Genomic DNA, 144179 nt, shown 5'->3' with positions numbered 1-144179 from the left:
ACTGAGAAACCTACTCTCAAGCTGTTCCTCAGAAGCCACAATGGTCGAATGACCAAACTCTCCGACAAGTACTCGGATGCTTGGCTTCACCTACTCGGGCAGCCCCTGCGCAGGAAAAGGATTAGCCACAAGTAACAGCTTAAGCAGGTGCAGGATGAGCTCCCAGACGGCAAAGCTGCTATCATTTTGAGAAAGACTGTTGCCATGGTTTCTACAAAAATATTCCAGGTAACACCAAACCACTTGCTCATCCTATTTCAGTGATATTCCTTCTGCTGATGGCGATGGTGCAACAAAAATCCTTGCCCCAGCATCCGTACCTTTCAACTAAGGAGTTTCCAGCCCGTGGCAGGCAACCATGGGCTGAGCATCCTGCACTCTGCCGGGAGGTTTTTTTGCAGAAGAGTTGAAGGTGCCCAGATCACCATGGCTGGACTGGTGCCCATGAGCCAGGGGAATGGCTCAAGGAACAGTGCATCAGTGGAGCCCCAAAACTACTGACTTGCCACTCTAGGATACAGAGTCACCAGTTCAAACCCTGTGACTCCCTCCTCACCTGCCACATTGGTTCATCAACACCCTGTGTCCCTGCCATCCCCTGGAAAGGCCTTGTGGATGCCAAGGGCCTGTGCAGATCCCCATAGCAAGGGTTTCCATGAGAAAACCTCACAGAGAAGGGTTTGAGCCCACAGCACCTGCGCAAGTGCCCAAACCACCAGCTATGGGCTCTCCTGGAGCAAAACTCTGTGAGCACCACTTTGCAAGGGATAATGAAATACTCCTGAGGATGGAGAGGGGGTGAATGTGACCGCACACAGAAGTGTGGTCAGAGCTACCACCCAGTCTGTGGGCTTATCTCATCCAGTGACTAACATTAAATGATATTATTAGAAAATATAGAAAAAGGATTGCTAACATAATCTGATTTTTAAACGCAATGGCATACAATGAAAGCCATTTATCTGCAGTATGAATGAATGCAGGCCAGAGCAGGCACACATCAAGATGGGTAAGAGCGGCTGGCCAGTCCCTGCGGGGACATGAAACACGCCGGAGCAGTTAGTGCAATGTGGAAACCATTGGCAAGGAGTGGTGGGATTTTCCTCTTGAGTACAGTATGGATAAACTAAACACCAGAAAGAAGAATTACGAAGGCCAAGAGGCATCTTTGGCACCACAGCGAAAGGTGCAAGCTGCCACTCGCCATATGAGGCTGGAAGAGAGAGGAAAGTTCCCAGGCACCAGAGGCTCTGGAGCACTGCTCAGCCTGGACAGTGGGCAAGACGACATGCTGGAGGGGGGCTTGGCAGGCAGGTGAAGGGGAAAACATGAAGCGATGGACTGGGATAGCAGGAGACTGAGGCTAGACTTAATGGCTCAGGCAGGCTTGGCTCCTATTTGTGCCTCTGCAGGCAGAAAAAGTTTGGTCTGAAATTTGCAGTTTTTTCACAGTGCTTTCACCATTGCTGTCCCTGTGAGAGGTTCATTCTGGTCCTCACACGTGACCCAGCCTTGGTTTCACAGCTTTTTATTATTGCCACCAGAAGTGTAGCCATGTAACATTAATAGGTTAATGAACTCATTTGAACCCAAAAAGGTCCAAATCTAGACAAAAATATTTCTAAAGTAAAATGCTCTTCAGCAACTACATTTTACATATTACAGAAAGGCCCATGCCTGACTGAAGTACCATAGAAATCCTTCAGATACTACAGTGATGGGGGTTCTGTAAAAACCTGTATAAGATCTGTACAATGCTGCTTAGATACATGAGCACAGAAGGGAGAAGTAAACACCATGCATTAGAGCCTCTGCAGCGGAACACTGTGAATTGCTTTATGTGGTGCCTTCTAAAGTTTATTCTCTGTTGTAAATCTAAATGTGATTAAGGAAATAACAATCTCTGTTCAGATCATCTGGGAAAAGATTGTTTAATGTCATTAATATTGTATAAGAATGAATTACAAGCCCACTCTTTCGTATAAACCGGTCAAACTCTGTAGACTCAAGGGCTTTTTGAAACATTTTTGCAGCCACATCACTTGGAGAGCTCTTACAGACTGCTTTTCCCCAGCACTGGGCACTACGTGGTTTTTGCTAAGTGGATGTTCACAAAGAATCGGGGTGTCCAATGGGACCAGCAAAACCCAGATATTTATAGTGAGTGAGAAAACTGCTGTTCAGCCTCAGCCACTGTTCCTAGGGCTTATAAGCATAAGCTGCACAGAGCATGTGCCTTCGTGCATGACTTGTGTATGGGAGACTAAACAGCCATGAACAGTAGGCGATTTTGAAGAAGAAACAAGTCACATTGGTCTGCATGCACAGTCCAGAGAAGCCTTCATTTTACACGAGTGACTCCAAAGTCTCTGAGTGATGGCACTGATCTTGCTCTTCACGGGGCGATCGCTGCACGTTCTGACTAGAAAGAGGGAATTACATTTTAAGGGTTACAAGCACACACATCTTCGCTCCTATGTATGAAAGGCTATCCTCGAAGGACAAGAAAATTATTATTTTTGCAGGGAGTGAATGTGCAGGCTTCCTGCAAATTGGGGAGAGTGACAAAAATATTCCTAACAAATTAGACTGATTTGATTTTTTACGGACAAGACAAAGCCGTCCAGAAAAACCTCACCTGGCACAGCAAGTTCTGCTGTTTTAACACAAGAGTCCCACCCACACGTGGAAGCGACTGCATGCCTCCGCAGAGGATGCTGACGTTACAGACCCACACGCTTCTCATTTAGACAGGTGGCAGATTGTGAAATGGGTGGCTTTTAACAATCCTTGGTCACAATTTCTATGCAGACTCTGCTTATAAAGAGTCCCTAAACGACGTGCCAGGCTCCTGTGGCTAGCATTAGAGATGGTCCCATGCACATCTATAATTGTAGATAATTATTAGCCATCGTTATAAACAATTTATTGACCTTTTGGATTTTTTTATTAAGGTATCCATGGTTAATTCATTAGCTTTCGCATGGTAAAATGCTTAAAATTAAAAGCATAATGTAAAGGAAGACTAATTATTCCCAAGCTGTGTTTTCCAAACAAAAAATTCTTCCCTACTGAAAGATAAAAACATCAGTAGCAAATATTGTTCTGAAAAAAGGACAACTACTGCCTTTGACACACCACATCTACCTGCGTGCACGTACACAGACGCATTTATATGGCTTCAGGCTTTGGAATAGTGGAATCGCCCAAAGACTTTCCTCCTCAGAATCGTCTCCTTGCTGGAGCAGCCACTCTCACTTTCTCTCTGACCCTTCTGGCATTTCCAAAAGATATCTCCCTGACAGATGATAAGCTAGTTTGGTCTTTCATTCTCTATTAACCAAAAATAATCACTAGAGTTTGGTACTGCTGCTGTACCCTGCTCCAACAGAGAAGGAAAGAGCTATGCAGTGAGGATCTGAAGAGCTATTGACTGACTGGGGGTGCAGATATTGCATCAGTGCTTTCACAATACTTTTGCTTGCAGTGATGCTTCTTTTCATCCTTCTACCATGCACAATGGAAAAAAAAGAAATAAAGTGGTTGCGAGCATTAAGAGGCTAAGAGGGTCGCATGCTGGTGGTGCCACGTGGGATTTCACAGCTTTCTGTGCGCAGAGGAGGAGTCTTCTGCGCAGAGCGGGCAAAGTATATGCAACAGCAGCACAAGTAGTAGGAAAATGGGCATGCTGCCTGATTTACATTTCTTCATGGTCCTAGAAGTTGTAGATGCTGCACCCTAGGCCAGATTTGGCTCCCAGGCTATGGTGGTTTACCTACAAAGTTTTCGGAAGAGAAATTCAAACAGAGAGTGCAGAAGGACACAAAAAGAAAGAACCTGCTTTTTTAGGACAGGCCATGCTCTCAGATAATGTCACATCCCATTCTCACAGAAAACCTCAATTCTATGAAAACTCAATATTGTTTCAGCGTGCAGACCGTACTGTCAAAATTACAGTTGTTTTTTTTTTTTTTTGTCAAAACTGCCAGATCTGTCTATCTAATGGCATTTGCTTACACTTTTAAAATACAACAGAAGAAGATAGCCAAAACTTGGTTTTTTTTCTGTCCTCAAGAACTGAGCTTCAACAGTTAGTGCTACAGGTGCTGCACCAGCAGGTCTCAGGACTTGCTATGGGAGAAGGTTCAACTCCACAGTCATGTCTCAGGCAAAGACAACACACTGCTAATGGTTAGAAGAGAGACACTGCACAGTTAAACAAGCAGCTTTTTTTGTAAACAGTTTGCATTCTGTGAATGTTATATTTCAAGCTATCATAGGCCCAGTTGATAGCATTTTTAAAGAGAAAGTATATTCTAAGCAAAAAATCTTCATTTAAACAGAAATTTGTTATTTCATGTATGAACACTGGAAAGTGCACAGCAGATAGGTACAGGAGAGTAATTTTAGTCGTAATAATACACCTTTTGTAAAAACTCACACTGTACTAAAAATCTTACAAAGCAGCATCTCTTCCTTTCCAGAGCTATTTGCAGGGCAATGGACGGTGGTACTCAGTACATACAGGAATTCCAAGCTGGAGGGACTGTCATGAACACAAGGTGCCAGGCAACAAGTACCAAATGTAGAGGGACCCCAGACATCCACCCATCTGCCAGGACATGCTGTGGGCCACAGAGCATCCACCTGTGCCACAAACTCAAAGCCTGTGATAATAAACCAAGACCCACCAACAGGAAGAGAACAGGAGAGACAAGGAACATCATTCATACCACTGGCTCTCCAACAACTGCAAATTAATGTGCTATTGCAAAAACCTAAAAAAAAAAATCTTAGATGGACCAAAAAAAGCATACCAGGATCATGCTACCAGAGCAGACACGAGAAGCCCTCAGTTGTCTAGACCAAGTTCTGGTGACAGGTTTAAGCAGAGCAGGAAAAGAGGACGTGCACTGAGACTCGTTTGAAGTGAATGGCCCAGCACCAACAGTGCATGTTGCCACGACCCTGCTTCATCAGTCACCAGTGCCAGGGGAGGCCAAGGAGAGGTGTCCTTCTGTCCTTCCCCACAACCCCGAGCACTGAAACACAAGGTAATGGCAGTGCGAGCACAGTGTTAGCAGCGGAATCCAGTGTCTCTTCAAAAACCCTTTGGATTTTATTCATTGTGCCCAAGGTCTCACATCATCCCTATTCTACAAGGATTCCTGCCTTCACCCATTCTGCCCCTTGTGTGGGGCCATGAAGCTCCATCTTGAAACAAGCCCAAGTCCCCCATTCCCTGACTGAACGAGCTCTTCAGAACTTGCTTCTTCAGATACCCAGAAATTGTCTTCTAATTTACAGTATGAATTTATTCATGACCAATATGTAGCTGTTTGATCCTGAGCTAATATTATCCTTCAACTCAAAGAACTCTTTCCTCTCCTCAGCATTTACCACCCCATGTATTTATTAAGAGATATTACATCCCCTCTAACCTTTGTTCGACCTGGCTAAATGAGCTAAGCTCAGAGGAAATGTTATGATTATTTTAAAATACAATTACCTGTTCTGCTAACGAGAGAGAACAGAGAGACTACAAAGTCAGAGGGACTTCAGTAGTAACAATTAAAACATGAAGGTACCTGCCTTAGAGGTTTTAGCTGCAGACAATCATTAATTTCCCAAATATCTACTTCCCCATGAGACACAGCAATGAACAAGTCTCCTGCTAAAGATAAGGATAATTCACTTTATGCTCCACAATACCAAACCCTCCCAGCATCCAGCCAGCCTCCAGCTGGAACAGCTCTTTGCACATCTGCTGGTCTTTGCCAGCGTGGGTCTCAGAAGGTCCCTCCAGCCATGGCATGGTGGCAAGTGCATTAGCTGCAGCAGAAGGCAGAAGACTAGCGGTGCTGAGGAGCAATCACTTCCCAGGCTATTACTGAATTTGTTTTCCACTGACACAGACTGTCAGACTCACTTGGCTCTATTTCCAATCAAGTCTTTTTTCAACCTTTTTTCAAAGAAAAAAGTAATCCCTTCTTTTCTTTAGCCAAGTTGTGGTTTTAAGACATTCGTGTTTTCACTTCGACATGTCAGAGGTTGAATGGCAGGTAAATGAACTGGGAAATTTGGCCCCACGTTGGGGAAGAGCCTTGTCATTCAACCAGGAGTGCTCAATATGCCAATTGAGCATATGAGCCAGCTCAATGTCTGAGAAGGAGTATCAGAAAAACAGGTCTCCAATTTTAATGACGGTCTTGTCCAAGAAGCCAATGGCTGAACGGACACAAAGCAGTGATTGGGACACAGGGCTGCTCACACATTCCTGGGAAGAGAGTCCCTGGGAGGGCACCCTCGAGGCACTTGTCTCCTTGTCTAAATTAGAGCCCTGCAGGGGTGAGGGGCACTTCATTAATACAAACCTACTCCAGCTGGAAGGATTAATCAGCTCTTGAACCCTCTACCCGCTCTGGCTCACTGTGCTGAAATCCTGATGACTCTTACAGCATCTCTAAGTATCCAGGAATTGTATTATCTTAGATAGCGACGTGCGTCTGTATAAGAGATGCTTCCATAAATGCTAGAGGAAACTGCTTCCATTTGCATAGAGGAAGAAAAATGTTCTTGCCCTGCAGGCTGATAAAGTTTGTAAAAGCTGTGGATTATTTCTCTTTCTCATCTCCGATTTCATTTTCCCCAAACCATTACATTTTCCACCACGAGCGAAAACATGCTGTTAGGGTGCTACAGCTGTTTGGTAGCAAACCACATGTTTTAAATCCTGCATGTGGCCTTACGGGTATTTGGTCCAGCCCTGGTCCACCTCAGGCAGGTTACAAGAAAGGACACAACTTGCAGCACCTGGCAAAAGCTGGAGGTGAGCAAATGGCACCAGATGACACCTGGGCTGTCTGCAGGAGGTGCTGAGACACTTGAATTACGCAAGAGCCTGGCGCGTCCCTACAGAGCTGCCTCATTTATTCCCTGCCCCACTGCCTGCCCATGCTGAACACCAGGAGAGGGAAATGGGGGCAAGAAAAAAGCCTTATGCTCCCACGGACACTGCCTGCGCTCATCTGCATGGCGAGTGCTTTTCCCATTGCTCCGGCTGATTTCAGCCTGGTGTTTCCTAGCTTTCCAGAAAGCTCGCTTTGCACATTGTCATATAAACACAAATATTTTGTTTAATAGTAGGTGACCTACAAAAGAGTTGGTCAGGAATGGTGCCCCTTCCAGTGCTGGGGCTGCCGGACATGTCCTTGGTGTGAGCCACTGCTGAGGACACAGGTTTGCTCCCAACACGCGATGGCTGTTGGGAGCAAACCTCCCAACTCCCACGTGGCACTGAGCAGTGTTCGAGGCAGGCTGCGGGGACACAGCGCCCGTCCTCCTGGCATTGACTGCCTCCTTTGTTACTACTTCAAAAGACTCGGAAATTAAAACAACCTCATTGTTACTTTGCTACATGGCTGAAGCAGGTAGGGACAGCCTTAATTAGGGTAGATAATGCCACAAGAATAAAATCCTGACATAACATAATGTCTCTTGGTGGTACATAAATGTCAAGACATTAATGGAAGACAAGTGTTGCAGCAAAACAAATGCCTGTATTTTCATTATACCGAGTGATGGATGAAGATGCAAATGTCACCATATGGCTGAAGGGTGCTGTGCAGATGAGTGGAGGTGGCTCGCTTGCAGAGTGCTGCCGGAGCTGCTGCGCATCGCTGCTCCCGCAGAGGGGCCACCTCGGTCAATCTGCCCTGCAGATGCCCAGGAGGGTGTGCCGGGACCGGCCTCGGGTCACGTATGTCGTGGGGTTCATCCCTGCAGCTCTTCCCTCAGGGGGTTAATCCTGGCACCCACCTGATGTGACATCTGCCTTGCCCACAAAACGTGCATAAGCAAAAGAAAAACACGGCTCCTTGGAGGAAAAGATGGGGAGGGAGAGGCAGAGAGGACCCTTTTCCGTAAGCCCTTCACACAGTGAGGATTTGGGCTCCAAGACACGTAGCCGGTACAAACAACAAAGAGCAACAGGATATAACCTGAGCACAGGACTCCAGTTTGAGGACAATATGGCTTTAAATAGAATTAGCCTTTATGTTCCATTCAAATCATACTCTAATTTCACAGACATTTTCAGAAGTCTCCAACACTACACACAGTAGAGGTTATACATTAAAAATGCAAATGGAAAGTGAACGACGAGCTAATAACTGAAGAACAGAAACTGTTTTCTAGCAGGCAGTAACTCCTTTCCTCCTTGTGCCTGATTTTTACTGTTGTTCTTTGAATGATATTTTGCATTTCAGGGTCTTTAAACGTGGCCTCCAGTCTCATCAGCACATGTAGCTCCAGCCACTGCATGCTGTAAGGCCACCAGCTCCTCAGAATGGCCCCGTGCAGCCTCCTGGCACCCTGCCACAACGGGAGCAGCCCAGAGCCCCGGGCACGAGTCTGCCGGACGCAGCACACAAACACAAGCATGAAAGAGGTTCACATGCACCATTTACTGCCTGGCTGAGCCTGATTTTCCTCCCCTTTCCCTCCTGCTAAACAAGAGCCCAATAGGAGCATGGAGGTTCAACCAAGGTCTTGCAGTTGGAAGGTACTGCAATTGTACACAGCTGCTGAATCCCTGAGGAAATATCCTGGACTAGGGAAAAAGGTATCTGCCTTTTCTTCAGCCACAGCGGGGTTCACCTGGGAGGTGCTGCAACAGAGGAACACCCTCCTGATGATGCCAAGGAAAATGTTGAGACATAACTAGAAGAAAACAGACTACAACCCCACGTTATTCAAAGCCATTTCCTGTGAAAAGCAGAGCCTTCATGAGCAGGCAGCTTAGGCAATAAATGAATGATTAAAAACATCAGTTGATGGTTTTCTTCCAAGAAATGACAGATTAGACTGGAAAACACTGTAATTTAGACGTGTTAAAACAGACTCTTGAACAAATCAATCAAACCTTTTTTTACTACACGTTAATGACATCCATTCCTTCAGCAAAGAATTTTTCCAGCAGTGCCCCACACTGTGGGGAAACTGCAATAGATTAATCCCTTTTCAAAGTAGGTGATTTAAAAGCAGTATTAAAGCAGGACAAAGACGAATACTTAAATTTCTTTCCTATAAAGGACCAGGAGTCAATCTTCCTTACTGTCAACATTTTAGTCTTTAATGCGGTAATTTTCTTAAGTTTTTTTTTCTTCTTAAATCAGATAAACCTTTATATAGGATAGTCTAATTTTTGCAGCTAATGCTATTGCAGAAGGTAAGTCTTTTCTGCTCTTTTCCCCTGTCCCGGTAGGTCTCCAGACCTGCACGTGAACACCCCTGTGAGCTGTGGGTGCAAGAGAAAAGTCATTGATGAAACAGTTTCAGTGAAGCCTGTGCCCAAGTGCACGCACCCAGCTTTGTGGGAATAGAGCTCCAGTTCTGCCCAATTCCAAGAAACCGAGTTTATCTGCAGAAATCCCCATCCCATCCACAGCACAAATGTCAAGCTGACAATGTCCCACGAGAGGGAAGGGCGGGCACATTTTGGGGATACAGCCATCGCTCACTGCAGAGCACAGGAGGTTGTGGGAAACCAGTAAAGCCACTACGGAGCGAGCAAAGTCTGAAAGGACAGACCAGCCTGCAGTGGGGCGCAGTAGGGAACAAAGGGATTTTGATGGTTGTTTTTGTTTGTTTGTTTAACTCTTATTTCTGTTCTGTCTCACTTTGAGTTTTTTCTTCAATGTTCAGAGTTTCTTGCTTGACCTCTGGGGTTCAAAGCCTTTTGGTGTCCTTGGCACCCACGGCAAGGGAGAGGTTCTGTGGCTGCCTTCAGAGCTATCTCTGGCTAGAGGCCATTCACCAGAGGGAAAGGAGCACTGACCCATAGACCATTTCGTTTTCACTCAAAGGTAATATGAAGGAGCTTAAGCAATAATAAGACACTGGAACAGGTTGCCCAGAGAAGCTGTGGATGCCCCATCCCTGGAGGTGTTCAAGGCCAGGCTGGATGGGGCTTGGAGCAGTGTGGTCTAGTGGGAGGTGTCCCTGCCCAGGGCAGGGGGGATGGAACTGGATGGTCTTTAAGGTCCCTTCCAACCCAAACCATTCTATGATTCTATAAATAGAAATAATTCCAAAGCTTCTAAAAGATCATCATTTGTAATATCACAGGCTGGGTGGGGTGGGAAGTCACCTCTAGAGGTCATCTTGTCCAACCCCCTTGCTCAAGCAGGCCACCTAGAGCAAGTTGCTCAGGGCAGCATCCAGTCAGGTTTTGAACCTTTCCAAGGATGGAGACTGCACACCCTCTCTGGGCTGCCCAGGTGTGAAACATCACGAGTGTTTCAGTTTCAGCTTTTCTAACGTGCTGCAACATAAAAAGTGGCTTCTGTCTCTCTCTCTATGCTCAAGCTTAGCACCACTACAAAAGTCAGTTTCCACCAACTTTAGATGTGTCCAATCAAATGTATTTCCCACTAAATCAAGGCAAGATTCATAGAATCATTTAGGTTGGAAACGACCTTTAAGATTGAGTCCAACCAGAAGAGACATGGGTGAAAGAATACAAAGAACTAGAAAGCGTCTGCTGCTGTGTGCAATCCATAATTCCTCTTTTGTGAAAATACTTGCAGCAGCAGTTGACCCCTCTGCCTGGCCCTGGGATCAAGCAGGGCAGGCTGCCTTTTGTGCACACAGGCTCTGTGGCGCCTGAGCACATCACTATGAGCCATTGAGAAGCTACATGTAACTTATTAGCACAACCAGACTACGCACCCCCCCAACATCTTGTCTTTTGCTCAGGCCTTCCCTTCTCCAAATATTAATCCTTCTGTTATTCAGTGAGTTAGCTTACAATAAGACTTGAACACCAGCAAACACTCTGCTTGGTACCAATCAGGGAGGACCAGCAATCCACCGCCGCATGGTGCCTTTCCACCTTGTGGACAAGAAGGAACACTTGAGCACTGTCCCATCCCCTTGCCCTCACTGGTAGCATACTTGGTGGCTGCGGCCTCACTGGCCTCCCCAGTAAATCTGCACCTGCAGTGGACCAAAGCCTGTCATAGAATCATAGAATCATCTAGGCTGGAAGAGATCTTTAATGTCACCAAGTCCAACCATTAACCTAACACCGCCAACACCACCACTAAAGCATGTCCCTAAGCACCACACCTACACATGTTCCAAATACCTCCAGGGATGGTGATTCAACCACCTCCCTGGCAGCCTGTTCCAATGCTTCACAACCCTTTTTATGAAGAAAGTTTTCCTAATATCCAGTCTAAACCTCCCCTGGTGCAACTTGAGGCTGTCTCCTCTTGTCCTATTGCCTGTTACTTGGGAGAAGAGACCGACCCCCACCTCACCACACCCTCCTTTCAGGTAGCCGCAGAGAGCAATAAGGTCTCCCCTCAGCCTCCTCTTCTCCAGGCTGAACAACCCCAGCTCCCTCAGCCGCTCCTCACAAAGTTTGTGCTCCAGACCCCTCACCAGCTTTGTTGCCCTTCTCTGGACACGCTCCAGCACCTCAGTGTCTTTCTTGTGGTGAGGGGCACAAAACTGGACCCAGTGTTCAAGGTGGGGCCTCACCAGTGCTGAGCACAGGGGGACAATCACTTCCTCAGTCCTACTCACCACACTATTCCTGATACAAGCCAGGATGCTGTTGGCCACCGTGGCCACCTGGGCACACTGCTGGCTCATGTTCAGCCGGCTGTCGACCAACACCCCCAGGTCCTTTTCTGCCAGGCAGCTCTCCAGCCACTCTGCCCCAATCCTGTAGTGATGCATGGGGTTGTTGTGACCCAAGTGCAGGACCCGGCACTTGGCCTTGGCTGTCAGCTTCCCTGCAGCACCCAGCCACCCCTGGTGCACACGGAGCAGCCCAGGGGAACTGCTGGTGTCACAGTTGGTTGCAGCAGCACCCCCCAAACACTGGGAAAGGCATTTAACATTGCTCCCGGCAGGTGCCCGCTGCTGCACCACATCTCCACTGGTTCAGCCCACGCCTCGGCAGCAGCTGCTCAGACAGGGCGCTCTGGGATTTTGCAGCCTGGATGTCAGTGCAGAGCCTGGGCACGGGCATCGCAGCGGGCTAACACCCGGTTAAGGGAAGGCCCGTGGTTGGTGCATTTAGGTCAGTCTTTGCTTCTTTTCCTTGTCTTTTTCACCTCCACTTTGTATGACTTTCTCTTACAGATGTCCATGATTTCTAGGAAGATTCTTGAACCAGTCATCTTTTTTTAAAAAAAAAAAAATAGCCAGCCAGCCAAAACTTCAGCAATTCTTAATAACTGGGCAAAATTTTTTGTTATGCTGTTTCTCACCGATATTTCCTATTTTCTCTTAAAATCTCTCAATTTGTATCATTGTGCTTTAGAAATTTAGTGGGAAATGCCAATCCCACCAGCTTTGGATACACAGAAAATATACCTTGAAATCTAAAAAAGAACAACTCTCTCAATTACTCAGACTAAACAGATCTCCTTCAGAAAATGAGAAAGAGCTGTCATGGAGCCAGAGGGAGGAGCAGGTGAAATTCAACAGGGAAGGGAATGAAACCTGCACAGCAAAATCAGCCCGGTACGTCAGGGTCAGCCCGGTACGTCAGGGGGTCACTTAATGGAAGGAAGGGAGCAGTTATGCAAGCTGTGAATAATGAATAGAAATTTATTTGCTCCCATCAGTCATTGTTAACAGCAGATACCACCCTACACATCACCAGTGCTTGTGAGTTGAGGTGGCAACTTTTGTGCTCTGGCCATAGCGCGCATCACTGCAGGACAGTGCCTGCCACCGCCAGGCACCGATAAGCTGTGCTGAACCTTACCAACCTTCACATGAGACACCAGGAGAACAGGCACTCGCGGTGATTTGCAGAGCTTTACCCCAAGCACCGCAGACCCCTCCGTGGTGCCTGTCAGCGGGCACATCCCTCCCAAATTTCATGTTTCCTCAAGTCCTGACTCATGGTAACTTGATCTGAAAGCGCACCAAGCTTCCCCAGGCAATCATGGCTCTGCTCAAGCTATTTCATTGGTCCCGTGATAAAAACATTTCCTTTTTCTCCAAACACCACCCACAATAAAGGTATTCACAGACACAAGTGATGACCTGGCTGTGGACACGTCTGCTCGCCCTCCTGGTTTCCAACAAAACAAATCGGTCTGTTGCTGTAGGCAGGGAAGATGGCTCATGCCAACCTTACCACTGGTTAATATGTTCAGAGATGGACAAACATAAGTTCGGTGAAGAAATGGCATGTCTGGTGGATTGCAATGGTTTCCTCACACCAGCAAGGAAATGGGTTGGCAGCGTATTCCCGAGTCCATTTCCACCAGTGGCAAGTGATAAGAGCAACTGCTCCCAGAGAGGAAAAACTCTGAGGGAAAATCAAGTGTAGAAGAAAAAGGCAAAAAACTGCCTGTGGGGTGTTTCCTGGTGACATAGAGAGACAATGCTCAGTCTGCTTGACCAGTGGACAGGCTGAGAGAGTTGGGGTTGTTCAGCCTGGAGAAGAGAAGGCTCCGGGCAGACCTTAATAGTGGCCTTCCAGTACCTAAAGGGTGCCTACAAGAAAGCCGGGGAGGGGCTGTTTGCAAGGGCATGTAGCGATAGGACGAGGGGCAATGGCTTTAAACTAGGGCAGGGTAGGTTTAGATTAGACATTAGGGAGAAGTTCTTTACAATGAGGGTGGTGAGACACTGGAACAGAATCACAGAATCTTCATGGTTGGAAAGGACCCTTAAGATCATCGAGTCCAACCAAACAACCTACAATCTCTGCCACTAGAGCATGCCCTGAAGTGCCACATCTAGACGCTTCTTAAACACCTCTAGGGATGGTGACTCAACCACCTCCCTGGGCAGGCTGATCCACTGCCTGACCACTCTTTCAGTAAAGTAATTCTTCCTAATATCTAATCTAGACCTCCCCTGCCACAACTTCACACCATTTCCTCTGGTCCTGTCATTATTCACTTGGGAGAAGAGGCCAACACCCACCTCTCTCCAACCTCCTTTCGGGTAGTTGTAGAGGGCAATGAGGTCTCCCCTCAGCCTCCTCTTCTCCAACCTAAACATGCCCAGCTCCCTCAGCCTCTCCTCATATGACCTGGTCTCCAGACCCCTCACCAGCCTGGTAGCTCTCCTCTGGAGACGCTCCAGCACTTCAATGTCCCTCTTGTACAGAGGGGCCCAGAACCAAACACAGTACTCGAGGTGAGGCCTCACCAGTGCCGAGTACAGAGGCACAATCACTTCCCTGCTCCTGCTGGCCACGCTATTCCTGATACAAGCCAGAATGCTGTTGGCCTTCTTGGCCAGCTGGGCACACTGCTGGCTCATGTTAACCTGGCCGTCCACCAGCACCCCCAGGTCCTTTTCTGCTGGGCAGCTTTCCAGCCACTCATCCCCAAGCCTGTAGCGTTGCTTGGGGTTGTTGTGACCGAAATGCAGGACCCGGCACTTGGCCTTATTAAACCTCATACAATGGGCCTTGGCCCATCGATCCAGCCTGCCCAGGTCCCTCTGTAGAGCCTTCCTACCCTCAAGCAGATCAACACTCCCACCTAGTTTGGTGTCATCTGCAAACTTACTGAGGGTGCACTCAATCCCCTCATCCAGATCATCGATAAAGATATTAAACAAAACTGGCCCCAAAACTGAGCCCTGAGGGACACCACTGGTGACTGGACGCCAAGAGGATTTCACCCCATTAATCACAACTCTCTGGGCACGGCCATGCAGGCAGTTTTTAACCCAGCAAAGAGTACCCTTGTCTATGCCATGATTCGCCAGCTTCCCCAGGAAAATGCTGTGGGGGATGGTGTCAAAGGCCTTACCAAAGTCCAGATAGACATCGTCCACAGCCTTACCCATGTCCAGAAGGCAGGTCACATGGTCATAGAAAGAGATCAGGTTGGTTAAGCAGGACCTCCCCATCCTAAACCCATGCTGGCTGGCCCTGATCCCTTGGCCACCCTGCACTTGATGATCCTCTCCGTGATCTTTCCTGGCACCGAGGTCAGGCTGACAGGCCTGTAGTTCCCCGGATCCTCCTTCCGACCCTTCTTGTGGATGGGTGTCACATTAGCCACCCTCCAGTCATCTGGTACCTCCCCTGTTGACCAGGATTGTTGATAAACGATGGAGAGAGGCTCGGTGAGCTCTCCCGCCAGCTCCCTGAGTACTCTTGGGTGAATCCCATCCGGCCCCATAGACTTATGTGCATCTAGGTGCAGAAGCAGATCATTGACTACTTCCTCCTGGATTATGGGTGGATTGTTCTGCTCTCCATCCTTATCTTCCAGCTCAGGAGGCTGAACACCCTGGGGACAGCTGGTCTGACTATTGAAGACAGAGGCAAAGAAGGCATTAAGTATCTCAGCCTTCTCCTCATCATTGGTTGCAACTTCCCCCCCCACATACAGTAAGGGATGGAGATTCTCCCTGGCTCTCTTTTTGTTGATGGATTTATAAAAGCTTTTTTTGTTGTCCTTTATGTTAGTGGCCAAGTTGAGCTCCAGCTGGGCTTTTGCGTTCCTGGTTGCCAGAGTGGCGGTGGAGGCCCCATCCCTGGATACATTCAAGGCCAGGCTTGATGAGGCTCTGAGCAACCTGATCTAGTTGAAGATGTCCCTGCTTACTGCAGGGGGGTTGGACTAGATGGCCTTTAAAGGTCCCTTCCAACCTGAACCATTCTATGACTCTATGATTCTATGTTTAGGAAAAGCCTGAAAAAGGCAGACAATGCAGTGATGATGTTTGCAGTGACCCCAGTCGGTCACAGCCACGGAGATCACGGGGCTGAGACCATTGAGGGACTGGCCAAATTCTGCTGGCCACAGGCCCACAGCCGTGCAGGAGGGAGGTGTTCTGGAGCCCGGTGAGAAGCTCAGCAAAAACCTTTGTGGTGTGTGCAAGAGAGAATTCGTCTCCTTAAACAACATTTGTGTAGAAACTGTCCTGCTTTAGGGGATGTATCAGGCACTGTCCGAGGGAGGTTTAGGGAGTCTCTGGGCAGGTTATCACATGTTTATAGCCATGGAAATTTTGTGTATGTGGGAAGTGGCACTATTTTAACAAAAATCAGTTTCAAAGAGCAAATTAACTTAGTGGAAAACCCCACTAGGGGTGCTCCGATACGTCAATTCAGCTGGAATGAACTCCTTACCAAACTAAGCGAGGGGTGTTACAGGTTTGATGCAGAAGTTACGGAAGAAACCGGACTTCAGGCAATGAGATGATGTCAACCCCTTTGGGTCTCCAGAAACTATCTATGGTGTTTAAACCTGATTTCGGAGTGCTCAGCTGGGACCTCAAACCTCTGAACATGATATACTGAATGGGATGCGTGTTTTGCAGAGGCCAGGCAAAGCATCTGCGCCTCGGGAGGGCGAGAGACGGGGGCAGCGGGAGCCCGAGCGGTTTGTCTGCGCCTCAGCACACCGTCCTGCACGGGCTGGCTGTCCAGAAACACCCCTCTCCAGAACCGAGCTGTCCTTTTCAGTGTCAAAACGTCAGCCACCGAATCATTACTTTAAAGAAGCCAAAAGCCTGGAGTTCTGTCAACGCGGAAAGAAAACGAAGAAAAGCGTTTGTTCCCCTCCCTTTTGGGAGTTGATCAAGCTCTTTCTGCCAGCGGGCGGGGAGAAGCGCGGCCTCTTTTGCTCCAGTGTATGCAGCTATTTGCTCCCTGCCCTTGCCCTCCGGTTTGCCCGTGGAGGAAGCCTGCAGGAAGGCACCAGGAATCTGGCCAGGCAGAAGGCAGCTCAAAGGCTGCTGCCTGGTCAGCCTGTGAAAACAAAACTTCCCAGAGAATACCAAGCTGCTTATTTTATTTTGCAAACACATTGAAAATAAATGTTTCAGTCACTCTGAGAAGGATCATACCGATACTTTTTCATTCTTAAGTGGCTTTTCATTCTGAAGTGTTTTATTTTGTATTGCACCTTATTAAACGTAGAAAATCTATTACATTGAAACAAAATGTTCTAAATGGTTGATTTGAAATTAATTGCTTTTTATCTCATTTTGCAAAGGAAACTTTGATGCTTTGGGCTTTCTTTTCATTTTGCTCTGAAAACAAATAGCAACATTTTGGAGCTTTCCCAGGAAAAGGAATATTGAATTTCAAACAGATCTTGTTAAAAATCTCAATTGTTATATTCACAAGCATATGAATTGCAGAGTTTTGTCTGTATCTTTACACACAATGATTTTTTATTCAATTTTTCCTGGAGTTAACAAAGATTTGTGAGCTAGGGGAAGAGGCTGGGGAAGAGTCTAATTTGTTGCTTCTTAATAGTACAGATGTAAAACATTATCTACATCCCTATTTACAGCTAATAGCAAGATAACATACCCGAGAGACAAATCATAGGCTCTTTAAAGTGCTTGTTAGCTCAGAAACACAGCACCCCTCAGCATTCAGCAAATAACAAAGGCTTGCAAAGGCATTGTTAAGCTTATTGTTAGAGAGTAAAGAAGATGTGAACGGACACAGGACTATAAATAATACGATCCCATGAAAGGCCACCGAGAGAAGAAATTGAAACCGGCACTTTTGCAGCACCGGCGCAGACACGAATGGGGGTGAAGCCCTCGGAGGGCAACGGAGGAGGGTCCTGGACCAGCTGCTCTGCGGCCGGTGGGAGGGTGCCCAGCCGCTCCAGCGACCCTCAATAAACGCAAAAAACCCGCCTGAAATCCCATTTGTTTGCCTTCAATGGTTGTTCCCAGGCTTTTGCCAGGGCTGTGGTTTTGCTGGGGAGTATTTCTTTTGCTGCTGACGCGTGTGCTGGAGAGGTTCGAGACCCCAGGGCACAGGGCAGAGGGGTCCAGGCATGGCTGAGGTGGGTCGGTGCCTGAAATCAAATCAGGCACCACAGCTTCAGCAGGGCTGAAGGCTTTGGGCTTTGATGAAGGGAAAAAACAGGATTTTATTTTTTTAACATTTCCTGCTGAGAGTAGTCTCGATTTGCCAGACTAGAGCACTTCTCTCCCATGTTATCTTGCAGCAGAGCAGACCTCTTCTCTGCAAGAAACCCTCCTTGCTGATAATTCAGGAACACGTGCGTCTCCCCATGCTTCACGCAGCGCTTCCCTCTGGCCCTGCAATACTCTACGCAGCACGACACATCCCCAGAAACAGGCATGTAATATCCTCATCTTGTTCCAAGGTTACTTCAGGACTTCCATCACGAGCAGCCTGGGAAATTGTCTCAAATAAGGCTATGCTGTAAGTCCCTTTTGCCATAAACATCAGAGAAATAAGCCCACTGAAGGGACACGGGTGAAGGCGGCACCGTCCCTCGTGGCCGCTCTCTCAGAGCAGGTTTACTCTCATCAAAAGAATGGCTGCACTGGAATAAACTGTTATTGTGTTAGACTTACCACGCCAGGAGAGTTACTGTATAATTTCTTATGAAAAGAGGATTTAATAGGGGGAAGGTACAGGGGGTCAAACCTACTTTACACTCATTAAGAGCTGAAGTGAAGATAAAGTGAGAGGATGAACTTTTAGTGATTCTGTCAGATGGGAGGTAAAAAAAAATAACTTTTCTGGTAACAGGAAAACTACCACCATTGGCCAAAAATTTCCTTTAAAACAAGTTTCACAAGACTTCTTCCAGCCGTGGGCAATGAACAAACCATTCCTGGCTTTGGGATTATGGGAACCACTCCTCCCCAAAACTTGATCTGAATTTCAAAATGAGCTGGTTCTCCTGGATATTCTCACCATGTCCTTTGTCTTCTATTGTACCAAGATCCTCTGGGCACTATTCCAGTGCCTGATTAAAAGCCAAAGCCCCAACCGAGCACACCCACAGCATCCTCGCCCCACGAGTGGGCCCCCCAGCAGGTCCCTGCTGCAGGCTCAGCTGCCCCATGGGCACACACACCAGTAGCCCTGGCCCCAGCCTCACTCGCATTCCCCACTTTGTAATCAGAAATAATTACTTTCACCTGCACGAAAAATAATCCAGGGGATGTAACGCGCGTCTCCACTACTGAAACCAGATGTTGCCCTGTCAGCACTTGCGCGCTCTGTCAGCTGTAGCGCTGTCTGAAATACTGATCGGCAAACTTTACACTCTTTGGTTATCTAAAAACCTCAGAGACTCTGAAAGTTGAACATTTGCCTGCTGCCCTACTCTTCCCTCATTTTACGTGGCTTCAACAGCAAACCACAGGATTTTCAGGCACTACGGCTCATAATAAGATGTGTGGCCCTTTTCCAGGACTGGTAGCAAGACAGTGACCTCGCCAAAGAGATTTTAAATTATCTTTAAACTGCAGCATTTCTAGCCCCACACCGCTTAGTATCACCGTAACATGTTTGACTGCCACCCTCTCCCCCTTTATCTCACACTCATACAGATGCACGCCTGCAGAGGATCCTGAGATTATCCTGTTAGTATCTGTAGAAGAAAAGGTACAAAAAATAATATATGTATCTTGTTACAAGAAAAAATTTGATTTTTTTTTTCCCCCACACAGGCCAAAGGATGAAAAACAAGTATTGTATATGTACATGACTGAGAGGGAAGGAAAGCTGCGGGGGAACAGGGTGGGAGAGCCAGCTCTGCCTGTGCTTTCTGGAGATGGTTCTCAGCTGCAGGGATTTTTTTTGTTTACTGGGATTAGCAAGTATCTCTGCAATCTTACTTTGAACCACTCGAATAGAGATAAGAGCCCTCTGCTTTGAATATTTCCACCACAGCTCCATTTCATGCTTAAAGATCTCCATTGTTTTGTGATGCCTTAATAAAAGGCAATGGCCACAAAATTGGCAGTGAGGGGCTGGTGGGGGTGGGCTGGCTCCCCGCCAGCGAGGGCCTCCCAGCCGGGGCAGTGACAGAACCCTGGTCCCATGCCACACCAGCGAACCACGCTCTGGTGAGGAATTAATGCTCGTTTTAGGCCACCAATTTAACTTGCCTAAGAGGACATAGCAGCTTTCCTTCTCTGTGCTCCTGCACTTTTGTGGCAGGAACCAGCTAGGAATTGACCTTTTCTTCTGTCATTTCAGCCCGTCTGGATATGACTCCTCCGCGGGTGAGGATGTGCTGAATGCACCATTTCCACCCTCCCTGCACAGGGCACAGACCTCCTCCTCCTGACACGGCCACAGCATTCCCCAGCAGAGACAACCCTGCTGGCCTATTCAGCAAACAACGTTGTCTTTTTTTTTTTTTTTTTTTTTTTAATTTTCCACCTTAAAGGTTCAATATAACTACTGAGACTCAAGCTACAGTCATTTTTACTATCGAGGGCATCACCTGCAAGTAAGCGTGGTGGAATTAGGGCTTGTTTACTCTTATCTGCCCTGTAGTAATTATGCAGATGAATGGCTGCTGCTGGGTTTGATTTGCCCAAGTCCTCTTAAACTGTGAAGCACTGTGTGGATGTATGAAGTTTGGAGTGTTAAATAGTAGGAAAATCATGGGAAAGCCCTCCTCCTCCTGCATTCTTTCTTTACTAGATTTTTAGAGAACCTCTCAAATGAAATATAGTTGTTAGATTATTTTCTATTTCTAGATTTTAGTGCAACCCATCTCTATACTTGAAAGCCACAGGCTTAACACATTTACTGTGACTCAATGGCACGAGACCTCACCTGGGAGCAGTAATCCTGGAATCCTTAGGCCACAATCTCCCTAAATTAATACATGTTTAGTATTTAATACTTAACCTCCCCCTTCAACATATCTGCCCCAGCTGGAGCATCTTGCTGTGTGTAGTGGTGTCTTGTACTGAAAACTAGTCTCCTTTTGGGGTAAAACTGCCAGCTGGTGCCAAAATTTGTCACGTTAGAAGAACTGTCCTGTGTATGAAAGCCTTCAGATGCGCCCCATCCATGCCTGGGTTCAGCACTCAGCATCCCCATAGAAACAAGCTCCCACGTTGATACGTTCTGAGAGGGATTGTTTTGCAAAGGGTCAAACAGCTTGTTAGATAGAGATATACAACAGCGGTGATTTGGATAATTAATTACCAGCCATGACCCCTCCCACTTTTGAAGTGAAACCATCAGTGATTCTCCCCGTTTCTCGGTTTCCCTATGGCAATATAGACTACCCCTAGGTTTTTGTCCCCGTTAACACACAGAGATTTCCCTCAGACTGGATGAATTTCGCAGCTCCACACTCAGACTGGTCTGTGACGTTTTCTTTGCAACTGCTGACCCGCCGACCAACTGAGAATGACTTTCCTGCCCGACTAAGGGAAAGTACTTTGGAAATTATAAATGGTGTTTTGCGAGGCTGTGGTTTATTTTATATTGGTCTGCAGCTTCTTCTCCTCACTGCAGCAGTTAACATGTCCTAAAAATGCTGAATTGCTCTTAATGAGAACACGGACATGCTGTTGCAGACTAATTTCACCATCCTTCAGGTTTATAGCTGGCAGATTTATGCAGTTGCCCCCCCCACCCCGGCCCCCCCAGGCTGTAGGCTGCCTGAAGAAGAGAAGCATCTGAAAATGTCAGTATTAATCGATAGAGCAGCAAAGAATCAACAAACACCAGCCCGTAAGCCCAAAGAAGAAGGAAGTATCAGCAATGCTAAGGCAAGCATCTCTGCGTGGAACTGAAAGTTTCAGCACTGGCTCTGCCACGCAGGACAATTTGTGCCATTTTTTTTTCTGTGCCATTTCAGTCCCAGGTCTCAGCCCTGCGTTTTGCCCTGACGAAGTCCTGAGCCTTTCTCAGCCAAGGCAGGTGAGGTGGTGGCACAGCCCCGTCCCCCGCCGCTCTAAGCATGGCCCATACAACAAGCGCTAAGCTGGTTATAGCTTTAAAGTTTTTATTTTTAGGGATATTTGTTGGACGAGACAGATTTGCCTGGTATAGCCTCGCACAGCTTGCTTTATTCTTGGACAGATCTGAGAGAAAGTGTTAATTGCTCATACAGCCAGATTTTCCAAATGGGTGGGGGAAGCACTATTTTGCAGGATTTGGGCATCAGATCCAATTTATAGACTTTATTCACTCACCATCTAAACAGATGAGATTGAATTTGTCCTAGAATTAATGTATACTTTCTGCAGGTGGTACCACTGTGCTTCTTCTGCGCTTGCCTTTATTTTTTTAGGGTAGCATATAAGTTTGCTTTTCACATTGCTTTTGCTCAGTTTATGCAAACTAATTCTCCTCATGGCTGCAGTTTTGGGGCTTTTTGTAACATGTTCTCCCTGCATTTACAAGTTTCCAATTCCTTTTTCTGCCTATGTATCATGTACTTTCCAGCTGACAGAACCAAAGGGAATACTTAGGAACTCAGCCAAAAAAAAAAAAGTAATTGACATAGGCACTGACAAGAGAATTTCATTAATTTAGGCAATCGTAAAAGGGAAAAGTCCCGCTCTGTACCCTGCTGAGGTGCAAAGCACCACCCTGCCTCACCTGCCTGTAGGTGCCTTCTCGGTTTTGTTCTGCACTTGCCCTGAAACACCTGGCTTAATGCAGGTAGGTGCCTACATGCAGGGGAGACAGAAAATTGCTTACATACTTTAAAGCCCATGTTAATAAAACAAAAGCCATTCTTCAAAGGATAATTCAGGTCTTGCTATCACTTGGGCGAGTGACTTACAGGCTACTTGATCATCTCCTGCTCCTTCCCGACTGCCCTATTCACAGCCTCACAGCCCTTCCAACCCTTTCTGCAAAGCAAGCCGGTTTCCCCGGAAGCAGCTCACCCTGCAGCGTGGTGGGTTAGGTGCTTTCCGGGGACGAGTGAGATGTGCTTCAAATCTTCCTGGAGAAGGTTAGGAAATGAACCTTCGCAAACACTCTCCCTTCTGGGTTAATACTGGGAAAGAAGCATCATTGCCATTTTTTAAAGGGGTTTTGGCTGTGCCACTTCTATGTTGAAAACTGCACAAGGTGGATGGACGCACCAGCTTGTGCATCTCATACGGGCACAGGGTTGGGACAAACACGATGACCTGCCCGGCACTGAGGGCAGCACCGCTACTCCCTGCAACAGCAGCAGCGGCAATGCCCGAAAGTGCTGCAGCACCTGCAGTCTAAGTCTATATCTATCATGGCTTTACAGAAATTTAACAGCTTTTCTCTGGATTGCATGCTCAGGGGACAGCTTTAAACCACAGAAATAGGAATTTTAGTTTTAGACTCTACTGCTCCCATAAATAAGTAACGTTCTACCTGGTTTTGCCTTTACATTACAATAATAAAATACAATAAAAAAAAAAATACCATGTGTGGCAGATGGAAAACCCATTGTCATTGAAGGCAAGAATTTCTGCCATGCTCTCACTCATTCCAAATACATACATAAACATGTGAACCAGGCACAGCAAGTTTTCCAACACCATGGCTACTTTTACCTTTGCTGGAGCCTCAAAATCTGATGTTACATAAATACATTCAGGAAAGGAATTTCTTTCCCCTGCCCTGAGGTGTCCCCTGAAGTTGTTCCACTAAAAGCTGCCACACATACTGCGGTGCAGGTATGTTCAGAGCTAAGACCCCTGGGCTGCAGGAGCGGACGGGTATGAGCAGAAGAGGGTCTCTGAATACTGGAATGCATCCAAGAAATGATGGGGTATTGTAAAACAAGCAACACCAGGAGATACACGAGATACCCCAAAACTGCTCAGATACGCCTGTAACCAACTTTCTCCTCTTGTCAGAGGAAAACTTTACCTTCTATATTCCTAGGAGTGGATTTTATTGCTGCCAGACTGGTGTATCATCTCAGTGGTTTTGGCACTTACCTTGTACCCCCCTTCACAGAGGTGACAGACTGTTGGATTTTAACCACACATATAAGTCACTGATGAGTTTCACTTCTGAGCAAATCATCCAGGTTTCTTTCTGAGCCTCAACGTTTTTCTTCACGTTCATCAATCTGCTTTCTGATGATACCGAAGATAAAAAAATACTACGATACTCATGACCTTATGACACGTATGGGAGAATGACCCCACTATCCACAGACAAGCATTTTCATCACTTTGCAATCATCTACTTTACCATTCACCAGGTGGTTAATGGAATTTGTCTTCATGTGTCATCTAGTACTATTTTCAGAGTGTAGCCACACAGTAACATCAATGATTAACACCTCAAATGCTATCATTTCTACAGCAGTTTTAATCAAAAAGTAAAAAAATCACTTCTCTAAGGACTACATACATAGACCATTATTTGACTTCATTGAAAAACAAGTAATTACGAAAATGAATGTGATAATTATGTTTGAGATTGACCCAAGAGTTATCAGTGAGAAGAGAGAATGTGGAGAATCCAGCTATTAGCTGAGCTTCATTATTTCTGTTTATCAAATCCCTCCACCATCAGCCAAGACCTTGGGGTTTTTGTGTGTGCTGAGGTGTGACATGCTGGTGTGAACATGACCTAATCTTCTACTGCTCCTAATGGCAGAACAGAATGCCATGAACAATGCTAATAACAGACAAAACCTGAGATTTTTAATTTTTATTTTATTGATTGTTTTGCAAATACATAGAAGGACTTTGACGTTTAGTTTGCAGAGATTACAGTACAACTACATTTTCTTTAATATTTCATTTTTTTGCTTTTTCAGGGACAAAAGTCAATAAAATAGAAAGTGAAAAAAGTCCAATGTGGTAATATAGTAGAATCATCATCTTCTTCAGGACAAAGAGTACCAACTGTCCTTGTCTTGTGAAGTGCTGTCAATCAGTGGATAATCTTAGTGACGTCCCACTAAAACTTCACGCATACCATGAACCGCTGAAGAGGAACAAGAAGCTCTCATCCCTGCAATACCAATCATCACTACTACTGCTCAGAGTATACCTTACCTATGAACCTCGCTTGAGTCCACAGATGGAAACACTTGGGAGTGCTTTAATTTCTAATCCTACTTTACAAACCAAAAAAGTGGAGTCACAGCTTGCTGCAATTAGCTTGTGCGGACACATGATGTTTTCATAACAATACCAATATTCTACCACAATATATTGTCCTCAAGATAAAAAAATTCAAGTGTGACATACAGATATGTGCACCATTGTTGTATACGGAGAAAGCCTGTTCTCCTTTCATCCCCAATTTTCAGCATCATACTGACTTTTGCTCTCTTGCATCTACAGACACAAATAAGAGAAGACATAGAACTCAAATACCCAGCATGTACAACATTCTTCAAGTACTCCTTCAAACTCTTGATCGAGTGTGATCCCCAAACTGAAGAGAAAAAATAACCTGTTGCACAGACCTTAGCTGGTTATTCCTCACAACATCCCTGTGAGGTAGGAAGAACAACATCCCCTTTTCCAGCAACAGGACAAGGCAGAGAGCACAGATGGCATTTCCAAAGGCAGAAAAGCTGAAACTCAGGAGTTCTTGGTTCCTAATTCTTTGCTTCAGAAACCAAAGTGCTGAACTCCCAGACATTATCAGGTCATAAATCTTTTTATAGCCACATATTAATGACAACGATGGCTTCTGTGCGTATGCCAGCAAAGCATAGTTCTATGGCAGAAGCAGCATACACCTGATGCTGCCCTCAGACACTTCTCTGGTATTTTATACATGTCAATAAATGTTCACTGGAATTAACTAATCAGTCCTACAACTAATGTAACACAGGTAATTGCAATAGATCAACATTTCATTTATAGATTTCTTTAAGACTTCCCCAGCTATTTAATTATATATTTTTTTTCTCTGGATAAATTAATAGTAACTCCCTTCCCCTGTATAATACTTCTTATACTCCTCCCCTAAAACCAGTATCCACTCTGGGTACTCTGTCCAGGAGCTCTGAGTGACGATAAAAGACACCGTCAGGGATCACACCCGTCCCCTCAGGGCAGCTCTTCACCTGTCCTTGGCCCTGAAGGCAAAGATAGGCACCTTTTGCTGTGTACAGCATGACAAGGGTCAGAATTGTCCCTGAACTGTCTTTATGGACTGGGGAAGAGGCCTCTGGGCTGCTCTGTCTAAAACCAAAACTGTTTTACACTCAGCTAAAATAAAGTCAACTTTTGTTGTATAGAGATTTTAAATCCGCAAAACCTCTGTGAGCAGAACTTCAGTCCACATCCATAGCAATAGAAATGGCCAAATTTTAAGAAAGTAACTTGTCTGGAATGAGTGAATAACATAGGGAATACACCTAAATAAAGAAAGCAGGTGAAAACTGAAGCTAGGTAAAAACAAATTTGTGCTAATCCTGGGTTAAGGTATTCTGGAGCACTTTGATCAATGTAGTTTCAAATCTCGCATGCAAATTACCTATCAACCAAATCACTTTTATTTGTTTAATCATTAAATTAGCACTAGTTTTTGTACAACGCTTTCCCTCCCCATGGGCTCAGCATCAGGTCTTGCCTATATATTCAGACTATATGACAGCCTACCACCCATTAGCATGCATGAGTTCAAGTCATACAACTTAGTATTATGGGAGTACTTTTGTACTAGCAAAAAGCTGCTTACAACGGCATTTTGTTTATTCCTTTGTGGGAAGCAGGATAACCTATTCTGGTATTGCCAAGAGATTATCAAAGAATTGTTTAGAGTAAGTGCAACTAAACAAAACAATCTCTCTAATCAAAACAGTTTTACTGCTATAAAACCTATGTGTGGATCAAGACAAATTGTGTAACTGACCCATGAAAGAGACGTAAAAATGCAGTACAAAGGCTAGTACAGGAGCTCAATACCGCAGGATTTTCCTATCTGGTTCCCTAGAAATGTGTTACATTCCTTCCACAACACAAACTGACTATGGTCCATCTAGTATTAGATCCTCATCTAGGTCCTCAATCTAGTATTAGAATGCCCTTCTATACCATATCCCAAAAGCGCTTATCACACGAATGATAGCCATATATACATATAAATATTTATTTGTGCATCTACATTTTACATGCTTTTCAGTCACTTATTCTGCTCCAGTTCTGATGTCAAACATTACACCAGGAATTATTTTAACTGAAGTATTTTACATGTTCCTATTTATATGAATGACAGAAACCATTATACTTGGAGAGAATACTGTATTTAAGTAAATGCGGATTTCCAGTCAATTTCTGTTGTGTATAAGAAGGACATATTTTGCTGATTTTGGACGTGAGATCCAATGCTGTCATATTACCTATTTGCAAAAATAACAGTCATTTTATCGTTAATAACAGGGAAAGGAAGGTCTTTATCAAACAGCAGAACCAGTATGAGAGAATGACTTTTCATTTTGATTGTCTTATGTCTTCATTCTAGCTACCATGAGTTTTGGTTCCAAACTCTTTAGTTTTTCCCAATGCCTTGATTGGCAAGTGTATTCCCTTCCAAGTGCCCACAACATTCTCTTCCCCCGTTTCTCTATGTAACACTGGAAGGACAGACCTCACTCCAGAAACAACCTGCATTTGCCTTTGAATGGGGGCTGGGGAGAATCATAGAATCACAGAATTTTTAGGGTTGGAAGGGACCTTAAAGATCATCTAGTTCCAACCCCCCTGCCCTGGGCAGGGACATCTCCCACTAGATGAGGTTGCTCAGGCCCCATCCAGCCTGGCCCTAAAAACTTCCAGGGATGGGGCTTCCACCACCTCTCTGGGCAACCTGTTCCCAGGTTGAATTATATCTGGAGAGTAAGAGTGGTTCATGTAGGACAATTATGCAGTTACCAGTTGCCTGCATGGGGAAGGAGACTTTTTAATCTTCCTCCTTCACATTAGCCTCATTCTAGTTTGTTTGATTTAAATAGAAGGGGTCAGAGTTGGACTTTGGGAAGTGTAGGCTTCTTAATGCCAACAGACACAAACTGTGGAAACAGAAGGTACATTCCGGGCTAAGGACCCTTTTTTTTCCACTGGTATAAATAGTTTTGTCGCAGACTCATTAAAAGGTTCAGGAAAAGGGAAGTCCATATTCCTGGTGTTTCTCTACAGCTGCATACATTTGCTATAGACCACGCCAGAAAAAAACCCCTACACCTTTACAGGAGAAAGGACACAGTTAAGTGCTGTAGTTCCAGAGCAATGGAGTGACTTGTAAGTTTAATGACATCAGGAAAAGCAGAGGCAATCATAAGTTTTGCACGCTTATTTTCTGAATCTGTGTAAAAAACGTAGTATTTGGCAGAGAGACTACAAGGCATTTTTTGACAGTGTTCATTAACATTTTAGTATAACATTATTCAAAATTTAGGGAATAAATTCACCCTTCCATTAAAATTGGTGATGTTATGAAAGTAAAATACAATTTAGGCTGATAGTCACAGTCTGAGTTTAACTGCCTGGAAACTACTTACAAAGCCCTTAAAAAAAAAAAAAAAAAACAAAAAACCAAACAAAAAAGACGTAAAATTGCAAAACAGTCACAGATTTCTCTTCACTGAGCTCCCATTTGGAAACAAGCCTTCTGGCAAGTTAAGCCCAGTCTGTATTTCACGTTTAAATCTGCCTCATTGGTATTAGTTTTGGCGAAACCTAGCAAAAAGGAGGGAAAAAACACAACAGTTGGCAAACAGATACAGCAATACAACCCACCACTCACTTCCACCTCTATCAACTATGTGCCACTGAAGACCAGAGACACTGTATATTATCTAAACTGATATATTTGCAGTATTTCAGAGATAAACAGTTCCACAACTAAATTTTCTGATGTAGGAATACAAGATATGTGTGGTGCTAGTATCCAGCCTCTAAACTTCATTTATTTTGAGTTGGGCTATCAATTTAGGAATGCAAGCAGATTAAACTTGGACAGCTGAACCTGTGCTTGCCCCTGCTAACTGCATGGTCTTCTCAGATGGCCTCCAATGCCAGCAGAAGGGATAGCTGAACTCAGGTGAAGCAGCTCCTCAATTATACAGCATACAGGATGGCACATGAATGTAACTCAAAAACAGGCTGTGACTCAGTTAATGCACTGGCCCATAAATAGTCAGAGTTTGTGTACAGTGGGGCTGTGCTTGCCATGAGCAGCAATAGAAGAGAGAGCTGCAGATGGGCAACAGGTTCAGCCATCACCTTCTAATCTACTTGCATTCACGCATCAATACCCTGAATGATGTACAGGCAACAAAACAGATTATATTCAATATATGATTGAATCACCACTGTAATATTAGCATGCCAAGGAATCTTGAACTGATGATCTCCCTTCTTTGCTTAATAGCCAAGATCATTCTGCTTTTCCTCCCCACCCACCGGGAGACAGGATGCTGTCTGTCAATGCTGAGTTTGAACAGAAGTAGTCAAATGAGTTTTGGAACATACATATTAGCAGGGGATATACAATCAAATGTATACATATATTATACACCTACTGTACCTATAGTATTTGTATACATTTGATTTTATTATTTGTTTGATGATGATATAATTAAATACTTGTAATTTTACTTATTTTTTTAAAATTTGCCATCTTCCATTCACGTTCATTTGACATGTTTGATGATGATATAGTTTAATTCTTCTAATTTTACCTATTTTTTTAAACTTGCCTTTTTCCATTCACATGCATTTTTGTGTGAGGACACACTTATGTATTCTATTGCTTAAATTCCATATACTCATAAAAATGAATTAGTGATATTATAAGACATCCAGCAGACCAAAAATAAAGCACAGTAAGCCTAAATAAGAAACTAGACGAGGAAAGAAGGTGTAAGTGGGAACAATGCAGAGAAGACCTTGAAGAGTAGCAATGGTTAACATTTAGTTGAACCCTGACGGCAGGTCTACACAATTACCCTGAAGAAACGCCCTCCACAGAAGATCTAAGCCTCCTTTAAATACCTCCTGTTCCCAGCCCTATTTAAATAGGTGCCCCAGGATGAAGATCCGAAATAACTCATGAGATCTTACTTGTTCAGGACGAAAAACAGTTCCACAGATAATCTGTTTCCTAGTTGATCAATGTGTCCCACTGAAACATCACATACTGCATTCCTTCTGCCTTCTTATCCCATCTTTTTCACTTAACAGCACTGAACAAACTAACTCATGAAAGAATGACATATAAGGGCCTTTCCAGGCATTAAAGCCTTTCTTTTAGAGGTAAAGGGCTGTATTTCCTGTACCAGTTAGACCTCTGTGTTATCCTTCCTCCAGCCACTACATATCACCGCTTATAACCTTATAAGAATAGCCACCAAGGAAAGCTTAGTCCATGAAGAATGTGTTTACTGTATCAAATGTTAATGAAATGTTTTCAGTGGATGGAAACTGTTCATTGATTTTTCAAAGTTGTGTGTGAACTAGGATAATAGATAGATGTAATAGGTACAAGTGTAGAGGAGCTGGAGAAACTCCCTGAGTGGACCAGCATTCCTGGACTAGTTCCAGAAATGTTTCAACATTTCTGACATGCCTATGTGCCTCACTTAATTTGGGCCTATTTCTGCCTCACCCAGGGATGGTTCCACTGAAGTAAAGGCAAAAACTGGAGGACAAAGATAGCACCATTAAAACCTGTATTCTGCAAAAAAATGACAAAAAGCAATTACTGGAGGAGATTATTGTTTTTCTGCTGTTGTAGATTTTGGTGCCATCAAAACCTCAAGTGTTTTACATTTGAATGAGCACATTATGTTAAATGTAACGTCTGCACATCTGATGCTAACAGCTGTCATTTGTGTGTACCACCTATGTGCTTCAGAAAGGGTCTGATCTCCATGAGTGCCAAAGTGCCACAATGCCTGGTGAAGATAACAGAGGTAGCAAGAGCTCAGCACCGCTCAGAACTGGACCCAAATACAACCGCTTGCTCTAAACAAAATGTGATTAAATAAGCAGAAAAATGCTAACGTAACAAAAGGGATGGTTTGTGCTTGGAAGACCAGGAGTAATCAAGTCTGAAATGCAGAAAGCCCCCTGAGTCCACTGCTTTAGATCCCAGTAGAGTCAGCCAATTCGGTAACACCCTGTGCTAAGAGCGCAGCATTTGGTAAGGGCTAAATGCACTTAATGAAGACTATTTTACAGTTCGCAGCCGCGGAGCTGCTACTTTCTTACAGTACCTCCTAAGCAACACATTCTTAATATTATTTAATTTACAGGAAGAACAGCTTCTCTTGGAAGCTTCAAAATACTTTGCTAACATGGAACAGGGAGGCGTACGGGGAGGAGTTTGCGGGGACAGCCCTGTACACAGCCTCCGAACTGGCAGGAGGACACACAGCCTCAGCAACTCCCTGCAATTAAAGATTATTGACTCCCTGATTTCCAACCACAAACTGCCCTTTTCAGCTACACAAACAGCCCTGTGCTTATTTCATTATGTTTCTCTATAGCAAGCAGCCCTTTGAAGGCCTGATTCTGAATGATGCTGAGTCCTAATAACTTCTAATGAACTTATCATGTGTGCAAAAGGCAGTTATCGTTCAAAAATGTAAAAACAGCCCCTCAAAAAAAAAAAAAAGACGAACAGTGTTAGCATATTTGTTAAAATAATAAAAGTTGTTTATCCCTTATTAACTCCTAATTATTTGAAATTGCAGATAAAAGCACACCACAATTCCAACATCAGCTTTCATAAAAAAATCTGTTCCTAATATGACTTTTGCAGTGGGGGTGACTGATCAGGAAAAAACACAACATCCATTTAAAAATGGACTCAATCCTGCAACAGCCTGCTTCCACTAAAGAAAAGGTACTTCCAGAAAACAAAACCATATCCTCTGTTATTTTGTACTCACTGGCTTGAACCTGCACAGTCAATTTCTTTTTAAACGTACACTAGTCAATTGCTATTAGACTACCCAATGTTTCCTTGGCAGACACTTTTCCTGAACTCCGTGTTATCTTTTAAGATCACTTTGTAAAACTGAGCTTTTACATTAAGAAAAAAAAAAAGGGGGGGGGTGGCAATTTTTACCAACAGACTTACCCTGATTATTTTTATAATTAAATACATCTGCAAAAGTATGGTTCTCAGTCTGTTCTCTCATGGTCTCATCAACGGCATAAGCCAGTACAAGCCCAAACAGATTACCTGCCAGGGTGATCGATATGCTAGGCTACAGCAAATCTCATTTAAGCATACAAGATAAGCCAACACCTTGTCTTCACAGCACAGTAAAATCGAGGGCAAATTGTTTATTTTTTATATGATGCCAGTCTATAATGAAGATTGTTGACTCTAAATCACGTTTTCTTTGACATTTTTGTTGTCACAAATGTCCTTTAGGAGATGTTATTCCAAATAAGTAAGCAGGCTGTGAAAATGTGACTGTATAGCCAAATGTGTCTCAAAGAAAGCCGAACAGGCTATAAAGTTCTCCTCTCCAAAAAGGAGTAGTCTGCAGGGGGAGAGATAGTTACATATAAAGGTACAGCCATCCCTTAAAATCTCGCTTGTAATGAACCAAGAGAGATGCTTGTTTTAGTTCAGATCATTCACTGCATCCACTGAAAAAAGCTGCTAGAAAAGGGTCAACTCCTCATTTTCCACCCATTAGTTCAGTTTCAAACTAGCAAAACGTATGATCCAAAAAAACTGCTTTTACTGTAGCAATACAATATCACTAAAGTTCCTGTCACCAATATAAACAAGAACAAGATGTCTCATTCAGTGAACATAAATAATCACGAGCACAACTGCTACTCTTGCAAGGAAGCCTGACGCAGAGTCTTGAAAAGTGGAAAAAAGGACCAAGGATTGCTGCTTTCTGAACAAATGCCTATCACAATGCTCAAATCTCTATTTTATGAACTCCAAAACGAAGGGAAGGAGCTGTAGGTGTTTGCTGTATATGAAAATCAGGCCATCAAGGGTCCAATATTATGGAACAGTGACCCAGTCTTGCTGTCACAGAAGTCAACAGAAGTTTTGGTAAGGATTTCAATTGGAGGAGGACTGGGTCATCCCAGCCTGGGAACATTCTTTAGAGGAGGCAAAAAAAAAAAGAAAGGAAGGAATAGCCAGTGCTCTTCCATGCCACAGCTTTCACAAACAAACCATCATGTCTCATGCTTTCCATCTGCAGTGTTATAAAGATTTCAGGCGCTTTTGGAACCACCAATCAGCAAGTAAAGCTGACCTCCGCGCATACCTCGGCAGGGGTACATGCTTTGCAAGCATTTATGCAAGCAGCATGCTTTCAAGGTAAGTACATGACAGTGCATAAACCAAGCAGCATCTACATTTTTCATGCCCACAGTTCCTTTAGTGCAGCTCGTGATTTCAAGCATGAAGACTGCAGCCTGTGCTGGAGGTTGCCTTCAGAAGAACTAGGAAACGGTGCCTGTGAAGTGTCCCTTCCTCATCCCAGTGAGACAGATCTCAGGGACCCAGATGGTGGATTGCTGCAATTCCTCTCATCAATTGCTAACTACAGGCTATCCAAATAATTCAAAATTTATACCACTCATTTGTAACATTCACAGGAAAGCACTAAGGGACAGTGGGTACTGTCTGCTCATCTTTTCTTTGGTCCTAATAGTCTTGCCCTACCATACCCACTGTGCTGCTGCAAAGCTTAATCTCATAGCCCATCATTTTAAGATTATCAATTCTTTTTCTGAATTCTTTGGTTACTTCTGCTTTTGCTGCCTTGAGCGTAGGCTGCTGGACTTTACTTTGGGTAACACATGCTCAATTAAATACATATCTATTGGTCACCTGAACCAAAAAGAAACCAACTCCTTCCAAACAAGCAGGTTTGGAACACGTTAAGGACTAGTGTCCTCTGACAACAAAAGTCCTTTCCTGTAGTTTCAGTCTCTTTAAATGCTTACTAAACATGGCACCTTCAAATTCATCATGAAGTTAATCCCCAAATTAAATATGCAAGAACAAAACAAAGTGGCTGACTGCAATAGATACGAACCTACAAGGTCATTTTTAGGTTTTAATTTTGGATGCTAGCTGTTTAAAGCTGATCATCCAAAGAAAAAGAAGCCCTGACATTATTTAAGTTTTAAAAGATTGATCATTTTTTCCTAAATCACAGTCAGAAGCTGAATGAATAATTTCTTTTGCACACAGAATTGCTGAATATGGAAGGTTCCTTCCACTATAAATTAAAAAATAATAATGACTTCCATAAAATGTTACACCAAAAATTAATAATGGAGCAAAGTGATTTTGTAGCATTTCCTGCACTTTGCAGTTGCAGGCCACTCATCTTTAACCAAACAATTTTTCTCCAATAAACAACTATATTCTCAGAAGTGAACAGCTCTTTATTTAAAATATTTAAAACTCCACAAGAAAAACATACACTATCATATTTAGTTATCTGAAATGCTCTTTTATGGACACGGGAAATGAATGAAATTCCACGGGCTTATTGCTCTGAAAGTTTTGCTTACTGCCAATAGTATGTTCAAAGCCTTAATAAAAAACTTTCTCACATACTAACTGCTCTGCAATCTTTCAGTAACGTGCTCTAGCCCTGCCATGAAACTCAGCAAAGAGGACGAGTATTGCACTTCATTACCAAATATTCACCAACTATTTTTACAGCACAATTTGTATACTGTCATACTTGCTGTTCTCACTAAAGGAGGGCTGACCTGCCCCAAAAGACTTCACAACACAGAAGAAAAAAATTCATAATGTGCATGGAAGAGAAGGCCATGAAGAAACTATATGTTATCAACAACACATATGCAATCAGTTACAATCTAGTGTGGTACAGCTCCCCATTATAAGCCAGTTCTGTTTAGCATGAAGTGAGATTTAAGAATGAATATGAAGGTCAAAAGGCAGTGGATTTCTGGATTACTGCCGAGCGTAAATTTCATTTGTACAAGGCAATGAGAGAGAAAATGCTCTATCAACAGTAGAGCATTTAATTGATTGGCACTGGTAACACAGAGTGGACATGTGTCATCACCCCTGTTGAGAAGACTCACAACCCCACCTAAAGATAGCATGAAAACTTAGCAACAGAGAGTTAATAAACTAACTTATACAGTGGAAAAATGAATATTCATCCACATCTCAGATTGCATCAGCTCCCCTCTTCAAAGCATCATAAAAGTTCCCTTTCTATATTGTCCTTTTAGTTACTTCTCCACCTCTTCTGTTTTTCCTAGCTTCTAATGCTTCCAATATAATCCTACTATGTTAGCCCTAAATTATCTTCTTATTTTCATTGTAAACCCCACAGACAATCTACCCAGCCCTTACTGCATCTACAAGTGTTCATGTGGTGAGTATTTGTGGACAATAGTTGTTCTGACACCAGACTAACTATATTTGTTTGTAAAATGACTTACTGTGAAGTCACAGCCAGTGCTTTTCTTGATATCATCCACTGTCAGTCCTTCCCAGATTTCCACAAGGGTCAATCCCTTCTTCTTGTCCACATCAAACACAGCCTGTCAGATTCAAATAGCACACAATTAATTTTTATTATCAAAGAACAAAATGAGGATGTAACTAGTAATACTGTACAAAATGGTGTGCTGAAGTAGGTAGTATTGCCTCAGTAACAAAAGATGCCATTATCAATTGGTTTCACTTTTCACTTTTCTGACTGACCGATAAAGATTTCTGCTATATTTACCTGTACCTGAAAGAATCTAAAATATGAGATGTGTTAGTTTTGTGGGAAAATGTGCAACTGTTCTTCATTGCATGAAATAAGGACCGTGCCTCCTGCTCCAATCTGGTGAGAACTGGAGGTCCAATGGAAAGGGCTGAGACGTTCTTTGCTGCAAGACAATCCTCACCAAGAGATCACGAAGGAAAACAGGAAAAGACAATGTCTCCTTCATTCTTCTACTTTGTTTAAGGACAGTAGAGAGGTACAGAGTTGTTGATCGCCTTGATCAGATTATGAGCTTCTCCAATGGCTATTGCATATCCATTGCAAATTTTAGTATTTTCAGAAACGAAAGGCAAGATTTTTTGTTGTATTTTTAATAGAAAGCCTGGGAGGAAGTGGCTGAAGGACCAAAGGCTGTTCTTTCTGATATCTTCATAAAGTATGCTTTCCACTTCCAAGGCTCACAATCACATCAAATAAAAACACCTGTAAAACAATGTGCACTTTTCAAGGTGCCTACCAGAGGGAGACACATAGGTTGCAAGCCAGTTGCCAGGGAAACCATGAGGTCTATAGTAATTTTCTTTAAAAAAAAAAAAAAAAAAAGTCAGTAGCAAAAGACCAGTGAGGATTGAACTTGAAATGAAAGTGAAGTCTTAAGTTCATCAGAAAAGTGTACTAAAGTTTATCTGTCTTCTGGGCACATGAGACTGATTTATGGGACTGAAAAACGAAAGCTCTTCTAAACCTTAACAGGGAAGCTGGCCATAAGGAATATCCACGCTAGGAAGCTAGTATGGAAACAGAATTTGCAACGCTATCGAAGCACTGTTAATGCATTTGTGTCATCTCCTAATAAAGCAACTAGATCTGAGAAGTGGTGACTCTTAGAGAAATTTCTCCCTGTTTACTTTCTATCAGTCCTTGTTCACTCTCGGGTTTTTTTACCTTACATTTGTATGTGGCCAGTTAGTAGAAGACTGGAAAAAATTCCACATTTTCATTTATTTTCCCTTACTTTGTGGAGAAAAATCCTTTAAATTACAGTACCAATACACCACCGGGAGAAAGCAAATTCTACATCAGCACCTTTGATGCATTCTACTTAGTATGATAGATGGCTCACAGAGCGACTACTCTAAGCCCTTAAAAATGTAAACACTGATAATAAAAGGAGTATGATTACAGTAAAAACCTTAAGTCACTTATCATTTGCTGAAAAGATCCACTAATGTACCTGGAGCAGCAGCAATATCAGATGCTCACATGTACTTGCACTGAAGGGTAGATTGCTTCACAAATGGAATCAAGTAAGGACAAAAGAAAAGCCCTGCTACAGCTACAGGTTGTGTTTCTCTAAAAGAGCCTGTAGTACACACCAAGGAAGATGCCAATTGTCTGACACATAGGTGCGACACAGTTGTTGCTCTGCTGGGAAAAAAACGAGCTGTGATTACAGCTGTATTTGAGGATTTGCACCTCACACAGCAAATTTTCAGGAATACTTTGGTAAAAATAAGGAGATACGTACTTTGCATACTTCTGATTCATGGCATCTTTGTTTTGAAGGTGTCTAAAAGTACAGTCCAGTATACTAGATGTCAATGGTGAAAGCTTTAAAAGAAAAAATATGAGCCCCCAGACTTCTGGAATTGAACTCCAAGGGAGCCTTTGCCCTTCACTGGCAACAGACACCAAATATATTTTTCAGTTTTACTAAGCTTTACTGCTTTTACTGAGCGTCCCTACTTAGAAATAGAGGAGGAAAGTATTGACAAGGATTCAAGAAAAGTACATTACCTTCTCCGTAATGATGCGGTTTACACATTGTTTCCCAGTAAGTGGTAAATTGCACTTTTCCAAGATTTTATGGACATTGCCCTGTGTTTAACAATATACAGACAAACATTAATTTTCAAAAACAACACAGCTTAATCAGAATTCAAATGTGTACATGAAAATCACAGCTGTCGCCATTCTGTTATTGAAACATTCACTGTACTCAGAACACTCTTTGAATTTACTTCTGTGGCAGATTACATCTTTGGCAATTTGGGACAGTTATAACTTAAATCCCACATATAGGGAGATGACTAATAAGAATCTCACTGTACCACTGAGTGGGCTCCTGAGTTTAGAAGCTCTGCTTAATAATTTGTCTTTCCTGCTGCAATGTGAGGATAAGAGATACATGGGACCTCACTGATGACACATAAAGGACAAAAATTAGGGAAAGACATTGCAGGCACAACATTTCTCTGTCTTATACTTTATAACAAACAGTATGTGCAGGAGCAGCCATACAGACAGGCATTGCAAATCCCCAGGGCTCAAGTGCTCTGAAAAGAATAAATCCAATTTCTTTACCTACGTTGAATTCCCACTCCCTCCATCCCTCCAGGAAAGCCAAAAAGCAGACTAAAAGATGAGTGTAACTTGCAGGTGCTACACGGGAGTAACATTATCTCTGTTTTAGAACAAATCAGCATGCAAATATAGTAGAAAAGAATGTATATATAAAAAAATAGGATTTACTTTAAGGCACTTCCTTTCCTGAAGCATCAAAGCCAGCTACTCTGAATCCTGGGAATAGTATTACCTAATAAGAAGACATAGCTTCTGACGTGAAGCTGGGCAGGTAAGGTTTGGGTGGTGAGTTTTTTTCCTTTTTTTTTTTTCCTTCTTTTTTTTTTAATAGGAGTTCGTAAATGGCTTTAGATCCTGCTAAATTAATGTAGGCTGCAAGAGCTCTGAATGGATAAAAGAGATGGATCACTACGTTTTTAGTCTTTATTTGTAGGCGTTTTACAGAGGTAGCATTAAGTGCACGCTTCTCCCATTATCACTGCTTTTATTTTTTCACTAATTATCAATTTTCAGTTATGCGTTTCAAAACTCTCAGAGTATTACATGTCTCATTTAACAATCTGAATGCAATACCTTTTAAATTTACAATCATCAGTTTGCCTTAAGGCTTAATATAAACTCAGGAACCATCTCTCAGCCAGTTTGACTCCTGAGTGGTAACAAAATGAGCAATCCATGCGCTTTTGAATTTATCTTTTTCTGTGAAGAACTATTTCTTCATTCTAATTCTAATTATACTAGCAAGATCGACATTTGTTATCAAGGCAACTACTCTGATGAAACTCACTCACTCTTAATGAAAATAATGACTTGCGACAGTGTTATTTTCAATTGATCTACTTAAATCTTGTCCATCCTGAGGTGTCCATCCTTCCTGTGCACTTTACCTGAGAGCCAAGATCAATGTGTGCTATTTGTCATATCTTCAGTAACACATCAGGTATACTTCCCAGCCATATGAAATGAAGTGTCTTTTCTTGGTACCCAATTGAGATTGAAATGCATGGACTTGCAGAGGTGACAGCTTGAAGGCTGCTGTGACCCTGAGAACTGATACATTCCAGCTTCTTAACACTTGAGCTGAAGATTATTGTATTACCAGTTAGCATTAAAGGCGACTTTTTGAAGACATTCATCAGGGTGCTAACAGAATAGGAATCCAAATGGAACTGCACGGATTTTTACCATCTGAGTTTATATGGGATTTATTCAGATAAAGGAAAAGACTGTTGTGTAGATACATAAAACCTTAAGGTGTTTCAGTCTTCTTTAAGTAAAAAACTCTGTTGTTGAAGAACAAAAATGTCCTTAATCTTCCACAATACATTATAATCAAAACTATTCATAATGGCAGAAAGGAGTTTTCAATTCAGTGCTCCATGTTTCAAGCACATCCAAATCAAGGACTTAAAACTAGTTTCCATTCTATTTTTCTGAATGGTGTAGACAACTCATTTCATAACATGGAACAATTACCAGCCATTACTTTACTATGTTTTGCAAAACATGTCAATGATGGTATGGGGCTAAGAACTTGACTTCCATTTCTCTTAGGCAGTATTTAGCACATTAGGCACAGATGCAAAGTGACTGTTTAGAGATTAAATAACAACCTTACATTCTATTATTTTTCTTCATGGTTATAAACAAAAAAGTACATTAAGAAATACCATAAAGAATGAGACTTAAGGTCCATTTGACAACTGTCTCACAGTGGCCTATGCACATGGAGTGAAAAACTGAGACCCCCTCCACACATATGCCCCCCTGGTTCCTGCCATGCCATGATGTATAGGCATCCTGAGCTAGAAACTGCTTCTGGGCAATGCTATTTAATTGTCACTGATGAACTTAACCTCATAAAACAGTTTGGTCCCTTTCATACAGATTTAATTCTTTGAGCTCCTTCATCATCCTGCTGATCATCCACAACTTCATTAGCTGGCTATAAAAAACGTTTCTTGTTTTAAACATGCTGGTTGCTAATTTCAGTTGTCTACCCCTATTTTTCTTATAAGGGAGTGACTAGCCATTCTGCATCCATCTTCTCCATTCCCTTATTATTTTTTTTTATTTCTATGTTACCCTTTCCCAATAGTGTTTCTTAAGCTGAAGAGTCCTCTACAAACCTCATTTCATGTTCTGTCACTCCTCTTCTGTTCCTTTTGGTTTTCTTTACATGTAAAAATTTAAGTAATTAAAAATGTAAATAATTTGGGGCAGAGCATATTTAGTTTTGTTTGTAATATACTGCATGTCAGAATTTAAACAGAGGAAAATTCTTTGAGTATTTATTTGAGTGTTAAGACAGATACTAGTTTCGCTCTCATAATTAAGTGTAAATTGTATTTTGCCTGCACTGCAAGGACTCAGCATATTGCTATATTTAAAAACTGCATCATGTGTACTGAAAGGAAAATTCACTTTTGAATTCTTATAAAACTTATTTGAATGTTTAACAAGCCATTACTATTACACAAAAACACTTGAAAAGGATTAAAAGATCCTTCACAAGATGACAAATCAGAAGAACTACCTCTAGCAGCAACTTTTGAACAAGTCCATTGAAAGTGTTGCGTATATCCTATAGGCTTCCACTGTACTTCCATCCAGCAAATCTTGACTGCTGTTGATTAACAGGAGACTTTGGCATCTAATGGTAGAATTTTTTAATTTTTATTTTGAGAATAAAATGACAAAAGCGTCCCTATACTAAAAAGCCATCAGACCTAACAGACTGTCACAGTACATACAGATATTTCGTTCACTCAGTAGCACACTGGGCTTTGAGCGGGATGAAAGATTGCTCCTCTGATGCATAGATGCAGATGCAGTAAGTTTGTGAGAAAATATTTGGTGTAAAGAATTAAAGAGACATGAACATAAAGTCAGCTCTGTAACAAGCAGTCACACACAAAAAAAGCTTCTGACTTTCAGAACTGGTCTTATGGATGCTATGTTTGCCTGTGTATTTAAAAAAAAAAAAAAAAGAAAAGAAAAAAAAAAAAGAGCACCTGAAAACTCTAACAGAAGCTTTTAATTTCCAAACATTATATTTCCATATTTCATCATCTTCACTTTTGAATAAACAAGAAGCAGTATGAAAACCTCAAAAAGAGTCTAGGTAAGACGAAATGGTGCCAAGAACACCATCCATTTTAAAATAACACGAAAAATCGTGCACATAGTTTAGTTTTGCAGTGCTTCACATAAAAGCAGAATAAATAATTTATGAAAGTCTCTAACTGGCTCTCTAGAAGTGCACACCAGGCATCCCATGTACATAAGAACCCAAGTTATGTATACATATGCCAAAATAAAAAAGTCTATGCCTACACTGTTTGTAACAGCGAACCTATCTGTGTTTCCATTATTTTCAGGTTTCAGTACTCCTACTGACAAAAAACCAAAAAGCAAACAACTTCGAAGCACTGTACTGAAAAAAAAGATATTGGTGATAGTACTTTTAAGAGAATAAATAGCATGAATAATTACACTGTGTGTGGACTCTGAGCTTTAACCAAATTCCACAGTAACTAGAAATTTAGCACAAATATTTTTTCAGATCACATTAATACCTTAAGTATGTGTCTGAGTGAGTGGATAATTGCATATCCAGTTTTTGGGAGGCTGTAATAGGGATGCAAATTGTATAGATGGATTTGTTTTGTACTTTTGTTTACTTATTTACACATATGCATGCAAAAAATATTGGGTCAGAATCAGCTCTGTTACCGAAAATGTGCCCCTTGAGATCACAGCTTAGTATAAACTGTGAAACTACTAGATTTTTCAACAATTTTTTTTAAAATGAACATTAATTCTTCAGATCACATTTAAAAAACACATAATTGTTAATATATTCAGCTTTCATATTTACATTATTTACTATAGTTTACCATGCAAATTCCTTATAGAATCATAGAATCATAGAAGTGCCTAGGTTGGAGGGACCTTTCAGATCATCTAGTCCAACCATCAACCTAACTGAAAAATACATCACTAAACCATATCTCTAAGCACTAAGTCCACCCGTCTTTTAAATACCTCCAGAGATGGTGCCTCAATCACATCCCTGGGCAGCCTGTTCCAATGCTTAATAACCCTTGCAGTGTAAAAATTTTTCCTAATATCCAGTCTAAACCTTCCCCGGCGCAACTTGAGGCAGTTTCCTCTTGTCCTATCGCCTGTTACTTGGGAGAAGAGACTGACCCCCATCTTGCTACGCCCTCCTTTCAGGTAGTCATAGAGAGCGATAAGGTCTCCCCTCAGCCGCCTCCTCTCCAGGCTGAACAACCCCAGCTCCCTCAGCAGCTCTTCGTAAGACTTGTGCTCCAGACCCCTCACCAGCTTCGTTGCCCTAATGCATTATTGCCCTTATGCTTGCCCTTATGCATTCTCACCGGGTATTATCTTGAGCAATACACAGCTAATTCTTACTGCAGACATACAACGAATTTGGAATAATAGAAAGACAGAAATTAAACAAAAAGTTCATTTTTAAACATTTGGTATAGTTCCTTGAAAATAGAAAGTTTTGTCCTCCAGTATATTTTTCTCATAGTTTGGACAGTCCCATTTTAGAAGTTTCAAATGACAAGTTTCCTGTGACTTTCTGTGGAAGATAAATGTTTATATCTATAAAACTTCCCCCACAAAGAAGTCTCTAGATTAACCTCTATCACATAATGATGTAAGGCAGCCTGCATCTCATCATGCCAAAAAGATCTATTCTATTAAGCTGTCAGTACCAATTTGACTGGCAACTTCAAAGGTAAATATCTTTCCATCGTAACAAGTATTTAACCATGGGGAATGTCATTTTTCAAATTACTCTGAGACGAAGAGTAAAACCTCTGGGGTAGCATCTACTGTAGCTCTGGCAATTGCCACTCTCATTAAATTTGCATGAAGTAACTAAAAAATGTGTGCAGCTTTTAAACATCAAGTTAATATTTCATTTTTTTCCATGGTGAATGATTCACGTACCAGAAGAAAGGAACCATACTAACCTAGCCCCCTGTTGCACCTCCATAACTAACAGCAAAACTGTCAAGCTCTCGTAAAGCAGCAGACTGAATGTAAGATGTCTTTTTTTTTCCCCCTTCTTCCTTTTTTGGTACAGCACAAAACACTTATTTAGAGAGAAGCAGCAAAGCCTTACCTTGGCTGAGTGCTCCATGGTGACAACCACTTTGGTCTGCGCACTGGATACCAGGTCCATGGCACCACCCATTCCTTTCACCATCTTACCCTAAAATTAAAATTTTAATAGAAATGTAACATTTTTATTATTTAAATCCTGCATAGAAAGCCCACCTTTTTCACCACCACTGTATTCAAACACTAGCAGAGCTTCACCAGAGCGACACCACCTGTCTCATTCTAGGCTCTATAAGATGCAAACAGGAGAAGAATGATGAGTAGAATAAGGATCCACTGCCACTGGTGGTGCCCTGGGGTGTAACTTAAATCTGAGTAGTACCATTGGCTTAATGAAAGCTCTGACACTGAGGAGCAATGAATGTAGTTCCAATGGTTCTGACATTAGAAAAGCAAAGTGTTCATTCTCCTGTTGATAGAAATGTCATTAAATCCTCAAAACAAATCTCTGCTTATGAAATGTAGCAACAACAACATGTGAGCACTCTCCACCTGCCAGTTTAGAATGCCATGGCTCGTATCACTGTATCAGCACAAACCGACCTTTTTGTTCTATTCCAGATGTTTCTGGATGTTATTTCAGAATATGGGCAAATAAAAAAATGTGGATTAGTATTCACTTCTGTTTGTCCCTCAAAGCAAGAAATGCTTTCTGCGTCTGTGACTCATTCTTAGAGTGTGAGAATTGCACCTGTTATCACAGCAGCTGTATTATGGCTTGGTGTTCAGCTACCTCTATTTTTACTTTCCATAATGTTACAGCATTCAACCCCTGCCTGCTTCCACCACCTTAAACTGAACGCATCTGATCTTGGAGGTAAGAGGTCCCCACTTGGCACACTTCTGGCAGGAAACAACCATAAGTACAAAGTTCTATCAGTATGAGCAGAGCAATCATTTTTGGACAACAAGCACTAAACCCAAAAAAACAAACAAGGCAACAACCTCATAAGCCACTCCAGAGCTGCTGAGGAGGGCAGAAAGGGGAGTGGAACATGAAGGCATCTGCATGATAGGGGACGTTAATAGGAAACATAAGCCAAGGAATTTTACAGATTAAAATAAATTATTTTCTGTCTCAAGTGTTTTGTATTAGCTCTCTTTTGACTGGTTATTAGCTGTAATTAAAATAAATTATGGACAGTAATACAATGGTCGCTGTTTTATATATAAAACCTAAAAGTATATGGTTAAATGATTGGAAAACTTCGTAGTACAAAGCTTTTCTCTTATGCTTCCTTTTATTAGGTATATGATTCAGTACCTTACTAGTATCAGTACCTATGGTCCATGATCTAAAACATATGGAAAATACTGTTTCATTAAGCTGCCAGGTCTGCAACTTATTGGTCTCTTGATCTTTATGGCCTCTTGAGCATAATGAAGGGAATATACACCCCCCCAGAAAAAATATATTGTATTTTCTTACTGTTTGCACAGTGAAGAATAAATCACATCTTCCTATATCTATAAATAACCTCTTTGGAATTTCTCAGGTCAGATTAATGTTAAATATGAATGATGTTAATTAACATTACTACTAAGTATGTCTTTGCAAATACACACCTGAGAGGGATTAGAGGATTTACCTCTGTCCTTAACTTCCTGGCACTGCTCAGATCATTCTCCACCCTACCTGGAAATACAGAACTCTTTCAGAGACTGCAGTGACCTCTCACCTGCCTGCCAGAGGCTCACTGACCAGATAATGCAGAGTGGCTGAAGACAATGGATTATCTCCCCAGTAACTCAGAATATGTTTGCATTGAGGACTACGTTATCAATACACCTGTCCTGACTATGCCGTTAGTTCATTTTCCAGCCTTTTTCAGTTCTATTAACTAGTAAAGACCTACAACCACTAGGAAATATCTGAAGAAATAAGTGCCAATGAAGAACAATGACAAATGTACTGATGGACAAGCTGTCATACAGGACTGAGAGAAGAGACTTCATCCCTTTGTGTACACGGAAGCAAGAAAATGCAAGTTAAGTTGGAAAGAAGGACTTAGGGACCTTTAAATTGCTAAATCTGCTCCTCCTCTTCAGGCAAACATCACTGTAGGATGCCTGATAAAGCAAATCAATTAAGCATTAACTCCAACTAGCCAAGTAATTACATGTTTTTATTTTGAGGAATACCCAAAGCATAAGAGCACTACATCGCTCTCAGGGCATCTACCAAACTCCCACAACTTGCACTTTCCCTGGCACAGGGGACAGCTGCATCCTAAATTTCAATTAAAATGCTTCAGTCTAAAACGTGATTCCCAAAAGACATTTTGTTGCTTTTTGCCTGGGATAAGCATGCAGACCAAAACAGTTCTGAGATTTATAAACACTGCACATTTACAAGCAACAAGCAATTTCTGTTTCTTTTAAATTTTAATAGCATATTTAATTGCATCTGACATAAGTCAGATTCTTTTATTTGAATATTTTGCATGTAATATGCAGTGTGTCATAAAAATAAACATTTTCACCTCCTGAAGACCATTTGCAACAACCACCTCTGCCATGAAATCTCTGAAAAACTAAATTGGGTTTACAGTGCTGGATACTAGCTGAAGTGTGAACTATACATTTCACTTCAATAAAATATTAATTTTTATTTATTTTTTATTGAACAGGGCAAGTTGCAGAAAGCAAAACTGTTGACTCTTGGTTACTTGATAAAGCATTTAAGTGTAATGTAACAACCTGTAAAAAGCTCAATTGTTTTAAACAATTCATTAAAAAAAAAAAAGGAGGTATTTCAAATAAGCAACTGCTAAAATACATTTGCAGGTTTCTGTGTCTTCTTGCCATATTGGTAAAGTTCAGGGTTTGCATGGCCCCTTGCCCCCCATTTATTTATTTGTTTTTTGTTAATTCCCAATTACATTGGTGCTGCTAGCTTAAGAAACCAGAAGGAAAGACTTAGTTCAGTGGCAGAACACTGGTAATTTGAAGAACTATTATAATGCCCACTTCACCAGCAAGAGCTTGAAGCGAGAAGAAAAGCTTTTTGAATTAACCATGTGCTTCCTGGGAGGTCCCATGTTGGCAATATTTTTACAGAGGGTTAGCTGGAGGACAGAAACAAGCTGACAGTTTCCTTCTAGCTTCTCAGTTTCCATAAAAGGTCCATATTCCAGGGAGGCATTCTGCTTTTCCTATTGTGCTCCATCAGCAATTCTTGCCAAGCCTCAGTCTCATCTCGGGATGCAAGAGGTGGAAATTCACGGACCTTATGAATTTTATTCTTTTTTTTAATTAAGATATTCAGCTCTTCTGCTTCTTCACTGCCATAAACCCACACAAAATTAGTGAAATTTCTTATAATGCCTGCTTATTGCAAAATAAATGATTTTGTTATTGTTGCAATGGGGCATCTTTAAGAAAATATGAGAGAAGGGTACGTATTTTCTCGTCTGATGTCTTCGTATCAGAACATCATTTGAGTGGTCAAAATATAACACTAAAGAGCCTCAGAACGTAATTTAGCCTAATAGTAATTCCTAAACAGAAACCTTCCTGTTGTTTTGGTCACTTGTGGCACCCAAGACAACCTGTGGCATTCCAGCAGAAGCTTGTGAGTACTCCAAGGTGCTCAAGACAGTCAAGGTATTTTTCAAGAGAATGCGGAGGTTTTCCACAGTGATGTTGCAAGATGGAAAGATGCTATAGGAAAAACAGGAAACAATTTATAAGAAAATCCAAACAGATTAAAAAGAGGTGGCTGAGAGAAAAAAGGAAAATTCAAGAGCCTTCAAACTCTATTAAGATCTTGAATAAATGCTGATGTCTTATTCCCAGGGGAAAGGACTTTTCTTCCATAACTGAATTTTATAGCTACTCCCAACGTCATAAGATAAAATGCATCTGAACTGATCTGGTTATGTTAAAAGAACATAATCTTTTGAGACAGACACGTATCACATCAACAGTTCAGCAAAGCAGATGCTAATGATGTGTTCAAGAAACAGTGAAAACCTACCAGTAGTAAATGCAGAGTTTGATGGAAATAAAAGCTTGAATAATTCCATTTAAAACTGAACATGAAAGAACAGACAAGGTGGAAACATACATCCATTTGAAAAGGAACTGAGCTACTTCCCTGTTAAGAGTTCTTGCCCATGTTGCCAACTACCCTAATACTGTATTAAATAAATAGCATTTAGTCTGAAATTTCTCTCTCCTTACATTAAAGAAAGAATACGTATGCCTCACACTACGCTCAGAGTTAGTAAAACTACTATTTCAAAAACTCTCACAGAAGACAATGAACACTTCTAGTTTAAACTACAGTCCTCATGCAGGCTTCCCAATCAATCTGAATTTTCAGGCATCTCCCTGGCAGACCTTGAACAAGTTACCTAGGATGACAGAGTAAAGATTTTAACAATGTCAGTATGGTCTCTGATGGCCACAGACACAGACTAGGTGACAGGTACAGAATCCATCACCAGTCTCAGGTTTCTTATGAAAGAAAACAATTATATCATGCCAGGGACAGATACTAAAATTCAGAGCAACTGGAATGGTATGAACTCCACAGAGAAAAGCAGAAAAGAAGGTAATGCAGTGGATACAAGATACTTCCATCATCACCATCAATGGTGCTAACCCTGCAGTCACACAGATGAACTTAGGACCCCTTAAAAGTTTTCTGCTCTGCCCTTCTCTGCAGTGGCATGTGAGCACTACTAACAGATGAGTCACACAGGTCTCCCTCTCTGTATAGGTGCTGCCTGTCTGCACAGATGTGCCAGCTTCAAATGACACACACAGCACAAGCGAAGAGGTCATCAGAGCCATATATAACTATTTAATAAAAATATCTCATCAATTGTTGTGGGGTTAGATGTGGTTGGTTTGGGGTTTTTTTGTTTGTTTGGAAGGGTGCATATTAGCACAGACCTTAGATTTGTACAAAAAGGATATCAATCAGAAGGTAATATCAAAAAATACATACGCATACATCTACTCTAACTATATAAAAATGTAGATGACAATCTTTTGCCCATTGCTAACAGTTTGGTCCAGTGTTTAAAGGAAAGGTACGTTTACAGTTGATTCTAAAATGAAGGCCACACTTCCAGATTTCACTTTCCATTTCTTCAGTGAAAAAGACTGGATGAAAAATGCATCAAAAAAGCTGAAGATTAAGTGTTATGAAATATACTTCCTTGTCCTATTTTCCACTGATTTTATGTCCTTATATGGCACAACTACAGAATTATTTTAATTATACTGTCAACTATGATGCCTAAATTAGATTTTACCCTGAGAATATGACAAAATGAACATTATGAAGAAACACTGGGAAATCATTAACAGGGTTTTTGAATCAGTAGAGTTGATAATGCAACAATACAACAAAGAGTTAATACTGGAAGACTGCCACAAAGCTGAGGACACTTTGTACATGCACAACAGGGTGAAGATGTATTTTAAAGGATGTCCAAAATAAAGATTTAGTTGTATGGCCATACAGAAAATTACCTGATTCTCAAGAATGCTGACCAGATATCTCCTAACACACAAGTAATGAAAAGCAAAATTAAAAATTAAGTATCATTTTTGAAAGAATGGAACATAAGTTCTTGAGTGACTGATACTTCTTGGCAAAACTTATTAATAACTTTTCCTTAAAATATAGCATACACAAATATGTGTACTAACTATATTTATATTTTTACTTCCCATAATCAGAAAATTAAGGCAGTATAAAATACGTGCAAATAAAGCTGCTAAAATTTTATTTCTCTGTTCTTACTTACTTGAAATAACTGTTGGCAACAGATTCAAATGAATGAGTGAAATTCAAATGAATACACTGAAAAACTGCAACTCAGGAACAACTCAAAACAGCCTGTGACATGGTTCATTGAAATGGATTTGCTTTACAGAGAAGAATGTTATTTCAGTGTAGTGGGACCTTTGAATACTGTCTCCAAAACACACAGCATAGCGTGCAATAATTAAATATTACTGCCAACATAATACTAGTCTCACTCGAAAATGATGGTTCCATGTCGTAGTCAATATTGTTACCACTAACCCACAGATCAGGAGTGTATTTAGACACATGCTTGCATTTTTGAGATAGGGAGAATTTCTTCAGCGGCTCTCATTATACAGATGCCTAATGCATTGCTGCCACTTCCCACATTGAAAATTTAAGAGATTATGAATAAAACACCAACAGTGAGCTCCTACATTCCTTCTGCAGTCTGAAGAGAAATAAACACAAACAAAATTGATAGAGAAAGCTCAAAAAGGTGAAAGAAGTAAAGCTAACACAATACTCTCCCCTTCTCCGTTGAGGCTCCAGGACTCTTCCTGTGGTGTTAATTACATGCTGCAAGGGCTCTGCAGGGCTTCCAGGCATGTGTTTGTTGGCGGAGAAGCGGTAAGATGATATACTACTGTAGGCTTCATTCCAAGACATGTGTCCACAAAAACATAGTATCTTTTCATATTAAAATAATATCGCATTGAAATGTAGATTTCCAAGGAGACTCTAGGTAACTGCAGGTCCTGTCCTCCTTTTTTCAGCTACTGCTGTAAAAGCCCTAATCAGTCATGTCCTAGATATCAGACTTCTTCACATTACTACTAAGAGAAACCCAGTCACTGAACATAATTAACCTGCATATTTTCTACTCATACAGAATTTAGCTAATTTGTAGCAACAGGGCTCCTTGGAGAAGACTTACGGTGCTCTCAGGCATTCAGGGATACATGTTCTTTCTCCCATCATTAAAAATTATAATTTCAAGTCAGAAAAGCTCTTGCTGTGGAGCCTTCTGCTCTCACAAATAATAACTAAAAACAAAACCAAACCCAAAAACCCCCCCCACAGTCACATACTCAGCTGGCCTCTGACAGTTTACTTTCATTTTAAAATGGCTTTACCAATGAACGTGCAGTTCAGCTCATGGTCAAAGCGTCCAAAACTGTGCAAAAGATGTACTTTGAAGGCCTGCAGAAAACCTACCAATAATATATAGACTCATATTCATAACACTTTAGGTTATACTGACCTCTACAGATGGTAAATTAAAAGATTTATTACTAAATTTTAATTGGGTTTCCTCATGTCTTCCTTTCAGATAATCTTCTTTGATAAAGCTTAGAATTTTTGTATCATTTTCTTTCAATTTATTTCATTCTTAAGGCTTTAATCCTTTAGGTTTGGCTAGTCTTAGTCAGAGCATTAAAAATTAAGGCTGCTGCTTCTTAAATTCAAAGAGTGTTTATTTTTTCCAAGAACGATTCAGATTTATGTATCCAAACTGCATCAACCTGCACAAATTACTCTCTTCCTCAGCCTCCTAATTGCATTATCTTAGCTATCAAAACAAGAATTTTATACTCCACCAGAAGAATATACGAAGCTAGGATTAATTTTCTTGCTGAAAATTGTATTTGGTTTATATTGTTTGTAGGGAAAAGATATGTTAAATAGTATCAGTCCCGATATCATCCCTGAGGCTGCTACTTGTTAACTGAACTGCTGGCCACCAGGCTTTGACCCTGGTAGTTTACGAAATTGCCAGCTTTCTTGGCACCTTTGGATGTATTCTGTCCGCCCTCATGGACGCTTTTCTTAATCAGTCCTCAGTCCTCTTCTACAGTGGATACTACCCACCCTCCCCCAATTTCTGCCACTATGCCACTGAAGTCCAAGGCAACCATGCTGAGTACCTCAGCCTTAACCCTGAATCACAGAAACATAGAATCATTTAGGTTGGAAAAGATCTTGAAGACCATCAAGTCCAACTGTAAACCTCACACTGCCAAGTCCACCACTAAACCACATCCCTAAGCACCACATCTACACATCTTCCAAGTACCTCCAGGCATGGTGACTCCACCACCACTGTGCTGGGCAGCCTGGTCCAATGCTTGACAACATTTTCAGTGAAAAAATATTTCCTAATATCCAGTCTAAACCTCCCCTCGTGCAACTTGAGGCAGTTTCCTCTTGTTCTATCGCCTGTTACTTGGGAGAAGAGACCGACACTGACCTCTCTACACCCTCCCTTCAGGTAGCTGCAGAGAGCGATAAGGTCTCCCCTCAGCCTCCTTTTCTCCAGACTAAACAACCTCAGTTCCCTCAGCCACTCCTCATAAGACTTGTGCTCCAGACCCCTCACCAGCTTTGTTGCTCTTCTTTGGATGTGCTCCAGCACCTCAATGTCTTTCTTGTAGTGAGGGGCACAAAACCAAACACAATATTCGAGGTGCGGCCTCACCAGTGCCAAGTACAGGCGGACGATCACTTCCCTGGTCCTGCTGGGCATACTATTTCTGATACAGGCCACAATGCTGTTGGTCTTCTTGGCCACCTGGGCACACTGCTGTCTCATATTCAGCCAGCTGTTGACCAACACCCCCAGGTCCTTTTCTGCCAGGCAGTTCTCCAGCCACTCTTCCCCAAGCCTGTAGCACTGCATGGGGTTGTTGTGACCCAAGTGCAGGACCAGGCATTTGGCCTTGTGGAACCTCATACCGTTGGCCTCAGCGCATCGATCCAGCCATATCACAGATCCCCCTGTAGAGCCTTCCTACTCTCAAGCAGATCAACACACCCGCTCAACTTGGTGTCATCTGCAAACGTACTGAGGGTGCACTCCACCCCCTCGTCCAGACCGTTGATAAAGATATTAAACAGAACTGGTCCCAGTAATGAGCCCTGGGGAACACCACTTGTGACTGGTCACTGGCTGGATTTAACTCCATTCACCACAACTCTTCAGGCCTGGCCATCCAGCCAGTTTTTTACCCAGCGAAGTTTTTCACCCGTGCACCCATCCAAGCCATGAGCAGCCAGTTTCTCCAGGAGAATGCTGTTGGAAACGGTATCAAAGGCTTTACTAAAGTTCAGGTAAACAACAGCCACAGCCTTTCCCTCATCCTCTAACCGGGTCACCTTCACATAGAAGGAGATCAGGTTAGTCAAGCAGGACCTGCCTTTCATAAAGCAATGCTGACTGGGCCTGATCACCTGGTTGTCCTGCATATGACGCATGATGGCTCTCAAGATAATCTGCACTATAACCTTCCCCGGCACCGAGGTCAGACTGACAGGTCTGTAGTACCCTGCATGCTCCTTCCAGCCCTTCTTCTAGATGGGCATCACATTTTCCAACCTGCAGTCCACTGGGACCTCCCCAGTTAGCCAGGACTGCTGATAAATGATGGAAAGTGGCTTGGTGAGCACTTCCACAGCTCCCTCAGTACCCCTGGATGGATCCCACCTGGCCCCATAGGCTTGTGTGTGTCTCAGTGGTGCAGCAGGTCGCTAACCATTTCCCCTTGGATTATGGGGGCTTCGTTCTGCTCCTGGTCCTTGTCTTCCAGCTCAGTGGACTCACTACCCCAAGAACTACTAGTCTTACTATTAAAAACTGGGGCAAAGAAGGCATTAAGTACCTCAGCCTTTTCCTCAGCCTTTGTCACTCTGTTTCCCCCGTATCCACTAAAGGATGGAGATTCTCCTTAGCCCTCCTTTTGTTGCTAATGTATTTATAGAAACATTTTTTATTGTCTTTTATGGCAGTAGTCAGATTAAGTCCTAGTTGGTCTTTGCGCTTCTGACTTCCTCACTGCATAACCTCAAGACTTCTTGTGGTCCTCCTGAGTATGTTACCCTGTCATTAATGATACAGTTCATAATTTTACTTTTCACCTGCAATAAGTTTCTAGGTACTGAAATGTGATGTCACACATTTCATCCATTTTGCTCTTTCATATTCATCAACTTTCAGCTGCAGGGCTCCTCACCACTGGTTCAATGTTTTTTTCTGCTGGTACAGCATGTCAGCCATATCAGTAGTTATATTATTAGCATTGTTTAATGACTAAGGGATGTTCAAAAATGTATATTAAGATGACAGAGGCCCTGGTGTCACAGGGGAACATGTCAGAAGTTCTGGTGTTTTGTTTTGACCTATGCCAAGCCTCTGATACATGTCACAACAACAACCAGAGTCATGTACCCTCCATTAGGGAGGCTGTAGAAAATAAAGCAGTACTTTGTAGTAACCTGTAGCCACCAGAAGGGCAGCAGGAACTGTTTAATAAAATATTCCTATTCTGACTCTCAAAAAGTCACCAGTAGAAAGGAACTACAAACAAAGTAAATACAGGCAGGGAGATGTGCAGTCAATCCCACAACTTTTAAAATCCCAAGTGAGACAATTTAAACTGCCACAGGAGCCAGGACTGCTGCGACAGTGCATGCTCATGCTGCTGTTCCGTAGATGCAGTGAAGCTGCCCTGCTAGCAGCAATTTCTGACAGTAGCTTGAGAGACACAGATAGGTCAGATACCTATCCTTCACTCAGGAAGTAAAACGTGGCTCCATCCAGTAGCTCCGAGCAGCCACAGGCTCCCCTTTGCTCTGGCCTGTCTGCCCTACTCCATGGCTGTGTCCTCAGTGTTTCTCTGCCACCTCTCCTGGCCACCTTCTCCCAGCGGCACTCTGTTTCCAGGTGCTCCTCAGAAATTTGCTACCTCTTTCTCCTTTCCCTCGCCAGAAACCCTCTTGTTAGTTGGAGAAATACCAAAGGGAGGAAGAGAAAAAGCCATTAAGTAGTAGTGCTTAATGGAGTAAAACTATCAATAAATGACAGCGTTTAGGAAGTAACTTCTGCCTAAGCAAACAGCACTGTTTACAGCATGTACTTAAAATATTCTCACCCTCATCTTCCTTTACTCACGGGATTTTCCTCTCCATTAGAAATTAGCAGATAAGAGCAAAGGAAGGGTTGTAATTATTGCAATGAGCCTTCCTTAGCTCAGTTCCTAGTAAGTGCAAGTAAATACACGCATGCATGCACTGTGCCTCAAGTGTCATCAAGCTCTTATGGGACAGAAAGAACAGCTTCATGATGGCACTTATTCAAAACACAAAATCTGGAGTTATTACTTGCCTCTAAAATAATGGTGAATACTGTCAATCCAAGAACCCAAACGCTACAGCGTGTAAGAAATACTTGAACCAAACCTAAACACAAAGCTAAGTGAAAAATGTTTCAGTAAAACACAGTTTAGAGTCTTCTTACACTATGAGCTTTCAGCAAAGTCAATCTTTCTATCACCCCACAAAAAACTTGTAACTAAAAAGAGGTGCATGTCGCTCATAATTCAACCTAACATGAATGATGATAACTTATCATCTTATTTACAGAAAAAGGAGGAAGATCTCAATGCCTACATGCTGGTTAATCCCATTTTAAAAATCTGTACTGCACAATAGTAATAACACATTAATAAAGCAGATTAAAAATCATCTGACCGATAGATCTCAAAACAAAGTAACCAAAGAGAAATAACTGCTGATTGGAAAGGCTCCCATCTGGATTTATGGAGTGTCATCAGGTGTATTTACTTACAAGTAGGCACAATGTCACTGAAAAATAAATCTGCAGACAGCTAAAGGTTAGTAAGAGTGGCTAATGATGATAGCAAAAACTCACAAGGACCCATACGGTGTATGCTAGTAGAAGGGTACACAAAAAGACCAATCAAAGCTATCCAAAGTTGTATTGTATGTTTTCAAAACAGGAAAGCATAAATGTTATTCATAAATTTGGAGCTGAACAGAATGGAGAGGTATCTTCAGAAGCAAAATAAGCAATTTCAATATTCCAATTGTGACATAACTTTGGAAACTGATGCTAACAAGAATCAAACAAGTTCTGGACAGTCAACTAAATATACTGGGAAAACGTCTGTGGAAAATATCTTGATTTTTAAGTTTACATAAATACAGCAGAAGTTGGATTTTCACCTTTTTCTCTAAAGGTAACTGTGTATGTACCCTGAGCAAAATTTAAATTTTTGATTCCATACTTAAACAACACCAAAACATACTTTGTTTAGAAAATTATTGTTAAGCGTGACTAATTTTGTCAAATGTAGAAAAGACAGAACTATGAAAAACACCAAAAGTTGGCATGAGAAAATGACAATACACTTGACTTTAACAGCAACTTTTAATTTTAAAAGAAAAAGTCCTGCAACTCTATTTACAAGTACTATAATGAATAACAACCCCAAACAGTGCTTGCTAAAAAGCTTTGGAACACAGCAGCAAAGTTCTAGAAAAAGACAGTGGGAGTGGTGGTCAAAATAAGAATAAAACTGGCAATAAAGCACAATGGGCTTTTTAAAAATAAAATAAAAAAAAAACAACCAACCAACCAAAAAATAACACAAAAAAACCCCAAAAAACAGACCCCAGGTAAAATGAAATTAAGCAAGAAAACAAGTGGCAAATTGCGCTGGCTCATGACATTGCTTTTCAAGAACTGTCTAGTGAATAGCTTTTAGATTCACCACAGATGCAACTGCATGAAATTTTATATCCTGAGATACCAATATGGTCAGTTGAAATTACTGGGATTTTTTTGGAATTAAAATCTATCCACTGATGATTCAGGAGTGCCTTTTTTCAGACATTTCAGCTTTGTGAGCTATCACTAGAGGTGCATTTTTGCTGGTTTACTAGGAATGCTTTAGAGCAGGAAACTTTGGTTATTACTTGTTCACTTGGGTATTTTGAAGAGTAATTCTCTTGCTGCTTCAATTTACAAAAGCAACAAAAATGCAAACAAAGCAATTCTTCCTACCTAAAATATAACCCATGCTCTTCTGCTTTCTAATACGCCTTTCAGAAACAGCTTGAGTACACAGACGGCTTTATCAGATACATAAAAATTTAACACTGCTTTTTCAGGACCCAAGGATTGTCAAGAAGAAAATCTCAGGAGTTAAGTAATCTTGAATATAAAGGATAGTCTGGGGACATCTTTATACAGTGACTCTCATTTTTCAAAAGCATAAAGAGAATGTCAGTCTAAAGCAACCCAGCCAAACAAAACCGGGAATTGATCTGACAATTGAAATAAAAAGCTGTATACATTAAAATCATCTTGAAGTGTGCCTATAAGAAAATCTCTAAATGCTATTTAAAAAAAAAAAAAAGAGCTCACACTATAACAGCTTACCTTTACATGTTTTTTCTAATCCATCTTCAAAATTTTCAGAGAATGTAAAAATTCAGAATTATTTTTAAAAGCCACTATGTAAGCAAGTAATTTCTACTTGTATAAGACATCAGAGCCACAACAAGTTAATGAAGGAAGTGCTTTCACAAAAAAAGAGCTACTTCATCCGGTAGAAGAAAAGAGCAGCTCTGAGATTGATATGAAGGAAAAAATATCCCACTCAGCTTCTCAGTGACATATATCTGCAGTACTGGACCGACAGTGTAGATTACTTACATTTATTTACGTCAGTCATCTGGAAAAAAATACAGTTTACTAAGTGTATGTTTTTTTAAGTTAGCTATTTAAAATATATAAATAGTGTTTGGGTGATTGAGATACAGAGCCATGGATAATTCAGGTAAACTCCGATTTTAGTTATCTGAGGTTTCAACTCCTTGAAAACTTACACTATCACACTTTTTCCATGGCTCAAACAGCAAACCTAGGGTTAAAAATGTAATTTGATTTATCCCTTATATTGCAAAGTGTGGGGGGGTTCTTCCATAGAGGCTGGTTTCAATATTTTGGATTCTAGTGACAAGTTCTTGTAACTCAAGCCAAAAATTAAATTGGAATTGGATAATGCAAAGCTAACCAGTATTACCTTAATGCATGTCATACTTGGACTCCTACAGTGTATCTGACCATCGAATTATGTTTAAAACACAGGGTTCTATGAAAAGACATAAAACAGCAATAGAAGAGCACACACAGGATCCCACAGTGAGGCACTAACAGCAGCATTAACTTTCAGACCCCATTTTTCACAGTATTAACTGGATGACACTGCAAGTAGATAACAGTCTTGAAAAAGCGAGCACTTGTAATAGTAGGGACTGAAAACATCTAGCCATCACTAGTCTGTCTGTTCTCATGTGTGTGGCCATAAAACCAGGCTGTGCTGTGAGAACACCTAAGGAAGACTGTTTTCTTATGTATTTATCTCCTATGTGTCATATTCCAACCTACCCATAACCCCTTCACATCCCCTACAACTGCTGACACAGACACCTGGAATTGCCCTTCAGATAACCCTTTCTCACACATTTGCCTGTACAGACCCTGTCCTCCATGACTTGCGCATTCACAGGCCTGCTGGAGAGGCCACACAGATGTCTGGGCTCAACTAACGCTTCTCCAAGAGACAGGACGTTCATTCATGTGTTTTTCCTCCTCTACCCTGGTTTCAGTTTTCAAAGACTTTTCTGAGACCTTTAGCACTGCCCAGACAGATAGAAATATGCCGCACCACTTTAATCAGGCTAAAAAGAAAATTTGCTTTTAGTCATCTCTGATACAAACCATATCAGACATCTCTGATACAAACCATATCAGAAAGTACCATATTGAAAGCTGTTAAAAACATCAAACTTCTAAACCATGGGAAAGATACATATTTTCTTTAATGTTAAATCTTAAACTGTGTTCAAAGAATGGCTTAATGTCATCAGCTGCTTAAATAATACTGGGAACAGGTTATATTGAAGTACCGCTTCCTTCTAGATGTATGCAAAATGGCAATTCTGTGATCCTTTGACAAGAACACTGAGAAAAATAATGCAGAATTTTTTTATAATGAGCTACATGCTATTTTACACCTTCCTTCAAGTTCTTGCTTCCAGGTACAAGAGTTGTCACTCTTAAGAAAAAGCATCAGTCTTCAGCAAAAAAATATGACATTTGAAAGGCACAGACCCAAGAGGAGGGAAAAGGGTTACATAAATCATGTTTAGTTTCTCACAATGCTTAGCGTAAGCATAATTTTAGAGGGCTGACTCCTGATAATTGATTGCTTGGTGCCAGCAGTACACAAGAAAATGTGTTAACCTTAAAGCCGCACATATCCTCTATTTTAATGCTTTGAGCTTCGCAACCGCTGTTCTCCTTCAGAGCGTTTCTCCTTTGCCTGACCCTCAGCTACATTTATATTATCCTAAATACAGTGCACTGACAGTAGTACAAAAACCTACTTACAGGAATCATCCAGTTGGCGAGGTCACCGTACTTAGACACCTGCATAGCTCCAAGCATTGTCAGATCAACATGGCCTCTGGCAACAGAAAGTGCATAATTAGCATATCATGTTCAAGTAACATCCCACAAATCTTAACAAGCTTTTGTTCACATTCTCATTACATAAATATAAAGACGGCGGCATACCACAGAGGTAGCAACCATTTTGCCACACATGTGGTTGGGGTTTTTTTCCCCTCTACATCTATTGCTAATGCAAATTTTTCTGTCTGCCTACTGAGCCTCAAAAACATTATTACTTTTGTCTGGTTTTGGTTAATTGCATGCACAGTCATCAGCTCTGAACTCATATTTCTAAGTGCACTCCTTCACATATTTACATGCACTCATTATCTCTCAGAGCCATTAGGATTTAGTGTTTGTTTGCATCCAACCTCCTTCCCGAAAAACAAACAAAAAACAGGTGCAGACGGTGAATTTCCATTAGGGAGGTGGAATGAGGATCACAGTTGCAAGCTGAGCAAAGAGAGTATACAGAGTGCAAGTACAGATTAGATACTTGGAAATGACCAAAAAGTAGCTGTTAAAACATAAACGTGTTTATATACGGCCAGGTGGTGGTAGACATGAACATCACTACAGTATCTATTAGTTACAGTGTTTTTCTATTTCCAATTGCTAGACCTAATCCTCTGTAAACCATCCCTGATTAAGGCTATGATCATTTTACTGCTTGTTAGAAGCTAACCACATTTCAAAGAATTACTAATGAGTTCAGCCACTGACTCAGTTTATTCTTTTCAGGTTTCAAAAGATCAGGGTTTGTGGTGTTACATACCCTCTTATCATTGCAAATGATTCATCGCTAGAGAAATAGGAAGAACCTGGAAGAACAGTGACTGTCTCCTTACCTGTAAAAGAAATAAGCTATAGTATGTATGTATTTCGTCTCTTTGACATATGAAGTCACAGCTATTAACCAAGAAATAAGGGGTTTTTTTATCAAATTCCTTTGGATTCTGTACAACTATGGACCTGATTATACTTACTATGTCACACGTAAACCTAATCAATCATAATGAATTGTGAAGCAGTTTGTTACAGTTTTTAATGATAGGATTGCCCACTCTTTGATCTCCAGCAGTTCCAGGCAAGACATCATGGACACCAGAGGCTAAGAAATCTCTGTGGACCTCAGCTTCCTGCTCTAGCCACAGAAAAAGTGAGAGGTAGCTCTCCTTTGAAACAGAGAAAGAGCACTTTCAGGAGACAGGGAGGTTGCAAGAAGAGTGAGCAGACCACATTGAACAGTCTGGACTGATAATGATGTAGAACACAGAAAAATAAATCACAGATCTAGTCTAGTCTTGTTTTGTTAAAGTGCAAAAGAGAATGTGCTTCTGTGTGCTGTACTGTTCCCTGCACAGTTCTTGGGTCAAGCCATGCAGCACACACGGAGGTGTCTCATTTTGACTCTCTCCAGAGCCCTCTCTTTCCTCTCCTGTGAGCACTTGGAATCAGTCCAAGCAACAACCATGTGTACAGGGCACCTCTGGAAAGGCATAAGAAACACAGCCAAAGGTGAAATTATAAACCAAGCATGGGAAACCAGAAAGAAAAAAAAACAAAACAGAAGACTAACCAAAGAAAAAGCTAGTGTAACAACAAAGGGGGAACAAGAGTGACATATCATTAAACAGTTCCCAGAAAACAGGGAAAAATAGGCAATAAAAATAAATAAGAGGACTGGAAAAAGGAAGGAAACACTGTAGGAAAGTTAAGAGATCTCAGATACCTGTTTTAATGTATTGAGTTCACTTGATGTATATTATATGCCAAGACATTTTACAGAAATTAAATTTTGACACAAAAAATAGTACAGAATTAAGGCCAAACAAGCAGTCTTGCAATCTGATCACAAGAATTTACCATGCAAACATCCAGACCCACTGAAACTAGCTGAATTGTCTTTCCCTACCAGGGACCCATCCAAGGGAGCAGGAGAGACAACAGGGCCTACAAGCAGCAACATGGAGTGAGAACCCTGGGATAAAGCGACAAGCTAATGCAACGCTGAGAAGAAAGAGGCACAGGCTGAGGACCACAGAATAATGTACCAAGAGCACTGTATTACCCACTTCTCGAATATGCTCTCAGGAAGTCTGTACTTGTCTACCTTTCAATTACTGTGAAGATAAACTTCATGTGAGACATTCAGAAAATGGGGCACCCTCCCCCCAGCCCCCATATTCCAGAGCAATACAATTACATTTGCAGATACGAATTTGGCAAAAGCCCGAACTGGGAGTATATTTTGAAAATGTAGACTTTGGGGGCTGATACCATACCATTCCAGTCTATGAATGCAAACAGAATTAAATCCTATTCCTTTTGCCATTTGAATTCTATTTTCTTCACATGTTTCTTTAAATTTGGCTGGAAAGCACCCAGAGTGGCTTTAATCCAACTAAGTGTCAGAGGGATTTAGCAGCTTCTGTGTGTTTCAACAATGATAACAATAATAACTTTGGTGGTAGAGCTGGAGTTCACCTATCCTGTGTCCTGTCTACTGCAGCTTCAGAGGAAGATATGAAGGTGCCTAACAATGAAGTACCAACACAAGAATAATCTGATTTCCATGTTGCATTCTAACCTCTTTATGGTAGCTTCATCCCTGCAAGATTATCTCTTCAGAAATATTTATCAACCATAAACAACAATTCAAGATCATCCTGACATCCATATAAAAGCACAGTGATTTTTCAGAGTTTTTATCAAGTTCTTGGATACTTTTTTTCAATCATCACTCTGTTAAATTGTTCCTTTCTAATGCATCTGTATCAGAATTTAAGTTCTAATATGTGTGCATATAATTTCACCTTTTATAGTAATTTTTTGATTCTAAATATTTTTTCCTTCCAATGTCACTTTCAATAATTTTAAAAAAAAAAAAAGCGCACATGAATTTCAATTCAAGAATTAACACAGCTCTCATGTGCCTCTGGCATTTTCCTTCATACAGTGTATCACAACAGTTATCTAGCTACTGGTGAGATGCTGGACTCAATTCCTTAAAAATTTCTTACTTCAAATCAGAAGATGGTCTTAAATAACTCCTTATTTAGAACATAATACTGAAACAGGGGCAGTATGATAATAGTACCAATTAGTCAAACCAGATAGCAAATGTTTCAAGTCAGTGAACAATTGCTGGACTGCACCTGATATTAAATTAAAAGCTTGTCTGATGTCAGTGCACTATCTCCTTTGACTTTTCAGAGTTTAATTTTACTTGCTAATAGCAGCTGAGAAAGGTTCTGTCTATACAGATACATACATAGATACTCATACATATATGTGTATGTATGTATATGTACACATAAATAAAAAATACAAAATCCATAGGTTTTCCATAGAAAAAAACCCACAACTCTAAGATGCCAGCTATGGGTCTACAACCTATGCCATTAACATCAATGAGCAGCCACCTGCAGCAGAGCCTCCAGTATGGCAGGTCCCAACAGGGGAGCTCTCTCCCCCTGACCTGGCTACCGCTCGCTCTCCGAATGCAAACAAGCTGCATTTCTGGCAACTCACTAGCCAGGAATAAACCAGGCCATTATACACAGGATGTTTTAAAACCTGTCCCAAACATAAATCATTAAAAGCCATTTTCTAGAAGACACAAGGTGAAAAGTAGCAGGAAAACAAATCCATATTCATGTATAGGCTTCACAGAACAACCTCACCTCTGAAAAGGAAGCTTTGACTCTTAACTGCTTGGCCTGGAAGAGGGTTTCCCTCAGTAGTGACTAAAATGCATCAAAGCGTAAGCTTTCTCAATAGAATACTAAACATCTCCATTGATCAAAACCAACCTTCACTTAAAAGAAGACAAGTATTTATAAGTAAATAAAACAGGATTCTGTGTTCAAGTACTGAATCAAAAGAAAATTTTTAGATTAACAATGAATAATCATTTCCCATAAATTGAATTTATTTAGAAGACTTTACCTGCATTAATCAGGTCTGGATCTACCTCATTTTCAAGTGGATAAGGACCCTGACAACAACACAGACGTATGTCAGCTTTATATTAAAATACTTTTGAGATACATTTCATAACTGCTTTATTATTTCTAATGTCTATTACTGAAAACAGATCATCACAGACATGTATTTTTTTGTCTTTAGCAAAACAACATCCCTGACAACATCAATTAACATATCAGGACTGACAGACGTATTGTTAGAGGCTGTTAGAATGACTAAATAACCACGGGTTGGTTTGGTTTAAGTGGCAGACATTTTTCAGAAAAAGGTATGCAGGTGCAGCTTCATAAAGCCATATGACAGCGAAAATAACATTCACTTTAAGCTCTATTTAAAATTATGTTTGATAAAGCTTACAAGGCTTGGTCTTGCAAACTACTGAAGGTACTGATTCCTTCCAGCAAAAAGTGTACTTAAGAACATACTTAGCAAAGTAGCACTATAATCCTGAAATGAGCATTTCCTTAAAAACTTGTCTTCACTACAGTGAGAATTTTATGATCATGCAATATGGCATATATTTGAATATGATTTTTAGTAAAATTATAATCAGGTTGGGGGTGAGTGGGAAATAAATCCCATGCACTGCAAGATAATTACACTGCAGTAAATGACCAAGATAATATTCTTACCAAACCCAGGACACCATTTTCGCTCTGTAAGTGAACAGTTATGTCTGGACTGATGAAGTTACTGGCCAAGAGTGGGATTCCAATACCCAGATTAGCTGAAGAGAAGTGGTTAAGGCATAAACAGGAACACACTTACTGCAAACTAGTAAATTTTAAAAAGTTATCATTGTACTACGATTAGATTAGAACTGTTCTCTTCACAAATACTTTCATTTTTAGTTAGATGCATCACATTTGTGATGAATTATTTTGACATTTGGACTGTCTAATTGCATTGTGTCAAATACTTTACATGATAAAAAACCCACAGTGCAAGTAAACTTAATTTCCAACGTATGTAACTTCTTCAAGAAATTCTTGCAAAATATACAACTGCTAACAAACTCTGCAGATATGCCTGGATAAAAACTCCAGGTACCTTATGCCTTAACATCCAATCTATATTGTCAATACAATGAGAGAATCCCAGGTTCTGGGAAGGACAATGAGCATGTTTTAAACAAAACAGCTGCGGTTGTTTTTCTAGTGAGTCCTCACTTTAACCTACAGCAAAGCTGAAGGATACCATACATGCCATCCTCAAACTCCAAAGCAGCCCGTCTGATGATCCTCTCCCTCACATTGTCTCCTTGTTTTTGTTTGGCTTTTGAGTCTTCAGGCTTTCGGATTGATAAGCGCTGCAAACGAAGAAGTAATCATAAGAAAAGGTTAGAATCCAGATTCTTGCTTCTCAAGACACAAAAGCCTGGTTTGTGATTGCACTGACATGCTTGATCTAAGAATAATGTTATTTATCCATCTTCTACAAAAATCGACCTTTAATTCTATCAGTTCAAGCTTATCTAAGCCAGCGGACTCATCAAATATCCCCAATGATAGCCTTAGAGCAAAATCTTATTTCTTTGTCTGTATTGCCAAGGCTGAGAGAGTATGTGATACATAAGCAACTAGTTAAGAAGGCACCAGGCACTAGTGCAAATACTAGCAAGTCTGAGATTCATTATCTCAGAGATACCTAAATAGACTTGTAAAATGTCTGTCTCAAATGCTCTCCTTCTGCATTCTTTCAATTCAGTGGTGCTATTCTCGATTTATACACGTGAGACAGACAAGTGCCAGTCATCTAAAGATACTGAGAGCTAAGCAAATAAGTTTTCAAACATATATCTTCATAATCTTGCACAAATCTGCTTGAACTTGTGTCCTGAGATTTCCTGGCATTAAGTCCATGCTTTCTAAATCACACGTAGGTGAAAATGCCACAATATTCAAGAAGTTTGTAAGACCTTTTTGGTAAATTATTGTTTACATAGATTCTATTCTTTGCACACCTATCCCATGCATATAAACTGCTCTGGGCAACCTCATGTCGTGCACCTCCATGTGTCATCACATCCTGTCCTACTTCAGGCCATAATGAACACATCAGGCAAAATTATCCTCTGCTCCTTTTCATCACCACAGAAGACTTTTTGCAGTGTCTTTTTTCCCCCATGTTGGGATTCACTTTCCTGTTAGGTAGTCAGAAACAGTCAGTATCAATCCTTTTACACTTCCCAGCAACTTTCTTTTTATGCCTTGGCTATTTTCCCTAGAATTGCTTCACTTGCAAGTTATGGAAAAAGTAAGAACAATCACAGAGGGTTTTTCTGCAGCAAAAAAGAAGGCTGGATAGACAGTATGACTTGCACTAACAGGACCACGTCTGAGCCAAATTAGGCAGGAACTGCTATTTAAAGCCAGTAAAATTATGACAGACTAGATTTTCTTTATTCTCTTTATTTCTCATCTCCCCTCTTACCACTTATCATACTGAACGCTTTCCTATGTACAGCCACTTCCTTCATATATAATCTTTTATGGAAGAGTAAATAAATCTGCCATTTCCTTCCTATACTTCTATTAATGAGAGGCAACACTGCCAGAATTTCAAAATTACACAACCAAATTAATCTCTGTTACAACTTTGCTGTGCAGTTTATTGTAGCTTTCCTTTTTCTCCTCTCACTTCCTTTTTTTCCTAAGCATATAGGGAAGGTAGGTAGATGTATTCACTTACGCAGACAAGCCAAAGAAAATCAGGTGTTTGTATAAAAGTCTTCCCTGGACTTTGGCAGTCACCACTACCAAACTGCAATAGGAACCTCAGTTTAATAAATGCAAAATGGATTTCTCTCATGAAAGCTAAAAGCTTTTCTGTGAGATGTTGCATCCATTCAGAAAAAGGAAACAGGCCATTAATTGCAGTCTAACACAACATGACCAAAGAAAGAATAAAGAAAGAAAAAAAAAAGAAAAAAAAAAGAGGTTTGACACATCTGTTTCCAGTCAAATACTCAAAAACATGCAATAAGTTTTTGCAGAATAAACAGATGGCAGGAAAAAAACCTAACATTCATAAAAGAGTGTATTCAGAGAAAAGGCCTTGTATGACTTTCTAGGACTTTGTGACTTGATTTTAGTAATCAAATTTAATTATTACAATTCCTTTATGCACCTTTTATTTTTTTTTATATCTTTTTCCTTGTGTCGTAAATTTCCCCCTCCACTGGCTCTTTTGATGACATTTTGAGTAATTCCCACCTCCAGAGTATGGAGACACAGGAGAAATAAAGAATTTTCAATTGCACCTCAAGAGCATTGTCGCATCACCAAAATGAACATAGGGACATAGCTTGAGTGAGGCAAAGCCACAGAAACAAAAAACAATTACATAACCATAATTTCCTTGGATGCTTTCAGTGACGAAATATTATTGCTGCAATTTTTAATAGCCATTGACATTTTTTATTCAGACCAGAAATGCCACTGGCTAAAAAAGTTCCTGATTAAAGAAAAGAAAAGAAAGGTTCCAGGAACTTTGCAAGGTAATGTACTTCAATACACAGCACAACAAGGCCCGTGACTGGCCCTACGTGACCATGTCAAAAGCTCTCCAGTAGAAAAGAAAGCATCTAATTGTCAAAGTCAGCTCTTAGTCTAGGTGTTCCCTTTGTTGTGTATACAGAAGGTGAACTGAGAGAAGGAAGGAGAATGAAGTAGCATTTTCTATCAAATTTTCAACTGCGTTAAAGGTGTCCACAACAATAGGCAGTTGCTCTAAATTATTAAGGGAAAGAACAGAGAGGCTGAGATATAAGAAACAAGGCTCAATTCTCAGACCCCTGCCTTATTACTAACTACCTTGGTAGCTACCTGAGCTCCAGTACCCAGCGAAACTTGACAGGTCTTTCTCACACTATTTTCTTGGTGCTAAGACTTGGTGGCTAGAGTAAAAACCCTGTAAATTCTAAAACATACCCCAAGCTGAAACACGTTGTGACCAAGAAGTTCAGCCACTTACTTCAATTCTCTTCTCAAACTTCTCTCCTTGTATCAGACGATCAACATAGATTTTGGGAACATGAATGTCTTCTGGGGCAAATGCTCCTATATCAACAATTTCTTCCACCTACAGAGAGAAAAGGGACAGTGAAAATATTTGGAAAAAAGTATTCAATTAGATATTTAACTTGCAATGACATTTCAAATATTAAATATACAGTGGATCAAATCAAGAAAATTAAGGAATGGGACAAAATAGATAAACCCTTTAAAATAGGCTATTTCAGATGCTTATCCTTCCTCTTCTTTCAGATGATATTTCTACGTACAAAGTGAAAGTAGTTTATGTTTTAACAGCCCAGTTTGTATGACAGCCTTGAAGAAATATACCACGTACAGTTACATCAGAGTTCTTTGTACCTATAAATAATTTCCACCCAAACAGAAGGAAACAGTATGCTGGTAACAAAATGTCAGAGTACAAAGCAGAAGTATGAATTTTAAGGACACAAGCACAGAAGTTGGCTTGAAGTTTCTCCATGGTATACTCAAAAATAAAACTGAAAACATTTGAACTGTAACAATTGATGGCAAGAAAGATGTGAAGATTGGCACTGATATATAGTATATTTTAAATGTCACCTATTTGGAACACCACAGACATAAGGGTTTTCCTTCCTGCTATGTCTGAGTTCAGGGTGGTATAGCTGGAGGCCCTGCTATGCCTGCAGCACAGACTTTTGGTGATATCTGGTGCTTTCCCTGACAAGTCTCAGGTGCAGACAGAACATCTCACTCTGCCACAAAACAGGTACTACTGTTAGGGCTGTACCTGCATCCCACTGCAGAGAAAATGTATAATATTAAAAGAACAGGTCAAAGACAATATCGGAAACAATATACTAAAAAAGAAATGAAATAGTTTCCAAACTGCTTTATCACCAGAAACTACTTAAACTTTCAGGAATGTCCAAAGTCTAAGAAACCCAAAATAAGTCCCAGGGTATGACATACCAGTAGCGGTACATCACTTAGCAGCCATCACCAGTGAAGCAACATTAAAGGGCTTAAAATTCAGTTTGCAATCCCACTGTTACTGCACAATGTGATCAATAATAAAATCTATAGTACGTCTGATTGACAATTACCTCCCTACTGTGCCTTGCAGTGTGACAATACACAAACAAACAAATCCACCCTAAAAGCAGCAGAGGAAGAGGAAAAATTAGCTATCATCTGAAGACCACAGGATCAGTTTCAGATGATCCCTAAAAAAAGGCCTGGGGCAAACAGACAGCAAGAGACACGCTGGGAAATCTGTAAGGCAAAGGTGGTAAGGAAGAGGCAGTAACAGCCACAGCGACACCAGCCTCAGTGTTCACGGAGAGTAGAATCACACATCCAGAAAGTCCTTATCCACAAGATAAGGAGAGACAATCAAATCAACATTTTAAAAATTCAGACTACTATATTCAGGGAAAAAAGGGTGCAATCGCATCCATGCCCTATCTCACTTTAAGTTTATTATTTTATACATGAATTTTAAAATTACAGAGACCAGGTCAAATACAGGGTAAAATGAAAACATCCTGAAGCAGGCAGCTGAAGCACACTGCAGTCTCGGTGCAGTGACTACCATCAGAACATGCTCAAAAGGGAGGCGAAACAGGAGACAAGACTTTTCAACGAAGCCATACGCAAGCAGATGATCTGCCACCAGCAGAATTCTAAAATTCACCTTTTCTAATTGCATTTGTCTTCACTTATCAGGTGGAAAATTAGGCCTAGGGAATACTAATTGCTACTGATTTGAACTTTCTCATAAAAGAACTACATTTATTTGCTGCAGTAGCTCACATTATAAAACCAAAACCTTTGCTGGCACAATTCAACTAACTTCAACAGAATTATGCTGTCGGAAAGCTTGACAAGCTATCCTCCCCCCCACAGAATACACAGAATAAATAATTTATCCAACAATAAATTGTTGGATTTTGTTATTAGCTACCCCATTCCCTTAATTGGTTAGTATTTTATCTCTTTGGAAACATCAGTCAGCATGATAGCTTTTACTCACAAGAACCATCAACATAATTATTTATTATTTCAGTATATTATCCTACATGCACATAACACAGTATGTATTTTGTCCTAGGGATGTCAAATAAGCCTAAGGATCCCTGCAGACTGGAACACCTTTGTGCTCACAGGCAGTCCCCCACTATTCTTACCGGTGTTTCACTATTTCTATGTTCTACCATTATGCAAAATAAGCATCAAATTTAGTTAAAATTAAGTATGTTAAAATATCCATGTAGCAATAAAATGGAATTTTGAAAAGGGATTAAAAATTTGCATGTAATGGCTCTAAGAATATGTATAATCCAGTTCTGCAAGTAAAATTAATCAGCATGCTTGTATGAAAAAGAAAGAATTCGCACAGGGGAAGTAGAAATGTCATTTGATTGCTCAAACTCTCCCAACTCTGCTCACAAGGAACCTGTGACACTCCAGCTGAGACACTCTAGATGGGCTGCCAGCAGCCTCCATCTGTATTGCCAGCACTGCTACCACAGATGAAGCTGTGCCAACCGAAGTGAAACCAGGAAATCTGATGGCTATGGGAATCAGCAACTTTCTGTGACCACTGCAAGACATAACCCAAGCACCTTTCTAGATAAGAATTATAATGCAAAAATAAATAGTTCCATAGCTGGGCATATTCACTTCTCTTTCAGGTTTCATACTCCTTTATGAGTCTTTTCTGTAACACATCCACAGCCTAAACCTCAAACACCTGCAGACATGCACTAGAGCATTTATATTAATAATTAAAAGGATCTGTGTGAGTTTTCTTCCTGTTCTGCTCTCCATCTTATCTATTCTTCTGTTCTTTCTCCTCTCTACTTACCTTACCTCAGGCTTTATTTTGTCATGTACAGAAGAATCCCTGTAAACATCCAAAATCATTGTATGGCATCCCACCCAAGAGACACAAAGTCTGGCAAAAAATAGAGCGAAATAATCAGGGCAGACCACCTCCTGCACTTCTTTTAATTAGCAAATCAAAATACTTTGGTATCATTTATATTGCCTTGGTCACATGAGTTCATTTTAAATCTTAACTTTACCAACATGCTAGAAGATAGAAAATGTTTACATCTTTGCTACACAGATAAAGTCAAGGAGTAACTTCAAGAGACCATATGGGCTCAGTTCCCTCTTCTGGGAAGGCTCTGATGCACAATTCAAAAATCCTTTCATTGTTTCAAGACTTTTACAGTATTGCTTTTCTTCCTGGGTATAAATGTTCTTGCAGATCTTGTCTGATTGCTGACAATGGGAGCAGAATGAATAAACTCAATCATTTCTGAATACTGGTTTATCTGCAAGTACATCCAGAACATAAAAGCTGTTCTCTGCTATGATTCACAAGAGCCTTCTGCCATTCCTTTTGGTTTCAGCACTCATAGAATCAATGGTCACTTGTTTTACAATATCACTTCCTTCTGTAATTTACATCTACTTTTCCATTTGTAAAGTAGTTTGATTTATTTTTGCTTACGGAAATTCATCTACTTGTCTACAGTTTTCTTGCAGAATTTCCGAAGGCTTACAGAAAGACAAAGAGGACCTTGAAGGTTATGGACCTCCGGTAAGAAAGATAAAAAACTCCAGTTCTTGACCAAAAATTGGCAAGGAAATAACGACACAACCATTCATGCCAAAACACTTGAAAATAAAAAGGCCTTTCCTTTGAGTATTTACCTTTTAACCTATTTCTGCAGCCTAACTAGGTCCTTTATGACACGTGAAATGTTTTCAGCTGTTTTAATTTAAAATCTCAGTTTTCATAAAACTAAGCTATAACCAGAAATCGCAATATAATTCCTTATTATGGGAAAAAATCAAAAATGTGCATGTGAGTGGGTGAGAGAGAAAAAAAGATGGGGAGGGAGAGAGTGCTTAACCAAACCTATGCATTTTTAAGTAGCTTATTTTTAAACTGGCTTTATTTAAATCTCTCCTTCACTATGTTAATTATCCTCATACAGTTCAGTTCTTCAAACTGAAATAATAAAAATAACCAGCACGACATAAGTAGAACACAACATTACAACTGGTCTATGTCCAAAACAACAGAAGAATGAAATCAAATTCAGCCTCTTAGATGCTCAAGACAAACTCAGTAGAGCACTTCTATAGTTCACTACTGTAAGAGTCAGGATGTCACTGCGAAATTCACTGCAACATTTATACAATCATAAGAAGTTAAAAAAATTAAAAATACCCACACACTAAGGGCTATGAGAAAAAGTTGTATGTGTCTGGTTCACTCAAGATCACAGAAACTGTGATCAACCATTCCCCATGGCTAATGACGAACAAGAAAAAAACCTCAGTCTTCATTTTAATAGTTTAGACTGAACTTCACAAAAGGCTTTGATATTGTAAAACAGTGGAATACACTCTGAAAACAGGTCACTAAAAATGAAGAACACAATATACAAACTTGCTGGGCCACAGGAAAGAGCAAAGCAGGTTAACAGAGTTCTGCCTGCACAAAGGGAGATGAAACAGATAATCTTCTGAGCTCAGTTCGGTCCTTTTCTGACTCTAGCGTCGGCCAGACCATGAAATTTCTACTCCTGCCAAACTCCCGTGGTAATGAAATGACAATCAGTCAATAGCCATACTGAAGAGGAGACTTTTACAACTTTAAAAAGCAATCAACTACTAAGTAGTCTGATAAAGGCACATTTTGGTCAATAATCACCACGTTATGCTCACGTCAGACTTGGACCAAGTGTCTTCATAAGCATGCTAAGGGGGTAAGGGAACAATAAAAATCTGTAAAGTTCAGATGTATTTGAGAACTTTTAGGCTAATAAGACTGATCAGGGTCACACTCAATGTCCATTTAGTTCAGGAACCCTTCTTCTTGGCAAAGAACAGGACCTTAAAAGACAGCATGGTACTTTTGGTTATATTGTCCCAGCCTCTAGAAACATGCGGTTTAAGGATATGCTCGATTAGAGGCTGGACATAGACCACCTTGCTTCATAGCTTCTGACGGACAATGAACTTGTCAAATAGTTTACTTGAAACTCAAAAGACTCTATCATTGCATTTCTACAATTTAACTACTATGAAAACCATTTCTCATTATCTTTTGTAATTTCACTGAATGCGTTCTTCTCTTTGCAATACAGGAACAGCACACAGCTGTTCTTTATTTGCCTGTTCCATACCAATGAAGATTCTATCTACCTTTATATTTTCTCCTGGTTTCTAGTAGACTGTTATCCTCCGTGAACACCACCAAGAAAAACAGTGACGTATGTTGCCAGTATGTCATATCTGATCATTAGAGAACCAAAGCTGACATAAATCTCCTAGGTTGTCTCCAGGTTCTTCGTCATGTGGCTACAGATCCTCATAACTTAGGAGCCCCTGCTAGATTATACTCATTTCACCTTTGTTTTCTCTGTTCTAAATCTCCTCAATTACCTACACTTCTAGTTGCCTCAGGCTTAATCTTTTCTCTCACACTTCTCTGCACCTGCTGCCTGTCTCCTCCAACCGTCCCTTGCTGTTCCATGCGTTTAACCTCTTCCTCCATGCTGTACTGCTGACAGCAAAGAAGAAAACAGGCTGCTCTAAATTACCTGCTCTAGTACTCACGCATAGCAGTTCTGGGATAATAACTGCAAAGAAAAGAGGAAGCATGCTTGATTATCTGCAAAAGCTATCTATATGTAAAGCTGTGTGCATGCATCAAAGAATATGAAAAATTTAACCACCAGCCTCTGAAATGTATATGTTATGATAACATATGATATGTTCTATCATATACGCAGAATTACACTTCAGAATTTTTTAAGCTAGGCATATTTTAGCACAGCAAGGATACATGATATTCTTAAGTTTCAAGATCATCTTCAAAGTCAGAAGACACTGAAATTTCTCAAAGGAATAATCCTAAGAAAATAACATTCTCAAAACAACGTATTTTCACCTTGTTGGGTTTTTTTCTTATAACTGGGCAGTTTTAGACCTATTATCCCCCCAAAACCCCCTCATTTAGGTAGACTCACTTAAATCACAATAGAAGTGATTTTATAAAAGAATAGCTAGTTCATTAACAAATGCCTGCTCTCAACTCTGCCTATAAATATGTACTGTAAAAATGTATTCTGCAAGTATAAACTGAAACTTGCAGGTTTTTCATCAAGATGTTCACAAAGTAGATAATGAAGAAAAAAGCAAAGTCTGCTAACTATTATTGGTTACTGAAAATACTCCATTAAATTTACGGAATTGTTTGTTTCACAACTTCCACAAGTAGGTCTTCAGAATTCTGTATGCATCAAAAAGAGAGTGCTAAATGATAGCTGTTTTCTTGCTTCCTTAAATTCATTCATTTGGACTTTACACTGTTTTTCTACTGCAAAATTACCTGAATTAAAAGTATGAGAGATTACTTTAAGATCCAGCAATCTACCAGTCACAGTATTACCAACCAGCCCAGCCTCCTGCAGCAGGAGTGATTGCTTCCTAAACCCTTCTTAAAATCTGTGCTTTTGATGTAAGGCATCAATGAATCCATGCTCGTTGTGATCAGGTTTTGTGACTTGTGCTTTCTTGATTAAATGAGGTGATTTCATAGTTCTCAATGCTTTTTTTTATTACACTCAACTGGATGATAGTAGTGACAACAAAAACTGGAACATAATTATGTTCTTATGGCTTAATTATAAAGTGCCCAATTTGTATTCAGTACCTAAATTCTTAAAACAAAATGAAACATAACCATACACATGGAATACATATAAAATTGCCTTCTCAGATCTGGAAAAGGCAATTTTGGAAAATACTTTTTTTTATTACATTAGGTAATTATTTTTCAATCAAATAATTAAAATAATGGGAGAAGCACCAGAAGAAAACAAACAAAAACCCCAGAATCCATGAACAAAGTCTTAATTTGTCAAGGGCTAGCTAATGGCAAAAGAACCTGCTTAAGCTGTACTAGGTACATCTGCTGAATAAGGTAACTGACCACATCTCAAACACTTCCACTCCAGAACAGAATAGCTGCTAACAATATTAACTACACTGGAATGACATAATTTAATATTTTTGCAAACAAAATGTACATTGCTTTAAATACATTATTCCTGTACTTCATTGCTTAATTTCAAAATGTGTTAGACTGAAAGCCTTTGAACTGATTAGAAGGTAAAACTAAGTAACTGACATTTTTTACTAAAATTATTCATATATTATCAAGAATAATCAAAATATGAAAAGAAATTTGCTTTAATCTCAACAAAAGATTCTATTTTCTTACTCACATCACAGAAATGACAAATGAAAAGAGACTGAAGGAGATCTCATCTCCTACGCATTCAAAGAAATGTAACGTAAAGGTCAGGAGACAAATTTAAGCTTTACTTTCAAAAATTAACTAAGAGGAATTTAAGTACAGAAGGGACAGGTTGAAAAGCAAAAATTAAAAAAACCAACAAATTCCAAGATTTAGTTCCACTACCCAAGAAGGAATTCTTTGTATTTTCCAAGATATGCAAGCCCAACTAAACTACCCTCAAATACAAGGAATACCTCTAATTAAGGATCAGATGAGAACATGATAAGCAGGAGACATACAGGGAGGTAACCAAGGTAAATCAAGGTATTAGCAGCTATTTTGTAATGAATTATGTTGCTGGTTCTCTCAGAGAACTAAAAAGAAACCCCTCAGGTATTTCAACATAGGCAATGAAAAGACGTCATCTCAAAATGGCACTTTATGTGCACACACGTATTAGTTATACTCCGTATTTCAGACATTCAATTTACAAAGATTTCTGAAAACTACTTCATGTTACCACTTTCTCTTTCTCAATGAGGGATCAGTGTGGTCCATTTCACCTTCAAAATCATAGCAAACCCCAAAATATTCAAGATCAATAAAACTTTTCTGCAGTGTGAAGGAAGAAGGTAGTCAGAGTATTTTTCAAGGAAAGAACTGGAAGAAAGAAAACAACTGATGGTGGTATGTCATGCCACTTAGACATTTTCGACAGACTAATCAGAAACCACAAGAATGTGGGTATCAAGAGATTGTAAGCAACAAATTTTAAGAAAAATGAAACTTTTCTTACAATTAATCATTATCCTTCCTGAAAGCTGCCTGTAAAGGAGAGCACGAGATATGCATGCAAATAAAAAACAAGAATAAAGTGCTTCACAGAGCCAGAAATTTGACACTGAAGCTGACAGAAACATGTTAAATCAGTCCTTCACACCATAAAAACAAAAAAGTTTTTGCTTATCGCAGCCTAATGAGGAAATTCTGATTTCTTTCCCTCTAGCAATGGTGAAAAATTGTCTTTAGCACATCTGGCATCCAAAGTCATAACAAGTATGACCTCTAATCTCCTGATCATACCAAGTTTTCTATTCTGTCTCTGTATTTATTAATCAGGGGGAATAACCACTGAAGCACATTAAGCCAATACCAATTGGCTTAAAATTCCCCAAAGAACTCTCATGCAACTTATTTAAACTGTTGGTTTTTTTAATATGCTGTTTGTTTCATTTTTTAACCCTTCCCTCCACAGCCCCCTCAAAATAGGAATATGTTAATGATAGGGTTTTTTGCTGTCTTTGATTCCTCTGAACTGTCAAAAGAAAAATTCAGCACTCTCAGAAACCTTCACATTCATATTAGCAATTTTTGTTCTTCTCGTGTCTGAAAGCCTAGACGATGTCTTGAAGTGGGTGCTTGGGTAGCCAACATCAGGTAACTCATCTGGTTCTCCTCTTTCCCAGAAGCCTCCTGGCAGACTTCTAAATCAGATACATTTGATTAGCTTATGTTCAACCTTGATGGAACCTGATGGAATCCATCAGAAACAGCAACTCATTTCTACTTGCATGATAGTTCAATATAGTCCCTTAAATGTTGAGTTTCTTAAAATCCCAAATTAGTTCTAATTTTAAATGAATGAAGCATAGCTACCATCACGTTTCTGCAGAATTTAAGACCAAAACCATTTTAAAATAGGTCTTCTCGATGCATGAACACCAGGAGAAACTGAATGCATACATAGCGCAGGAAAAACAAAGGGTGGTCTACTTCGATATGCATGGGGGGACAGGTGTCTTTTCTAATTGCTAGGGGCAAAGACAAACACAAAGCACATCACCCCTCCTAAACGCCTTACAGGAAGTGACCAAATACCACAGCATCAAGAATGTGCTGCTGTCCAAGCTAGGAAGCCTGTTTCTCAGCTGGCCTCATCCCAACATGTTACAAAAGCTACAAGACACTTCACAATACACAACTAAAAAAAAAAAAATCACCAAAAAACCCCAATAGTACAGAGTAACAGAAACAAAGGTGCATAAGAACTTGCCTAATTCATTTAAAAGAACAAGGGAGAACCATGAGACACCAGTATAACTTCCATCAGCCTGGAATTCAAATACACAAAAATTTTGGCATAAAAATGCAAGTGTATATTTTGAAGGTACTGTGGGAAAAAACTGGTACCTGAAACTACTTTTAGTGAGAAATTTAGTTTACTTAAAAAACTAATTGCTAGATTTGTTTGTATCTTCATTTGCAGCTCTTGATGCTCAGAGTGTTTGAGAAATTCAGCACTTCGATAGCCTGGGGGCACAAGCACTTTGATACCCTGGGGGGCACAAGTGCTCCTTAGCACATTGTTTACAGAGCCAATCGGGTACATACCTCCCCCATTTTGTCCAGGAATATATGCCAGCTCTCCTCTTTGCTTTTCCCCGCTTCTTTCAACAAGAAGAAAAAACCTGATATAATAAATTTGACTTATTCCAAAGGCTAACAAAAAAGACAAATGTGCCTTTCTATAATAAAAACAAAACAAAACAAAACATATGTTGAAACATGAAGTTGCTTAATCACAACACCAAACTAAGGAATTTTGTATCTAATTTATGGGGGCATCAATGGGAGTGCATGTCCATGCACTGGACTTCATGAATGCAGGTTTTCTGTAATGCAATTTAACACAGTTTTGGAAAAAAATGGAAGACTAGGCAACTTTCAAATAAACACCAGGAAACTGTCTGGGAGAGAGAAATAGAAAACTACTCTATGTTCCTCATCCATTCTTTTACCATCTTCTGTAGCCTGAAAAAATCAGTATGATTTGAAGTCAAGACAGACTTTACTTTTCTTTAACTCCTCACTTTCTTCACTGAATAATTCTATTCTATAGCATTTGCAAGGAACGAGGCTGCAAGAGAAGACTAACATCTACTGCTACTAATTCAAATGGTTACTCAAAAATTCTCACTGCAGCAATAGTTACAAGGCTGCAGCTTTTCAAATCTCAGTATTTTGACCACCTGAAAAAATGCATTTGTTTCATGTCAGTGGACAATTACTCACCTTGTGAATTGTTTGTAAGATTTTCAGTTTGAATGTCAAATCTTTCTCATTTTGTACTAGAAATCTCCATCAGAAATGACAAAAATTTATTAATAGCACAGAAGAAAATTATTGCTTTAAGACACATAAATAAAGGTATATATGCATATAAATTCCTTGAATCATGCCTAAAACTCTACAACATCTTTTCAGTGATATAATCATGTGTGATTCAATATGCCAAAACTGAAATATTATTGATTGGTTAATGCATCTTACACACAAAGCAGGGCGTAAGAATTATCATTAATTTATTGTACGTATTGGCATGTACAATGAAAAGTTACATCTAGCATATTTTAAATCCTACTAATTTTCAAATTCGCATGATACAGGACATGATACTGTTAATGAAATACACTTAAAATGCACAGTATATCGGGCTTTCTACAAATTGTTATAAAAAAAACCCCTAAATTTAGCTTTAGGAGCAAACAGAGGCTTTCCATCATTTCCCCAGCACACTGACTTCCTGGCAATCTGCAGTATCTACTGATCAACCATGGACTTGCTTTAGCTTGTTCTTTTTGAATGTCATATTTGTTCATAACATATGTGACAAGGATAAAAGGATTTTTTTCCACTGAAGATTATATTCACATCTGCAATGAACTTCTGGAGCAGAATGCTGAGAAAGCATGTGATACTCATTCAGGAAAGTATCAACTTAGAAAGGAATAAAATATAAAAGAAAGATAAAAGGAAAACAAATTCAAATCTTCCAGCACAATGTTGCGTGTAGGTAAAACTATGTGAACAGCAGTCAGCAATTTGATCTGCTATGAATTTTAACCACTTGACATCCACTACTCTAGCAATGAAGTGCCAAATCCGAACCCACATAATTCGAGCTTATATATAGCGGAAAAGCAAAAAAAAAAAAAAAACAAACCAAAACACAAAAGAACCAATCAAAACACACAACTAACTATTAAAGAAGTTTATTCCCCTGAAAATCAGAAGCATGTTAACTAAATGTAAAACAAACTACCTTATGAACTCCCTTCTAGCCCAGTCTATTCCAGTGCTTTTCAAATCATCATAAGATGGTCTGCACAATAGCTGTAAAAATGTTTTCTTTTTCTGTTCTGTCTTTTAGTAAACACATGCACACACAGAAACAAGGAATCAAATACAAAGAAGGGAAATAAAAACAACAAAAGAGCACTCAAGTCTGGGGGCGGGCTTCTTTTTGGCAAACTAAAATTACTGTGGCAATCATGTGGAAATGTTTCTAGCAGCTGCTTTTCCAAATCAGTACTAGTAGTTCCTGGATTTCAATTCCAATCCTTCTCTGACTTGTTCTTTAACCATTTATGACTGGCGCCATAATAGCCACCAAACTGCTTTTTAGCATTGCTAGATACTGAAGCAGAAAAGGCATTAAACAATTCAGCCTTCTTTGTACTCTCCATTGGTATTTTTTCTTTCTTCATTGACCAGGGAAGTACCTTGGTCTCCCAGCTCACTATGTATGTACTCTTAGAAAAATTTCTTGCTACTTACGAGTCTTCTTTATTTTGTACTGAGTTTCTCCTCAGGAGATTCCCGAGTTTGCTCCTATGTGCTTAAGCTTTTTTGTTTGTTCGGGGTTTGTAATGCTAAGCCTCAGACATCTGACCTTGGTCTCACTTTCTGTCATTTTTCTTTTATATGTGTGAGATTGCAATGATTGTGATTAAGGTCAAACTCCGACTGCTCTTCCAATGCTTTTTCCATGCTGGAAAAGTTTATTCTCAAGCTCTAAACACAGTCTTTCCCTAACTTCACTTCTTAGCTATACCTCCCAGAAGCCTTCATCTACAAAGTCTCTGAGGTCACAAAATCAGTCTTCCTAAGAGGCATTCTTGGTATTTTGCTGTTTTCCCTTCTATGCTTTCTGAGGATCATGAGCTTACATTTCATAGTTACTCTCCTGCAAGCACTCACTCAAACCTTTCATCTAAGGTTCCTTTGGGAAAGGATATTGTAATATCTACACTCTACAATTGGTTGTCTAAATTCAGATCCAAAAGTAGATTCAGGATTTAGCCAAAAACTAGGCATGTAAATCCAACCATACAATCAAAAGCACTGACTAACCACCTAAATGTTTAAGATGCTAAGACTTCCATACTTAGGCTAGTAATATATATTTATAACATATACATTTTGCATATATTATACTAATATATTATGCCAACTAGAATTCTACTGTCACTTGTGCCAAAAGCTGCAGGTTAAGGTGTCCATCCTGTGCCAAATGGGATTCTCAAACATTCCCTCACCGCAGATCCCTGGGACACCCCTTCAGCAACCATTCCCTGAGCGCACACAGAGTCATCACTGAGCAATTAAACAATATCAAAAAAGTCCATAGCAACACAACAGCTGAGTGCTTACAGCATTTGCACAGAAGGACCTCAATTCTGTATCCTTCTTGGCCTCAAATCCTGATCTGTTGTTAGGAAACACATCCTAATGCAAAGTCTGTGCTCACCCCAAAACCAAACTGCTCCCTGTACTGGGGTTCAGTATCAAGCTCCACGGCTGGAGCATCTTTTAGATTATTTTTCCACTTTAAAATAGTACTTACAGGCATGTTACAGTAAACTGTCATTGTGCAAAAACCTTAAAGAATTCCTCACAACAGAGCTATGCGCCTGAGGAAAGTTTTGCCGTTGTTAAAGCACTTGGAGGAATAGACATCAAAAAAAAAAAGGTTCATTTTCCAGTTTCCTTAATAAAACACAATGCCATGATTTAGCACAGATAACAGGATACAAATAGCTTATTTCAGTCTGCTTCTGTCCCTTAGTGCAGCACAGTTCATTGTACCTGAGATAATGGCGCCCACTGACGTGGCTTGTGTTGTTACTAGGCAACCAGAGATAAAATGCAGGGTTTAATGATTTTTATTTAATGCATTTTTATGAGAAAGTACACTCTCTTTTTTCCTCCCCTGATATTATTTGAGGTGGAAATGCTGTTTACACGGGGAGATATATTTAGCCATCCTCTGCAATTTGAACAAGAAAATTATTCAAACTGGATATTCAAACAGCCAGTCAATAAATATTTCTAAACATATTGACTGTTATCACTATCAAACACTTACATCATGGAAATGGCTGAGATCTCAAACCACTTCACCAGGGACGAGTATTCAGTAGGTCTCACAGCAGAGAATAACAATGGCAAGAAAACAGACAACAGCTCAGGGGCATTTGAGGCTGTTACAGATGGTTAAGACAGCAGGATCTCAAGCCTGGATCACCCTTTATCTCTCCTGTGCTGTCATGACACCCACATGTGGCAAGGTCACACCATGGTTTTTCCCGTGGCTTTGAGTTGCCTCGATTATCTCCAAAAAAGAGGTGTCACCACCAAAAGCTGTCCCTCCCGGCGGGGCTGCACTCACAGGTGCCTCTACAGGAAGATGCACATCTTGGGAAGTGTCCTAGCATGACAGCCCTTGCCCTAGCAGCCTGGGCTCTTATCCAGGAGGCCTCCCTCCAACTCCGAGCTGCTACACATTTCGCTTCCCCTTCCCATCACACAATTCAATGCATCTGTTGAGGGGCCTGACAGCAGTGCTTCCTGCTGAATTCAGCAGACATGTCCTTCATTCAATGGAAAGCATTGGAAATGGTACCACCCACATACATAAGACCACACAGCCCTCAAGCTTCTTCACATGCCAAGCCTTCCTCTGCACCTTTGCAAGGGATGGTGGCTCGTATATAATTTGTGATGGCTGAGTTCCTTTTAGATCGGCTGATTTCCTGACTCTCCCATCTTTGCAATAGGAACAGAGAAGTGTTTATAGATCTGAAAATCAGCTGAAAGCCTCGGGCCGAGTGCGTGCATGAGGGCTCATGTCCAAACAAAGCTACAGCTCTGACTGCATACTAAACTCCTGCAAGTCCTGCAAGATGAAGTGAGATGCAGATAAGCAGAGAACTTCTAAATGCAACACTGTAGAAGAACTAAAAACCAAATAAACTCCTGCATCATTTTGCTTTTACATCTAGATAAAGCCAAACTAACTAATGCTGCCAATACTGGACTATTATTACCTTCCAAATAACAAGGATCATGCAACTCAGTTGAAAACTTCTTTTTGACCTTTAATACTGGTCATCTTTAAATTAAAGTAGAAATTCCACTGGACTCAGCACAGCTGGATCTTTACAGACAGTTATCTGTGCCTTGGCATACATCCTTACTATTGTGAACATTAGCAGGTTCTACTTCCTCTCACCTAGACAAACAAAAGAAATGCATGCAACGTTCAAAATATTTTTGCAGGTCAGTGAACACCTCTTTTTTTTCATTAGAAGTTTACAGTGTATTTCTGATCCCGAAAACAGTACTGAACAGCTACTTTTGGCCATTTGCCTAACCAAAATAAACAAGGCTGAGTGTCAGATACTTTAAACTGAAGTTTGTTCCGGGGGAATTTTAAAAATCAGTAAATCTACGCTGTGTGCCACAGACATATCTGGTAACGGTACAGCCTGACTTCTTCCTCCTTCAGAGGCCCCTCTACACAGACCAGCCTCACTCCTCACAACACAGGAGAGTTTTTAAGCAAGCTATAGCTATCAGCTTGTGGTTTTGTGAGGCGGGCATTTTTTGTCTGTACTCTTATCATACACATCTGCAGCTGCTGCCAAGTTCTCCCACCTCTGAATTGTTACAAAAAATAAGTGTCTGTGAATATATTCAGCTAAGAGAATGTAAAATGCCACACTGACTTTAACTAGAGAACAGCAGCTTTAATACATTAAAGAAAAAAGTCTTTTATTGTGTATGCACGTTAGGAGATTTCACAGCTTCTCAGGTTAACAAATGCAGTTAACAAATATTAACAGGTTAACAAATGCAATTGATTCCCAGCGCACTTCCCACTTTCACCAAATTCACAGATACCTTGAGATTGGGTTTCCAGTAGTTTATATTTCCCTCAGTATGGATCTTACTATGCCAAGTACTATTCTGTATTTTTATCGATGATCACAAACTACTACAAATCTGGGGAAAGATTGGCAAAATAATAAATCCTGAGGAGGAAGCAGTAGTATCAGACACAACATGTAAACTGGGTCTATTAAAACATAAGTTTCATAGCAAAACACAAAGCTAGACATCTGTGATCAATAAATACGGGCCATACTTACAGAATGCATGTTGGAAAACAGTGATTACACTTTTTCTGAAGTATGCCAGACACGGATCAACAAGGTATAAGCAACTAACGCTGTAGGACCTCCTGTATAATAAGCAGCAAAGGGTATGGCTATGCAAACAAGGAAGCAGCAAGACCAAAGAGTAACTCTGCTTTTCAGGTGACATTAGTGGCAGCAATGTTATAATGCTGAAGATATTATAGTTGGTCACAGTTGTGAAGTTTCAGAAAAAAAACAGAGTGAGAAGGACATGGACATAAAAAGGATAGAAGAGCTGAAGAAAATGTCTTACAGTTAGAATCATTAAGACCTCAATCTGTTCATCATGTCAACAGCATTGGGAAGTCACTCAGTGGGAAGGAAATGCCAATTTCAGAAAGGTTTTTAATCTAGCAGAAGCAAGTAAAAGCACTGGATGGAACCCAAAGCCAAACTAATTACAGTAAAAAGACATATTTATACTGGTTAGAGTGATTAACCACTGGGACAAGCACAAACAGAAGGACGGGTTTTCCATCTCTTTGTTTTGTTTGCATCAAGGCAAGGCAGGATAACTTTCTGATTAAACCTATCTTCCAAAATTCAAGCTATGTTCAGAGAGAGATTGCTTTTAAAGGTCTGGATAAAACTAGATGTATACAAATAAGCAGAAAAGAGAAATAAATAACCCATCAGAATAGCTACAAGGAACGACAACTCTCTTCTTCTGTGTATTTAAAGCCTTCATTTTAAAGGAAAATTTTCAACAACTCAAAAATCAGAAATACAGAGGGATATACCTCTAATTTTTTGCTAGTTACCTGCCTCAGCTTGGTACTTCATGCTACCGAAGCAGATGTTGGCAGCGTTAAGTCTGGTTGCATAACAGGTAAAAAGTTCCACAATCAAAATCAGGATTGGAGTGACAGACTGAGAAACTACAATCCTGCCAATCCCAATTAATCACTGCATGGCTCTGAAGACAAGTCTGACCTGTAGCTAGGTTAATGGAAAGGAGCAGAGATGGCTTCAAGTCTCTACTTCTAGGACTGTCTACTTAAGTTAAGTTAAATGGTCAGTAGGTGAAAAACAGAAACACAGCTGGAAACAGATACCAGAATTCAGAAATCCCTGCTGCCAAAACAGTGTCTGAATTACTACTGTACACAAACTTTCTTCATCTCCTTGCAAGTGGGATCGAGAATTTCACCCTTCAGCCTTGAACAACATTAACTAAGGAGTCAGGCAAAACTCTTTTCAGTTGGCTCAGTTCCCTAGTGATTAGCTCTAGACACTTTCAGGCTCATTACTAAGGATGTACTAGATGCCATATTGAGATATCTCTTTCCGATTCCCTGAGTTTGAACTCTTAAATGCAAGGACAACATTCTGAATTCCTATTTGGGAGAAAGACACACAAAAGTTAAGGCAATGAGGCATTGCATTTGGCTCAAAATATCTATTTGTCCTAAATCTCTCGTTATGTTTCTTCACCCATTAATTTGCCCATAAAAAACTAGAGTTGTAAAGTAATACTAATGTGCCATCTTGCAAAATGTTTGTCAGTTTTTAAATAGTATTGAAAATGCAACAAGACTCACGATGGACACAGTTCACAGCAGATCTACTAAAGACTGTTAAGTGGAATTATAGGAAGAAGGATATCACATAATTGCTGCTCACTGACAAGAAAATTCTACCCTATCACATGTGGATAGAAGAGCAGAAAGAGAGAATGAGATGGAATGTAGGTGGAAGGCTTTGATCTACTTCTCTAAATGCCAGAATGAACAAAGTATGAAGGACAAGTGACTAGAAGGAAAGGGATTGATGAAAGATTCTTTATTTCATTTTTAAATGGAAAAATATTTTAAACCTTTCCTGAAAAACAACTAAGAAAACTCATGTACTGTTGACAAATTGTCATTGTAAGGCATGTGAAAAATTCCATGGTATTTTTTGCTGTGGTTCTGCAATACACAAATAAATAACTGAAGTTCCCAAATGTATTATCCAGAGATGTTTATATAATAAAAATATTTTCCATATAAGACTTTACAAAAAAAAACCCAAAAAAATCTAAAAAACCCAGCTCCCAAACAAAAACCCTGAAGGAACACAAGACTCTTCCATTTAGAATTTACTAGAAATACACTATAAGAGCGTGTCTTGATCTTGCTGTTAAACCATATTTAGCTTCTATTAGGCATATAAAAAAACTTAACAGAGAGTGACAAAAAAGCTAATAGAGTAGTTTGTCTTTTAGATATTGCTATGCCTTAACAACTCTCCAGTCACCAATATATTTCCAGTGTAGGCAGCTCCATGTTTTTAAACATTACCATTTTAGACAAGGAAAAAGGACAAAAATATTGGAAGAAATTTCTAGATCATCTAGTCCATCCTCTTTCTCAAGACATAACGAAATGTCTGTACTCCATTCTGGACTGGTATTTATGTAATTAATTAAATTTCAGAGACCACAACAGTGGTAGCTCCAAGATTTGCCCAGTTTATGTTATTATGTACTTATAAGGAAGTTTTGCATAAGGTCTTACATGAATCTTCTCAACGACAGCCTAAGCCTCCTGTTTCTTCTTTCATCCGTATATTATTTTATTTAACAAATGTGAAGGCTGTTGCCATGTTTCCCTTTCAAAGGCTGATCACAGCGAACACGAAGTCCTGGCCAGGATCAGATGAACAGTAATAAACTGAGGAGTCATAGTGAAATAATCACTAAAAGCATAGAGTAAGGAGTAGGGAACCCAAGCAGACAGGTTAGACCACTGTCCCTGGTATGAAATTCCCCAATAAGACACGAAAATGAGAACTCTGCCATGCAAAACAAAAGGAGTTGTTGACTACAGGGGTGTAGAACTTAACTATGTTTCAATTCCTTACCTCTACCACAGTTGTCTTGGCAGCTTTGCACATAGGTTGGTTGAAGTTTCTTGCAGTTTTCCTGCGTAAGAAAAGAAAATGAATAAATATTAAAAGCTGTAATAGTATGAGGAAAGATTTTTCAAAGATAAGCTACTACAAGTATCTGTAATATAAACATTACAAATCTTTTTGCCAAATAGCTAGAGGACTAATAAAAAATAGGAGGGAGGAAAAATTATCATGGAATTTTGTACAATGCATATGAAATTAAATGATATTTTGCTACATTAGAAAATACTTATTACAGCTCTTTTGACTTTTAATCAGCACATTGTCTAATTGAAATTATGTATGCTACTGATATCTTCATTTATTAGATCCAAGAGCAGCAGCAAGCTGGGCTTTGTACAATGTACCTTCCCATTATTTCACTGCACAAAGAATAAAATTAACCTCCGCAGGCGGGCTAACAACCTCACAAGGCCCACATGTGCCTTCATAATTCAGACTAGGACTTGGGCTAGCACTTTGCACAGTAGTAAATTTAATCCAATTCTCCTGATTAAAAAAGCTGTGCCAGTTTTGGCACTCACTGCAAGACTCTGGCATTCATCCTAAGTATTCCCACGCAGTATTTCTGTAGCAAGGAAAAAAACCTCTAGGGAATAAAAGTAACACATGACATGTATAACCATGCGGGGACCTGCACCCAGATCCTAGTAGGCACAAGGAAAAACAAGTGACCTGTGTCAGTCCCTCTCTGCATTTTTCAGAAAGTAAACAAAACTGTGTGGCATAACATTTAAGAAAAATTATGTATACTTTAGCAGGGTTCCGCTAATAGCTCCTCAGCATTTTTCTCTTTTAAAAAGTAGAATTCTTGAAAATTTTTCATCAAAATGCATGAAACTAGGGTTCAAAACAAGTCAAAGCCGCCTTTCCCCCGGTCCCCTTTCCAGAGAAGCATTTTTTTTCTGACCGTCCTTATTTCCCAACGCCTTCTCCGTTCTTCGCTCCTTTGTGCGATGACCAGGCCCAGTGCGGCAGCCACACTGAACTTTGGGATGCTGCTGCCACCTCGTGGCTTTGGGGGAGGTAGGGAATTGAAATGGACAAATCCTGAGGCTACCATGCAGTTCTAACAGGATTTCTAGAGCAGAGACCTACAGATCAAAGCTATACCCAAAGACATATCTCTTGGGGAAAGCCTGTTTCAGTGGCAATACACAGCAGCTCTGAAGCCTCTAACAGAGGCTACCGAAAGGACATTATCCTAAACTGGGTAGAGTAGAAAATGAGAAGAAAAACAGTTACAAAAGCTGAATTAAAATAGCGGGGGAATGGATGCAGATGGAGGAAGGCAGATGTGGAAACAAAGAATTCAATATTTCATCCCAAGTGACTATTTTTGTGAGGGAAATACTTTCTCAATATTGTAGTGGCTGGTCTGCCAGTAGAGAAAACTGATATAAAATTATTTTTATACAGGGAAAAAAGTTACAAGAAAACATTTCAATGTCAAATTAAGACATTCGGACCCTGTTTATAAAAGCTTATGCAATTTAGAATGTTCTTGGTTTAGTAAAGTTCTTTCAGAAGCAGCAGTCTTTTACAAGATCAAAGATCTTATTTCTATAGAACACATCATCCAGAAGAAAAAACAGAAACACTATACTTATTTTCTAACACAGAATGTTGTTCAGGTTTTTGGAGTATGAAATCCAGAAACTAGCTAGCCAAGTTTGCCTTTTTATTTAAGATAGCTTTCTGGACATCTAGACTCAGCAATGTCTACGAAGTCCACTGTTCCAGTGATGGATTCCTAAGCTGACCCAAAGGCACAACAACAGCTTTACTCCCAAAGGCAAAAGAAAGCAAACTAGTTCATAGTAGACTAAACCAACAAACTACATCCACTACGCACCTAATGGGCAGAGATGAAGGGACACCTCAGACATGAGCCGAATTTACGTACTGCAGAACCACTTGAAGCATGAAGGGATGATGTGACATGACTGTGACAGCAGGGGCCCTGACTCATGTTATCCCTTTTGTCAAGAGTGTACTTTCATTGGCACCAAACCACACCTCTGCTTGTAAAGGGAAAGTATATTGGGCTGGAACAACTCGAAAGCAGAATGGTACCAGATGAAAAGGGAGGGGAGACAAAGTTGGTAGAATATCCACAAAAGTATTGGCACTCTCTGCTGTTGTCCCTAATGAGCAAAGCTCCAGGGGACCTTAAGACCTGGAGACAGTCTATTCTACTAAGTAGAACTAGTACCTGCATCAGACTAACAAACTGAAATGCCCATATACGTGTCCTTTCAGCTAGCACAGGAAGAAGGTGGGATTATTTCATTCTGTTTGAGGGAGTCTGGGATTATTTGTCTTGGTAATGGTGCGCTATAGCTGAGAATTATTATCTACTGGGCCAGACATGGGTCTTGTTAGGCGAAAGCTGTGCTGCCAAATAGTCCAGTCAGCATAAAGATGCCTGGAAGGGAAGTAGCTACAGCATGCTGTATGGAACAAAAGACCTAAGGGACATGAAGTATCATGAATAAAACCCTGTTTAAGGAGCTGGTGCCATTCTGGATCCCTAAGAAAATGGTATAGCTTCATGTATGAGAATAGACAAAAAAACTTATGCTGGCCTGTGGTCCAAATAAGTCTAACTAAAGTACATGCTTTAGATTTACAAAAGCTCTTAGCTTGAGGTTGATTAACAGTTTGGCAGACACTGACTCCATTCCTGTTGACTCCACAGATACCAGAGTCATGGAAAACACGGTGTGAATAGTACACACTGCTGTGAAAGTGGTGGCAGATGTGAGTAAACACAGACCCTATGTCTATCTAGGCATACCTCAGCAAACAAAACGAGAAGTCACACAACAAAAAAAAGTATGGAAGGGTCCCACTGGCAGTGAATACATATTCTGTACGTAGCACAACATCAAAAATACATTTTCCTTTTCATCCTGTAGATCTGTGTTCAGTTCTGGGCCCCTCTGTACAAGAGGGACGTTGAAGTGCTGGAGCGTGTTCCAGAGGAGAACTACCAGGCTGGTGAGGGGTCTGGAGACCAGGTCTTATGAGGAGAGGCTGAGGGAGCTGGGCATGTTTAGCTTGAAGAAGAGGAGGCTGAGGGAAAACCTCATTGCCCTCTACAACTACCTGAAAGGAGGTTGGAGGGAGGTGGGTGTTGGCCTCTTCTCCCAAGTGAATAATGACAGGACCAGAGGAAATGGTCTGAAGCTGTGGCAGGGGAGGTCTAGATTAGGTATTAGGAAGAATTACTTTACTGAAAGAGTGGTCGGGCACTGGAACAGCCTGCCCAGGGAGGTGGCTGAGTCACCATCCTTAGAGGTGTTTAAGAAACGTCTAGATGTGGCACTTCAGGGCATGCTCTAGTGGCAGAGATTGTAGGGTGTTTGGTTGGACTCGATCTTAAGGGTCCTTTCCAACCATGAAGATTCTGTGATCACAGAAATACTGCTGTTATATTCTAATCTATTACAATTTCCTCCTCTGTTGTCTCCCACAGGCTATGAGATGAGCCTGTGTTTCCCTGTTGTAGGCCATGAGGTAATCTGTGTCTATGCAAAACCAGAATGGGTCACTGCTTACTACGAGCAAATTCTATTAAGCCAGCAATACTCTACATGAAATAAGACACTGGATGATAATGCTTCCATCCTTGATTAGTTACACTTGAAAGAAGAAGTCAAGATTTTTAGGTCCCCACTCCAGAAGGAAGTAGTATCTGGGATCAACTGTATTGTATGAATGTGGGAGACATATGAAGACTTCTCAAAGGAACAGGATGGAGACAGACTGGCATAAAGAGAGACGACAGGACATAAAGCAAGAAGAGGAGAAAGGGAGAACGCAACTAGTCTGTTTCTGTGGAGAATGAAAGAATTTTTCAAAGTATGCATTGGCAGATTGATACAGGGCAAAACCACAGATGGTAGAGGCTCAAGATCAAATAAAGACAATCCCAAGGGGGAAGACGGTTTCCTGTATTCCATGTATTCCAGAGCCTAAGTAAAGCAGTATAGCAGCCATCAAATTCATGTGCAGACACACAAGAAAGTTCAGGTTTCAATCAGAAACCATCTTGTCTTGCCAGTGTGCAAGCCAGGATGTCAAGAGGTGGGCAAAATAAAAAAATTGTTTCTTAATTTTCAAGTATTTTAATATTATTACTATTATTATATCTATAAAAGATAAAAAATTATGTGAATATGTGTGTATACATACATATATACACAAAAAAGCATTACTTTATTGGTATTCTTTTATCCACATATTTTTCAGTTGCTTTTTCAACCCCTTGTTTGTTTTAATTCATACAAAGACAGACTGCATCATTCAGCGTCTTCTTGTAGTAAACTGCAATTGATTACCATAACACTTACCTTTTCATCTGATAGCCATAAAATAAACACATAAAAACCAGACATTAAACACACGCAAACCTCTCCTGCTGAAGTTCAGGTCAAACCAGAGCACAAATATAGCAACTCAAATAAATGATGTTATCGCTACTGCAATGCCCCAACTTTTCACTACAAAAGATATTTAAATTCATATGATGCCTCTCCCTACACCACTGAGAGTAAATGAACTTCAAACACACTTTTCTGGGGACAGAATCAAGTTTTCCCATCACTGACTGGCCACGAGACTGACTTAGCTCCCTTCGCTTCTGACATACATGAACCTGCATTTCTTGGGTTCAGGGTTTTCAGTCGCACAAGGAAAAGGACCCAAACTAACATGAAAACTGAAATGAACAGAATGTCACTACATTTGTGCACAGTCATCATAATGACTTTGGTCTGCTATGTCTCATTTTTAACTACAAATGTTTTATTTCACAGCTATGTTTGAATTCTCAAAAGTCATTAGAAAAAGCAATTATATTTTGTTTTTTATAGCAGTATAATTTGACAGTAGGGAAAAGCAACATGAAGGAAGGTGAAATCAGTAAAACATTATTTTGCCACCACACAGGAGACAGGATTCTCCTTCTCTTCTATTATCTAAACCATTAAAGAATCTTTTCCCACTGGTAAACAAGTCATACCTGAAAATTATGTTTCCTGCACGATCAGCCTTCCATGCCTTCACAAGAGCAAAATCTCCTGTAATCGACTTCTCCAGAATAAAGTGACGGCCATCAAACTCTCGCACCTACAGAACAAAGTACACTATTGAGATGCAGGTTTCTTCAAACAGATCTTCCACGCAATATTTATTTTATGGGGTTAATTTTACAGACTATTATATTTAGACTTCTTTTTGTACCAGAGTTTTATCTGAAAAACTGTAGCTCAACTGTAAAATAACAGAGAAGCATGGACAGGCTGTCAACCTCAGTTTTATCACAGCGTCTGGTCAGTGAAACAGGCCGAGAATCAGATCAATATTCCTGGTGCTCCATCTACTGGAATTAGACATGCTTATTTTTCTGCACATCTACCAGCTAACCAAAAACTAAAGTGCTAAAGCAGAACTGCTGAAAAAGTTCATAATCACTGCCCACCACCAGAAACCCCAAAACTAAAATGAAGTGGATTTGAGACAGAGTTTCAAGTCACACCATCTGACAGGATGAATTTCATTTGGTTTTCTCAGCATTTATGATCAGTATTTGTAATGATACTGTGCCTGAGGACAGAATATGTAACTGACAAATGGCTAGTATTTTAATCCTATATAGAAACATGAAACAGCATTTCTCTTAACAATGTAGAAGGTTAGAGTACACATAAATACTACTTAAGAACTATTTAAAATTGCTGAGAGTGGGAGGAAGTAGAACAAAAGTGTATTAGAATCAGTTTTTCGGTCCTGTAAAAGGAGATCTGAGCTTTTGTAAAATGGCGCTTGCGCTCAAAATGGATTTGGAGAATGGATTTGATCAAATCATGCTAGACCCCAAAAGACTGAGGAGGGTAAGAGAGATTTTTCCACAAATGTTATAAGGAGAAAAACATTATGAAAATTAAAAGCTATTTAATAAACAAAACATTCCTTCAAATGGTAAAACATCATAATGACATACTCTGTAAGAAAATTCAGGAAAAAAAAGAGACAAGGTTAATGGTTAGATACTGAAAATAGACATGTATAAAATACACAAAACCCACAGATGGGGGAAAATGACCTTTACCCGAGATGTTCTTTAGGTAGGATTTAATGCCATTTGCAGCCTAATTGGAACATACAGCATTAGCCCTATCCATTTCTTCAAGTACAGTTATGGCACTGAGAAATCTCTTCCATTCTCCAAATTCTACATCCAATTTCAACATGAAGCCCTTGTTTCTCACCTGGAAGCCAGACTCTTTTTATTTATTTGCAGTTTCAAATACTCTGACTAAATTGCATTTCAACTGTTGGCAAATGGGTTTCCTGAAAGTTTGTATCAATTGAGCTCTTCCCTGCTCAATAGGAAAATGTCCCATCCCTTCTCATGCTAAAGCTTCATGTACAGCTACAGGGCTGCTTACTCCATACCACAGTATTTAAGGAGAACTCGCCCCGCTAATAGGAGGCTGTTCTCAATCTGTATTGTGCACTGCAGTGGCCTGGTACAAGATTTTGTTTGAATACACAACAAACCTGGTCAGAGAACTGTCAACTGAAGAGTAACTCAGCAAGGTAGGTTTTCACTTGGACCAGTTCTTGATGCTAAGTCACCCTAAAGCTGTAAAAACTCCTCTAACACATCACAGAACACAGAAGTGAGCAGTGGGAGGAGACCTGACAGCCATTCTGTTAATCCAATATACCAAGGTTAAACTCGGTCAAAAGGCGTTTAAACTACTATTTGGCTTGGAAATGTGTAAGAAATTCGGTTTTCAAAGCAGAAGGCTTCCTAATAACAAATTGACATCTTACCTCTCTCGGCTGGCTAGCAATGGCAATAGTGCCATCCTTGTTGTATTTGATAGGTGCACCCCCTTCCTGCACAAGTGTCCCATAGCCAGTACTGGTGTAAAACGCTGGGATTCCTGCTCCTCCTGCCCTAATACGTTCAGCAAGCGTACCCTATGGAAAAACACATTTAAGAACTGGTCATGTGGGAAGAACAAATCAAACTTGGATTAATAGCTTGCATTAACTTATTTTTATATCCTGTCATTTGGAGCTTTTCCTTCTGAACTCAGTGGACCACCACATCTCTTTCTTCCTCCCATTTTATCTCTTCTTTGTGGGATTGGTACTGGATATGGCAAGAAATGCTTCACACACGGCCATAAATCACTCAAGAGCACAGCATCAGACAACCCCCTGTCAACACCCAAGCCCCAGCACTTTGCTCTGCCTCCTCTCCTTCAGCTTGTTTCCCAATCCATTACTCTGAGAAGAGTACAACATTCTTCTTCTCATTCCCACCTGGCTACATATGCTAGACGGTTTTTCTTTTGTAACAGTGTCCTGGCTTGAGGTAAAACAGAGCCAATTTTCTGTTTTGTAATTTTACTTTTTAGCTGGGCCTCTTCTAACTGACTAAACTCTGAAATTAACAGCATATTGTTCAGAAACTGTTCACTCTCAGAGTGGTGAGACCCGATTATACCAAGGAACGGTATGCAGAGACGCTCTTGCTTATACTTACTGCTGTAACAACCAAGGTCAGCTAACTTCGTTATTTGCCCTGTTAGAGGGTCGGAAGCGGAAAAGCATAGAGGGGTCCCACCTGCAGGGAGGAGCGGACAGGACAGGTGACCTAAAACTGACCAACAGGGTATTCCATCCCATCTACATCACGCTCAGTATAGAAGCTGAGGGATCAAGAGGTCAACTTTCTTTCTTCAATGGCCAATGTCTGAGGAGGATCCTGTCTGATCATCTGCCCTTGATCTCGATCCGAGCATACCTGATTCCAGATCCAGAATTCAGCTCCTGTCCATCACTGACTCCAGTCTGGGACCTTCCCTGTATCTGCTGGTGATGTGATTGTCATCTTGGGAGCTGGATACGGTTTTGTATGTATTGTATACTTTTATTTTATTTTATTATTATTTATTATTTCATTATTTGTTAATATTTTTATTAAAGTAGTTTAGTTCTTTTTCTAAACTCATAAATCTCTTTATCTCTTCCTCTCCTTTCTTTGGCGGGGTGGGGGGGGGAAGAGGGCCATCTGTCATTCTGACTGGCCAATCTGGCCAAAACCATGACAAACAGTCTTACATATTTATGTTTCATTCTCCAACATCTTAAGAAAAATTTCATACCTCACTCCAAGCTGAAACAGCCACACCTGGCAGATCAAGAAAGGTAGAGGGAGTCCAATGATCCGGGTTGCCCATGCTAAGAATACCAAAAAGCTGACAGAACAGCATGTCTGCTCTATTTGACCATCCCGTCTGCACTCTGCTCTATCCAGCTGTGCCACAGATATCAACTGCCCAAATTCCTCATCAGTCTTGATTATGGACTTACGGCCAAAGATACGTCTGCCTGCTTTTCATTACTGTCCTTTCCCAATTTTTTTTTATTTTTTTTTTATTCAAAGCAAGACAAGACCATCATGGTCGATTATCTAGCTTGACAGCCTCCAAAACATAGGTTGCATTTTCCCCAGTTATCCTGCAAGAAACACAGTAACTTCTAGTAGGTTTACAAAATGGTGGCAATAGGCAGATACGAATTATGCAATGATAGGAAGTCTGGTGTTCCAAACAGCCTTAGCATTTCAAGATTTCACCGTGAGCTCTCGTTTACTGTATAACAAGGACACAATAGTTGCCCATTTTGCCCAAAGTCATACCAAATTTGACGAACATTTTCCAAAAGCCTGTTTTATCTTGACACAAATATTTCAAATCCCCACATCTCCTAGCAAGTCATTTATTCACCTTACTGTTTACTGTTGCACACTGTAGACCCAGTATTTTCATGCTGGATCTATGCAGCTTCTCTGTGCAGTTCACAAACCCAATTAAATGTCTAAGAAGTTACAGGTCTTCCAGATGAAAGCATTAAACATTAAGTAGAAAGAAGGAAAAAATGAAATGGGAGGTGATAGAAAGGTGAGATTTGTGACCTTTGGAACATGAAAAGTGAGAAGTGCCTGGTTATTTCCATGGCAGCTGACTAGGTATGAAAGGAGATTTTCTGCCCATCTTTGAGATTAAGAGACTTTCGCAAGAGATGGAGCCCTAGACTCTCTTCTCCATAAAACTGTTAAGACTGTTGCTTTTCCCAGAAACTTAAATCAATAGCACTTTAAAGCCCAAAGGTTATGTGTCATCTTTGGAAATGACACACACTAACATGCTGCAGGCTTTAAAGTTAAGAGTACTAATTTCACAAAACTAGATCTCAGTAGAACATGACCAATACTCATGATTTTAGGATCTCACTGTGTTCAGGCTATTTGCGTAGCTTGGCAGTGCTGAAATAGTTAAAAGTATGGTGCTAACAAGTAAAATTGTAAATATTGGCTCCTAACATTATGCAGAGATTAATTTAGTTAAGATTGAATGAACAAAACCAAAAGAGTTTGGTCTCACAATATAGTGAAATATGCTAATTTAATTCCTACCCACTAGATGGCAGACACTGCACACGCAACACCCCAAAAAGCACAAACGAGCTGCCACCAATAGGAGACTTGAGCAACTCCCCGACTTCATTCCCCTTACACAGACTGCAGTAGTAAGCATACTTCGTGTGTGTTTTTCTGGAATCTGAGAGCAACTACCAAAAATCAAACATAGTATATTTAATAAAATAAACACACATATATTATATGAATATAAATGAGAATATGAGAATAATGAGAATATGAGAAAAATTAGAATAAATTAATATAAAAACCATAAAAGGAATTCACAAAATATGACCAGTCAGTTAACAGACCAGTTGCACCCCACAGCCCATGATCCTAAGATGGCAAGTGCCATCTGTCTTTACTGCACATCAGCACACAGGCAAAACATTTGGATTGCAAAATACTTTTATAAGAGTACTTAAGCATTATCCTACTCAGTATTCCAATGAAAAGAAATCACCTGTCTCCTAGAGGCACTCCTTACCTGAGGTGTAAGCTCAACTTCAAGCTCACCAGATAAATACTGGCGTTCAAATTCAGCATTCTCTCCAACATATGACGACACCATGCGTTTTATCTGCTTAGTCTGAAGCAGGAGACCAAGTCCAAAATTGTCGACACTATGTAGAGAAAGTCAGAAAATACTCAGCACTTATAACGGAGTTTTGTTGTATTCAAAGCACTTGATAAAATCTAATGACTTGCCAAGATAGGACAAAGTTATCTCCCCCCACTTCAGACATAAGGAACTGGAGACAAAAGTAAAATTCCAGCTTTTAGGAGGGAGAATATCAAAGCTACAATTAAAATTCAGGAATCCAGTGCTCAGACCTCATCTCTTCCAAGGCACTAAATATATACAAAACTTCATTTTAAAGACATTTCACATGTAACAGCTACAAATACCAGCTTAACAACTGGTGTTATTTTACATATCTGCTCCTTTAAAAAGCATTACTAATTACTAAAAAGTCACACATGGCACAACCTGGCTTTGAGTGAACAAAGACTTATTTTTTGTTTAAACTCTTGCTCCCCATGAAAAAGGCGAGTAATTGCTTAGCAGCTCAAGGAGAAAGGCACATTCACATTTATAGTGCTGGTGTGTATATAAGGTAAGAGAATAACTGAATTTAATTTTTCTTATTACAGTAAATAATTCACTTCCTTATGAAGGAATTGCCTACTCCAGCAAAAGACATTACCACTGCAGTCAAGATTTTCTTGTCTGTGTAATAATATCAGCTTAAACTGGATGCTAAAGATAACATACAACATTTTTCTTGTACCGGTGCTTCTAAATTCTGATATCCTAAAGACACTACTCTCTATTAGTCTTCAGCATTTTTGTGATGTTTGTCATCCTGTATTGTGTACTGATGGGACACGAACATATTTCAAGAGTTACTGTAACAAAAGGGCTCTGTAAAAAAAGCTATTTCAATTTGAAAAAGCTCAAGGTTAAAATATAAAAGTGGAAATAAACAGAGATGATACTACAAAGGCATGTTTCTTTCCCATTTCCAACGCATTGTGCAGTATATTGGCAGACTGATACACGTGTGCAAAGCTCCACTACTTTTATGTTGGTTTCTGCAACATATGAGTGGAGAACTCAGACCTTCCACTCCTACTATAAGAAAGATGCCATGATCCAGAAGCATCTCACAGAAATTGATATTTATTTGCCACTAGTTGTTTCAATTCAGTATTACTTAATTATCCACACAACGGCTTAAGATTTCAGGATAAGAAATCTTGAAAAATACTAAAATAATCCTTCAAGAAACCAAACCCGGTATCCACCATACTGCAATTAACATGCACAGCTGCTTACAATATATGCATCCTATTGAAAACACCACTCCTGAAGATAAGCTCCAAAAAGGTCTGTATTTTCTAATTCTGTTAAATGCTTTAATGAAATATATCCCTTTCCTATATAAATCTTACCTTCTTGGTACTCTTACACCACCATGTCTACAATACTGCTTTCTTCTTTAGGTACTACCAGAAATTAACTCTCTTTCCGCTAATCACCAGATGGAGAAAGTAATGCATCACACTGCTTTCCCTCTAGTCTCCTTCCTTACACCTTACCCAAATTATTGGTAGGTATATCCCTTAACTCTGGCTTTATAAGTTACGGTGATGGGGAAAAAAAGAATGTAAAGGAGACACGTGTAAGTACTGTAATACAAATGTATACTCCCAATACAAAAAAATACTATCTTACTCAAAAAAGGGGAAAAAAAAACCAACTTAGAAATCAAGATATGATGCTGAGATAGCTGAGAGGTATTTGTTTTGCACAATAAATCGGTGTAGATCAGAGAAAAGAACCCACTGAGCCGCAACAAACCTCCCCTAATGTACGTTAATACTCCACCACTTCAGGATCCACGTCAGACATCCCAGCTGCAACCTCCTGGACTCCTTCCAAAAGGCCAGATTCAAGAAGTTTACTATTATACAGTATTCATTTTCAAATGGAAAAGTGGTAATGTTGAACCCACTTTTACAACGGCACCACTGTCCCCTTGCTCATCCCACAGTACGTGCTGCAGGGCTGCGTGCAAAGGCAGAGGGGCTGAGCAGAGCAGTTCCAGCACCAGCTCTTCACCCCCCACTGCAGTACTCACAGTAGCTGCATGGACAGACACACAGTCAGAAAGACTTCTCAACTGCATGCATAATGAGGACTATTTTAAGGTTAGGAGTTTTTTAAGAAGATAGCCTGCTTCTATGCATACTCAGGCATTTTGGAAACTGCATAATAGGAAGTGAAACAAGCTTCTTTGATCTGGTTCTCTGAATCTATTCTATGTTCTCCAGATGTAAAGACTTACTATAAAAGCTTTCTCCGCTCCCCCATTCTGACCTATTAAAAAACTAACTCTGATGCAGTGTTGCAGTGCCAAAGCCTTGAGAATAAAATGTGTGCTGCTTGGAAACAACCTATATTTCTGTCTCCCCGTAGGAAAAAAATGCAGCAGTTTGAAACTAAAAGAGCTGGGAATACAGTAGAAAGAGAAGTCTTGTGGGCAAGAAGACTAAAAATAACAATGCTAGAATTTCCTGTATAGGGTCACTCAAAGCAGGACAATCCCTCTGACAAGAAAACCATCAAACCCTAACCTCTCGTTATAAAAGGTAATAAGAAAATGTAACAGGCCAGACAGTATCTGATGGCAGTTTAATGGGTTTGTATAACTAGAGTACTGTGTAGCGAAAGTAGAGATGTTAAACAAAACTGTACAATAGTTTGTAGTGCAAGAACAAACAGAGCCAGCTTGAACTGCTTACAAACCAGAGTTTGCTACCTTTGCATATCATTCAGGTGGTTAACATGGCTCTAACCATTGCAAAATTGCAAGCTATCAAAGAGAAGCAGGCAAACACAAGATTTCCACTTGGAGACACAAAATTCTGAGTGCACGTTCACATGAGAAAGGGGTGGCAACAGAAGGTCAACAGCAGATTTGTAATGGTTAAAGAAATTTCCAACTCATTTCACTAAAATCTATAATCCTTCCTCCTACAGTCTCAGACTGAACGCAACTTTTAAAATAGGTGTACAGGATGTATTCTTCCCATGCACTCAGTAAAGAATCTTCTTTTCTGAACTGGAGCACACTGTTCTTCAGAGGATTTTGCATGGATCCCATGGGATCCATACAGGATCCCAAACAGATACACTTGATTCCCTCATCTGATACAGCAAGGTACCTTCTCTCAAACAAAAGTTTGTAGTTACAAAGTTCCCTATAGAAATCAAATAGAAAATTGCACAAAATTATTCTGTTACATTCATCCTAAATTGTTCCTCACTTCTTAAGTCACTCTTTCCCCTCACCTCAAAGGCAGTCATTTTATTCAAAAATAAAATTGCAGTGAGGATTAGTCACTGAGCACACAGGTCATACAACCTTATTTCCCTAGCACAATGACAAGAGAAATTTTACCTTCATGAAGTCATGCACCAAGAGGCTCTGCCTGCCTGATAACATAAAATTGCTTCAAGTCCCAGTTGCATTTCATCTTCAGGGCAGCACCACAAAACCCAACTGCTGTTACTCATCTTCTATGTTTATTTTAGATGTAAATTTCTTAAAAGAAATATCGTGCAATCCATCTTTTTTAAGGATGCAGTCTGCATTCAGGTTTCCGGCTGAAATAACCCTTTTGCTTTCCATGCACATCATTTTCCTTTCATCTCCCTCCAAAAATTCATTTTGAGCACTTCAGCCTATTTTACATTTCCTATGCACACAGCAGTGAAAACACCGTTCTCACTCCTATTCTCCCTACCCTTTGCTCTTTACTTGACATCTCTATCCCTGAATAAAATTAAAAAACAATTTCTGGTTTAGGGAAATTTCTTTTGGTATTACATTTCAATATAACATTTCTTATGTCAATTACTTGTTCTCCCTGTCTGTATTTTGCTGCTTTCTTTGTAGTTTTGTTTTGGTCACAAAAGTTTCTTTGAAGTTTTCAGCTTAAATTATGTTTATACTGAAAATGTTATCCCTAAAATATGTCTTGCAAGCAATGCCCTTCCTATCAAATAGTAACCATAAAAAGGAAAAAAAGACCCTTTACTGATTGCATGGAAAGAATACATCCTGTATACCTATTTTAAAAGCTGTGTTCAGTCCTTCAAAAATTTAAACAAAGGTGAGTGCAATAAAAATGTGTTGCTCTACACAGGAAGGAAAAAGGTGTGGTGGACATTGATATAGCTGTTATGTATGCTGTCAGAAGCGGGAAAGCACACATTAGTGCTAGACAGAGAATGTGTTCTTTTGCCCACAAAATTGTTAAGATCTCTAGAAGTTTCTCCTTTCTATATTAGGATGAAATCTCAATCAACAGAATAGATGAAACGCATATAGGAAAAGAGATCTAACCAGGCACTCCTCAAGAATGTAGATGACGCAAGTTTCCCATTCTACTGATGCAGACGAGAAAAAGTAATCACAATTAAGGAGGCTGGGTTGTTTAGCAACACGTTCTTTCCTATTGTTTCGCCCCTCTCAGACCTACGAAACCTTCCTGTCAAAAACTACTTTCTGCCTTTTCTAATTAAAAAGACAGTCAAAGACAACTCCCGGCCAGATCTGGCCCATGTATCTCAAGTATACTGGTAGCACTCAAAGGAAACGTGCCAATGTTGCACTCCAGATAAAAGGTAATTTGCAGCTCTCAAACCTTTCTCTTTGGTGGCTCAAGGAAAGCACATTCTACAGCATCACAGAGAATAAGAGGTTAACCTAAGTTTCCAAGCTGATAAAAACTTCACACACCAACAAGCTCTACACAGCCTGATGAAGTAGAGAATAGAAACTTGCATTCTTATGCAGAAAAAAGGAGGCTTGGAAAGTCACGCTACTCTGACAAGAGACAGAAGATGGCTTTTTGGTTTTTTTTGGAGGAAGAGGAGATAATTACACTCTCCTCTCTCTCTCTGCCTTTGTAAAGACATTTATAGGTGTTTAAGAAAAGTGGGGGTGGTCAGGACAGACTGGCTGCCTTTCCAGGAATATTGGAAACCACTGGTAAACAGCATCGTTAGCATGAGGGATTCATTCTTCAGGGATCTCCTTTGTAGACTACCATGGGATAAAGTCCTGGAGGGAAGAGGGGACCAAGAAACCTAGTTAATATTCAAGGATCACCTCCTTCAAGCTTTGTTGGGTGCTTCCCAACAAAGAGGAAGTCAGGAGAAATTGCCAGGAGGCCTGCATGGATGAACAAGAAGCTCCTGGAGAAACCCAAAACCAAAAAGGAAGCCTACAGAGGGTGGAAGCAAGGACGGGTAGCCTAGGAGGAATAGAGAGAAACTGTCCGAGCAGCCAGGATCATGTTAAGAAAGCTGTAGCCCTGACAGAATTAAATCTGGGTCATCAAGGTCAACAAGAAAGGCTTCTATAGGTATGTCAGTGATAAAAAGAAGAATAGAGAAAACATGGACCCTCTCCAGAAGAAAGCAGGAGAACTGGTCAGCTGGGATATGGAAAAGGCTGACGTAATTCAATTACTTTTTTACCTCAGTCTTCACCAATTGTTCTAGCCACGCCGCCCAAGTTGCAGAACGCAAAGGCAGGGAACTGGGAGACTGAAAAACCACCCACTGTAGGTGAAGATGAGGTTCAAGACCATCTAAGGAACCTGAAGGTGCACAAATCCACGGGACCTGATGAGATACAGCCACAGCTCCTGAGGGAATTATCCATCACATTTGAGAAGTCATGGCAGTCCAGTGAAATTCCCACTCACTGGAAAAGAGGAAACGTAACCCCCATTTTTAAAACGGGAAAAAACAAAGACCTGGGGAACTACAGACCAGTCAGTCTCACCTCTGTGCCTGGCAAGATCATGGAGCAGATCCTCCTGGAAACTCTAAGACACATGGAAAATAAGGAGGTGATAGGTGACAGCCAACATGGCTTCACTAAGGGTAAATCATGCCTGACAAATTTGTTGGCGTTCTACAATGTGATTACAGCATTGGTGAGGGACTTCTTACAAGGGCACGTAGTGACAGGACGAGGGGTAATGGCTTCAAACCGGAAGAGGTCAGATTTAGATTGGATACCAGGAAGAAATTTTTCACTCTGAGGGTGGTGAGGGGCTGGAACAGATTGCCTAAGGAAGTTGCAGATGCCCCATTCCTAGAAGTGTTCAAGACCAGGCTGGATGGGGCTTTGAGCAGCCTGGTCTAGTGGGAGGTGTCCCTGCCCATGGCAGGGTGGTTGGAACTAGGTGATCTTTAAGGTTCCTTCCAACCCATTCTGTGAATCTATGGTGGATAAGAGAAGAGCAACTGACATCATCTACCTGGACTTGTGCAAAGCATTTGACGCTGTCTCGCACAACATCCTGGTCTCTAAATTGGATCACTCGGTCAATAAGGAATTAGCTGGATGGCTGCACTCAAAGAGTTGCAGGCAACGGCTTGATGTCCAAGTGGAGACCAGTGATGAGTGGCATTCCTCAGGGGTCAGTACTGGGACTGGTGCTGTTTAACATCTTAGTTGGCAATATGGACAATGGCACCCTCAGCAATTTGCCAATGACTCCAAGCTGCATGGCATGATCGACATGCTGGAGAGAAGAGATGCCATCCAGAGGGACCTGGACAGGCTTGAGAAGTGGGCCCATGTGAACCGCTAAAAAAATGACAACTGTTTTCTATTATCCCCTCTCCCTTGGAGGGAGACTTATGGGTTGGGGAAAAAAAAACAAAAACAAAAACAAAAAAAACCTCACCAGAACAAAACCCAAAAGCTTTAATGAAATATTAACAATTAAAAGATAATAATAATAAAAAATAGAATTTTATATATATATGCAAATATAGACAAAACCAGTACCATCCTCCCAGGATGACAACCACATCAATGACAGGCATTGGTCAGTTTGGAGTCTGGGTCACCTGTCCTATCTGCTTCTCCCCACAGATGTGACCCCTCTATGCTCTTCCACTTTTGACCCAACAACTTGGTACATAAAAAAATTAGCTGACCTTGGTTGTTATAGAAATAAATATAATCAAGAGCCTCTCTGCATACCATTCCTTAGTATTAACTATAAAACTCAGATGTTATCACTGCCAGAAGCAGACACTGTCTGAAGAACACACCGTTAATTTCAGAGAGTGTAGTCAGTTAGAAGAGGCTTAACTGAAAAGTAAAATTACTGAAAAGGAAAATTGGTTTTGTTCTCTCTCAAATCGTGACATGCAAAAAAGCGTATTTATGGTTGGTCCTATTCCTGGAGAATGCTGAAGACATTAGTCAGCTTGGGGAGATACATGAGCAGTCTCTCTAGGCATTCAGCAGGTCCAAGTATTACACAACTACGCCCGAAACTTGATAACAGAGGGACCTGTTCCAGAGCTAGAAATTTTCCTGGCAAGAGGCTAGGAGGGTGAGAGGGAAACAATTTCTTGTATCACCGGACACTTAAAAGACGCTCCATCTCGTCTGTTTTACTTTGTAACAACAGCATTTCAGTTCTCAAAAGTATCTGCTCCAAGTTACATGCAATTACATCTTCCCAATAGGTCCACACTTCCCACAGAAGCCCACATATGCTCCCCAACTAAAAGGAATGCATCAATCTACCTGTTTGGCACCTCTTAGTACCACAGCCTTAAGCTTTCAGGCTCACAGGGTGCCTGACTATCACGTGAAATTTTACGAACATGAAAGAAGGTATGTGGCTGAAGACACCTGCAGAGGTCCACAAAAAATGTGATAAAGTATAAACCTGGCAGCACCAGAAAGTGATCCTTTATTGCCTTTGTGCAGGAAATGAGTAGATGCCTACTGATGCATACTGAAGACGGTGTTTGCCAGAAGACACTGAACAAAAGTGCAGGCACACCAAGGGTAAAATAATTGTGGACAGTTACTCACATAACAGTTCTTGATGACTCCTCTTTCCCAGTCATATAGCTGGCTCTTAACAGTAAGACTATGGCCCACAATAATCCCCCATGCATTACACTGGAAGATTACTAAGGAGCCAGCTCAGATGATATTCTGTTTCTCCTGCTTGTCCATCCCACACTTACAGCAAGGTACATAGAATGAGGGCAAGATGAGGAATGGGAGTCAAATAACAGGGAGAGGGACACAGATACAGCTCATAGGAAGGTAAATTCCACAGAGGCGTAATGTTTATTTGCCCTATCGATTCTTGTGACACTGCCTGCAACAACTTTTCTTCTTTCCTTTTTCATAGGACATTTTCCCATCTGTCCTAATGGGAAGTGTTTAATGGAAAGCATAAAAGACATGTAGAAGCTCTCTGAGGGAAGACGACTGAGAAAAGAGGAGGAAGAGAGAACTATGCTAAGGCAGTCCTGGTCAGGAGAAGAAAGAGGCAGGACAGAAAACGGGGCACTGGGTCACAGCTCCCAGAAACCACACAAAAACTGCCTCACCACCTTTTCAGTCCATGGCATAGGACAAAAGAAACAGTGCACTGAATCTTTCTCAGCTAGGCATCCTGAGACTTCTTCCACTTGAGGGCAGAAAGAAGAAAGAAAATAAGAAAACCCATGGTTGCTGGGAATCATGAAGCCCTGCATGCAAATTGGCATGACTGAGCCTTAAGCTCCCTCTGCTCCTCCTCAGCAGTGTTTGCACTGAACTCTTCTCCCTCTGCTATTAAAGCCTTCTTAGGGAAACTCCGTCCTCTCTGCTCTGATAACTTCATCTCAGCTCCAGCCTCACAGCAAAACGGCAGTATTCCTCCTCCAAAAACAATGCTCCGTTCCTGTAGGAATGATGGATGCGGGCATATAGGCCAAGTCCATCAAAAGATTATGAAAGCAGGTGATATTTGAAGAGGACAAGTACTGTACATTGCATGGTTATGTCAGCAGCAAGGTCTCCTCTTTCCACATTCCCTTCTGCTATGAAATGGTATATTGTGTTTTGATTACAACAAATAAAACAACTTTATTCAGAAATTTTAAAATTTACCACATTTTTCCTTCACAGTGAAGTTATATGGCATAGACTTAATCCAATAAATATTCTCATTTCACCATGAATGCATCATACTTCAAAAGTCTTCTGGATGAAAGCTAGTTTTAATTTTTATTGTCACTTTTCTAAAAGCAAGTTGACACAGTTCCTCGACCACGCTGAGTTCTATACCTATTTTGTCTTCCTCATTTGTAATCACAACCACAAAGTCATCTGCAGAGCTGATTTCTCAATAGTTCCATGTTGTGCAAAGTTTAGTACAATTCACCCTGCCAAAATCTTAAATAACCTCCACACTAAAATTAGCAAGATGACCTTGTCAGGTTTTCAGGGATTTGCAGTTCAGGCGGTGTCACCAATTTAACAGCTGTAATAAAGCATCTGATTAGATTCTTTACAAAGAATGGAGATGATAAAAAAACAGGTGAACTGCTTCAAATAATCAACTTAACACTGAAAATAGGTTATACATCTTGCCCCATTATTTTGGCAACTGGCCATGCACAGGATTTTACCTAATTCCACTCTTATCTCTCCAGCAAGAGAGATGAGAGTCATTGGTGACCTTGTATTTCACTTCTGAAAGTGTATTTAATTTGGGATGTATAAAGAATTTCTTGTGCGTATATAAAAGTGACATACACAATGTAAGATACTCTGAGCATCACCTTGAACATATCTTTATGTACATGCAAGCTTTCTTCCCAGTCCCTCATAGACTGGGGAAGTTACATTTTAGCTCTCTGAATCAAGGGATTCTCAAATTCATGTCACCTTATACTACGTGAAAAAAATTCTCAACTTTCTGTGAATTTGGAATGCAACTTCCACCTCACAGTATTTTTTATATAGACATATTTGTCATATGTGTAATATAAATATATGTAAGTATATACAAGTATAAATAACATACATACAGATATATATATAAAAAAAGTAATAATAAGGATGGAATTAAGCCATAGGAATTACATATGCAAGAACAAACAAAGAGTCTGTGGCAAATATGTCAGACATATTTTAACATACAATTCAAAACATACAATTCAAAGCAATGACTGAAAAATGAGATAACCTTAACCTTTAACATACATAACATTTATCAATCCTGCCTTAAATTCAAAATATTTAATTGCTAAGAACATTAAAATGCCTTTTGTGCTTCAGAATGTGGGGTGCTGTAACGTTACCATTGCATCTGATGCCATAGAGTAGTGCCTTACCTGGAGATTTGGCAACTGCAAATAGCCCATTAGGAAACAAGGGTATTATGTTCAACATAATGACCAACAATTTAAACATTTATCTCAAAGCTGTTTTCTCCTTACTAATGCATAAAGTTGTTAACACCAAAAGAACTTCTTCAAAAAGAGCACAGAGACCAAAGGTTCAAAAAGCTGGTAATGCCTTTTAAGCCGACAGCCTGAATCTGCGATAATCTGACAGCATGCTGTCAGTCTCCGTTTAAATGGTCACACAGGTGATTAGTAATTAAGATATTAACTGTGACTTCTCTATTTTTACTGCAAGTGAAACCCTACTGTTCAACGCTACTGCGTTCAAAAAAACCTGCATATTTAAGTCTTAAAAACAGACAAAGCCCAGAGGGAAGTAGCTCATTTGATACAACAGCCACACGACATGCGCAGCTACTACAAGTAACGGACTTCATTTTTATCAATTACAGATTCAGCCTATTGAGGTGGTAGAGACAGAACAGAAGTGTTGATCTCAAAATGTGATTACACCCAAAATTAGTCATCCATTTCATTAAGCAAAATTAATTAAAAATAATAATTTGGTGCCAACTTCTTAAACATTCCTTTTAAATATTTGGCTGTGTTGACAAGAACGTTGTTTGTGTTGCAACACAGAATCTGAACAAATAGGTCTGACAGCCTGCATTAGGGAAATCTTAGCATAAGCTGATCTGAAACATCCAAGTCCACTCTAACTTGAAATTAACATGCAACAAGATACGATGAAGTTACAAGCAGATGAAAAAACAGCCACATGCAAGAAGGTACTGTATACTAATCAGAACCACGTCAGGAATTTACTGAATCAGGGTTTAAAATAAGGACCTTCTGACCTATGTGGAGTGAACCAAATTTAAACAATAATGCAGCAAAAATTCAATAAAATGGACTGTAGCAGCTTACTGACACAGAATCCTCTAAATTTAAAGGGCATATAATAACACAGTGTAAACAAATACTTAAAATACAAACACAGACAAAACAAGTTATAAGGCAAGGTGCGAGAGGTTGTATCTTTCACTATCTCCCCGGTTCACAAGCTCATTTCCCCTGCAGCAAGTTGTGCAAATACCGGAGATACTGGATATTTGTACTGCTTCCCTCTCAAACACTTCGCCTTGTTTGGCTTGGCAAAAGGGTAACTACCCTTAAAGGTGCAGTTTCACTAGCTAGCACACGGTGTACACACCAGCATAATGCACAGCAACAGACAGCAAGTTTAGCAGTATGATGTTTCTAACTAGCATGCCTGAGAGCACGCTACTGTACAAACTGTCCTTGGAAAGCCTTTCAAAGGCCAAAACAAGCACTTTACCTGCCAGCAACTATGTGACTTGAACAAGGATTTGCAGGAGGAATCTCCTCCCTACTACACTGCAGCACACAACAGCAGGGTGTGCACTTGTGAACAACCTACTCCTTTGTTTCCAGACACTGCCAAGCATTTCTAGGCTTTGCTGAACTTTCTCTCCAGCTAAAAGAGAGTTGGTAAGAATGCTTCAGGATTTCCTAACTGCTGCTTTGCCCTAGATGCAAGAGAAGCACTGTCTCTGTTGCCGCTATTTTAGTTATAAACACATTTTGTGGTTCATGCAGATTGAAAGACTCGTGACTTAATCCACATAGCTGCACTGTTCTCCAAAACACACTGTCTGTCTCTGTATTTGGCTCCTTCCCTGCTCCAATTACAAGTTGCCTGCTAACCCCACTGCAGGATAAAAAAACCTAACCACAACTAATTTTCTCCTGTTTGCTGGTAGAGTTGGAGAAGAGAAAGCAGCTGCAGTCAGGAAGATGAAAAACACAGAAGGGCATCAACTGCAGCACAGCAGAGCCAAAGCAAAACACACTGAATCCTGAGGCATCTTGGAAATTGAGAAATTACTCATCCCACAAAATACCTGACACCTCAAGACTAAAGGAACAATTTACCCTTCAAATACCACTGCTGCAGGGTATACGATTGCTGTGCTACTTCATTTTTCAAATCCATTTCTTAGTATTGCAATACTCTATAATATCACTATACTTTTTGACAAGAATATGTTTAAATGGTATCAGTCGCTGTGAAGAGGATTCTCACTTTATTAATGATGACACCTGTGCTTTAGCCTGGTTCCCAAACCCTACCAAACTATAGCAGGGTAAGTTCCATATAATAGTAATACAATAAATAAACACAATAGATGAGACTATATTTTATTATTAATTTAATTTAGAAATAAATGATACTGTTCAGCATGAGAGCAAATCCAGGATTTTTACAAACTAGACTTTATGAAAAGCCTAGATGCCCTCAGGCATTTTCAAATCACTACACTGTTCTGTGAGGAGCTTACCACACTTTCATGAATGTTCATGGACAACAAATTTCAAGAAAAAAGAATTAAATTTTGCTTTACCACCAGCAACCAAATGCTTTACAGTAATCACTCCAGCCTCGAAGTCCAAAGCATTTTCAGGAAAGTTAGCATTATTTCAAACAAAATTAATTCTAACCTATAACACCACTAACTATATGCAGAATACAATACAAAATGTTGTCTTCTCCATTCTGTTCCACAATATTTCTCACTTTTCCTCACCTCCCTCCCAGAAGCACCTGTGCAATCTCTCTATCTACATAGATGTGTGTCATTGAGAAGTAAGAGTATGAGGAAAGTGAGTGATCTCTACTCTAAGGAATCGATATTTCCACTCAAAATTATTTCTGTCTCTTTCTCTTTCCTTTTTATCATGCAGCAGAAATTGTTTCCCACAAGAGTCTAAGGAGCTTGAGTTTGACTATGTATGTGCCAAATACCAATACAAATCATATCTGCTATCCAATAAATGTGCAATGGCAAGCATGAGGCACTGAAAAAAGATGAAGATCAACATATTGTGAACTTCAGCCTCAGAAGCCTGCACTAGATAGACAGATAGACAGATAGATAGATAAACTAAATCCGTGGGTTTTGAATGGTATTCTGGTTTTGACTTAATGTTAAATACACTTGGGTTAAAAACAAAACAGATTGGGATACAAATCTATGGACAAAGTATATGGAAGATGTAATGTTGCAGCTGAAAATAGCACAAAGTATTATTAGATAAATCCCACCTAATTCCCTTCTTTGGCAAGGCTGGAGGAACTGAAGGAGCAAGGTTTGACATCTGTTTTCATTTTGTATGAAGAACAAAGGTCTTTATACCCAAGCAAACTTTCTGGCTCACGTAAACTTCTCTCTCTTTTATTCTAACATAGGTACAAAAGAAAATAGTTTCCCAGTGATTTTTCCCCCCACCTACAGTTCTTGTTCTGCAATTGGATAAAGGCTGAGCTTCTACAGAACAGATGGGAGGCGTCCAACCCAAGGAAAGGGCTCATAATTGCAAGCATTAATGAAGTTCCACGAAAAGCATTCAAAATGATTATTTCACCAGAAACACAGTATTCAAAAGTAAAAATTTCACAGAAAATGTAATAACACAGGTACTACCATTTGCTGAAAGTAAGCAACGTTATATAAAAAAAAAAAAAAACAAACAACAGACAAACAAAAACCTGGAGGAATGCTTGCAAACTATCTTCCTTACCAACTGGGGTGCGTAACCCCAGTACATCTAGCTGTGAGAAGACTCTTACTTCACAAGACAATAGAGTGTAGGATGAGCTCCCTAATCAAAGAAAATTTGCTAAAGAAACTGCAATGCCAATAGGAGACACCAATCTTCCAATATTCTTTCAATCTACAGTGAACTAAATTACACTGGTATTATTAAGTTGCTGAAGGTGACATTTAATAGGGTAAGTCACTGAACCAAGGTTAGGGCCACCTGCAGATGCTAGTCATTCAACAACACTGCAAGGAACAGAATATCAGTCTTATTGACCAGGCTGATTTAAAATACAAGTCATTATATTCTGAATATACATTTTTTTATTTAATTTCATTTCTATTTTATCAACGCACTTCAACAGAAGTGGGCTGTAGTTAGTTCTCTATACGAATATACATGATCGTTAGGTATTGTGGAGTCTACTACAACGAACATGTTGTGTAAAAATTAGCCCTAATGAGGAAATGAGAAATTATATGTAAAAGAATTATTCTCACCGTCAACCCCACAAGAATTTCTTAATGGGCAATCATTTCAAAAAAGAAATCAAAAATGCCAAAACCCATTAAAGAGGCTCTCCATTCTTTCATCATAAATATTTTCCACTGCTGTTGTGGTGTTTGGGGATTTTTTAAAGTAACAGAATTACAATAAGAAGGACAGAAAGAACCAAACTGTAGTTCAAAAAAAAAGTATGTATTTAGAACTTGACACACACACACAAAAAAAAAAAATTACTGATGCTACATTTAAAGCACCTAAATCAGAATTTTCAGTTACCATCAACCAGTTAAATATACATAACTGCAACTGTCTACAACAGTGACAATTGCTCCCTGACAAAGCTGAGTATACATACAGTACTGTACTTTCTGGGCTCATTCCAAAAACAACACTTTCAAGCAAAGCTGTGTGGTTAATATGAAAATTCTTATGATGAAAAATAAGACTTTTTCATACATATCAGCTTTTTCACATGAACAGAATAATTAGTCTGTACTTACTAAACTACACATATTAAACCATATGAATACCTACCCTGCATTATTACTGACTGCTGTTATTCCCTTTACTCCAGTCTTCAGTAAACCTCCAATGAGGTTTTCAGGAATCCCACACAATCCAAAACCTACATAAAATAAAAGAAAACTGAATATGTAACAAGTATTTGAAAGAACATAGATTAACAAAAAGTCTGAGAATGTGCACTGTTTAATTAAAAATCCTGTCTGAGTAGAACAAGTTCCTTAGTTGACTAAATAAACCAACACTTCTGGAAAGAGCTGTACTCTAGTACTGGAATCTCCCAGTCACTAGATGATCCCCAGTTTGAATAAAAGCCATTCAACCATCAGAGGTCTGCTCATACACAAATGGCCTTTGGAGAAGGGCTGTGGGACCTCAGCTCTCCTGATATGTATCCTAACCACTGTACTCATTATTCCTCCTTCTCTTTCTACCCAACTAACCTTCAGTTCTGTGCTGCACATAACAATATCAAACAGGAGGAGTGAGGGGCCTTCCCACATAGAGAGGGAGAGCCTATAATTAGGTGATAAAAATCTGGGAATCTTAATGCTCTCCAGAAGATGTATAACTGTAAGCAGAGTAACCCAGATCTCCACCCAGGCGGAGGTGCCTGACACTCCTACCTATTATGCAAGAACCCAGCACACCCAAAATGAAATACCATGCCACATTTGAGGCACCTAAATCTTAGGCCAGGCTCTAACACTACAACTACTACCATCTCCTTCCCAACCACTTAGCCTCATGTTTCCTTTTGTTCCAACAACAGAAAAAAATACAATAATATAATTCTTCCTAGAAGGCATTTTGCTTCATTACACATGTCCAGTGAGGTTTCCCACGTTTTACAACATTATATTCATTGCTTCTTCAATACTAAAAATCACTTATAACCTACTAAATATAGAGATGGCTTTTCTTTCAGCAGATCAAAGAGCATGAAATTGTGGAAATCACAGAATCACAGAATGGTTGGGGTTGGTAGGGACCTTAAAGATCACCTAGTTCCAAGCCCCCTGCCCTGGGCAGGGACACCTCCCACTAGACCAGGGGGCTCAAAGCCCCATCCAGCCTGGCCTTGAACACCTCCAGGGATGGGACACTGACAACTTCCTTGGGCAACCCACCAAGAAGATTCAAAAGCTCAAGTCACAGTGAAAGTCAGTGTGACACAACTTCTTGACTCTTTTGAAAGTCCTACACATAACCATCTAGTGTAACATAGATAAGTATTATCACCAATCCTACAGCCAGGAACAGGTTAGGTGATTTGTTGAAGGTCAGAGAGACCCAGCGACTAGGCAAATACAGAACAACGAGAATGCTACCATAAAAATAATCAAACCAGATTTTATTTCTTCACCATCTGAAATAATAATGCTAACTTGAAAAAGCCCAAGTTGAGTTTCTGCATTCAACCTGGCACAAGTAAAGTCTAACACTTCACTAGTGGGCTTTTTCCCTCCCCTAAGAAACAAATTGGGCTTTTCTCACAGAAAGTCTGCCTCTCATTAGCAGAGTAGGAAATCACTTGTTTAAAATACCCATGCAAGTATATGGATTCTCAAATTAGTTAATATTAAAAAAAAAAACACAGTACAAGGGTAAAAAGCATCCTATTAATAGAACACATATACAATCTAAATATTTACCACCAACAAGTATAGTTGCCCCATTGGGTATATCTTTTACAGCTTCAACAGGATCGGTATAAAATTTGGTGTTGCGATGACAGCTGGTAGAAAAATAACATCCACAAATCTGGAACAACATTAAAAGAAACAAGTGAATCAATAAAAAGCATTATATATTAGCTTTATAATGATGACCATCCCTCTGGCTAGATAAGGGAGAAAATATATAAAATAAGATATTACTATTGTAACTACTAAACACTGGGGGGGTTGGGAGGAGAGAAGGATTCAAGCCTCCAAAACAAGGACTATATTGTCTCTCTATCTCCACATCACCCATATTTTAGGACATTCATATGTATTATGAAGGCTTTAGGCTTAATATGAGCTGCATCAATTTGACAATATACAAACAGATTTTAAATTTCTGAATTCCACCCTAAACTGATGACAAATTGTGACTTACTGTGAACAGATTCACAAATGCAATTCCTCAGCACAAGTTAGAGCAACCCAAAGACTGCTCTAACCTATATATTGCAACTTGTAGCTTCAAAGATATCCAGACACTAAACATAACCAGAAATTGCTGAAGCAGAGAGCCAACGCCACCACAAAATTTGAGTGGAGGCCAAGGAACAGTATGAAGTACAGCATGGTGATGGCAGGATAGTAAGCAGGGACACCGTTCAACAGATTGAACCTTCCCCCAGCTTCTTAATGCAGTCTTAGAGCTCTTTGTGTTGTTGAAGAACATCCCAGAGTCAGGGAGACTCCAACAAACTGATGAAATAGGGAGGTCATGAAGGAAATCAATACAAATCCCATGCCCAAAACTAGACTTCACAGTGCAAAGCCATTACACAGTAACCACCCTAACTCATCTACTATATTCTTAGATCACAGTTACCCTTTTTTTTCCAATTCTTTAAGTATTTCCCACTAATACTACCATGCATTAATGCTAATCTAGTACTGTCAAGGCACCAGGAGCAACTGACATTTAAGTCACTACACTGACACAGTCTCCATAAGTTGAAAGTATTTAGAAGTTAAAATACTACCTACTGGTGTTTCCACTTCTAATTTGTCAGTAGAAGTGAGAAATTTTAAACTGGGAAAGGAGAAGAATGAGTACATAGATAATAAACAAGCTAATCTACACACATTTTAAAGACAATAGCCTAATTCTTCCCTAAAGAGTTGCCTTAAGATCCAGTTTCAACCATTGCAGTAATTTTTGGCTCAGTTTCAAGATTACACAAACTGCCTTCTTTATAAAATTAAGGCTGAAAGAGTTTATACTAAGTATTAAGAAAACCTTTCTGAATAGAGGCTTTTCTCTTTCCCAATGGCAACACTGATGTTCCCCTGCTTTGACAGGTTAAAAAAAAAAAAATCAGTACATAGGTCATAAAGAACAGTGCCAACTGAGAAAAAGACACTTCCCTATGCTCAATTATACCATGACTGTTTCTTTCAGAAACATTTTTTTCATAATGATAGCAAGACTGCAAAGAGCATCTCTGCTGGTCCCATTTGGTAGGCGTGTGACAAAATGAGTTTAAAGTGCTGACAGCCTTGGGAGCCCCAATACAACAGAGCTGTAAAGCAGGCATGAGGGCCAGGGCTGGAGGGAGGCCAGGCCACTGCCATGCCCCTGTACCCACACATAGGAAAATATTTTAAAGAGACCACATGATACCTTTTCTTTAATCTTCCCAACTGCCTGTAACAGTGGAGAACAACAGAGCAGCATACGTTACGTATGTGCATGTTCCCAGGTTGGATGTCTGTAATGAGGGGATCTGGTCTTCTATACTAAGTACATTCTTTTCAGTCCCTTTACCACCTGCTCTGCCGTTTGAGAGCAATGGGCGGGCTTTCAGGAAACCAAGGTGCCAGGGATCACCCACGCTCCTCTGCACACCAGGGCAGCAAGCTGAGACCTCAGGAGCCTGGCAGCCCAGGTTTAAGAGAGAAGAAACACAGGGACAGATGGGCTCCTAGAACAATCAATAAAATCAAAATAAATTTAATAGCAGAGCAAAATATAACTTAGCAAGACAAAGACTGGAAGAGCAATGATGATTTGTCCATAAAGACATCACGAAGAATAAACACTGGCATGAGAAGGAGAGTAAACGCGCTGTTTCAACTAAAATAAGAAAAGCCACAGAAACAATTATGGCTGAAGAGACAAAAAATTAACGTGGCTATGGTTACACGTGGGCTGGAAACCATTAGATGGGTGAGGTTTGGCAGACGCCTCCCCTAGAAGAGCAAGGCAAGCCGGGCTGAGCTCCGCACCCCTATGAAGGCGGCGGGTGCCGGGCTGCCCGGGAGCCGCGCTCGGCCCCCCGGCCCGCACCTGCAGCCTGCCTCTGGGAGAAACCGAGGTAAGCGAGATTGAAATATACAGCAGTATACTGTCATTGCGCTGCGATTTCAAACGCAGGGGAAATTAAAAAAAAAAATAAATTAAAAAAAATAAACCTCTAAGCCGAACCTCCGGGACCCCCAAGGTCACCGCATCCCAACCCGCCGCCGGGGCCAGGCCCGCCCCGCCGCCCGCCTTGGGACCAAAACCTCCACTTTCATAGAGAAAAAGAACGAAGCCCATCACGCTTCTCCCCCTCGGGGGCGGGTAACGCCAGCCTGGGGAGGGGGGGCAGCAGGGCGGCCGCCTACCCCTGGGGCCCCGCCCGTCTCCCCCCACCTCGCCCGCCCGCGGGAGACATCGACCCCCGGGGAAGGCGGCCCGGACCCCGCCAAGGTCACCGCCGCCCGGGGGCGGGCGGGCCGGCGAAGGCCCGGCGGGCAGGGGGACGCGGAGGGGGCCGGTCGCTGTCGGGGAGCGCGGCCGAGCGGCGGTGCGGAAGTCTGGGTGCCCCTCTTCGCCTTGCCGCCTCGCCTTACCTCAGCCCCGGCGCCCCGCGGGCGGGCGGCGGGAAGGAGGATGCGTCGGCCGAGCGGCGGCAGGAGGAATTTGTACGCCGCCATCTTCTGCGCGGTGCTCGGGGATGGGGGCGGCGGGCTGGGCTGAAGCGGAGGAGGAAAAGGCGGCTGCCTGCTGCCCGACGCCGGGGGAAGCGGTTCGTCGGCGGGAGGGCGGATGCCGATGGGCGGAGGGAGGGAGGGTGGGGGGCTCGGCCCTGACGCCCACTGACGTCGGTTGGGCCTGAGGCGGGGACGAGGGGAGGGACGAGGTGCCGCCGGCTGAGGGGAGCCGGGGGCCGCCGGGGCCCCGGGGCCTGCCGGCTCCCCTCAGCCGGCGGCCCCGGAGAGCTGTCCAGCCGGTGCGGGCGCTGTCCCCTGTGGGGGGATTAGGCCCCGCTCCTGGAGCCTCCCCGGACCATCGGTTTTGTTCCTAAAACACCCTCGGATCCGCGGAAAACCGAGGTGGAAGAACCCCTTCAGTTGTAAAGAGGTGGAGGGGGAGTGGTGGTGGTGGGTTGGTTGGTTGGTTGGTTGCTCCCCCCACACACACACCGTTTTCCTTCTGATGCTTCCACAGACGGCTCCCTGCGAAGTTTAAGGTGGTCGAAACTTCTGTCCCGAGCGCTTTGTGACCAAGGGGGGAAAACATCACGAGGATGGAAACGCGGACATAGGCGTTGAACGGTTAAGTTTCCAACGCATAGCCCCCTTGGGGGTGAGCCAGGCTCCAGCTTGGCACACGGTCTCCGCAGGGCGCTCGGATGCTATGTTTGGGTGGGAAAATGTTACTGGAATAGACGTAGACTTGTTTGAGCTGCCATGTGATGTGAAGTGCTGGCATTCCTGCCGCTGCTAGAAGGAAAATTCAAAGCATGCCTCTGCCATTATTTGCGCTTTCTAAAAATACCCCAAATGATCAAGTGCATGCCCTAACGATGCCTGGTGGAACAGGACTCAGAAAAATGTGAGAAGCTGTTCAGATGCAGGAAAAGAGAAATTCCCCTCGCCCACATGACAGGAGGTCACACTTCTCACAGGTCACACTGCTCCTCATCTTGTTCCCAGGCTGTCTCCAACGCAGCTGCCAGCCTCACGGTACTCAGCCGTCGTGGTATGAACATGCAGCAGAATAATTTACAAGAAGGAAGCCAAGGTTTTAAGAACGTGCTGCAAGTTTCTAAAGTGTTTGTGCACACTCAGTCCATTTTATTGCGAGCGCTGGTCCAGCCTTGCAGGTGCTGGTCCGTAGCCACGCCACTCTTACGGATTTCAAACAGCAGCGGTAGTTACAGTTCACATCACAGACAAACCTTGCAGATGCCAGTGAAGCATGGGGAAGATACCTTCGCTGTTGGGAAGGTTTTGCATTGTTTTTTTTTTCCTAGATATTCACCATATTTAGCTAGTCAGTTAAGTCTGGGTCAGTTCCAGATGTAAAAACCTACAAATTGCAGGAGGTTAGTGAAGTGAAAAACAAAGTAACAGCACAGCTTGCGATATTCCAGGGCTAAGCATCAGCAGAAAAGTTTTACAGGACTGGATTTCTGAACCTTGGTTCTACCTAAATCTCATACAGACATGTAAATTCCTTAAATGCCTAAATTTCCTGTCATGAAAAAATTTCCCTAAGCATTGAAAAACTTGTCTAAAAGAAGTTTATTCTTGCAGTTCAATAAATATCTTCCTTTAAACCAGCATTGTGCATTCTCAGACTTATCAAATTGCTCACTTCTGAGTACTTGTTACACACCCAGCTAGCATTTATTTTGCATGGGGTTTGGACTACTTGAGACTCCAACAGCGTTCCTCCTTGCAGGCTGGAGGAGGGGGGCTAACTGCATACCGTAGGTATGGCGTATGAGTATTATTAATACCTCCTTGGAACATCTATTATGCAAAGCTGCTAATTCTACTTACGTAAATTACAGTTTCTGAACTAGGAAATTAGGGGGATATAACTTTTCCTTATCAGGTGCTATGGATTATCTAAACCCAAAATTATTCCAAAAAATTGTGCAAAGTCCGCATGCTTTGGACTGCAAGCCTCTTATTTTGGCTTAGAAGAGCTCCAAACATAACTGAATGAGCAGATAAGAGTTTGTTATGGAGTAGTTTATAAAGGATAGTAGATCGTCTGCTTTGTCTTAATTTTTAAGATGTCTTAAAGCTCTACACAACCAGGACTGCAACTAAGCAGCCAATATGAAACAAGTCTCTAAAATCATAGAACCATAGAATGGTTAGAGTTGCAAGGGACCTTAAAGATTATCTACTTCAAGAATATTTTTAATATGATCTTATATTGTTTATTGAAGTAAATTGCATAACGGTGGTAGCATGCAAGTCAAATGCTTTTCAAGTTCAACAGCATTTACAAGTGAGTAGTGGGAGAGTTTTGAGCCCTTGGTGCTAAAAACAAGACAGGTAAGCATTCTGGAGCTACCACAGGTTAATCATTATATACATTGTATAACAGCAGCTTACTTATACTACCACCAAGCATAGCAAGGCGTCAAAGTCAGCTCTCCAATACAGTGAAATAACATTTCCCAAAGAAGCCACTAAAGAGTTAGAAGATAGGCAGGCTATTTTTATATGTTTGATTTACCTATACAGGGGAAGAACCAGAACTCTGAGATGAACAACTTTGTTTCTAGAAAAGTTTCTTAATATTTGTTTATACTTGACCCAGATTTTAGTTACTTAAAATTTAGCAATGTACCTTTCTTTCAGATCCATTGGAATTTGGCAAGAAAATCCATTTATTGAGGCATGAAAATCACTTTTGAAGCCACACAGAAGGGAAAGCTCATTAAAATATGCAGCAACTAGAACATACACAGAACACATAAACTTACCTCCATCATGTTAATAGGTCCCAGATCTGAAACAAGAGGTTGCTATTTAAGTTCATTTGAGTATTACTCAACATACTAAACTATTTTTTCATATTAATCATTTAAAAGCACTTGAAACTCATCTATGGGATAGAAAGTCAAAGAAAATTTTAAGATTATTTCATAGCATCTACATCTTCCTGCAGGAATGGAGTATTACAGGGAAAAAAATACAGGAATGATATAAAACTTATGTTGCAGACCTAAAGACATTAGATTATTATAAATACACTCCAGCTGAGAACATAAAAAGAATTACAAGCTCCTGTGCAATACATTCAACAATTTTAAGACCGACTCATAGGAAACATATCTAACTAGGGGAAGACAAAAGGGCTAGATATATTTACAGGAAATATATCTAACTGGGGGAAGACAAAAGGGCTGCCACCCACATCACCCATGATTACACTAGTAAGCCATGTGAACTTAAATATTCAACTTATTAACAAGGTTCAGGTGAAAGGAAGGTCATTACAAATGAAAATGGATACTTAAAAGTCTAGTAAAAACTATACATGTTAAAAATCATCAGGGATTTGGCAAATGAAAGTTCATACATAATTAAACATAAATACCAAAGGCAAAATTAAATTGTAAAACAAACGAGAAAAAACAAAAAGCCATCATCTAGTCAGTTATGGAAATGTAAAGCAAATGAGAGAACCATAGGGCCAAGATTTTTGAAGGGAACAACCTGTGGAGCTGCTGAGGAATCCCTTTGCTGACTAACTCTGGCAACATCTTCCCTTCACAGTCGTAAGCTTAAGATCAAAGGGGATACCAAACTATGAGAGGATCCCGAAGCTACGTAATAAGGAAGAATCAACAACCCATTGGCAGGAGCAGTTCCTTATCCCTGAAGAACCTCTTCAGCAGACAACAGAAAGTCCACAAATATTTTTGTTACGAGTGTCACAGTAGAATTCATGAACTCACCTAATTAAGAAAATTTAAAAAAAACTAATTGGATTAGGAGGTCCATATTATGAAAAACAATTGTGGGTGATTTTTTTGTTTGTTTGTTTCATACTAGTCCAATTTCCATTATAGCAGTCTCAAATTTTAGGCAGGATGCCCTACTTACATAGAAACGATACAGAAGTTTCTATATTGTGTCAGACTATCATATCATTATTACAAGCTAAGATAAGCAACTATGCAAAACATCTTAGAAGCCACCAAACACTTTTTACTTGGTCAAATGGCAGAATTAAAATTACTCACTTGTTAACCTTCACGGCACTGAGAAATAGCCACTGAAATACCAGCAGCTATATCAACAGTTAAATAGCTACTTCAATTCACTAATCTTAAAAATGCAAAACCTCAAACTTTCTGACCACTGCAAATGCTGCACCTCGATTCAAAACCACAGTACTTACAAGGTATAATTACACAGTACTTGAAATTAAGGTGTCATTTTTGTTTAAATAGAACCACAAAGTCTGTTCCTCAGCATGATCCTTGGCACTTCATGTTCATATATTGCGTATTCAGTAACTGTCATCAACATGCTCTAAATTAATTAAGTGTAATAACCTTCAACAGTGTCAGTCAGTACGTCTCCTAGTTCTGGACAAAGGATAAGTGACTTATCATTCCTTTACAGCACGAGTGAGGAAAAAACAAAATGCCTGTTCAGCAGATACTTGCAGACATCAGCTGCATAAGTTCCTTATGTTTGTGTCTTGATATATATGGAGGCTAGTTTAAACCCTTATTCAGAAAACCGCACTAATCTCTTACTCCTCATTTTTAACAGGCATATTTTGCTTCAAGAATGCAACAGAACAGGGAAGTCTTTCCACAGCCCCGCCTCTCGCCAAGCTGAAAGAATGGCGTTATTTTACACTCCATATTGATAGTGCTGTAAAAGAGTAATGGTAAAGATAACAAAGGAGCTACAGAAACAACAAACTGTAAACAGGAATCCTGAGCAGCTGTCACACTGCAAGTCAGTTCATGTTTGGTAGCACTACTGTAACAGGCTTTTCTGGATTCTGCAATCCAACATTAAATTAATAAACTGCACAGGGTACTTTCAGACAAACCTCATCAGCACCAGCATGTACTTTAAACTCAGAAACCAGGAGGACTTTGTAAAACTACTTGTGAAAAAATCTCTTTCCTTGTATTTGACACACAGCTTACAAAAAACAAACGCAGAGCCTTGAGATGATAGCGCAGAGCTGTGCCTGCAGGCATTGTGTGCAGTAAACAGAGCACACTCCTGTACCTCCCTGCCGATAGTGCTCTGCAGCAGGGCTACAGGAGCCCGCTGGGGTTGGACTTGGAGAGAAGCAACACCTGCCTGGGTTGCAAGTTTCACCAGTAACTCTGGTTTCCTCTTTGAAACTTGGACTTTGACATCCATTTCATGGGTGTGGAGCTTAACTGGCAAGCACCGTTTCTTGGCTATAAGAGTCTAGCATGCAAACTCACGTATGCAATCCAAGCCCTTGTAATTATTTTATCACGCACTGACTAGGGAGCCAGTTCCCTGCGTGCGCTGACAAAACCAAGTGCCAATCCATTCTCACCTGAATTGTTTTGCCTAATCTTCTAGTCCACCCAGCTGCTAGAGAAACAGCTGTCTGGAGTTCAGAGCAGCTTTGCCCTGCAGTGGGCAGCTCATCAACGGCTTTGTTAATACCTCAATGGTCCAGAATTTACACGTCTATTAGGAAAAGCAATCAGTCATTTCCTGTGGTATTTCATTTCTCGGTTGCAATTAAACGAACAGAAGAATTAGTAAGGAAGGTAACACAACTTTCACATGGATATATGGCAAAATCTGAAACTTTTGTTGTCAAATTTTTATAAGGTGATTTAAAATTAACCCCTACTATTCATTCACTCATCCATCTTTCTAAAAGGCCTTTTAGAATCGTTTAGTCTTAGAATATTGGGTTTTCCTTCATCTCTGCCCCAGTTTCGGTAAAGTAGATCTGTCTGATTTTAAACCTGTTTCTACAAATACTCAAAAGGATCCTGGAAGCCTGCTAAGCCTAAGCAGCAGGTTCCCTGCATTTACATGCACACAGCTGCTTGTTTCAAAGCTCTCGGGCCTCTGCCTCTCAATTTCAGCAGGTCCAAACATCTCATCAAAGTTCGGGATGGTTTGTTTCAGGGGCCAGTTGGAAGCCATACGTTAACAGTTCACTGAAGACTTCTGTACTCTGCTTCTAGGCTTTTGCAGAATTTAAGGAAACACAATCGTTTCAGATTGACATCACTACGACGACACATCCCCCGTTAAAAGCTGGACTATGCTGAGCGCACTGGTGACACCCTGTGGCATCCTGATGCGCTCTCAAACCGGCTTCAAGGCATTTGACATCTGCCTTTCTCCAGCACCAACGCCTGTCCTCACTCAAGACTAGGACCCAACGAGGTGCTGCTTCTGTAGCAAGTTTGGCAGGGAGAGCTTTAGGTACCAACGGTAACCAGAAAAACTGGGTTGAAATGAATTACTATGTGAATGGCAAAAAGGGTCTCAGATTCCCATGTAATTTTAAAGTACCTTTAGAATGTATAATTCACGTGACTGTAGATTATTTATCCAAGTGACAAACATGATGCTTTTTCAGTTTTAGTGCATTTGATTTGTTAATAAATTCAAGCAAGCAATTCCAGAATTTCAGTCAGCTTGCAAGTTATCCACAACGGGAATCAGAAGATTGGTCAACAATCTTGGATTTCCCATTTACCTCACAGGGTAAAACCTTGATTACCCTTATAATGGTTTGCCACTCCAGCAGTTGTGCACCATAACAGAGGAATTACCTGTGACATGGACAGGTCTTCAAAATCAGTATGCTTATATTTATTTTGCTATGCCTTTGAAAGATAGGGTGTTTGGTTGAATATGGCTCAAGAGGGTAGTCTCCGCAGCCACACTCCCAGGTAGCAGATTTCCAGCAAGCCAAGCAGAACACTGCAGACACTTCACATCCTACTCCACACTTCACATACAAGAAACACAGACTTCTTGGCCTAGCAAGGACAGTAAATGCATTTGCGTGGTTGAACATCCAACTGTAGTACTGGAAAAGGGGTGGGGAGGCTTTTAACACAGGTGACCTTCCCAGTCATGTTCATCTGAAGGACACAATTACATGAGCACAACTTAAAAGGCAGCACCATGAAAAGTGGGAAGAAGGGGCAAGAGAGAAGAGCGTCTGTTTAAACTACTACTCCTCCTCCAAGAGAAACGCCTGTCAAACACCTCTGTCTTGCATTCTGAAGTACAGGTTCCTTCTCATCCGTCCCATGATCCTTTCAGGAATGGATTTTGTTGTCTTTTTTTTTCCTCAAGAGAAACCCCTGGAGAACCAGAAAAGCTTTAATGCTAAGTGCTACATAGATTAATATAATACTCCAATTAGCAGATTTAATTTTGCTATGATCCAAGGGAATTAACTGTATAAAACCTCTTATGGTGGCACAAAACTTTACTAAAAGGTTCTCTGAGGATACATTACATGTTACCGTTTCAGAAGGAAGTTACAGTCTCAGTTTATAGCCATCCAGATCAGCTTGGTGATCCAACTACAGACTAGGTCTGTGGAAAAACTGGGCAATGCTCAGAGAGATAAGTGAGCTGACTTTATACAATCCACCACACAACTCCAGGATTAACACAATTAAAGATGGGAACATGCAGTTAGGGACATGAGCCTAATCACTTGTTTGACCAAACAACACTAATTCTGTGTTAGCTAGAAGTTGACCGTGAAGTTGGCTCTAAATTACATACACACTAGTCTGCAACAGTTGGAGACTGGGGTGAAGACTGCTGTAAGGAAGCTCTCTCAGACCAACACGTTCAGCAGCCCATACATGAGATATGGCAGGCACAAGCACTCTTTTGGATGAAGGTATCCACAGCGCACACCGTTTTTTGATTAACCATATAACAGAAAAACACAGGTTTCCTTGCCTGTTGCAAGTAAACTGTTCCATTCCATTACAGAAGATTGTACAGTTTATATTTGCTTTTTAAAAAGGAACTACTTCACCTCTCGCTCGAGCAGCAAGAAGCAGTTCCTATTTGTCAGTTCTCTAACACTCCCTTCTTCTAGGGAGGTCACTTTAGAAGAGAGTGGTTCCAACCTCAAAGTTCAGTGAATGCCACTTCCGATGACCAAAAATCAAACTGCTAAATCATCTTGTATGTTCAGAACCTATTTATATGCAAATCAGGTACCATGTTGTCCCGTCTGCGGGTGACCACACTGTGAGAAAGCAGCTGATTTATATTTTGTCAGGGCACCACCTGAGCTATACACAGAGTAGAAAGCAGGCAGAACAAAGAACGGTAATGCAAGGTTAGGCAAACAAAAATATGACACACCTACAATGTCTACTAAGAGTTGGCACTCACATGCCTCTCCAGAATAAATATATTTCACATCTATTGACACAAAGGTACAATTCCATTCCAGACCACTCTCATACCCTGATTTCACATTTGGCATCAACAGTATGAATACCAAATTCTCTGACTTGGAAATATTTCAGACTGAATACATAGCCTTCTTTTAGCAGGACTGATTTGAATTTTCTATTTCCTTATTCAATGCCATGACATTATCCACTATGACACTGAATTCTGGAAATCATTTCATAGTGCTTAATCCCATGAACACAGATGACATCTTTGGTAACTATCTCCATTTTCTTAGCATTATTCTGAATAAATTCCAGTTTTACACCCCTTCCCTGGTAATTGCAAAGCCACACAGTGAAAGAGAGAGAGAATACACGTGTCTCCTTTTTGTGAATCCAAGAAACATTTGAAAGGTGATACCATAACATTGACCATCTTTCTTACAGATATTATTAGATACAACAAACTCATGGAGCTCACATACAATGCATAAAGATGCTTGTTTAATAGTTTTTGTGCAAAAATACAAATTTTTTTGCTTATTTTCAAGAGCAGAAATACTTCTGAATGCATGCTTTAAAGAATACGTGCAACGGACCAAATATTCTATAACACATTTTAATGAATTCAGTTTCTCTCAAGTATTTATATAAACCCAGCATTTCTTATAATCCACGACTAACATAGTTTATGGTGCGAGTTTGTCATCTAAGACTGAGTGCAATGATCCAGTTGTTACTGAGGCAGCTCAGACTGCGAAGCTGGCACATCCCTCCAGTTCACCTCTTTGCTCACTAAAGTTCATCGGCTGATGCAAGATGAAACAAGATAGACCTGAAGCAAACTTCAAACTGATTTTGAGCTATTACTCAAATCCATGGGAGACAAGTATGACCAAATGTTATTAGTACATATAAATAAGTAAAAAAGGCAAGTACCTTGGATTGATTTTTATAAAGTGCTCCTTAGTTACTAGAGACACAGTATAACAGCAAAGCCTCGCTTCTAAGGTGGCTAAATCAGCATAATGCCCACTAGACACACACAAGTTATGATCAAATACTGAATTCCCATATCACCCAATAAAATGGAATTTGTCCCTAATTTAAGTAGTTATGCTTTTGTACACTATCAAAGTTCATATTTTCTTAAACAAAAAAAACACCAAAGGTAAGTAGCTTCTCATTCCTTTGCTAACAAAAATATACCACTAGTACTTAACATTTTACAAGTACATCCCTAACTTAATTTACCAGAGATCAAATACATTTGTGAAATCTATTGCACAGCTGAATAAGCCTATCTCATCTTCCCTAAGTCAACTCACATGTGTCCCAGTTATAATTACTGTATTAAACTCAGACAGCTGTTGAACACTTAAATTACCTATAAAAATCTGTGAGGATCACACATTATTCATGCTTGCAAAATAAAGGGCATACATTTATTCTTGAAACCATAATAATTTCATGTTATCCTAAAATGCTACACCAAATACAGTATTACAGTTTCTCCTGTGCTCTACAGGACTTGAAGCGTGCTGCTACAAACTCAAATTAGCCAAGTACCTCTGTATTAATAGCTGTAATGTCTCCCCTGTTCATTTTGAAGACAAATTTTGACCACAGACTCTAAAAGTGCTAGGAATCTGCTAGATCAGAGATAATGTGACATCTTTTGAGTCTTGTTTGATCAGGCCTAATCTAGTTTTTCCATCTCTGTCTTTCCATTCAACATTTCTATTACTAACTACTTCCACCTCTACACATACCCAGTTTCCCCAGGGAAGTGGTCACAGCCCCAAGCCTGTCAGAGTTCAAGTAGCGTCTGCACGATGCTCTTAGTGATGTGGTTTGGTTTTAGGTGGTCTCGCAAGGAGTGGGACTTGATGATCCTTATGGGTCCCTTCCAACTTGAGATATTTTGTGATTCTATGAATATATGCAGTTCACTTGAATCCAACAAAATTTCTCTTTAGACTACTTTCTCCAAGAATTACTACGAGTTCATTATAACCCCAGTTAGGTGCCATAGTTCAAGAAAATCTGCACAACCCGCACAACATAAAAGATCTTGAAGCTGCTAGTTATCATAAAAATGCATCAATCATTGCTGTGCAAAGCTTCTTTCTCTAGATAATTTTATATGTTTAATTAAAGATACAAACATTTTCCTAGTTTGGGTAATACTAAATATACAGAGGAACACACACTTGTGTTTAAGTATTATTTCTTTAGCTTTCAGAAATAAAATATGTCTCAGAACTTCTAAAGCAAGGTAGATTTTGTATATCCAAGACATTAGCTGTTCTAATATGTTCAAAGTTTTCAGGTATTCAGAGATGTCAGGCTAGCCTGGTTTCACAGTTACATATATCAGGACAGTTAGTAAGTCTTGATGGAATACCACAGGACAAAAATAATTCCAAAATGTATAGTTACAACCCATCTGTGCTCTAGCAGCATACACATTTACAGACACACATCTCAGGAGGACAGAAAGAGGACGTGGTTTGGAAGGAAAGAAGCAGCAGCATCTACTGTAGCAATCTACAGAATCTACTTTACATTCACACCAGACATACTTACATGCAAATAAATGCAGAGATATATTTATATATAAACCCTGTTATATATATAACAGGAAAACACTTGTGGCAATGCCATATTCTTGGCTCTGAAGGACAAAATCATAACAGCTTTCCCTCTTCCATCAACCACAACTCTTTACACACCACAACACTCTTCCTGTTGTGCTTCCACCAATTTAGGAACGGAGCCTGTCTCTAAACAGACATCTTATGCCTTCCCTTATTAGTAACAGCAGCCTTAAAAACAGGCAGTGCTAGCCACTGAAAGAGCACAAATCCCACACAAATCCCTTCACCTGAGATCATTTTACCATACTGTAACTATTCCCTAAGCTAACTCTATGGAGCAAAACGGTTTTTTACTTCAACATAATTTATGCGAAGTCACTCAGAAAGAGTGTTTCTTCTTAAACATGGAAAATTTTCAGGAAAAAATACTCAATGCAACTTTATCTTTGTGTGAAGCTCTGAGAATTTGAAGATTTCCCAGCCCAAAAGAACAGTGAGAGGTAGCAAAACCCAAACCAGGCCATTCTCTTTCAAATATCTGGCAGGGCTTTCATCTAAACAGGTTCTAAGAAAAAAAAAAAAAGGCAAGTTGAGGTCCCTGTTCTAGCAAATAACCAGACAACTAGTCTTTCACCAGTCTTTAGACCAAAGCACTTTGCAAGGTGTGGGGAGAACGCTATCACAGCAGCTCCACAAACTACAAAATGCAGCTTGTGGGTTTAGTGCCCGATGCGGCTTGGGGAACGGGCCTGTTCAGAGACAGGCAGAGCCCACGGTGAGGCGGCAGCATCCCAACCGGGCTCAGCCCAACCGCTCTTCCAGGCTCTGCAGCCCCTCAGGTCTTCACCCAGAGGTCCTGCCACCCCACTTCCTTGTAAACCAGCTCCCAACAGGGAGTATGAAGGGTATAAGATATGAAAAACACTTGAAAGCCACTAGAGACATCTTCTGCTCCCTCACACATTTCATAGCAAAACCAGGTTGGGGCAGAGGGGAACAAATAAATAAATAAATCCACTAAAAATCTTCCAGGTCCTCTCTTCTTCAGAGAACTGGACATGACCCCATTTTTTTAACATTTGTAGCAGGTTCTATTTTACCAGCTTCGTATTAATGGAAACACTTCCATCTCAGCCACTGATGAGAAAGGTCAAAAGTAGATTCCACTGCGTATTTAAAGAAATTGTGGATAGCAATTTCTGGAAAAAAAGCCATTGCATATACACCCAGCCTTCAAAACAGATACAATTAAAGTGAGCTGCATCAGTGCCTGAAGCACAGGAAGGAAGACACCACTTCCTTTATCAAATAAGTCAGCACACGACTATTTTGGGCTTTGTTCTGTTTGGGGAGTTTTGTTTGATTTTTTAATAATTTTTTTTTTTACAAGATACACCTTGAAAGCTGGGTGACATCTTCTTCACTGTTCACCCACCTGCCCAGTTGACCAGTTATGAAGAAAGAAACTAAGAAAGCAACACAAACTCAGAGCTGGGTATTGGAACAGAGAAGGGCAGGACCAAGCAAACAAAGGATCTGAAGGAGGGAACTTATCAATGCAGAGCCATTCTCCAGTCTCAAAACTGACAATATAGAAAGCCTTGTATTTCGGTTAAAACATGAAGCGCCATCTCCTCTACTTTCAGGTGTGATATGGTTAACTACCGTAACACTTTTGGTACTGTTAACACGGCTGTTTCTTAGATGAAAAATTCTATCTGGCTATGGACTATGCAGGAATAAATGACAATACTTATCCAACCAAAACATGAAGAGATTTCCTCTAGAAATCAAACCTTTTCTGTAAGGAGACACAATTTTTCCTTTTAGGTTTTACTTTGTTGTATTTGACCTGTTTGGCAACTTCTGCATAAGACATAGCACAGACAACAGCAAAAATGACTGTGTCTCTAAGTAGGTGGCTTTAGAGTACCTGAAGTACTCCAGTAAATAGCACTTTTTTCCGGTGATGTTGTTTTGTTGTGGTTTTTTTTTTAAAGTACTTTGGTGAGACAGAGGCACTAACAGAATGGACACTATACGACTTGAAAAGGAGAAAATGCCTTTAGTCAGTGTCTTTATTCCTTTAAAATATTCAAGCTCGCAAAATCCAGAATATTTTGTCAGTTTATGACACATCATGTAAATGGACAGAGGAATTAGCTTTTCCCAGGCAGGTGAAGAGACGGAGAAAGCTAGAGAAAGAATATAGTGAAATACAGCATTTTTTTATAACTACACAATGTAAAAGATTTGTCAATTTACTGTGGGGCGGTAGAAATATTTTGTTAGAAGTAAAACTTGTTGTTTTCCCCTCATAGCATGGAAGATATTTAGCACTTCCGAAGTTCATGAAGTGTGCCATTGGACAAAAAATTGGAGATAGTCTCACTCCTTTAACCAAAGGTATGCGGTTTCAAGATGATTCAGCTGTACTTTCGCAGTTGTAACACCGATGTGTGAAGTCATGCAATACTAAAATATAAGTAAAAAAGCACCAATATATTTATTGATAAAAAAAATATGGTTCTGGCCTTACAAAACCTCGCTGGCTTTCATCATTTGTTTCAGTTCACTAACAGGCAAGACCTGTTTCGCAGTGCGGCTGGAGAGCCCCATCGTTTGATGGGGACAACACAAGGGACATGCCAGGGACTCTCCCTGGGGACCCCGACACAGAAGCCACGTCTGTCTGCTATAAAGGAGCTGTAAAGCCCACACACGACACATCTGCAGTCCCAGCAGCCCCGCCGGCCGTGCCACTGCCCGCCGGCTCCGCCTGAGCAGCCGCGGGCCGGCCTGAGGTACCCCGCTCCGCCCGCTGCCGAGGGTCGGCTCGGCCCACGGAGCCTCACCGCCGCCGCGGCGGCAGCAGGCCCAGCCGGCCGGGGAGGGGAGCGGGAAAGCGAAGCCGCCACACCGCGCTCCCCGCTCCACCCGAGCCCGCCCCACACAGTTCCCCCGGCCGCCCCCCATCCTGCCCCCCACCACCGGGGTAGGCGCGGCCCCTCAGCGCCCGCGGCCCCGCCGCCGCGCCTGCGCGCCTCTGTCCGCCCCGACGGCCCCCGCCCTCACGGCCGGCCCCGACCGTCGCCGCGTCGTGGTGCCGGGCGGCGGCGATGGCGGCGGCGGGGGGCGCCGAGGCGGGGGACGCTGTGTCCGCGCTGCGGCCGCGGCTGGTGGCGCTGGGCCGGCGGCTGGGCGCGCCCGGTGGAGCGGGCGGCGAGGGTGAGAGGCCGGAGCAGGGAGGGGACGGGGCTGAGCCCTGCCCGGCGCTCCTGCCGGCCTGCTCCGCCCTCTGCCGCCGGCCCGCGGCGCCGCGGGAGCCGGCCGGGGGGCGCCGAGCCAGAGCCCCGGGGCAGCCGCTGAGGGCTCCGCTCCTCCCGCCGCAGAAAAGAGCCTCCTCCAGGAGCTGTGTGGCCGGTGCCGGCCCAGGCCGCCCTCTGGGGGTTTCTCTGTGGAGCAGGGCGGCCGAGGCCTAAACCGTGTGCCGGGGCGCTGGCAAGGGGCGGTTCTGGTGTATGACTTCTTTGCAAACGAAGTGTGTGGCACTCGTTTTGAAACATCCGGCCGTAGCCATGAATGCCCTTAGTTTAGCCGTGAACAGTGGGCAGCGGGCTTGTTTAAATGCTGTGTTATCCATCTGCTCTGGTAGATCCATCAAGGGTGGATAAAAGCATATGAAGTGGAAAGGGAGGGCAAGCAAGGCTCTGGCTGGGCGCTTGTCAGTGCTAAGGAAGCATTGTGTTCTTCCTTCAGATACCTTCCTGGCAAAGGGCTCTGCTGCTCTGGATGAATTGAAGGACCTCTGTAAAGAAGGGAATGAACTTCCTTCCACGCTTTTGCAGCTCTATGCGCAGGTAGTATATTTAAAGCATGAAAAACTGCTTTTCAAGAAAATCAACTGTGTAGGGTGTGAGAAAGGGTTGGGTGTAGGAAAGAGGGCATTGCAGGAAGGGTTCTCTGTTACTTGGTGTGTGGGGTCAACATCCACGAAGTGCAGGGCTGCTTTTTTCTGGATTAGAAGATAACTTACAGTCAATAATAACTGTGGTGGTACTGTAAGGACAGAAAAGGGTTTGAGTTTACATTCACTGCTGACAATCTTAAAATACTTTTAGCTTGCACCTTTTGTAAACTAAATGTTGAAAATTACCTTAAAATGGTAATGTTTTATAACCAGTAACACGTTTGTATGTTACTACACACCACCATTTGATTATTTTGCTGGTAGCGTTTTTACATTGTGTATCTTGTTTTCATAGGCTGTCTTAGACATTACATATTTTGAGGAAAACCAGCTTGTGGATGAAGATTTTCCAGAAGAATCTTCCTTGCAGAAAGTTGAAGAACTTATTTGCATTCTTTCAGAACCAGAAGACCTAGTGAGGGAGTGCAACATAAAGGAAGAAGTGAGTACTAATGTTATTCAGCCAGAGAATTAATTATTTCATTATTTAAAAATAAAAAATCTGAAACAGGACAGTAGTATTTGTGTTTTTGATGGGCGGATTTAAGATCTTTTCAAAAAATTTCAAGTCTTATTTGTATTTAAATTCCTGAAAATACTTTTCCAAATAACTTGTTGTTATTTCTTGCTGACATTCCATGATTTTGTGCGCATTTGGCAGTTTAAATCCGAAGTACTAGGCTTGTGCCTGTGACTGTTGCTGTTAAGTACAGCCTCTAAAGTTAGAGACTTAATATCACATGTGAGTGTGTATGTGGGTAGTTGAAATGGTTTTAGTTTGGGTTAGCCCAGTTTGTTGGATTTTATTCCAGGCCATCAACATCCTTGGTGCAGAGTTGTTAGAATGCCTTTACTGGAGAAAAGGAGCCCTGCTTTACATGTATTGTCATACAGCAAAAGAAAGGAGTGAATGGCTACGAGAGAACATTGCTATATTTAAAAAGGTAAAGAAGATTAAAAAGTTCAGTGAGCATGTGAATACAGTTTTAAAGTTTGATTCTTCGCTTTTAAAATACAGCTTTTGTTTTTCCTTTTAAATAGGGGATTGGGAAATTAATAGCGAGAAGTATTTCTGGCTATCATTAAATTAATCAGAACTTATCTAAAAGGTTTTTTTTTCCTCTCTTTTTTAAACTGTACTCAGTGTCTTAGTGATGGAGTTCGTTACTTGATGAAGATGCTTAGCTTGAGATGCCCTCTTCCACTAAATGAAGATGTCTCATTTCAAGATAAAGACACAGCTAGATTACTCAGTGAAGGTAAAAAACAACACCAAAAACCCCACAGCCAGCTTCTGTTATTAACTGCCCCACTTTCTGAAATGCTTTATTGTGTATTTTTGTTGTTTGACTTCATTTGTATTCAAAAACAGTCACTTTTTAGAACAACAATGAAAAAAAAAAGATGAGGTACCTAAGGTTTTAGGAGGCATCACTGCTCATTTTCTCTCTGTTTTTGAATTCACTGGGGGAAAATGAACTGAGGCAATGCATGTTTTATGCACAGCGGGTGTGTTTTACAGCCATCCAGTTGTCAATTGACAAGTGTTGAGGCACAAACACGACTGCAGAGGGGGCTAGAAGACCATGTCTTCCTGCGTAGATCTAGGAGAACACAGATACGAACACAGAGTTACTGACTTCACACAGGTAGAAAGTACCTGCAGAACGGGGTAGATTTGGCAAACTTTTATTCTGTCTCCACTTAAAGTAGCTTTATGTAAGCTGCATTACTATATTACAATTACATGAGGATCTGAGGCTGCATCAGTGTGATGCAGGATTTTTTCAGGTACAACAGCTGGAGCTGAGGACATAAGGTCCATGTTGTACACACTCAAAACTAGCTCTGCTGTAGGTATGGGGGGATGGAGCACCTTCGTGCTTAGTTTCATCTGAAAGTGTCATTGCTACAATTCAGCTCCACAATGCAAAGCCAAGTTCAGTAACTGATTTGTAGGTTCATTTAGCAGGATTTTTTTTTTTGAGTGACCATGGACAGGTATGTGGGTTTCTATTCAAATACTAAAGTTGCTGCTGGTTAACCTGAGTTAAGATGATGTTCAAACAGCATCTTTAGGCTTAAATTGTGGGAGGCACAGAAGTATTCTAAAATAAATACAAGTAATCATGCCTGTACTTAAAGAAATACTGAAATTCTCAAAGATAAATAGGCAAACACAACAATCAGAAAAATATTTATATGGAAATCGTAAAGGTTTTAGCATTATGGAGGGGCAAAATGGATAGAGTATTGGGCAGGTTCTCTCCTGAGCAGTGTCAGTCATCTCACGATTAGTGTTTGTTTTCTTGGTGTACCTCTGTAATAGGCTTAGAGTGCGTTTTTGCAATTTTTCCCCAGTGCTACCGAAAAGAAAGGATTGATGTTAACAAGCTGTGTACTTGCTTATAACAGAACAATGAAGTACTTAATCTAAATTATTTTTGCAGGTGTATTTAGTGACACTCACTTACTGGCGATGATGTACAGTGGAGAAATGTGCTACTGGGGACTACAACACTGTGGAGAAGGGAAGCAGGAAAGCCTTGAAACAATAGATTCCGTCTCTAACAGTGACCTGGGCTGCAGTTTACAGAGTGTGTCGCTGGATTTCCGAGAAACCGGCAAAAACTTGTTAACAAAGTATGTGGCCGTATGTGAGGGACCTTTAAAAGGCCAAGGGTGGAACACAACAACTGCAAAACAAATCTTGTGTTACTTTGTGAAATCCCACAACTGAAATATGTTGCTTTGGCTGTGCTGAAAGAAACCTTGTGTCTGAAAAGCAGGCTTGGGGAGGTGATCTCTGCTTCAGTGTCTGACCATTCTTCTTATCAAAATGTATACTTTTGTTGCATTAAAAACATGCACTCAAAGAACTGGAGTACAGGTCCAAAGTCTAATCAAGTATTTCAACGGAAAAAAAAAAAAAAAAAAAAAAAGACTGTGTCACAAAAGTAGGGTGACTACGTGTCTCTCAGCCCCGCCGGCGCCGGCGCACTGGGTCCGAGGGGCGGTGGTGACAGCAGCGGGACTCAGTGCCATGGCGGCTGGCGGAGTGGAGGAGCGGGGAGGTTTGGAGGCCGCAGTGCGGGGTGGCCTCCGCATCCTTAGGGAGCGATGGATGCGGGGGACCCGTGAACGCAGCGGTACCGCAGCGTTTGCGGGTCCCCCACGTCCATCGCTCCCGGAGGATGTGGAGGAGGTGAGTGCCCTGCAGGCGCTGCCGGTAAGTGGGGCCCGGGTCAGGGTGGGAAGCTTGTCATCCGGCCTCTTAACATCTCCCACTTTTCAATTCCTGGGGTCATTAAAACAGCTGCTCTCGACGGTTTTCAGATCGACGTGCAGCTGAACATCATGTCCTTCCTCTCACCCCAAGATCTGTGCCATTTGGGAAGCACGAGTTGTTATTGGAGGGCGACTGTGCAGGATCCGTTGTTGTGGAGGTATTTTCTCCTGAGGGATCTCCCCTTCTGGACATCAGTCGATTGGAAATCACTCCCAGATGTGGAGATTTTTAATAAAACCTTTTCAGAGGACAGTGATAATGCGCTGTATGATTACATGGCAGTGTAAGTATCTTCCTATTCTCTTACAAGCCTTACAGTCTCTCTACAGCAGTAATATTCAGCCCGGAGGCATCTTTCCTATTTACAGTAGTAAAGCTGTGCTGTAGGCTGTCGCTTAAATTTTGATGTGTCTCAAATCCATTGTTTTGTTTTGTAAATACAATTTCCTGCTGTTTCACAGTTTGGTCAGCTCTTTCTGTTTGGAATTGAACAAGAATGTGAAACATTGTAAAAAAGTCAAAGCTAGCATTATAAAAAAATTAAAGCTTTTTGTAAACTGCATGTCTGTTATGCCACAGAAAAACAGTCATCTTGGAGTCTGTGCGTGCTGCTGATCTTGATAAAAAGGTGTTCTTTGCCCTCAGTACAATGACAAATGATTTCTTATTTTTAATAAAAGTAGTAAGGAGTCTTCAAACTACAGCAAATGAAATGAACCTTCATTTTTTTCTCTTACCTGGAAGACCTAGGGGAAAAAAAAAAAAGTTTTTTGTTTTTTTTTTAATGTGCACAGAATAACAAGTAGTATTGCTTTAGCTCTGGTCAAAGGCCTCCAGACCAAGACTCTGGTTTCAGATACTGTAGTTGAAAAGCATAACAACACTCATAATGTGTTTGGATAACTGAGAAGAACTCATAAGAGAAGCAGGTTATTTTGTGGGGTTTTTTTTAAAGTTCATTCAATTCCCTTAATTAATTTGCAGGGTTTTTTTTTCTAATTTGCAGTTAAATTTTCCAAAGGTGGTTTCATGAAACTGTTCCTTCATGATGAGTGCACTACTAACCTCCCCAATCTCTGTGCCCTTCATCCCCACTTTACAGTTGGGAAAGACACACCCAGAATTTGAAGTGCAAAATGTCTACTGATTTTGAACATTGGATTTAAATCTCTGTAGGTCTGAATACTTCAGAGCATCACTTGTCTGAAAGCACCTGTCACTGATTTCCATTGTGTCTGTGAGCACTTCGTGGTTTTGCTGATCTCAGCTGAAGCCTCTCGGTTTGGTTGTAGCAGAGCACACATTCAATATTTCCTTGAAGTGGTTTGTCCAGCAGCAGCCTACTGTGACCACAGAAGCAAAGATGAACCTGCTTCTCTAGGATGACTGTTACTCCTCTGGCTGTTACTTCTTTCCACTGATTGCCAAAGTCTTTTCATGCCTTCTAGCTTAGGCGTCAAACAAGCGCAGGTAAATAAGCTTACAAACAGCACCTCTCTCTTCACAACACACATTCTCTGTGCCTAGAGGGGAAGTGGTCTTTTTCAGGTGGAGTTACCCGCTTCATAGTTAATAAACACAAAAGTGGTCCAGTTAAGGTTTGAAATGCACTCAAAAGTCTCATATTTTTCATAATGTATGTGACTCATCAGCTTTAATGTTATTTTACCAATAGTGTGTGTTCAGCAAGGGCGGGGAATTTGTTTCTTTTGTTTTGTTTTGTTTTATTTTATTTTATCTTATCTTATTTTATATTTTTTAAAGTAAACTAAGAGATCCATAGATAGAAGTGTACCAAGGTCCAAAAAGTCAGTATTTGGACTTTGAAAGGACTGATGCCTTTCCCTGCTTTGTACTGGTGCTTGAAACCATCTGTTTGGACCTTTACCATTTTTGGCCTGTGCTTGAGTTGTACAGGTAACAAAGCATGAGAAGTGTGGGACCTAAATCAATTTATGTTGTTTTATTAATACGTCTTTTGTATTTTGTGTTTAATTTCTAGTTACATCTATTTTACACAGATATAAAAAAAGCTGTCCTCAGAGTAGAAGAAGTTTGAAATCAAGCCGCCCACGCTATGGGGCTGTCGCTTCCTTTTTGCAATCACTGGTCACTCAGGCAGAACCTCGCTTTGCGATGTTTGGTCCAGGTTTGGAAGAGCTGGACAACTCGTTAGTGCAAAAGATGATGACATGCCCAGAAATTCTGCTAGTAGCCGGCCTACTACAAAGACAAATTCATGGTAATGCTGGTTTTGGGTTTTGGCACTTTTGTTTTATATACAGATGTTTGTGTAAACATAAAAAAACCCCATTGGGGGTGAAATAGAGAAAAGGGATGCTTTTTTCTCCTCTTTAAACTCAATAGCACAATGGTTAAAAAAGATATTTTCTCTCTTTGTGTTTATTCAGAGGGATAAAAGCAATGAACTTTTGGGATAAAGTTATAGCTGCAGTGAATTTATGATTAAATTTGCACAATGTCAGAGGGATCATTTTGCTCCTTGTACTTCTATTATGATACTAAATTCCATGTCACACCTGGTGTTGTAATGGACAAAGGCAGACAGAACTTTCTTTAGATACTGCTTGCAGGAAGTGGCTAAAAAACGCACTTGTGTTTTTATACAGGAAGCCAAGAATGATCCTTCATATGATTCAGTCTTGTAGTGTCAAATGATGTAAATTCCATTCAGAACAGTTAAAGGAGCAAGTGGGGGGATCATTTTCAATGTTTAAAACATAGTTTTGAACAGCAGTCCAAACCAGAGATAAAAATTTATTACTTTTTAACTTAAGTTTGTTTCAGCACAGCAGAATTGGTATATTTAAATTGTATTTATAGAAAGTGTGAAAATATGATTTCTTAGTTTGTTATCGTTTTCTCTCTTATGTCCTGCTCAATTGCTCTGCCAGTTTTGGCTAATAAACGCAAGTCTAGCTCCTGTCTGACTTAGGTTTCTAGGTTCAAGTCTAAGTATCAGAAACATGGAAATGTCTCATTGTTTTCTTTTAATACTATTGAATTGATTTTAAATAAGTTAGTAGTTTGATCATAGAATCATAGAATCATAGGGTTGGAAGGGACCTCTGGAGATCATCTAGTCCAACCCCCCTGCCAGAGCAGGGTCACCTACAGCAGGTTACACAGGAACACGTCCAGGTGGGTTTTGAATGTCTCCAGAGATGGAGACTCCACCACCTCTCTGGGCAGCCTGTTCCAGTGCTCTGCCACCCTCAGGGTAAAGAAGTTCCTCCTCATGTTTAGGTGGAACTTCCTATGTTCCAGTTTGTGCCCATTGCCTCTTGTCCTGTCCCCGGGCACCACTGAAAAGAGCCTCGCCCCATCGTCCTGACACCCACCCTTTAAGTATTTATAAGCGTTGATAAGGTCACCCCTCAGACGTCTTTTTTCCAGACTGAAGAGACTCAAATCCCTCAGCCTTTCCTCATAAGAGAGGTGTTCCAGTCCCCTAATCATCTTTGTAGCCCTCCGCTGCACCCTTTCCAGCAGTTCCCCGTCCCTCTTGAACCGGGGAGCCCAGAACTGGACACAGTACTCCAGGTGCGGCCTCACCAAGGCAGAGTAGAGGGGGAGGATGACCTCCCTTGACCTGCTGGCCACGCTCTTCTTGATGCACCCCAGGATGCCATTGGCCCTCTTGGCCACAAGGGCACATTGCTGACTCATGGTCATCCTGTTGTCCACCAGGACTCCCAGGTCTCTTTCCACAGAGCTGCTCTCCAGCAGGTCAGCACCCAACCTGTACTGGTGCATGGGGTTGTTCCTCCCCAGGTGCAGCACCCTACACTTGCCCTTGTTGAACTTCATAAGGTTTCTCTCTGCCCAGATCTCCAACCTGTCCAGGTCTCTCTGTATGGCGGCACAGCCTTCCGGTGTGTCAGCCACCCCACCCAGCTTGGTGTCATCAGCAAACTTGCTGAGGGTGCACTCTATCCCCTCATCCAGGTCATTGATGAATATGTCGAACAGGACTGGACCCAGTACTGACCCCTGGGGAACACCACTCGTCACTGGTCTCCAACTAGACTCTGTGCCCCTAATCACAACCCTCTGAGCTCTATCTTTCAACCAGTTTTCTATCCACCCCACTGTCCATTCATCTAACCCACACTTCCTAAGCTTCCCTATGAGGATGCTGTGGGAGACCGTGTCAAACGCCTTGCTTAAGGCAAGGTAGACCACATCTACCGCCCTCCCCTCATCTATCCATCTAGTCATGCCATCGTAGAAGGCTATCAGGTTAGTCAGACATGATTTCCCCTTGGTGAATCCATGCTGAGTACTTCTGATAGCTTTCCTTTCCTCCACGTGCCTTGAGATGACACCCAGAATGAGCTGTTCCATCATCTTTCCAGGGATGGAGGTGAGGCTGACCGGCCTGTAGTTCCCCGGCTCCTCCTTCTTGCCTTTCTTGAAGACTGGAGTGACATTGGCTTTCCTCCAGTCCGCAGGCACCTCGCCTGTTCTCCAGGACTTTTCAAAGATGATGGAGAGCGGCCCAGCAATGACTTCTGCCAGCTCCCTCAGCACTCTCGGGTGCATCCCATCAGGGCCCATGGACTTGTGAATATCTAGATGATCTAATTGGTCCCTCACTCGCTCCTCCTCAACCCAAGGGAAGTCGTCTTCTTTCCCTGTTACTTTATTCAATGCCTGGGACTCCTGAGGGCTGGGCCGAGCAGAAAAGACTGAAGAAAAGAAGGCATTCAGTAACTCATGCCTTCTCCACATCCTCCGTCACCATGACTCCTGCCTCATTCAGCAGTGGGCCTACAACTTCTCTGGTCTTCCTTTTGCTTCCAATATACTTGTAGAAGCTCTTTTTGTTGCGCTTGATGTCCCTAGCCAGGTCTAATTCCAAGGCGGCCTTGGCTTTCCTTGTTTCATCCCTGCACGCTCTGGTGGCATTCTTGTAATCCTCCCAAGGGGTCAGTCCCTTCTTCCACTTGTTATAAACTTCCTTCTTCCACTTGAGCTTTTTCTGAAGCTCCCTGCTCAACCATGCAGGTCTCCTGCGTCCCTTGGCCGATTTCTTTCTCTTAGGGATGCACCGATCCTGAGCTTGGAGGAAGTGGTCTTTGAATATCAACCAGCTTTCTTGAGCCCCTTTGCCTTCCAGAGTCCTAGCCCATGGGACCTCTCCAAGCAGTTTCTTGAAGAGGTCAAAGTTAGCCCTCCTGAAATCCAAGGTTGTAATTTTACTTCTTGTTGTTGTTTTGTGGATAGTACCCATGATCCTGAACTCAATCATTTCATGATCACTACAACCTAGGGTGCCCCCAACCTTAATGTCCTCCACCACTCCCTCTGTGTTTGTCAGTACCAGGTCTAGAAGTGCTCCTCTCCTTGTTGGCTCCTGTACCACCTGTGTCAAAAAGTTGTCATCAATGCACTGGAGGAGCCTCCTGGACTGTGCATGCCTGGCTGTGTGGTCTTCCCAGCAGATATCGGGGTGATTGAAGTCCCCCATGAGAACCAGGGCCTGCGCTTGCGAGGCTACCTTCAGTTGTCTGTAGAAAGCCTCATCAGTCTCCCCATCCTGATCAGGTGGCCTGTAATAAACACCCACAACAGTGTCCCTCATATTTGCCTGTCCCTTAATCCTCACCCATAAGCTCTCAACCCGCTCTTCATCCGCCCCTAGTGAGAGCTCGATGCATTCCAAATGCTCTCTCACATAGAGTGCAATTCCACCACCTCGCCTCGCTGGTCTGTCTTTCCTGAAAAGGACATAGCCATCCATGACAGCATTCCAGTCATGCGAGTTGTCCCACCACGTCTCAGTAATTGCAATGAGATCATGGCCCCGCAACCGCACACAGACCTCCAGCTCTTCCTGCTTATTCCCCATGCTGCGTGCATTGGTGTATAAGCATTTCAGAGAGGGAGTTGTGTGTGTAGTTTTGACCCTTGAGATGTGGTGTGCCTTCTGGCTTTCAGAAATACTGGCACACTGGCCCACGAGCGCTGAGCAACTACACCCTGGCACCTCACCAGCAAGCCCAGTACCATCCCCACCCCCCTTCAGATCTAGTTTAAAGCCCTCTCAATGAGCCCCGATAACTCTTGTCCTAGAACCCTTTTTCCCCTGGAGGTCAAGGTATTCCTGCCTGTTACCAGCAGGCCAGGCGTTTTGTAGATCAGGCCATGATCAAAGAACCCAAAGTCCTGCCGGCAGCACCAAGCTCGAAGCCAGGCATTGATCTGCTGGGTCCTTCTATTTAGCCCCTTATCAATTAGAGCATGCATAAAATTTCATGGCAAAATAGTAAATATGCTACACCTTACAGCAACACTTAGGCTTGGATATATCCATTTTATAGCACCAGTGGAATTTTCAGCCTACCGCTTAGTTATATTCAGTAACCAAATAGTTGTAATCTCAGATATATTCATTTTTTCCCTGTAGGAATTGGATCAGGAGTCAGTTTTCAGTTTAATAACAATAAAAAATTCAATATTCTGACATTGTATTCCACTACCAGGTAAGATTTATTCTCAAAAAAACCAAGTACAGTTTCTCACTTATTTCATACTTTTCCTCATGTTTTTGTCATGTGATTTTTACACATGCATGGATATCCCTTATAAACTGAAGATTCAATGCATATCCTCACTTTTTCTTTCCTCTTCCAACCGCTAAATTTTCAAAGGGAACTAATAAAGCTTTTCCAAACTTATACATAGCAAATGTGTATGATAAATACATAACAGGTGGTTCTGTCCCTCTTTATACCTTGATTGATTCCTTTTTGAAACATTATATAAAGTCATCATGGGGTACATTTTCATATGTGTCTTGCAGATTGCTAACCATCCATATACGTACACTAGAAAAGAAGAAGGGGTCGGGAGAAATGAAACTGGCTTGCTCATATCATTTTCCTGTCCGTTTCCTGTGCTGCCTAGACTCTCAAAATGGAGTTTTTCCATTCTCAATTAACCTGACTACTGAAATATTGAAATATCTTTCAGTGTGGAAAGGAGGAGAGCAAGGGAAGAGCAAGCTGTTGCTGTGAATAAGATGTTCTACCAAGAGAACAGCATAGTAGGGAATCAGCAAGCCATGCGCTACAGTGTCATAGCTCAAGTTAAAAAGGTGTGCGAAGTAGTTGATGGATTCATTTATGTTGCTAATGCAGAAGCTCATAAAAGTAAGGAGTTTCTCGTTGTTTTATTTATTCATATTTTGTGAATGGTTGCAATGTCACAGAATATTGTTAAGAATATGCAATACATCAAAATCTGTGTTCTTATTATTTCAAAATCCACTTCATTAGTGCTATTTCTTTATGGCTTATCCACTTGAAGAGGTCCCCTATTCTAGTCAAGCTCTCTCATGTCCCTGTGAGGTGTTATGGCCCCCTTCTTTCATTTATGGCAGATACTGATATGGTTGCTAAGCTACACGTGGGAAATTGCCTGGACTTAAAAACAAACAGAAAAAAAACAACAACCCTGGGCACAGGTAGAAGCAGCAGCCTGAAATGCATTGGTGGTGGTGTAATAGCCTGGAAACAGAATCTTCTCCAGGAAAACTGCGGTAGGAGATGCAATTAGTCCAAATCAGGATACCAATCCGATCAGGAAACTAATCCAAATACCTGTTGATGGTAATTGTCTTTGCATTCACCAACTTTAAAGGAAAGGAAAGGGCTAGGTCAGAAAAGAAGAGGGTAAAAGAAATGTAAAAGAAAAAAATGTAAAAGAAAAAGGGAAGGGCTGCTGACTGTACAGTGTGTGAGTGTTTCTTAATGGCTTGTTGCAATTTTAATCTCTGTGAGGTATTTGGAAAACGCTCTGATGTTAAGAACTGGAATAGGCTGCCTGTAGAATCTATGAGATCTTCAAATAAGATCTAGGTGTGACGCGAACATCTGTGTGACATGAATGCAGATCCTCCAGCCTTGGGATAAGCAGAACTAGATCATTTGTCCACATCCCTTCCAGCCCTCTGTTTCCTCACCTCTGAAATCTTAAATATTTGAAAAGTAAAAAAAAAAAAGTTCTCCTTGGGATTTGCATCTATTTAAAACTTATATATTAAAAATTATTTCTTAGAGCATGATCGTCAAGAGGAACTGGCTCGTATTTTGGCAATGATTGATCCAGCCCTTGGGCCTCCAAACAGACCTCTGCTAGTTTTGTCGTGTGTCTCTCACATTGATGTGAACAGAATTCCGTGTGTTTACATGGCACATCAGTTGCAACTAAATCTGCTACGTCAGCCCTGGATGGTACTTACTTTTAAATCTTTATTTTCTGTTTCTTTATGGCTTAAATTTAATTTAGGATTGTGGTAGTTCCTGAACTGTGCCTACCTAAGCAAGTGTGCAGCTTTCAACACTAGTACGTGAGCTCTCCACTTAAGTGAAGAATTCGGCTTCTCTGGTCCTCTAAGGTGAAGCGTTAGCCTATCTGAACATAGGGGAGCTAAGTGCCTTGCCCAGGAACACACAAGAAACTTCAGATGGAGCCAGAATGTAAGGAAGGATGAAATGCTGGTCTTGAAGGGTGTAAGGACACTTCAGTTAATTTAAATCTAAGTTTCCTGAGTCACGACCCAAGGCCTTGGACACAAGGTAGATTTTCTGCCATTTTCAGGAGACTGTTAATTGTCACTTGCTTGATGTGATGTATTGAGTTTTTGACAAATCAGTTTTTTACCTAGAATGTGAGGTCCTGAACCTGTTCTTTTATGCTTGCCAAACACAGTATGTATCAGTATGACTCAGACATAGATAATTTATTTTTGGTGACGTTGTGTAGCCAAAGAATAATACTTAATCAGAAAAAAGAAAATCCTGATTTGAGATAATTCCTTTGCTTTCATAAGGAAAATGTTTACAGACTTTTTTTTTAAATACAGTTTATAATAGTTATTTTATAATAAGTTATAAAAGCTGAGAATTAATAATATGCATCGAACTCTAAAGGTAGCAGCATTTTTGCTTTAAGAGTTATGAGAAGAATTTTCAAGTAGATTCTCATCCATAAAGTAAATATAATGTTCCAGAATAGTTGATAGAATGATTGAGATAAAATTTATCATGATACCAAGAATGTAAGGCTTTCCTAATTGGTCTTATAATCCATTTTGTAAAGAGTAGTGTTTTCTTTTCATACCTTACTCTTAAGAAACTTTTTCCATCTCAGGGACCTTTAAACCAGTGATAAAAATTTAGATTTAATATGAGTATTTCTGACTTTAAGGATAGACAATGCTGTTAGACCCTGTTACCTGTGATCTCTAGTACATGAGCTTTTTTTATTTTTACAGGTGCAGGACACAGTAGCTGCAACTTTAGCTGGATTAATGAATGGAATTGAGTGGCTCCTGGAAGAAGTGAATTGTAAAAATGCACAGTAATGGAACCATGCATTGTTTTACTGTATAGACTTCGATGTTTTGATGTTCAGATGAAGTGAGAATCATGTCCTGACAGAGTACTGTCAGAAGGGAGATTTTAAAGGCAAACCTGCATATATTTCACTGCACATACTTTAATAATTAATATTCTTCCAACTGTAGTCCTGAATTGAAGTACAAGTAGGATTCCCTGGATTCCAGCAGCTGATGAAGAACTGATTTTGGGGGCCACTTGGGGTGTTTTGTTTTTCTTTCTTTCAATCTGGGGCCTTTAGGGTGCAATCTTTTCTCAGTATATCTGATAATCTAATCTCTTCTGTAAATATACCTAACACTGGGTTAGTTTATCAGCACAGCCGTATGGCACACATCCCACATTTAGTAAGTATATTCAGTGGAGATCTTGACAGTGACAGTTCCCGATCAAAGTAAATATAGTGTACGTTGTACAGTAGTAGGTTGACAAAAAGACAGTACCTCTTTCAAAAGAGTAAATTCCCCTGTATTTTTTCCAGAAATAATGCCTAGGCAAGAAATAGCACCCGTGGGAGAATTGTCAGTCCAGACCAAAATTCTTAGAAACAAACAAACAAACTGACGTGTATGAATTCGTTGTTTCTTGTTTGTGATCTTACTTGTTAACCAACCACAAAAGACTTCAGCATCTTCTGCTTTCTGTTGCCATGAAATTATTAGCTTGAACTGGATGTACCTCTGATGTCATGAATGAATGTTAAATAGAATTGTTATTATTTCAGGACATTTATTGAATATTTAGAACCTATCTGTTACTCAAATCCTCATGGCTGTTTACAGATGTGCAGAGTACTTGGTGTAAAATTTTCTACACAGTTGCAAATACTTTTATAAAAAGGGAAAAAATATTTTAGAGCTGGAATTGCATTTTCTATACTGATGTCATTTGGGATAGTCCTAGTCTTCCACCTTTTTAGTGTTTTTAATTATTGGATGAATGTTCAGAAACTTCCCTTGGATTTCTTGCCTGTGTATGTATTTGTTTTGTTCTGGGTTTTGGGTTGTTTTTTTTCCCCTCTTTCTCCATGGAAATGCAATAGTTTCACAATTTTATCTTGGTACCTAGATAAATGACTACATGGTGCACATTCAGATGTAACTGCCCTCAATCTGGTATATGTGTGTGATGCTTAACACAGCTATGTCAGAAACATTCCATTTGAGAAAGTTTTTTTATTTTTTAATGAACTAGGACACACACAGGAAGTGTCTTTATTTTTTTTCATCTTTATCCACAATTAACTCAGCTTTCTAGATGTTTTTGTATATCTTCTGATCTTTGGGAGTTTCTAAACTTTGTGACTTTCAAGTGAAAATCGATGGGAATACAATTTTTTTTAACAAGGTATGTGTGCTTTGCCCATTAAAATAGAGAAGACACAAAAGATTTATGAGTATTTGGGGGAAAATTCCACACTTTGTGACTGGGTGTATGTGACTTGCCTACTAGTCGTAATAATTCCACAGTGAACTATCTGTAAAGGGTTGGATGCAGCAACCTGTTGGTATGTTAGCTGCTACAAAGACGGGGGTTTTATGCAAGATCCTCGTTCTGCTTTCTTCATAAGGAATAAATCATTTTTTAAAGAATAATATTTACACTCTTTCTTTGTGTGTTAAGCCCCTCTGCATCCAAGCACATACTGTGTGCACACACACATGTCTGCAGTCATGCTGTCATAACAGATAACAAATTATTATTGTCATTATTATTCATTAATGAACAATGCTATTGTATGTTATCTGTTTAATTAACAGATGATAATTAACTCTTATTCTACAAGGTCAAGGTAATGTAGGGAATATAATTTTTTTTTTAACCTAAGGAACACCAGTTATATTGACTTAAAGATAGGATAACTTAAAGAATTAAGAATTACAAGTTTTAAGGATGCAGCCTGGGAGACACACAGTGGGAATTAGAAATCCGTGCAGTCCCAGAGCTCCAGCCTCACAGAAATCGCAGAGATGGTGGTGGAGTTGCTTGTATGGCTGAGTGCTGCGGTGGATCAATACAGGCAAGGAAGATGAGAGTGTACGCTGTGCAAAGGAAGGAACAGCTTAGATGCACAGAGGTATGCCATGGAAGAGGCAACTAGGCTGTTGAGAATTCATATGCCAAATGGTTGCAGAGAAGCACTACGGATTTAATTTACCACTACCTTTTAGATTTCAGCTAAAGCACTCCCTACTATTTAAATTCCTGAGTCTGCTGAGTTTAGAAACCTAGTAAGCCAATTAAGCTTGGGACTTAAATTGTTACAAATTCAAAATCAGTTGGATATGGATATCAGAACATCACTAAAATGTATTTTAAAACATTTTAACATAAAAACCTTGTTTTTTTCAATCTATTTGGTTTCATAGTTTTCACAGTAAATGCAACTGTGATGGGTTTGTGAGAAATAAAACCATCCGAATCTGGATCCCAGAAGTCTTGCTCTCCTTGAGATGAAGGTTTTTAACAGTGCTAGAAAGAACATCCCTTTCCTGCCGACTGAGACAGAATGTTTATCTAAACATTGGTCACAA

General features: G+C 40.7%; 3 protein-coding genes across 8 annotated transcripts; 2 read left to right on the top strand and 1 right to left on the bottom strand.

The window, feature by feature from the left end:
- Positions 1 to 24409: 24409 nt before the first annotated feature.
- Positions 24410 to 114256, bottom strand: OXCT1 (3-oxoacid CoA-transferase 1). The gene is made up of 17 exons (XM_063319478.1): positions 114047 to 114256; positions 111146 to 111254; positions 109503 to 109593; positions 94581 to 94716; positions 91432 to 91581; positions 89612 to 89718; positions 84532 to 84592; positions 66014 to 66121; positions 63236 to 63347; positions 62671 to 62765; positions 62000 to 62048; positions 58824 to 58896; positions 57986 to 58061; positions 42964 to 43053; positions 37233 to 37313; positions 35161 to 35262; positions 24410 to 28413 (listed from the first exon to the last, which is right to left on the bottom strand). Exons 1-17 carry the CDS (start codon positions 114128 to 114130, stop codon positions 28378 to 28380), a joined length of 1560 nt encoding a protein of 519 aa, XP_063175548.1. The 5' UTR covers positions 114131 to 114256; the 3' UTR covers positions 24410 to 28377.
- A 12292-nt stretch (positions 114257 to 126548) lies between these two features.
- Positions 126549 to 131674, top strand: RIMOC1 (RAB7A interacting MON1-CCZ1 complex subunit 1). 2 transcript variants are annotated; one of them, XM_063320472.1, is made up of 7 exons: positions 126549 to 126604; positions 127280 to 127364; positions 128718 to 128818; positions 129224 to 129370; positions 129741 to 129872; positions 130073 to 130187; positions 131379 to 131674. In XM_063320472.1, the coding sequence occupies exons 1-7, from the start codon at positions 126578 to 126580 to the stop codon at positions 131666 to 131668; spliced, it is 897 nt and encodes a 298-aa protein (XP_063176542.1). In that variant the 5' UTR covers positions 126549 to 126577; the 3' UTR covers positions 131669 to 131674. The 2 variants fall into 2 exon arrangements, with proteins under 2 accessions (XP_063176542.1, XP_063176543.1); XM_063320473.1 differs by lacking the exons at positions 126549 to 126604; positions 127280 to 127364 and adding an exon at positions 127533 to 128186.
- FBXO4 (F-box protein 4) lies at positions 131436 to 143828 on the top strand. 5 transcript variants are annotated; one of them, XM_063320470.1, is made up of 8 exons: positions 131954 to 132034; positions 132105 to 132157; positions 132265 to 132500; positions 134239 to 134459; positions 138651 to 138726; positions 139217 to 139395; positions 140303 to 140478; positions 141522 to 143827. In XM_063320470.1, exons 3-8 carry the CDS (start codon positions 132286 to 132288, stop codon positions 141609 to 141611), a joined length of 957 nt encoding a protein of 318 aa, XP_063176540.1. In that variant the 5' UTR covers positions 131954 to 132034; positions 132105 to 132157; positions 132265 to 132285; the 3' UTR covers positions 141612 to 143827. The 5 variants fall into 5 exon arrangements, 3 of the variants coding, with proteins under 3 accessions (XP_063176541.1, XP_063176539.1, XP_063176540.1); XM_063320471.1 differs by lacking the exons at positions 131954 to 132034; positions 132105 to 132157 and adding an exon at positions 131436 to 131571; XR_010069112.1 differs by having other exon boundaries at positions 131768 to 132157; positions 140303 to 140823; positions 141522 to 143828.
- The last annotated feature ends 351 nt before the right edge of the window (positions 143829 to 144179 follow it).

Source organism: Chroicocephalus ridibundus, chromosome Z (assembly GCF_963924245.1).
Source record: "Chroicocephalus ridibundus chromosome Z, bChrRid1.1, whole genome shotgun sequence".
In the NCBI taxonomy this organism is placed as follows: domain Eukaryota; kingdom Metazoa; phylum Chordata; class Aves; order Charadriiformes; family Laridae; genus Chroicocephalus; species Chroicocephalus ridibundus.
Note: the sequence above shows the minus strand (reverse complement) of the source record. Positions and strands in the feature narration are given on the sequence as shown.

Excerpts from the sequence above, each read along its gene's own strand:
- OXCT1 (XM_063319478.1), bottom strand. The coding sequence starts at position 114,130 with ATGGCGGCGTACAAATTCCTCCTGCCGCCGCTCGGCCGACGCATCCTC. Across the intron at positions 89,719-91,431 it reads TTGCTAGCCAGCCGAGAGAG|GTGCGAGAGTTTGATGGCCG; the intron begins GTAAGATGTCAA and ends TTTGTTCTGTAG. Across the intron at positions 43,054-57,985 it reads TCGCCAACTGGATGATTCCT|GGTAAGATGGTGAAAGGAAT; the intron begins GTAAGTAGGTTT and ends TTTTAATTTTAG.
- RIMOC1 (XM_063320472.1), top strand. The coding sequence starts at position 126,578 with ATGAAGCGCCATCTCCTCTACTTTCAG. Across the intron at positions 129,873-130,072 it reads ACATTGCTATATTTAAAAAG|TGTCTTAGTGATGGAGTTCG; the intron begins GTAAAGAAGATT and ends AACTGTACTCAG. Across the intron at positions 130,188-131,378 it reads AGCTAGATTACTCAGTGAAG|GTGTATTTAGTGACACTCAC; the intron begins GTAAAAAACAAC and ends TTATTTTTGCAG.
- FBXO4 (XM_063320469.1), top strand. The coding sequence starts at position 131,768 with ATGTATACTTTTGTTGCATTAAAAACATGCACTCAAAGAACTGGAGTA. Across the intron at positions 138,727-139,216 it reads ACATTGTATTCCACTACCAG|TGTGGAAAGGAGGAGAGCAA; the intron begins GTAAGATTTATT and ends AATATCTTTCAG. Across the intron at positions 139,396-140,302 it reads TAATGCAGAAGCTCATAAAA|AGCATGATCGTCAAGAGGAA; the intron begins GTAAGGAGTTTC and ends ATTATTTCTTAG.